The 142,758-nt window shown below is 53.2% G+C and overlaps 1 protein-coding gene across 2 annotated transcripts; it reads right to left on the reverse strand.

Annotated features, from left to right (window-relative positions):
* Positions 1–485: 485 nt before the first annotated feature.
* On the reverse strand, positions 486–114,733 carry Grk3 (G protein-coupled receptor kinase 3). 2 transcript variants are annotated; one of them, XM_026408535.2, is made up of 21 exons: positions 114,547–114,733; positions 90,999–91,075; positions 61,355–61,428; positions 51,056–51,157; positions 48,951–49,025; positions 45,262–45,323; positions 41,170–41,221; positions 39,448–39,539; positions 37,130–37,229; positions 31,340–31,418; positions 29,146–29,276; positions 27,128–27,222; positions 23,479–23,586; positions 16,459–16,525; positions 15,856–15,956; positions 11,957–12,023; positions 10,440–10,535; positions 6,859–7,021; positions 5,218–5,354; positions 2,992–3,105; positions 486–2,108 (listed from the first exon to the last, which is right to left on the reverse strand). In XM_026408535.2, exons 1-21 carry the CDS (start codon positions 114,657–114,659, stop codon positions 1,947–1,949), a joined length of 2,067 nt encoding a protein of 688 aa, XP_026264320.1. In that variant the 5' UTR covers positions 114,660–114,733; the 3' UTR covers positions 486–1,946. The 2 variants fall into 2 exon arrangements, with proteins under 2 accessions (XP_026264320.1, XP_026264321.1); XM_026408536.2 differs by lacking the exons at positions 90,999–91,075; positions 114,547–114,733 and adding an exon at positions 76,824–76,903.
* Between the last annotated feature and the right edge of the window lie 28,025 nt (positions 114,734–142,758).

Here is a 142,758-nt window from a genome sequence, read left to right on the forward strand (position 1 = left end):
CCCTGCGCCACCGGCTCACAGTGGCTGGAGCTGCTGGCTCAGGACGGGGACCCCTGGGTGCACGTCCTGTGTCCACACAAACCGCATGGAGCCGGGAGGGTGAGGGTGTGCTGGGGCAGGAAGGGCTCTGGGGTACTTTCCAGAGCACGTTTCTTTTCTGAAAGGCAAAGACCCAGAGCAAAACCATGTTTCTGAAAGAGGTGCAGACTGGCAGGTCTCACAGCAAGCAGGGGAAGCCACACCATCGTCCTGAACCATGTGGCGTGGATGCCACCCAGTGTGACGTGTACAAGATGAACCCAGCCCTGACAGTGGCAGGGCGCCCCCTCCTGCGGTGGCCCGTTAGCCTGGAGGAGGTGCTGGACCCGGGAGCTCCGCATCCAGGCCAGCTGCAGCACACGGGGCTGGGAGGACGCCTCCCCCTCAGGGCGACAGCTGAGCCCCCGTTTTGGCAGTGTGGAATGTGCGCTTTTTTTTAAACAGAATCCGGGGCTCTTCTACCCTCTCAAGGAGGGCGGTGGGGTGTGTGGCACCCTCCTCCGCCCTGCCAGCAGCAGACAGCCACCTGTGCCACCTGAAACCCCCGCCCGGAGCCCAGGTGGATAAAAACCCCAAACTGCTGGCCCAGGTCCCCCAGGCGCAGAGCAGACCTTCCAGAAGTGATCTGCTCAGCTCGCAAATGACCTCGTGGTAGGAAGCCCTGACCTTCCCAGGGCCTGCGGCACAGAGAGGTAAAAACAAAGGTTTGGAACCACTAAAAATATCAAGGACAGGATACAAGAGGTCAAGACGACAAGTTATTTATATTGTTAGTAATTAAGTTAAGACATACAGTAAAACTACCCAGGAACTGATGAATGTGTAGACTTTGGAAAGGACTTTGTAGCCTGATGGCCTGGGGGACTTTGCTGGTTCTGTCACCAGCATTTATTGGGGGCGTCAACAGGCATGGAGGGGTGGGGAGGAGGCTGCTGGGTCCTTGCTGCTGGACGGTGGGCCCCAACCCAGAGAGGTCAGTGCAGAGGGACCCACCACCATGGGACAAGAGAGTCCCAAAACAGCCACCTCCCATGCTTGTTCCTCAGCATTTTTTCAAATAAAAATCATCTCAAATTACGCTCAAGGTGAAGCAGCGAGATTCCCTTCCTCCTCTTACACATCACGGCTGACCACTTCTCAGGGTCAGGCAGAAGGTTCCAGAACCACGGTGTCCTACAGGGGCTCAGGGTGGACTCCAAGCCAGCTGTAGCCAGGGTGCTTGTGACCTGGGCACCCAGAGGTGTCCCACTGCTGCCCTGGTCCCCAGTCTGACACCTCACTACTCTCCCTGGGAACACCAGGGACCCTCGGGGGGCTGGCAAGTGAACCCCATTTGCCACCCCCACCTGCCCACGGCCCCTGGAGCAGGAGCGTCTGGGGCCGGTTCTCCAGTGCGCAGGGACGCGCTCCGCAGCCCCCTACCCCGGCCCTGGGACATTGGAGCCAGCATCTCCGACAGCAGAGCCCGGCCACCGCAGGGCAGAGCAGACCTTCCAGAAGTGATCTGCTCAGCTCGCAAATGACCCCAGGACTGCGGACCTCCAGGGCCCCCGGGGAAGTCTGAGATGTCTGACATCAGACTGAAAAGTAAGTGCCGAGTAGGGATGTTTCAGTTCCAGCTTGGAGGTACCAAAATAAGTTGTCTAGCAAAGAAAGGGAGCTTGTGTCCTCAGTAGTCTCCAGTGCGGGCCAGCACCACTTGGTGGCGCAGGGTCAGCCGCGCTTGGAGAGGTCCAACTCCCTTTGGGGGCATCTGGCGCCCGCCTGGGGCCTCCTGGCGGCGGATGAAAGGTCCCAGCGCCCGACACCTCCGCCACAGCCTGGCATGTCCGCACAGACCCCAGGCTCCGCCCCACGTGGAGAGCCGGTGTGGCCTCCCGGAGGCCCTTGTCTCTCCCGCTCTCGCGCTACAGGCCATTGCTGCTTCTGTGGCACAGCGGGGGCTTGGAGAGCTCCACCAGGCTGGCCCGAGGCCTGTTGAGGAACTTGGGTGCACGGCGCAGCAGCCGCTGGGCCTCGGTGAAGGTCTCGGTCAGCTCCTTCTTCCACTGCGCGAACTCCGGGTCGCTCTGCAGGGAGACAGGAAGACGGGCTGGGACAGGTCCACCCACCCTGCCCACAGCCTCTGGAGGTGACCTGGAGCCTGCCGGGGCGTGCCCCTCAGTGCCTACCCTGCAGCCACCTCTCCAGACACTGGGCCTACGACCCTCATCCAGAGCCTCTAGCAGCGAGAGGAGGCCAGCTTCCTGGAGCAGCCCCAGCAAAGCAAAGGGCTTCAATTCAACAACCATGGTGGGCAGCAGATGTGGAGGAGCCCCGCAGGCCAACGCGCACCTTCACGGGCGAAAATTAGCAATGAGGTTATTAAGGTGCGCCTGGGGGTCTACTCCTTGTTTATCTCCTGGAACACGATCTGGAGCCCCCAACCCCCAACACACACCGCGCACCAGAGCAAACAGTGTTCAGGAATGAAACCTGGGCCATAGGACTGGAGGGCAAAGGGCATCGCCCCTTAGAGAAGTCTGAGCCTTTTCTGAAAGGCAAAGACCCAGAGCAAAACCATGTTTTTGAAAGAGGTGCAGACTGGCAGGTCTCACAGCAAGCAGGGGAAGCCACACCATCATCATAAACCATCACATAAACATGTGAACTTCAACCTCAAACATGCTGGCAGGTCAGACCTAGAACCTCAGGTCCCGTAAAACTCCACCCCCCACCGAGTGCTGGGGAGTTTCCACATAAGGTCACCAAATTCAGGAATTTCCTCCTTCTGTTTTCAAATATTTTCTTTTTTGAACTACCTGTTGATTTGGTGGACACCTGGCTCAGTTTGTAAGTGCCGCAGGACCCTGAGGCACTTACAAACTGGCTCTGGTGCCCAGCGGCCAGCTGTGCTGGGTGCCAAGCAGTGGCTCAACCTTCTTCACCCGAGAGATAAGGAGCCGCACTCACCTCACACTGCAGGACAAACTGTTTCCCTCCTTTTATTCTGAACAAGATGCACTTTTTGTCTTTAATCTGAGTTTCTTCCACAGAGAGGATTTGTTCCATGGTCAGTAGATTTTGCTAACCATAAAAACAAAATAAATAAAGAAAAGTTATTCCCAGTATTGCATGATTTTTTAAATTTATTAAATGAATAAGTGATGATACCAAGAACCCAGAACAAGTCCACAAAAAAAAAAAAAAAAAAGAGAAGCAGCGTTTTTCTTTCTTTGATGATGTTCTAGAACTGAAGGGGAAATGGCTACAAAGGACACGCAGGAAAATCCAAATGATAATGTCTCAAAGAAAACCGCAAAGAAAGCAATGCTTCTACGAGGCCAAGGGGGGCCCGCGGCCACCACAGAACTGATCTGGGAGGAGGGCGGGTCAGGGGCCATCCTTCAAGCTGTGAGGGAAGTCCCCGAGCCTGGCATAAGGCTTACAGCAACTCAGGAAAGGCCTGGCGATGTCAGATGCTATCAAAATGGCACTGCAGATACAGGTGACAGCCTTAAGAGATTGTCACACTGGGTGTACAGCATTGCTGCACGCGGCAAAGGCTATGCGTGAGTTCCTTACTATTTTGTGTTTTTTGGGGTAAATACTCCAAGAATCCTAAATGAGAAACAATAGCGTCATAAGCTCCCGAGTTCCCCTTCTCCTTGGTCCTCACCAACCCCGTCCTGTGCTCTGCAGCTGCTCAGGAGAGCACTGGGGGCGACCTTTCAACACCAAGGTCAGCTCGCGCATCTCAGGTTGAACACAGGAAGTCGAGTCTTTAATTTTTCAAATATCCTGAAAAGTGGGGCAGCTTCCTTCCCATGTGCACAACAGTGTCAGTAGACAGAGGTCCAGTCTTACCTTACCTGGGGACGGCCTGAGCTCTGGGGCCACCTCCACCAACACTGCACCTGTGTCCTGTGTGACTCACAGCCCCAAAGATCTCGTCAACTAGATCCTTGCTATGTTAGTTTTTTAAAAAGGGCTTCTATGGTTCAAAAAATTGTGAGAGCCCGTTTATTTTTTATTTTATTTTTTAAAATATTTATGTTTTAGTCGTAGTTGGACACAATACCTTTGTTTTATTTATTTTTATGTGGTGCTGAGGATCGAACCCAGGGCCTTGCACGTGCTAGGCGAGCGCTCTACCACTGAGCCACAACCCCAGCCCCGCCTGTTTATTTTTTTAAAACAATATGGTTTTTGCAATCCCAGCCATCCATATTTAAATGGCAACTTCCACCCAGGGATTCCAAAGCACCATCCCTAGTGGAAGGTAAGATCAGGGCCTACTGTGTTCCACACGGACTCCATGGGGAGTGGTGGCAGCCGTGTTCTGATCTCCTAATACATAATGACGTTTCTGACACCCAGGACCATCTCCCGCTTACAGTGACAGACGTGCCCTCCCCGGGAGCAGAGGGCAGGCCTTCACCCACCGCTGGCTCCTCTCCTGGCCATCAGCACACAGTAGGTGCTTACTAAATGCTTCCTGACCTGCCAACAGGTACAGGGTGGAGCAGAGACTTCTTTTCCTCTTACACTCATTGCCCATTAGCTCCACGGAGAACCCAAGAGCACAGCACATCTTCCTGTCCCTAAATGAGGGCCACCTGCAGACTCCACGGGGGCAGACAAGAGGGAGTGTGGTCTGGTGACCTCGTCTCTGTGCCCAGTGTTGTGGGTGATATTTCATTTGACCTGATGTGGGGAGAGGCGGGAGGCCTGGGTGGACGTGGGTTTGAAAGCTCTCCAGTGATGCTGTCCAGCTGTGTCCCTGCCACACCCTGCCCATCTGAGCCCTGATTCCTGTCCACAGGGGGAGGGTCAGACCTTCAGAAGCTGCTAACAGACTGAGACGTCTTTGTTGCACAGCAGCGGGCCTCAGATGACCAGCAGGAATGACAGCAGGCGTGGTGACTGCCATCTCCCCCACTTCACTGGTGAGGAGACAGCCCAGTCCCCACCTCTGCCTCTGGGTTTCCTCTGGACACCTTCCATGTTCAGGCACTGCAAGGTCCTTCCTTGACTTGGCTGGACTTGGGGGCTGGAGGAGAGAGCGTAGTGCCCCAGCCTCGTGCACATGAGTTGGAGGACACCCCGGCACGCGGAGGAAGTTAGGAGACCCACTGGGGACCTGAGCTCATCTGGCACAGGGGCGCACAGCACAGGCGCCACCTGCCCCCGACTCACCCGGGACTCGCCTTCTCCCCTCCACTCGAGTCGGTTGGGAAAGAGGTAGAAGTAGCGGCGCTGCCACTGTGTGAGGAACGGGTTGCCCAGCTTCAGCATGTAGCCGTGCAGGAGGCAGTCCTTGCCCAGCGCGTAATCTGCAGGAAGACCAGCGAGTGTGGGGCGGCTGCGCAGCCGGGGACGGCCATCCGCTCTGGGAGGGCAGAAGGCATCGGTGGGAGATGGAGCTCTCCATCAACACACCTCGGCTGGGCTGGGCTGGCCTAAGGACGGGCACCTCCTCTGCCATCCCTACCAACACACTAAATGACACTTCTCCACACTCTTCAGTCAGACCCGGGACGTGCATGGACTGCTCAGAGGTGACAAAGTGTGTTCCCAGACCATCTCTGTCCCGGCTGGGTGTGTGTGCAGGTGGTGAGAAGAGGAGCACATCCACACCCCTGTCCTCTGTGGGATGGGAAGGTCCCTCTCCTCTTCCTTTCATTCTACAGGTGACACTAGAGGGGGCCTTTGTCACCCAGGTCAGCAGTCAGTCATGGGCAGTCCCTTCGCGAGCCGGGGCTAAGCTTCTTCGTCAACGTGTGGCTGTGCAGAGACCATCCACCCGGCTGTGGACTCTTACCGGGGAACCTGGAGCCTTGGTCGGAGCCCTGGGGACCCTGACATGGCTCACAGGCTGAGGTCTCCTTCCTCAAGCAACCATCTGGCAAAGGCCCAGGGCTGGGCATGTCCAGGGATCAGGAAGGACTAAATCCTGCCCTGATGAGCTTAGTCCAGTGAGAGGTGTAGAAATAGACAAAGGAGCCACCTCCCTGCCGTGTCCCCACAGCAGGAGGGGCAGGAGCAGGTGGGGAAGGACACAGAGGAGCTGAGGCGTGGAGGCAAAGCCCTGTGGATTCACGTAGGAAAGTCACCAGAACACAAGGACGGCCGGCTGTCCTAAATAGGTGACAAATGCCCCAGGGAAGGAGTCCACTGAGACCACTGGATCCTCCAGCAGGGGGCCTCCAGCTAGTTGCCCTAACATAGAGGGGAAGCACCCTCAGTCCCTCCTAAATGCCTGCAAGGTCACCCTAGGGCTTCAGCGTCAATGTCAAACAAGATGTGTCTTACCTCAATCATCAACTACAGTACATGCAAACAACCCAACTAAATGAGATCTTGGAAAAATAAGAGTTTCAACGTTCAGTGAATCAAGGATGATTGACAAGTTCATTTCGTGTTTGTTGTTACGTTTTCTATAGAAATCCCAATAGGGCACCTGATTTTTTAAACGAAAAGGCACACTTTGGCTGTTCTTTAATGCAGTTTGTACCACAGATGTATTTACATGCTTATCTCTCTTGACAGGTGGCATGCCAAGCCCAGTCCCCTGCGGGGACCAGTCACAAACTCTATGGGGCTGGTACCTGATGGGAACATGACCCTTCCTCAAGTGCCATCACAGACCCGGGGTCTCGGGGTGCTGACGCAGGGCATGAAACTTTGTCCAGGCCTCTGTGACTGGGCAGGGCACACAGGCTGGACGCTGGCCACTGTTTTTTTTTTTTCCTTTGTTGGAAAACACACGTGACTCAACGTTTTCCCAATAACCCGTGGAGACCCGCCCGGGAGGGCTGGAGCTGCCTGGCCTCTCACCTTCCTCGTGGCCCAGCTGCTTGTTCTTGGCCCTCTTCCTGGCCTCCGCCTTGTCCGTGTCGGCGTTGACGGCTTCGTAGACGGTTTCTGTGACTTCCTGCTGCCAGCGCTCGGAGATGACCAAGGGGAAGTTCCTGTAGAGCTCCTGGTCGCAGTCGAGCAGCTTGCCAGGTTAAGAAACCAAGACATTTATGAGTTAGCGCACTTCCAAAGACTCACATAGACATCCGTGGTGGCCCCAGCACAACCGTATCAGGGAGGTGACAGGACGACCACTTCTGCTACAGACAACAGCTCTCCACTGCAGGAGGAAGGGGGTTGAGCCCCCTCTACGCCAGCTTCATGACGTCTGTGCAGCCGAAAACCAACCTGATGTACAGGTAGGTTCTGACACCAAGTGCCCCTGTGACTACAGTGAGGGTACCTTGTTTATAAAGTAGGCAAACAGTCCATGTAATTCTAGAGTCATGATAAGGGCAAAGCCAAGAAGGTCCCAACCTACCATAGGTTCATCTGAAAAGTTAAACACAAGGTAACGTAGGCTGAATTCACCATTCTTTCCATGAACTTTCCAACTAATTAAACACTATGAACATACATAGAGACATTAAGCCCAAGATACGTGGAGAGTTTAGGCAACACAGCCTGTAAGAGTTGCTGTGATAAAAAATTACACGTAACGATAGTATTTTTGCTTCCAGTTATTCAAAATTCTTCCTTATGCCCTCTAAGAGAGGCTGCACTTTGAAAATAAGCCAAGATCCTGGTGCAGAGGATGCCTGCAATCCCACCAACTCCAGAGGCTGAGGCAAGAGGATCTAAGGTTCGAGGCCAGCCTCAGCAATTCAGTGAAGCCCTAAGCAACTCAGTAAGACCCTGTCTCAAAATAAAAAAAGGCTGGAGATGTGGCTCAGTGCTCAAGTGCCCCTGTGCCCCCCGGCACTAAAAAAAGTTATCATGTCCTTGAGCTATGGTGTAGGGGGTGGCAGAGTACAATTTGAGAGGAGCAGCCCGGGTCTGGTGAGAAGCACAGTTCTCTCTAGGGTCCGAGTTCCTTGCTCCTTTGTCTGAGAAACAAGAAGGGGTCAAGCACTGCAGCAGGCAAGCTCTTTAGAAGGGAAAGAGAGACCTGGTGGGCCGAGTGCGCCCCACACCCCGGACTGGGGCATGGTCTGTCCGTGTGCCTGACTGTGCTGCCGGGAAGGCACCCCCCACTCCCACACCCCTGGCTGGCAGGGCCCCTTCCTGCTGTCTTCACACCTCCAAACTAAGCGCAGTTGTTCTTAGCGTGAAGAGGGGCAAGTGGCACCTGGGATGAGGGTGTGCCTCTGAGAGCGAGGGCAGGGGCGGCAGTGCCACCACGCCAGGCCCCACGCTCCCTCCGAGCGGCTGCCCTACAACAGGCAGCCCTGCTCTGTGGATGCACGGTGCGCCTCCTAGGCCTTCCCCAAGCCTCCATCCTGGGACCCAGCCCCAATGCTCAGCAGGACTTAGAGGAGAGCTGAGGGCGACCTGAGGTGTGGGGAGGAGCCTTCTGTGAAGAACAGAGCAGTGGGGGGAGGGGGCTGCTTCCCACAGGTGGAGAAGACCAGGGGTGCCATGGGACGCTCCATCCAGGCTGCAACCGAGCTCCTCCGCCCAACCTGGTTCCCACACAGGCTCCTCCCACCCAGCCTCATTTCCGCACAGGCTCCTCCCACCCAGCCTCATTCCCGCACAGGCTCCTCCCTCCCAGCCTCATTCCCGCACAGGCTCCTCCCACCCAGCCTCATTCCCACACAGGCTCCTCCCCCAGCCTCGTTCCCACACAGGCTCCTCCCTCCCAGCCTCATTCCCACACAGGCTCCACCCTCCCAGCCTGGTTCCCACACAGTTTCCACCTCCCCCTGCGCTCTCCCCTGAAGCCGCAGCGATAGCAGCCACTAGCTTGCCATAAAGGCTGACCGTGGGCCCCGGGGCTTGGACGGGTCATCCCACCGTCCTGGAGAAAGCCAACAATGAAGCCACGCGCTTTACCCGTGGGTAAGCCACGGCTCGGGGCTGGGACGGCCTGAGTCCATTCAGCTGAGAGTGGCAGCTTCACACCAAGTCTGCAGAGTCCGGTTTATAGAAAGTTTCCATCAGAGGATCTTTCATGTGAAAAATTTGTCTGGGCTTCCACATAATAGCAGCTTTAATTTAATTTTGATGGACAGTGGCATACCTGATGATAGAATTCTATTGTGACAGCTGCTCCTTTTAAATAGTGGCACCCGGACGGGTTCGGATGGGTCACACTGTAGACACAGCCCAGTGGGGGCAGGCCTGGGCATGCCGGCTGCTTCCCGGGGAGCCCAGGGTCGCAGACCTCAGAGGGGTGCCTCTAAGCTGCTGGATCACTTCACACCATCCACACGCTGTGGCCTTGGCCCCTGGTCCTCCGGCACCTCACCTCCTCCTCCTAGGGGCTGCTCCTGTGGACACCCCAGCTCCGCCCTCCTCTCCTGGAGCTGCCAGCTCTGACCACTTCTGTCCCCAGCTCGCCAGGCAGGTGGCCTTGGACTCTGCCCTCCTCCCCAGGGCCTCTGTACTTCTCTGGCCCTCTACCCACCACCTCTGTCCCTTCAGAGCTCCTGCCCGGCCATTGATTTCAGTCTTTGCTCTGCACCTGGCAGGTGTGTTTTGACAGGAGGGGAAGGCACCTGGGGGACAAGGGGAGGTGCGTGGAGAAGGGCACATGGGAGGCAGCTAAGAGGGGGGGCCTGGGGTGGTGGGAAGGGCCTGGGATGAGCTGTGGAGGCTCATAGGGGGCAGATGACAGTTTGATGCCAGTGACACGCTGCGACTTAGCATCTTAAAGATGATGGTTTTCCTTGGTGTTCACATCTGTAATTATGACTTGTCTCTAGTTAGAAAAATGATGATGTGAACAGAAGCTTCAAAAATGCCAAGGATGATACAAAAGGAAGGGACTGTGTCCTCTTTGAGTGACACAAGCAAATGGCCCGTGCTGTTGGCGCTCTCATCCCAGCCTGGGGACCCACCTGCATAGGAGAATTATGACGACTGAGCTCTGGCGCCAGGTGAGCTGTGCTGTATGTCAAGTTGTTTCTCTGGCTCAGATAATTGAAGTTTTATTTCAAACACAAATATTCCATATCAATCAACCATTTTGAGTTTGTCAAAATCAAAATTAGCAAGGCTTGGCATGGTGGCACATGCCTGTCATCCCGGCAGCTCGAGAGGCTGAGGTGGGAGGATGGTGAGTTCAAAGCCGGCCTCAGCAACAATGAGGCGCTCAGCAACTCAGTGAGACCCTGTCTCTAAATGAAATACAGAATAGGGCTGGGATGGGGCTCAGTGGTGAATGCCCCTGAGTTCAAGCCCCAGGACCTAATAAAAAACAAATAAAATTAGCAGTACAAAGAAAGCTTTTATGGTGTCTGTCTAAGGTAGGTCTTTGACTTGTACATATGTCAACTATGTAGAGATTCACTTGTAGGTGACATTCTACAACCGTGCTAGAGCAATCGCTAAGTTTGATGGACACTCAACAGAAATTCTCTTCACCCCAAACCGGAAGGCAGCCAGCACCTGCATACCTTAATACCTTTGGTGTCCTCTTCATCAAAAGAGCCAATGTCGAAGGCATCCGCAGCATTGACCTCTCCCCGGGGAGGGATGAGGGGTGGTGGGTACTGAAAGAGGCAAGGAGGCGGGTTCCCTTATCAGCTGCCCTTGGCGGCCCCCTCCCCTCCCAGCTGTCTGTGTCAGGAGCTGAGTGAAGTCACCCTGCTGCATTCTGAGCAGCACTAAAGCCACGTGCATTCACACAAGGATCTGCACTGAGCAGCCCAAGGGGACAGCCGAGTCCCAGGGGCAAAAAAAAAAAAAAAAGACCTTCAAGTCTTAAAACATTTTTAAATATAATGAAGTCTCTAGACTGCACACCCCCACTCGCCACTCAGCCTCTAGAAAGCAGGTTCCCTCAGAGGATGCAGTGTACCTCTTGGTCACCGGAGCCACAACCCACCACCCCGGCGCCTGCAGAAGCGCCAAGCTCTAACACCTGTAGGTGTCGCCCAGGTGAGTGGCCATGCCCAGATTCTGTCTTCAGGACCAACCAGTCAGGGTGTCCTTCCCACAGAAGGGACACCCCTCTGCAGCTCGCATTCATGCAGAAACTGCCAATCACATAAGAATAAAATATATTCTTAAAAATATACTTTATTTGGGGTTTTCCTATATCAATGAGATATAATGAAGCTTAAAATAAGGAAATGAGGCTGGGCCATGGCTCAGGGGTGCAGCCATGCCTAGCCTGGGGGAGGCCCATCCCCAGCATCACCAGAAATGTTTTTAAAAGAATAAAAAAATAAGGGAATTGTGCTGATATACAATCATGCTAATTCTTAAACTAAGTGGTTCTGGGCCAGAAGATATATATAAGTTTATGCCAAAAGTTTCTCCTATATTTTTACAGAAGTCTATGTAAAATTATGGTCACATTAAGAAATCAAGCAGATGGGCCAAAACTAAAATGTCTCAATTATATGGACATTTGAATTAGCTACATAACAGCTCTATCTTATCTTTAATTAGTTTATAGAGGAGATATTTTTGAAATTTATATATAAAGTTGTCCCCCATTATCTGAGGATTGGTCCCAGGAACCCCCTGCACACCCAGATCAGCACATGCCTGAGACCCTGATGTAGAATCACAGGTATTTGCCTAGGACCTGCCCATCTCCTCCTGGATACTGTGCCATCTCTAGATGATGCAATCCCCAGTACAGTGTAAGTGCTATGTGAATTGTTGCTACACTAGGTTGTTTGGGGAAAAACTAATAGGGAAAAAAATCTGTGCATATTCCATATGGATGCAATTTTTCTTCCTGTCTTCCACCTGTGGCTGGTTGAGCCTGGGGATGGCAGGGCCAACCCAAAAAGCAAAATGAAGAGTGAGTTGTTGTCCCAAAGGGGGTCAGCCAAGGGCAACACCCGGGTGGCAGAGCCCTGTGGACACAGGAAGCCAGGGTGGGGACCAGGTCCAGGAAGCTAGCAATGAAGAGAGGCAGAGCACAGATGCCGTGGCACCAGGGCCTGGGCGTGAGTACCTTCTGCAGGTAGACGTGCTGCCAGTCGATGCCCTTGAAGAAGCCATGTCCTTTCACCTCCTGGGCTCTGGGGAAGAGAGGGTCCTAAAGGTGGTGAGTATGCACTGGAGACGGGAGAGGCATTTCACAACATGCCCCAGTGAGCACAGCTCTTCAGGACAGCAAGTAAGGACGCTTCTCTCAGAGCAGCACAGGGAATGCCGTGGCCTTCAGAAAGGCCTCGGGCTGTACCTGGAGCCTATCCATGTGACCACTCATGGCCCGCCCACACCCCGCAGCACAGGTATAGGTGTGGGACACCTTAAAGCAGAACAGTAGAGGACACACACATTCTACGTACCTGTCAATGGTGATTCTGTAGCCACAAGAACCTAGCTTAATAAGAATTAAATTGGAGATCTACACATTTAAGAAGTTTATGGCAAATGTCTGCTGGTTGTGATAGGGAAAATGACAGGAAAATGATGATCTTAAGCAGCAAACATTGTCTTGGATGCAAACTAGAAATCTAGTGGTGGGGTGAGTGCTGAGCCCCTTCGTAAGCTGGAGAAACAAACTTCCTGAAGGTCATGGTCAAGACCTCCCTGACCCACAGCACTTCTCTGTCCATCTGTACTACAGAGCCCAGACCGGTCTCAGCCACCCACAAGGGCCTGCCCAGGCCCTGTGCGCCTTTGGTGATGTCACGTGACGACCAAGTCCTGTCTGCACGAGGCCTCGTGTCCAAGGCCTGCCCAGCAGCCCCACGTGGACCACACAGCAGGTCTGAGGCTGCTTGCCGCCCCCAGGCCACACTCCTCCCACCTGAGCTGCCCTGTGCCCCTCACTCCCTAGCTTCCCCGGGAACTCACGGCAAAATCCAGTGCCGCACCCCCGTGACAAGGGCCCGAGGGACCTGGCCAGGGCCACCTCTCGGATCCATGCTTCTACCCATCTCTTTCCTCCATCCTCAGCTTCTGCGACCCAGCCTTCCTGGCTTTTCTGAATTGCAGTCTGAGGCCCTCCCGCCCGAAGCCCTCGACCTACAAAGTCCCCCTACGGTCCACCCACCATGTTGCTTAAGTCTTTCCTGGTCCTTTTCACAGCCTTTGTCCTCTCAGCGGTCTGTTTGCTGCTACCGTCCCCACCCCATGTAAGTGCCAAGTCTACCTGGGCCCGGCCCTGCGGAGGCAGGGTGGTGAGGCTGGTGCTCAGCCAGGGCTCAGGGGTCACCGAGTGGGGCGGGGTCCAGGTCACGGAGCTCTGGGCATGTCCACCAGCAGCCCTGGGGCTTTCTGCAGCTGTGCTGTGGTTGGTGCCTTGTCACTAGCCCTAGACTTAAGCTAGACGGGCTCCAGGTTTCCTCACATCCACTAGCAGCTGCCTACAGGCCGCAGGGGTGGCCTCTGGATCAGCCTTGCCCCTCCCTCCCACAGGCCCGAGGGACAGCAGAGCACAGAGAGGCAGACCCTCCCCAGAGGCGACAGCCAGGGCCACCCGCTGGCATGTGGGGGAGGGGACAGACAGCGGGGACTGGCCAAGCTATGGTCTTGGGGACGGAGCCACGTGCTGACCTCCAGGCTCATCACAGAGGATGAGCGGATGTGAGACACAGGACTGGGACTCTGCCCGGGGACCCTGGGTGTGGACACAGCTGGACACCTGCACACGGAACCTCCTTCCCCACACCAAGCCCCAAGCACCTACAGCTGTCCTAGTGGGAAGGAAACCCCGCATGGTTGGGATGTGAGGTGTCCCCCCAAAGCTCGGGTGTGAGACAATGCGAGAAGGCTGAGAGGAGAAGTGACCGGGCCGTGACAGTCTTGATCCAATCAGTGATCAGTCCCCTGAAGGGATTGACTGAGTGGTGACTGAAAGTGGGTGGGGGTGGCTGGAGGAGGGGAGTCTCTCTCTCTTCCCTCTTCCACACTCTTCCACCATGATGTTCAGCTCACCTCCGGCCCCAAGGAATGGAGCCTGCTGTCTATGGACTGAGACCTTCAAAACCATGAGCCTCCAAATAAACTTCCTCCTCCACAGTTATTCTGGTGGGATCTTTTGGTCACCGCAGTGAAAAAGCTAAGACAATCTCTGAAAGATTCTACAGTCAAGAAACTAAACCTGTTACTGATCTTTCAAAATAATCAATAAAACGGTTGGAAATTTAAGTGATCAGAAAGTATAAGAAAGAGTCAAAGCAAAGATATGGATAATATATAAGATCAGGACCAGGGGACCATAGGGGACCAGCCTAGAAGTCCCAGCATCCAGCCAATGGACTTCTGGAAGAAATGGAGGAGCAGAAATGTTACATAAGTTAAACAAGACTCTCCCCGAAGCTGAAAAGCATGAGTCTTTGAGAGCAAGCACCTGGCATCAGGAACTATGGGAGTTCCATACCCCAGGGACTAGTCACTTGTACTCAATAAAGCAGAGTCTTCAGAGTTCTCGGGGGTTGCCAGTGACTGACTGTCCCGTGTCGGGCCTATATGTGAGTCATGTCTGTGGACAGCGGGAAGACAGTCTAGGTGAGACCCAGACACCTGGCCTCTCCTAGCCCCTCTCTAAGATTCCTTGGGAACATGCTCCAGCTCAAACAGAGGGACCCAGAAAAGTAGAGGCGAGGGATCAAGTAGATGGTGATTCAGACCAGGAGAGCAGAGCAGGGCGGCACCGGCTGCAAGGAAGCCGACTGGCCGAAATCATGTGGTTCTCACTGGAGCTGATAGTAGGTGTGCCATGAAGAAAACCAGGAAAAGTAAAAGCCCATGACTGTGATATCATCTCTTCATATACACACATGTCATGTTATAGAAATAAATGTAAGGCCTATTACCAGACTAAGTAGAAACTACATGATGAACGACATTTATGTTGCCTTATGGTGTAAACACAATTTCATTTGCAACTCTTGAAATCAACGTAGGCAAAGTACAAAGACTGGGATTCACTGTGATCAAAGAATAGGGAAAAGGGGCTGGGATTGTGGCTCAGCCGTAGAGCACTTGCCTAGCACTGGCGGGGCCCGAGTTCGATCCTCAGTACCACATAAAAATAATAATAAAAAAAAATGTATTGTGTTAAAAAAAAAGAATAGGGAAAAGACCATAACAACTTAATCTGTCAAAAATAGAAAAGAACATGATAAAGGAGAGACAGAGAAGCAATTGATGAATGAAGAGAATGTAGAAGCCTCACTGTGGACAGTTGGGACTCAAGAGATGTTGCTTGTAGTTGGTGGGAAAAGGCACCACTGGCTAAATCTATAGTTTAAAGCTACAAAGTAAACAAAAGAGGAGCCCAAAGTAGCACTTGGACTCTGGGGAGAGGTGGGAAGGGGTAGGGAGACAGAGGGGGCAGTGACCAAGGCTTTATTCTTACAGCGGGAATGGGACACCCTCAGTGGAACCGATAAATAAAGAAATGTGCACATGAGCATATTATTTAGCTGAATAAAACACACACAGTATTCAGGAATAATGAGCGCATAGACATGCATGCTACTCTGAAAATACAAAAATACACACGTCACACGCACACACACACACCCAAATGTCATACTGTCCTTTCCGTGTGAAGCCATCCAGGTGTGGGGACAAATCAGGGACGGTCTGTGTAAGTACTTCTCTAAAGCTTCCTCCCTGGTCTGACTGTTTTGGGGTGCTTTGGGGGAGGGGGGAGCAGGTGAAGGAGACGGCCGTCCTCAGGAGGGCCTGGGGGGAAACGTGGGAGCCGGTCACAGCATCTCAGTGCAAGACTGAGACAGTGGCATGCACCCCAGGGACGGGGACTGCAAGGTGGCCGAATTCATTCCGTCCTGCACCAGGCTGGCTTCACACCTGACAGGCTCCCGGCTGCTCAGTCACAGCACTCACAGAGCAGGGCACACCACTCCGTGGAGACAGAAGAGCTGAGCCTACCCGCCTCCGCGACAGCCCAGCCGCTGGCTCACTTCCCGCTGCAGCAGGCCCTCCAGGAGGGACTTGAGGTCAGGGGAGAAGGTGTCCGGGAGCTCCACGTTCTGGGGAGAGAACAGCGGCTCCTGGAAACAGCACCCTCACACCCGGGGCCCCTGGGTCAGGACACACGGAAAACTGCACCCCGAGACGAGACGGGCAGCGCAGGGGAGGAGCCCACCAGCCGGCGGTCAGAGCCGTGGACTTGGCGGGCCCCACCTGCCCCTCTGCAGGCCCCCCCTTTGTTGATTTCCTTGGTTTTGTACTTGACTTTCTGTAACTTTCTTCCGCTGCTTGTTTGTGAGTCGTGATTCCTGCCTTGGGTCTACCTCCATTCCTTACCTTTTAGACATTCTTCTAGGAATGTCTTCTGTCTGTTTATTTCACTCATAAAAGCCAAGTTTTGTGATTTTTGCATACTACATGCAAATACTTCAAACTGTTTGGCAGGATTTGTCCACGCTTTGTGTGTACTTTATACCCATTTTATTTTTAGTGGTGTGATGTCTGAGAGCCCTGATGCAGGGCTCACCATGGTGAGGGTCATCGGGTCCATCTCATGCTTACCATGGTGAGGGTCATCCGGTCTATCTCATGCTTATCTTTGGTTTTATGTTGTCTGAAAGGGCTGTGGCTGTGGAGATAAAGAACATTCTATTAAAATACGGTGCCAGGTAACAGCACACCTATTGACTAACATTTGGGTAGAAGTATTTTGCCCTGATACTGTTCATTCAAAACTGCAGAAAAGCAAAGCTCATGAGCATCGTTTCCAGAAAAAACAAAAGACAAAAAACAGAATAAACCTGGTGACCAAATACCTTGGGTCCTGAAGGAGCAGGACGTCCATCCTGCTTCTGCTGCCTGAGCCTCTCTGCAGCACAAGAGCGGCATTAAATGTGCATTTTCAGTGAAGACATTCAGGGGGAAAACGAGCCACCAGCAGGTAGTCATGAAAATGAAAGCCACCTGTGTAAATTAGTCACTGGGGTGCTTGAGACAGCCATGACTTCCGTGCAATTTTTTTCAGCTAAACAGATACTGTTTCTAAAACCACCCCAGGACCTGCAGGCCAACGACAAGATCCAGATGCCAGCGACAGGAAGCCATCCCTCTGTTGGCGACAGCCATGGACCAGCCTGCACCCCCCAGGGGCTGACGACTCTGGGTGCCCGTGTTCCACCCTGAAGAGCCCAGACCTTAGGCACAGAAGCCAGGTCCAGCTGTGACTCACTGAGCCCGAAAAACCCCGGCAGCACCCAGTCCTTCTCCTGGAAGATGGGGACCGTGCCCTGCACCCTACAGGAGGAAGAAGGGACAACTGAAGCAAGGACCTCACAAGCAGCTGGCGGGGTAGAGGAGGGCAGCCAGCCCCCCCTACCAAGACGGGCCCTTGGCAGAGTTCATAGATGAGCGGGTGACACTGGGAGTCTCGTGGGGCAGGTTCCCCTCACTCCGCCAAGTGCTCAAGACTCTGGAGACGCCGGTGTTGGAAGGGAAGCTCATCACTAGGTGTCACTTCTAAACATGCAAACTGCAACAGCAGAGCCCATTTGCGTCTTTGAAAATTAAAGAAGTGACGTAGGCGAATGAGGTTCCTTGTGGCAACACCCACCTGCCGAGTGATTTACCCTATAAATCATCCGTAAGGCAGCCGGGACGTGATCTGCGGGAGGCACTGTAACGTCAACTTCAAGCAAAGGATCAGAAGGCAGCTGAGCACGTAAGTCAAGGGGCTTCTGAGAAAGAATGGAAATTCCAGTCCTCCTCACGCTGCCTGTGCTACCTGTTAGCCGCTGCCCCACCCAAGCTCAGAAGTCACACAGTGACACTGAAGTCACATGGCAAACCACCTCTTGGCAAGACGAGCATGCAGCAGATGTCTCCTGCCTGCCTGCCCATGGTAATTTTCCCTTTGTGCGGGAGAGGGCACTGTGACGCCTGTGTGATTCCTTGTCACACAGTGAAAACCACAATGATGTCAACCACTTAAAAGCACTAATTTGGAAAAAAAAAAAAAAAAAAAAAGAATCAAATTAAGGCAGAGTGGCGGCGAGCAGGCATGTTTAAAACAGATTTTGATGGGAAATACTTATTTCACCTTGTTTCCAAAGAAAAAGGTGCAATTACTGAATTAAAAAGCAATTGGATACACACACAAAATACAATCTGTTATTTAGAAGGTATTACGGTTTTTTAAAAAAAGATTGAATTTCCATCATTCTCTTTTGTATTCATAAAAATATTCACATGTTGAGAGTTCCCAAAGAAGGGAAAATAGTTATCTCATCAAGACGTCAGTCCCTGCTTGACGCTGGCCGCTCCTGCTCCAGTGTTCCCCAGCCTCTAAAAAGGGGTCCAGGGGAGAGCTCCCCGGAGCTCAGCAGGCTCCTGTTGCAGAGCAGAAGGACCCACTGCGGCGCTGCACCCCTGCCAAGGTGGGGACACCACCCCCGGCTCACAGGGGGGCTGACTGCCCTGGGACACTCTGAGGTCCCTGCCTGACCTGTCCCTGCTGGTGAGTGTCTTTCTTATCCACCTCCCAGGCTGTGACATTCTGTCATGGCACACAAGACAAATGAGACAAGCCCGCGTCCCCGCCTGCACTTGACCCTCACGCTGGAAGGAAAGGGCTGTGCCCTGACCTTGCAGAGAGGGGCTGCTGGTTCCAATGCCGTCCCTGTGCTAAATTTAAAAGCCTTTCTTGGGACCACAGGGAGGCTCATAAGGGGACTGGAGTTCAAGGCGGCAGTGCCAGAAACACATGCCAGCACATGGCCCAGTGCTCCAGGTCCCGTTTATAAATAGAGCGACTCCCGTCTGACTCAATGGGGAGTTATCAGGGCTGCTTTTCAGCTCTTCAAGCCGCTGCTGCCGGAGTTCTGAGAAGGTTGGGGTGTTCGAGTGGAACTCTTGATGCACATCTGTTTCCAGTGCATTCTTGATTATTCTTTGTGAACAAAGCCAAAGATTCGGTTTCTATTTTGGAAAGTGTTAAAGAAAACCGACGGTAGTAATAATCTCCATTCTGAGCGGGGCACGTGGTGCTCCCGGATCCTATGTGATCACAGCTGCTCCCTGATGCAGGCGCTTTAAATAGGAGACAGTCACAGGCCTGCGACAGCCCCCAGCAGAGCCGAGCTCTCCCAGCACCTCGTGCCACAATCTGTCGGCAAAGGGGCCACGTGGGACTGCACCCACAGGCACAGAGGGAGTGGGAGAGTGAACGCGTCCCCCACACGAGCCGGGAAGTGGCGACAATGTTGAGGAAGCAGCAGGCACGTTGGCTGCAGCCACTCATGGGCAATGGTGGGTTCAAAATCAAGACAATGAAAAACTCATGTCGAAAACTGACTTTAGAATACAGAAAGGACTGCAGGGGAAACTGGCTCTGCGGTCCAATGAAGGCACACTGGACTTGCAGCCAAAGCCTGCGGTGGCCATTCAAACAGGCGGCATGTCACATCAACAGGCCTCGAGTCTGAGCCAAGAGCAGGCTAAGGATTTATGACCTTCCCTGTTTCCATACGTGGAACAAAACAACCCCAGGCAGGGCTCACCTCTCCCCCGGCCACTACCTAGGTCTAGGCTGAGGGATGAACAATCGGTGGTGACAAGCTGAGATGGAGGCCAGTGCCACGTCAATTCTTCTCCTTGACAGACATCTTCAATCTGGATGAGGTACCAGCTGACAATTCCACAGATTTGCAACCCAGACATGTTTTCATACCCAGTGACCTTAAATACCTGACAACGTCATTGAGACACACGTAGAGACCGCCATCCAAGAATACGACCCGGGGACTGCGACTTGCAGCACTGGCGACCCAGGATGCAGGACCTTCCAGGCCCTGGAGGAGTCTCCACCACATCCCTCTCCAGGTGCCTACGGGACTGCTCTGAGGCACAGGCAAAGGTGGGGGGCACAGAGAAGCCACGGGACACACCAGCCAGAGGCCAGCGTGAGAAGTACAAAGGCACAGGAAATAAATGTGAGAAAGACCTTTGGAGACGCGGTTTACGCTCTCTGCACAGGGGTGGGAGGAGGGAGAAGGGCTCGCTCTGGAGAAGCATTTCTTAATCAGCAGCTGAAGGCTTCCCTTCAGCTTCCCAGCAGAAGGCTCTGCTGGGAAGGGGACTGTGCTGTGCAGGTGGGTCTGCAGGTGTCTCCAGGCATGTCTCCAGGTGTGTCTTCAGGTGTGTCTATAGATGTCTCCAGATGTGTCTTTAGGCATGTCTCCAGGTGTGTCCAGGTGTCTCCAGGCATGTCTCTAGGTGTGTCTCCAGGCATGTGTCCAGGTATCTCCAAGTGTGTCTCCAGGCATGTCTGTAGGTGTCCCCAGATGTGTCTCCAGGTGTGCCTGCAGGTGTGTCTCCAGATGTCTCCAGGTATGTCTACAGGTGTCTAAGTGTATCTCTAGGTACCTCCAGGCATTTCTCCAGGTGTGACTGCAGGTGTTTCCAGGCATGTCTCCAGGTGTATCTTCAGGCATATCTCTAGGCATGTCTCTAGGGGTGTGTCTAGGTGTCTCCAGTTATTTCTTCAGGCGTGTCTCCAGGTGTGTCTCCAGGTGTATCTCTAGGTATATTCAGGCATATCTCCGGGTATATCTTCAGGTACTTCCAGGAGTGCCTCCAGGTGTGTCGTCTGCAGATATATCCAGGTGTGTCTCCAGGCATGTCTCCAGGTGTGTCTGCAAATGTCCCTAGTGTGTCTCCAGGTGTGTCTGCAGGTGTGTCTGCAGGTGTGTCTCCAGAGGTCTCCATGTAAACCCAGGTGTGTCTCCAGGCATGTCTCCAGGTGTCTCCAGGTGCAACTCCAGGTCGGCTATGGCTGTTTCTTGAGGGTGCCAGGATGCAGAGGGGACAGGCCACCCTCAGCCAGCACTCCAGAGGCCCGTCAACCTCCTGCTCCATTGTTTCTGCTGCCTTCTCCACAGCAGGAGAGACCCGGATGCCAGAGACTGCTGCGAGGTCCCCCACGTGTGGCTGCTGCCTTGGTCTGCAGCTCAGGGGATGAAGGCCCTGTGTGCCGTCCTGCCTCCCAAGGACCCCAGCCCAGGGTTTCGCTCCTGAAAGGCCTTCAGGAACCTGGGCTTACTCTGAATCTCTGAGATTCCAGATGCTGGTTTGGGTGGCAATGCCACTGTCCTCCACAGGCAAAGCGCCCACACCCGGCTTGGCACTCGCTCGCCTCACCTCTCCACGTGGCTGCCTGACCCTCCTGCTGAAAGCCTGACTGCCTGGCACTCCTGTACTCAAGGTCTTCAGGGTTGGGGACCTTGGGGACCAAGGCCACACCCCCAGCAAGGCATCTGAGGCTGCCAGGTCCTGACCTGGTCTTCTCACCCTGACAGGGACTCACCATGCAGGGCACCATGGGAGACAGCAGCCTGCTCCTGCTCGCCCCCCATGCAGAACCTCTGCTCATCCCACCCCTGGCCGGGCTCTACCGGCCTACTCACACCCCACTCCCACGTGGCCTGACATGACATCGGCCACCCTGCCAAGTTGTGACAGGCTCCATACCGTGATCCTGCAGTGGCCCTATTCTGGCTCAGTGGCCCTCCAGCCTCCCTGCCTTCCTCCTCCCCTCCCCTACCTCCCCGGGAACCTTCTCTCGTGTGTGTTAGGTACTCGATAAAAGTGCACCACGTTGAACTCAAATCCTGGAGCCAAACACATTCCCACGCTTTGATCTCAGGGCTGTAGGTTTCTGTGGAGGACTTTGAACAGATACTATGGCATGAGGTCACAGTGTTCCTGGGGACACTCACCTCGCCCTATCCTTCCTACACTGGGGCAGACCACTCCTCCAGGTGGTGGCTCAGTGCTTGATGCCCAGTCTTGTACCAATCTTGAATTCCCCTGCCCTCTGTAGTCACAGTGGGCAAAGCCCTTCAGTACCACGACCTTGGGACGGGGGCGCCACTCTCTCTGGACCCCCGACTGCCAGGTGGCCTCTCCTAGCCTTTCCCTGGAAGACACAGTCCCTGCCTCATTCACTGTTCTCCTCCTTCCCATCCTGTGACCTCCCTTGGGTGTCCCACCAGCCCAGACCCCCCACCACCTCAGGAGCCCCCCTAACAGAACACTTCCATTGAGCGCAACCAAGGGCTTCACAGGAAAGTGCATCTCTTCCCATGCGGCAAAGTTGAACTGTGGCCAAATACGATGGGACTCTCTTTATCAGCCGCAACCACCCTGTTGGGTCATAAGGTCAACTCCTGTGCATCAGGAGAGCCACAGCAGCCCCTCCCAGCCTACCCTGGGACCAGAGAAGCACAGCCCCCAGCACAAGGCCTTGCAGACCTCCCTGCTGAACCCACTTTCCCATCAGCCTCAAGCTCCCTAGACATGGATTCTGTGTTTCCATTCCGTCCCCAGCAGGGATCCAAACAAAGACTGGCATTGCCACCGCCTGCCGGCAGCTCCCCAGGGAGACAGGCTCTCCCCTGGGCAATGGCTTTCTCTGGTTTGCTTTGCATAAACTCTCTAATCAGGTCAGCTTGTCTGACGACAGGAGTTAAGCCCATCCAGGCTCCGCAAATAGGGTGATTCAATTACAGAACAACAGACCCGACTGCCTCAGCAATAACATGATTGTGGGTCCCCGGGGAGCACAGTGAGCAGAGAAGGCCGGCTCATCAGGTCCCAGGCCTGGGCCCGGGAAGGCGGAGCTGGCATCTCTTCAGATGTGCTGAATGGAGCAAGCTGCGCACGTGCTCACTTAGGCTGTGATGAACAGGGTCAGCCCCCTGCAGGGCCAAGGGCAAAGGACAGGTGGCAGAGGGACAGTCCTGACTAGGAAACTGTGAAGTGCTTTCTGCATCTTCAGAAATGAAGAATACAAGAAAGCTCTATTACAACTGAGCGCCAGGGCTGGGGTGTGGCTGGGGCAGGGCACTTGCCCAGCGCAGGGAGCCCTGGGTTCCATCCCCAGGGCTGCAAGAAAAGAAAAGAAAATTGAATTCTCCACTAAAGTTGGCTAAAAGGTCTTTAAACATGACAACATCAACTTCGCTGTTCAACACAGGAACATCTTTGAGAGGACTTCCCTTTCAGAATCTTTTCCATTCTATCTTATTTGTCAGTTGGAACAAGAGCTGAATATAATATTAACTATACAAACTCAAAAATGTGTTAAGCCCTCAAGAGAACCATGAGTAACTGATTTATGTGGAAAAAACCAATTTACCCCATCTTCTTTAATATCTACATTTCAATACAATTCCAGAACATGAATGAGCTGCCAATGGAAATACTTTGAAGCAGTCTTACTTTAGGTTTCCACGCAGTGCGTGAGGCCCTGCATGGCTTTGGACCCCTGAGCTCCCAGGAGGGCAGCCCTCAGGCTTCCAGGCCTGGGAGCCCCACGTCATCTTTCAGAGTGAGATCACTGCGTGACTCTCGACAACACCAGGGTCTCCTCGTTTCCAAATATTGTGCATTTTCTTCCTGGGCTGCTAGGTATCCAACTCAGGGCCCTGGCACACCAGGCAATCACTCCACCACTGAGCCACACCCTCTGCCCAGAGCCTTCTCCAGTTTGATCCAGGCACGTGGTGGGCGGACAGTTGCACTCACCCTCTCAGGAGTTTGAAGAGCATGCAGCCCAGGGAGAACCAGTCTGCGCTGCTGTCGTAGGCTGTCCCCTTCTGCAGCACCTCGGGAGCCATGTACCCATGGGTGCCCCTGGGGAGAAGAAGGCACCAGGTTATCAGGGCACCCGCCAGGATCAGGCTCCTAAGGTTCATAAGAGACACAGCTGTGACAAGACAAGGCCACCACTGTGCATCCAGACCACGCCCAGAGCCTCTAAGGAGAAGTCCACCTTCTCTGCCTTCATTAGCGTGGGAATTCACAGAAACAGTTCACACAAGCGGATATGGAAGTGGAGCCCCAGGGCCTAAGGGGTGAAATCTGAATCTCTTAGCTCTTCTCTCCTCCTGTCCTTGCTAGAGCTCTGCTCAGAGGTGCAGGGAGTGCTGGAGCGGGGCTGGAGGCAGGAGGGAAAGGACCTGGCAGGTCACCAGGTCCAGTGCCCTCTGGGGGGTGTGGTGGGGGGGGTGGGGAGGGGGTGGGAGCACAGCCCTTCCCCCCACCCCCGCCCAGTTCCCAGGTGGATGAGGCACCTTGGGCTTTAAAAGCTGCTGAAGGTTCCTAAGGCCTCCCCTCCTGCCTGCCTCCCGCCCTTCCGCCGGCCAGGAGCTGAGCATGCGCAGCTCCACCACGAGGAGCCAGGGGCTCCAGGGAACTTCTCCAGCACGCAGCTGGAAAGTCTGAAAAGCCATTACGGCACGTCCTGCAGCCCCCCCAGACTTCACTGATCTTCCTCATCAACAAAAGGGGTGAGGAGATAACGCCCCACTCTCGGGGTGCCCGAGGATCTCACGGTGCGCGCCTAGAGCAGCTCCGCATTTCCCCAGCGGGGATCTGCCTCCGCTCTCGTCCTAGTAGAATTACTTCAAATGCACTGGCGCAGGGGCAGCGAGGTCTGCCCAGGAAATCACCCCGGACCAGCAAGGATCCTGGGTCATCCCTGGGCCCAGGAGGCCCTGTCTAGGGGGAACGTTTTGAAAGTCTTATGAAGAGGTGACGATGGGTGGGGTTGGTTCCGGGGGCGGGTCCGGTGCAGGACCACGGAGCTGTGCAGAGCGCGAAGGAAATCTCCACCAGGGCATCCAAACCCTTCTCTGGGAGGGTTTAATTTGAGCATTGCCTGGAAAGCCCTCTTGGTGACCTTTCAGCCCATAATTATCAGGATCAGGTCACAATCCTGGAATGGAAAGACATCTCCCAGGATAGAAAAGATGAACTAACACCCATCTCCGCCTCCCCACCCCTCAGGGCGCACTGGGTGACTTTTCCTTTGGTTTTTCGTGGCTACCCCAGTTAGATGTGATTCTGGAATAGTCTTTGATTCTGTCACTAAACAGGTGAAGTCTAAACACGGATCAGGAGGCTCAACCAGTGCTAGTTGGTAGGTGGAGCAGCCACTAGATGAAGCCCAAGGGTCACATCTGCAACCTTGAGTGGACCTGAGAAGTGGGGTTCAGGGTGGACTCTGGCCAAGGCTCTTCCGCCCAGCACTAGGGAGATCTCTGCGAGCCTCAGAGCTCGCCACCACCCAGTGAGCTGGGCTGCGGCTTCAGACAAGAGAGGATTATGGTGCCAGCTCTCCAGCTTGCAGACCCATGACCTGGTCCAAGTCACCCACGTCCCCTGGCCCTTAACAAGCACAGGTGAAGAGCAGATAACAAAGCCCAGTTCCTGGGGTTTCCATGATGATCCTGCATTCAAAGCCGGGCTGGTGGAGCCAGGAACGCCCTGGGTTCACCACCCTCCTCCCACTTGTCACTTCCTGCACACATTCCTTGGGCTGCAGGTTCCAGGGCAGCGTCAGGTCTGTCCCCACCATATTGCTAGCAGCAGGCACCCAGCAAGTGTGGAATAGACACTTGTAGGGTCACTTAGTGGACTGGTCCTCACAATGGCACAAGAGGCTACTGTCACTGTCCTGTGCTTATGGAAGAGAGAAAGGAGGCTCACACGTTGTTCAGGAGAAGCTGACCGGGGCCTAGTGGCCCTGGGGCCTTTACCCCGAGTCACGAGCTGCTCCTGTGTGTGACCAGGAAGCAGTGCCTCCTGCACTGGGCTTTGTACGTGGTGGCCTCACGCTCAGCAGTTCAACAGGGAAGCCGCTCGGGCCCTGTGTTGCCAATAGCCCACCCTTCTAGTTGACGAGGATGTGAGCAGAAAGTCACCAGGGCCCTGTGAAGCAATGAAGAACCTCGTGTCTGCAAGTCAATTCTTTCGGAAGATTATCTCTTATGAACTCTTGGATTCTGTTTAGTTATGACTACAGTAAATTGAAGAAATTAGCATACCAAATAGCTGTGGCATTAAAAATTCAAATGACTCTCTTAAAGATGTCTGATGAACTCCCTGGGAGAAGCTTACACAACCGCAGGTTCTGGCCTGGTGATTGTAAGTGCTAGCAAACGCTAATGCTTTTATCACTGTACCCCAGATTCTGTGGGAGAAGAGGAATATGTTTACAGAAATGACGCCGGTCACTGTTAACACTGGGTCCGGCTGGAAAGGGTAAATTTTTGATTGAATGTGGCCCCTCACAAAGTAGGACGATTCAGAACCACCCACTCCTGGAGACACAAGGAGAAGGGTCTGTGGTTTCTTTTCTGCCCAGATGCCTGAACTGAGAGAGCCAGAGCTTCCCCCACGTCATGCCACACGGACACCAATGTTCGCTCAAGAGGGACAATAAGATGTAATTCTAAAGGATTCGGTGCTAAATGTGAGAGAGTTTAAAAGACAAAGCAAAAGTCACCTGCTTTACTGCAAACTGCACACATCCAGCCCACCCCCACCCCCAACGCCGAAAACCTGACACCAAAGAGTCAGAAACGAAAACCCCTGTGTGTCCCACACGGTTTCCACAGAGCCCTGGGAGAGCTGGCTCGCTGGCCTGCCGTGAAATCAGGGGGTACCAGGAACCAGGCTGGCCAATGTCCACTGGCAAAGAGCTGCTCCGTGTCTGCTGAAGGGCCGAGGATCCCTCAGGAGTCCCCTCTGTATGGTCACATGGAGGATTGGTGCAATATCTGGATCTAGCAATGTGACCTTTTAATTGTAAGTGGATGATTAGCTGCTTTAATTTCAGAAGAAATCCTGGTTTCTTGTGTGTGTGTGTGTGTGTGTTGGGGGGGGGGGGGAACCGGAAATACCAAAACCCAGCAAATTCTTTGGAAAAAGGAGGAAAGCAGATGTGGAAAGGGAGACCTGGCCTTGGCCCCTGCCTGGAGAGCTCTGCGCGCAGCTGCCCGCACCCCCGTCAGCCCACGGGCTCTTCCATGATTTACTGCTATCTCTATTCCATGGCAGAAGAGACCGAGGGTTCAGGAGGTCCCTGCCTTGCTGCGGGTCCCATGGCAGCATGCAGCCCACCCCTTTGCAAGGCCGGCTGACCACCCATCCCCCAGCAGGCTGTTCCACCGAGGGCCTTCATGCTCCCCACACACAGAGACAGGAAGCCCACCCACTCTTATTTCTGCTCCCCAAACCTGCAATACTGGACCCTCCCCTGACTTGTGTTATCACATCGTGAAATCAGGGCTGGTGGGGGCACAGGGGGCACCAGTGGCCAAGCCAGCGTCCCACAGAACCGCGAGTCACAGCGGAGGAAGGCCCCGGGCTTGGTGGGTGTGCTACTTACACACTCGCATGAGGCTTCTTTTTTGAAAAATCACAGGCGAGACCAAGATCTGATATCCTCACGTGTCCGTGTTCGTCCAGGAGGATATTTGCAGGCTGAAGGGAAACAGAAGATGAGCTTCAGGAGTCCCCAGAACGTTCCAGGGTATGGGGACATCTACAAGCTCGCACACTCTGCATCTTAACACTTTTATCATAGTGAATCTGTAATCACGAGTGACAGCTTTATATTATCACATCAGAGTAGGGCAGGACCGAGGGTGACACTGTTCACCCTGACTTTGGCAGGAAGTGGCAGGGGGAGAGCGGGAAGGTTCTGCTCCCCGGGATCAGACACGGGGCAGGTAACCCCGAAGGTCCCCACCACAGTTCAGTAGCGCCCAGCAACTGCGGGACAGCCAGGGTGGGGCCTCCAGCCAACAGGGACCCGGGCTGCTGGCCTCCTGGCTGACATGAGACACAGGACCTCAGAAAATGAGTCCGGGTAGCACAGGACAGAAAGGAACCCCAGCCAGTCGAAGACACTGACCCACGACAGCCAGGCACTCCATGGTGCCATACTAATCCCCATAAATGTCATCTGTTTATTTGTACACCATTAACCAAGGGCCCGACCAAATGACCAAACATGATTCCACCCACAACTCTGAGAAATGCATCTATTAAGATTAGATTTGGCCAGTCTAATCACGGAAAACCAAGTTCCCTTCCCTAATATACATTGAATTACAGTCTCCCTAATGACATTTTTTTTTCTGCTGGAGACCAACTATTGTTTTGCTTGAAATAAAAATAATGGCATGTTATTATAAAACCGAAGCATGAATAATCATGAGTGACTTGAATTAAGTTTGAATAGAAATTAAATAATGCCACTGCTTACTAAATAGCTTAGAAAACAAAAATACAGCATCAAGATGACTAGAAACCGGTTATAGATTTAAATTAAAATGTATGATAATGACACCTCATGGGCCTCCAGCATGTATTTTATTCTGTGAAGCTCACATAAAGAAATGTCATGAGCCAACCAATGTCTAATTATTACTAATTCAATAAAATACACTTTCTTCTTTATGCTCACACAAACACTAAGGGAATAATTCTTCAACCTTGAGGAAAGCTTTGCAATTCACAAAGTGTTTTGTGGGAAACATACTGTGCTCAGAAACAACAGTGTTTTAGATTTGTAGCAGGCCCGCACCTGTCCTTACCCTCAGGCCCCTCTACACCGCAACTGGCTGTGCAGGTTCACGCTAATGACGCCCCCACGCCTGAGAACGCCAATCCACGCCTCAGCTCCTTAGGGAGAGGCAGGTGACATGGACGCTACAACCGGCCACTGTGGGCCCTTGGGAAGGGATCTGGCATGAGAGTCAAGCTCTCTCTCGTGCATCTCCTCATCCATCAGCAAAGGGCTCTCCTGTCCATTTTCGCCCCATTATTAGCTACACATTTAGATGGTCGAACGAGCGTGTCTATGGTCTGCCATGGTCCCTCTCATCTCCACCTGTCCTCAGGCCCTTGTCCATTACAGCTGGATGAGCATCACCTGGATGTCATGAGCAACCTCCTGACCCCTGCTCCATGCAGAACCCAGGACCACGCCCACAGCCTGGAGTGGCGAACTCAGAATCAGCCAACCTCATGATTTTTAATGCCTGGCTATGAACAGAGATCCCTGTGGTTATGGGCTTCAGGGATCTAAACTCCTATTGAGGATTTCGAAGGCGAGCCGCTGGGATTACAGGCGTGGGCCACTGCCCCCAGCTAATTGCTTTCTGTTCTTGACTTAGTGTCTGCGCTGCACCGGGCACTGTAGCGGGCGCTGAGGTTCCTGTGACTACAGGGCTGGCCAGGGGTTCCGGCCCTGCAGACTCTGGTCTGGGAGGGACTGACATCACAGAGATGGGGCTGTGAAGAAAGGCCCTGCCCCTCGGGGAGACAATGGGACTGCCCAGGACCGCCGGCTCAACACCTGTGCCCACCACGCTGCAGGGGCCGGTGCCCCGTGCTCACCTTCAGGTCCCTGTACACGACGAACCGGCTGTGCATGTGCTCCAGCCCCAGGATGATTTCCGTGGCGTAGAAGCGCATCTCCTTCTCAGAGAACACCCCGTGCTGGGAAAGGTGATAGTGCAGGTCGCCCCCTGGAACCAGATGGAGAAGCTCATTCACAGCACGTTGTTAAAGCAAAACAGAGTCACTGTCACCCTAAATAGTCACGGCCCAGCAGAACGGGGCCAGGGCTTGGTCTACACACCTACCTCTGATTTCAGTAGACTGGCTAAAGGTTTAGAGAAACTTAAGAAGATTGAGGAGGCAGGGAGGGGCTTCCTTGGGCTGGAAGCTCAGCTCCCAATTACACCATCCAGGGGGACCAGCCAACCTGCCCCGATCCCCTGAAATCCTGTCCAGGAACCAAATCCACCTACATACAGATCCAGAGATGGCCCTGTGATCATCCGCCTCCATAGACAAACAGAAGATACAAACTGTTCACCTGGAGGAGTTGTTTGGTCTGTACGGGGGATTGAGCCCAGGGTGCTCTGCCTCTGAGCTAGGTTTATTTTGAGGCAGGGTCTCGCTAAGTTGCTGAGGCTAGACTTGAACTTGTGATCCTCCGGCCTCAGCCTCTTGAGTCACAGGGATGACAGGCATGGGCCACCCACCCAGCCTAGAGAGAGATTTGATAAAGCAAATACAGTAAAAATTTTAAGGCAAACTCCAGGTGGTGGGGATTGGAGTGTCCCTGGCGATATTCTTCAACTCTGTGGCATGTTTGAAGGTTTTCTTAATGCCACATTGGGAAAAGGACTCCTCCTGCAGCTTCTTGTTAAAGGGACACAGTGTCACCAACAGTCAGGGGTGTTTCTACGAACCACAGAGAAAGCCTTATTCATTTATAAAAGCTAATGTGTGTCCAACCTTTTTGACCACCTTTTTACAAGATTCTTCCTCCCCACAGGCGCGCTACTGCTCAGCTGCCACCAGATCAAAATGTGAAGGATCCCCACTGTCCTAAGGCCCCCAAGCCCTGCAGTCAGTGTGTGGGCCCTGGCCCCTGGCAGCTCTTCTGCCCATCACTGTCCACTGGCTGCCTGCTCTGACCCTCATGTCCACAGGGTCATGTGGGATACATCTCTGGCGTTTTGGGTTGGTTACCCTGTCTGTGAATTCCTTTGTATTTTTTTAAGAATTCTTTATTTTATTTTATTTTATATATCTTTATTTTTTTTAATGTGGCGTTGAGGATCGAACTCAGCGCCCCAGGTGAGTGCACTACCGCTTGAGCCACATCCCTAGCCCCTCCTTTGTATTTTTGGATAGATCTGGTTTTCAATCAAACATTTGGAATATAGTAAAACCAACCGGGTGCAGTGGCGCACACCTTTCTTCCCAGCGGCTTGGGAGGCTGAGGCAGGAGGATCGCAAGTTCAAGGCCAGCCTCAGCAACTTATCGAGGCCCTAAGCAACTCAGAGAGACCCTGTCTCTAAATAAAATACAAAAAAGGGCTGGGGATGTGGCTCAGTGGTTGGGTGACCCTGGGTTCATCCCCTGGTTCCAAAAAAGTAAATAAAAGAGAATAGAGTAAAACTTTAAGGGAACATCAGAACAGAGCAGGCATCTGCACATTAGAATGGCAGCCTTCTCCTTTCTACTCTTGTTACTAAACCACTTTGCATATTCACCAGCCCATCTATTCCCTTAGAAAGTGGCTTTTCCAGCTAAATGGAATTTGGCGTTCTCAGGATCCGGCTCATGGTTTAGCCGAGGGCGGGAGAGCTGTGGATCCAGGAGGTAGGCAGCTTGGTCCACACTCCTCGCTGGCCCCAGGGGTCCTTCGTTGCTGGTGTCTGTGCCTACACCTATCTTGAGCTTGTGCTCTTGTGAGGTATTCCATCCCTAAGACACAAGGGAGGAGGGCCGGGAACTGAGCTAATTAAAGCCCCCCCGGCCAGCTGCATTCCAGAAGGTAAAAAGTCACAGCCAGCATTTCATGAGAATATCTTCTAGCAAAATCCCACTTCCCCGGGAGAGCCTGGCAGGCCCAAGGGAAATCACAGTCCACGGTGTAAAATGGATTTTAGCTGAAAACCGAGGGGGGGAGGCTGTTGGAGGCCCCCGGGGGTGGGGGTGGACCCGGCCAGCCGCCAGCTGCTTGGACAGGGGCGCAGCCTGAGCCTGGACAGGGCGGAGCTCCGCGCTCACCGTTCATGAGGTCGAGGATGAAGCAGAGCTTATCCGGGGTGTGGAAGGCGTAGGTCATGCACACGATGAAAGGGCAGTCCTGCGGGAGAGCACAGGCTGGTGAGCAGAGCATGGCCGGTCCACCGCCCGCCCCGGCCCCAGAGGGGAGGTCAGCGAAGGCCCAGGAGAGACGCAGCTGGAGCCCCACCCACCCAGGGGACCCAAGCCTACTGCGCTCCCAATGCGCCCCCAGTGCATCCCCAGCGCGCTCCCAGAGCGCCCCCAGTGCGCCGTGACCACGCTGATCACACCCTCGTCAAAGTCCGGAGTCTGCAGAGAAAAAAAACATCTGCCCTTCCAGCCGCCATTGTGCTGGTCAGTATTTAGGTTCCCATCACTCAGGCCCGCCCCCCCCCCCCCATCCACCTCTGCTTCTACAATTGGAGAAGTGTCTGACAGGAAGGAATGGCGTCGGTGCTACTGTTCAGAAGCACTGAGAATAAAACGGAGCGCTTCTGAATGTGGAAAAATAGACCGCGGTCAGGGACGGGATCACTCAACTGGAAACACATTCAACTATCCCCTAATGAATCTGTGGATTCCAGGTGACCTTGATCCCGAGGAACACTGACAAGCTGATTCCAAAATCTATGGAAACATAAACTGTCAAGAAAAGTCCAGACACTTGAAAAACAGCAGAGCTGGGAAGTGGCAGTGCAGAGGTCAAGGCCTGATGAAGCACCAGGAATTTAGCCAGGGTGGCACTGCCCAAGGACAAGGAGACCAGTAGAGCAGAGCAGAATCCTCAAGGGGACCCACTCAGAGATGGTCACGTGGGTCCTGATCAAGGTGACTCAAAGGGGCAGGACCAAGGCTGGCCTTTTCAGGGGTGGTGCTGGGGCAGCTGAAATCTGTGCAGGCTGTGCCCCCCCCCCACCTCACACCACACTCTAACTCCACCCCTGCCCCCTCCCCCAATGTCAGTCTACATGGGAAAGATAAGGCAAGAAGCTTCTTCAAGAAAACACAGGGCATCTTGATGATCCTGGGTGAAGATTTCTTAGGCCACAAAAAGTGCTAACAGTGAAAATATCAATAAACTGCACTTGTCATAAAATTAGGAGCTTCTGTGAATCAGAACACCCCACGAGAAAAGAGCCAAGCCACAGAATGGGAGAAGACCCTGGTAAATATGCACGTGCACCAGAGACCCATGTCTAGAATACATAAAGCACTCTTAGAAATCAATCAAGAGAAAGACGAAACATTCAAAAGAAAAATGGCAAAAATACTATGTAATTAATTAGGCATTTCACATTAGAGAGTACTAAATGTCCCCAAGCCTCTGCATAGACACTGACTCTGGGGACTCTCCAGGGAAATTCAAATTAAAACCATATGCTAGCACCAAACCCCACAGGAAGCACTAAACATAATGAGCAAGCGTGACAGGTGTCGGGAAGGTACGGAGCGAGTGGGATTTCCACACCGGCTGCTGGGAGTGCAGAATCAGAAGGTGGCTTCAGTATTTATCAAGGCTGAGCATCACCTGCAAATGCCCTGATCAGGTGATTCCACTCCAAAGTAGACACTTGGAACCATCTGCACTTAGATGCACCAAGTCACCTGCCCAAGAATGTTCCATACAGCGCTCCTCAAATATCCAGGCCAGGAAATGCCTCAGATGTCTGTCAGCACAGAATGGATAAGTCAGGGTGGTATCTTCGTGCAGCAGAGCGCTGTGGAGCAAGGGTCCGCAGATATTTTCTGCAGAGGGCTGGACAGTTAATATTTTAGGGTGAGCAGGTCACACGTAGTCTCTGTCATCGTATTCTTCTGGCATGTGACACAGACACATCTCACACGTGACACTGAGTGAGAGAACCACACACAGAGGGGCACATTTTTTGTAAAGTTCACACAGCATCAACAGAGCTGAGTCATAGTGTTGGAGATCTGGAAGGCAGTGAACTTGGGGTCAGGGACTGGCAGAGCTGCGAGGAGGCGTCTGGAACACAGGTGACCTCTCTCCTGTCCTGGGTGCTGGACACTCGTGTTTTCTTGGGAAAGCACGCCAGTGCTCCCTAGATCTATCCAGATCCTTGGTATACAGCGTGTAATCACTCCTGAAGTGATTTGAATTTTAAATGGCAGAGGCTATTTATATCCACTTTCTTAACAGATACAGCATATTATTAAATTCCAAAGGAAATGTTCAAGTTCCCACAAAATAATTGGTAAACAGAATTTGCACTGTGAAGACCTCGACAGAAGGGCATTTGGGTCAGTTTGAGTTACCACATTCCTGGGTACTGAAGACTCGGGCACTTGAACTCAATTTCCATAAATGTTCCGGAGAAAGTGACTCCAGGGTGAACTGGGAAGTTCACTGTGTTGGCCCAGTTTCCCTAGAGTCCTGTTGAGAGGGTGTCGTCTTCTGATTTCAAGACTTCTTCCACGCTAGGTAGAGTTGTCTCTCTGTGGGAACCCCGGGGGGCCTTTCTGCGGCCTGTCCTACCTAGAGCCCACCTCTGTCCCTCCATGCCTTTCCATGGCCTCCTGCAGATAGCTGCCCTTCGATGTCAGGTATCGCACTTCCTGCTCCCAGGGATGCCCACGTGCCCCGGCTCTGCTCTGACAGCAATCCAACTGCAGAGCAGGGAAGTGGGGGACCCAGTCACCAGCTGGGAACTGCACCCATGTCACCAGGGGGACACGTGGGCTTTCCGGGGGGGGGGGCGGATTTCTCAACCTGATGGCATATGGTCCCTCCAATGCAGGGCCTGAGACCAGGGCAGAAGGTCAAAGTCTCCTGAAGAGTGACTAAGATGGGCGTGAATTTCAGAGCTAGAAGCAGAAACCACTGGACTAGGAAGGAGTCTTTAAACAACACCTTGTCTGACGCCTTTATTTTAAAGACAGGAAGCCAGGGCCCCTAAAGGGCAGAGGACTTGCCTGAGGTCAGAGAAACTTGGCAGCCAGACAGGGTGCCAGCCCCCTACAGAGTTCCCGTCTGGGCCCCGCTCCTCAAGGAAGCCTCCTTAACAGCTCCCCCGAGCCCCCCTTCCAACCAGCCCTCAGCCTGGACCTTCCCAGACTCAACCAAACTCTAACACAGTCACCCAAGAGCACACCCCCGGGCCGCCCTGTGCCCTCACGTGCCTCCTGGGGACCCGAGGCTGCCGTGTCCACCCATCACTCCCCCCAGGCCCTGGGCTGTAGGCCTCAGTTCTCACCACGCGTCCCGATGAGCTACCTTTCCAAGACACCTGAAAAGCGTCACCTCCCCTCTGACGCAGTATAAGGGCAAAGAAAAAAAAAGTCAGGTTTTAGGAGCCTCAAGCAGCGGTGCCAGCCCTCCAGGGTTCTGGGGGTACAGCGGCGGGGCTTCCCGGAGCCCACAAGGCTCCTCCATGAATTTGCTGCACAACTGCAGGTGCGTCGCCTGGTTCTCAAACACACGCATTTCCTTCCTCCCATGGGAACAGGGAGAAGCAAACTGGAAGGTTGATTCCCACCGCCTCGTTAGGGGGAGGAGGGGGGCTGTGCTCATGCAAAACGGGGGAGCAGAGGGGGACCAAACCCAAGGGCAAATGGCACGTGCCAACACAGCACAGGCTCCACCAGGACACCCTGGGCACAGCTGCCCAGGGCTCTGCCCCACAGGGTGGATTTCAGCTGAGCATTTTGGTAAAAGTTCACAAAAGAGGCCTCTGACTGTGGAAATCCGATCCCCTCTGGCTTTACTCGGACTCTGAAGGTGACATCATATCTTTATAAATTCAAAAAAAACAGCAATACAGCTTAATATTTGAATAAAAATATAAATAATTCTTTTGAATTAGCTCAAAGCAGCGGCCCCATATAACCCCATTTTTAAATTGATTCCCTTAAGGTCAGATCAGGGAGGAATCAAACCACTTCTTAACCAGATCCGCCCTCATCTGAATATAATAAATATTAAAATGCTACATGAACACGGTCCTTCACGTCTCTCCAACATCAAAACGTCTCCGCAGAGGCTTCCTTGAGAATAAATATCCCTGGCTTGGAGATAGCTCATTAAAAACGAGGATTTTAATAACTGCTGAAAATCTGCAGCGGCTGTGTGCACATTGGAAACTTAAGACACAGATAAGGCCCACAGCAACCGGGAGCTCGTGCCGCACACACCCACCCAGTGGGGTGCTCACACACGCCAGGTGAGTCTGATTGACGCCCCTATATTGGAAGAGAGGAGCAGGAGGTGAGGGGCTGCTGTGGGCCACGGAGCTCTGGTGGCGACGGTTCAGCTGGACCCGACTGCTCCTTTGCTCTAGGAACAGGCCTTCTAGAGCACTTTTTGACAATCTTGCTGGAAGAATGTGACCCACAATACAGTCAGCCCAGGCCATAAGCAAAGACCTTTCACCCACAAAGCGCTGGTAGGAAGGAAGCGCTGGCCCGGAGTCCAGAGCCTTCAGGCAAAGAAACGAAGCCCCCTGGGTCTCAGGTTCATGGCTCGCTGGGTGAAGGGGATTCTTTGATCAGCCACTAAAGTCTGACTCTTCCACATCCTTCAGGAGAGGCTGCCTGGGCATGAAATCCAGTGACACCCAGAAGCCCCCACGTGTCCCTGATATACACCGGCTGGCTGGGCTGGGTGTCCGACATTAACTTCACGGGTGGGCTACACAGAGGACTCAGCCTACGCCCTCTGCCCCGCTCCCCTCCTCACAGCCAGGAGCCAGGCTAGTGGGCATGTGCACACACAGGCTGCCGGGGAGGCCTTGCTGGACGTGTCCTGGGACACGGTGGCGTCTTTACACAGAAATCAAAGCAAAAGGTGGGGGAGTGTCGTGTGTGTTGGTTTCTTTGCACTGTGATGGGGGCCAGGGCCTGCGCGTCCAGACAAGTGCCCCACCACTGAGGACACCCCGCCTCAAAGCCAAGGTTTCATTTTATTTATGTATGTATGTATGTTCTGGGGACTGAACCCAGAGGTGCTAAACCACTGAGCCACATCCCCAGCCTTTTTCCCTTCTTTATTTATTGACTTTTCTAAATTTGAGACAGGGTCTCCCAAGTTGCTTAAGGCCTCATTCAGTTGCTGAGGCTGGTCCCAAACTTGTGATCCTCCTGCCTCAGCCTCCCAAGCCACTGGGATTACAGGCCTGCGCCACCGAGCGCACCTGGCAAAGCCAAGGATTTGATGGATGTCAACACAGTTCACACAAAGCCATCAGAATGGGAAGCTGCTTTGGAAATAAAGAGGACACTGGGTGAGAGGTCACTGGGTGAGAGGTCATTCCCGCAAGTGCTATGGCAAAAATGAGCCTGGCATATGAACAAAATGTGCAACGGGGAGAGTGCTGTGAGGTGGACAGGCCCACGGCCCTGGCGGTGAAGCAGCCAGCTGTGGGGGAGATGAACTCACCTCTGGAGGCATCGCCTGCAGCCCAGGGCCCACCCAGAGGACCCTCAGGCTCTGCCAGCCCCCGCCGCGCCCTCTGATTTGCTGGTGGAGGTGGGAGCCCTCCCTGGGTGCTCCTGGGCCAGTCATTTTCCTATATTCAAGTGATTTTTTTCTTTCACGATTATTCTCCACCATCTTAGCTCCTCTCCTCTGCGACGCAGGAAATCAAGGACACGTGAACAGGTGGCACCGCGAGGTGTCCCCTGAGCTCCGGGAAGTCTGTCACCCCTCCTGACTGCCACGCTTGGGACCCCCCCAGGCCTCATCCCGCCCCATGATCAGACAGAGGAGACAAGTTGTCCTGACCCAGGACAGACAGACAGATGTCGAGGCAACCCGGGACGAGGGACACTTACTCCTGTACTGACGAGGGACAGCATGATTCGCTCATTCAGGGCCAGCGTCTCTCCTTGCTTCATCTTGATGCGCTTCTTATCCAGGCATTTCATGGCGTACCTGCAAACACAGACCCTGAGTCACCACACGAGCCCAGCACCCGTCAGGCCGCGGAGACTTCTGAAGACCTGGGCGATGTGTATGAGGAGCAGGGGAAACAGCCCAGTGTCCCAGGAGGACTCTTAACTCTGCATGTGGGGTGGGGGATCCAGCAAGACATGCCATCGCCCCAGGGACAGAAGTCCCCACTAACGAATGCATAAAGCAGACGAATAGGAATAAAGTTTGTGCGTTGCTCCCCCCTACTATGGGGCAAGGCTGGCAGTGTGCATGTGGTGTGTCACCAGGCAGGAATTATGAATTCATCAGTGTCCAGGTTTGGGGGGGGAGGGGCAAGGGTTTGGGGGATTGAACTCAGGGGCCATCGACCCCTGAGCCCCGTCCCCAGCCCTATTCTGTATTTTATTTAGAGACAGGGTCTCACTGAGCTGCTTAGGGCCTCGCTGTGGCTGAGGCTGGTTTTGTGTTCCTCCTGCCTCAGCCTCCCGAGCCACTGGGATGACAGGCCTGTGCCACCTCGCCCAGCCCAGTGCTCTGGCCCTGGCTCGGCTCCACCTGGCCCAAAGCTCCCATGTGCACCCTCCTAGGCCAACGTGTGCCACTCTTTGCTCTCAGAAACATGCTCCTGTCTGATGACAAGCATTCCCCACCCTTCACTCCCCCAGGCCCTTCTGCTGGCTCGCAGGCCCTCCCCACGGACAAGGTTCTGAGGGGAGGGAGGGAGCACCGATTGCTGCCCATCCTCAGCAGGGCTTCCCCCCTCTCCACCCTAAACTGCCCAGCCACCGTGGCTCTTGACGCGCTGTGCCACCCCACACTGGGTCTCTCACTGTGCCCCGACAGGGGACTAAAGACAGCGGCTCCTTCTCCATCTGGGTCTTCCCCGGCCTGACCCCTGGGGGGTGCTCTGCGTGTCCCACGAACCCAGGGAGGGGTGGTCAGGCTTCCTGTTCTCCTTCTTGCTGCTCAACAAGGTACAACCTGGCTCCTCTGCCATCCATCACCTCAGGAACGGGGTCATGGCGTCCCTATTTCTATACAGAGTTGTCCTTTTGTCCCAAGCATAGAATTCTCTTAATAGTTCTGGTGAATAGAGCACTAATCTCTGGGGCATCTAAAGAACTCAGAAAGCTAAGCACCAAAAACACAAATAACCCAATCAACAAGTGGGCCAAGGACCTGAACAGACACTTCTCAGAAGAGGACATACAATCAATCAACAAGTACATGAAAAAATGCTCAACATCTCTTGCAATCAGAGAAATGTAAATCAAAACTACTCTAAGATACCATCTCACTCCAGTAAGATTGGCAGCCATTATGAAGACAAACAACAATAAGTGTTGGTGAGGATGTGGGGGAAAAGGCACACTCATACACTGCTGGTGGGACTGCAAATTGGTGCAGCCAATATGGAAAGCAGTATGGAGATTCCTTGGAAATCTGAGAATGGAACCACCATCTGACCCAGCTATCCCTCTCCTTGGTCTATACCCAAAGGACTTAAAAACAGCATACTACAGGGACACAGCCACATCAATGTTTATAGCAGCACAATTCACAATAGCTAAACTCTGGAACCAACCTAGATGCCCTTCAGTGGATGAATGGATAAAGAAATGTGGCATATATACACAATGGAATATTACTCAGCAATAAAAGAGAATAAAATCATGGCATTTGCAGGTAAATGGATGGCGTTGGAGAAGATAATGCTAAGTGAAATTAACCAACCCCCCCAAAACAAATGCCAAATATTTTCTCTGATATAAGGAGGCTGACTCATAGTGGGGTAGGGAAGGGGAACATGGATAGAGCAGAGGGGTGGGAGGGAAAGGGAGGAGGCAGGGGATTAGCAATGATGGTGGAATGTGATTAACGTCATTATCCAAAGTACATTATGAAGACACTAATTGGGTGTCACCCTACTTTATATACAAACAGAGATATGAAAAATTATGGCATATGTGTGTAATAAGAATTGTAATGCAAAAATAACAAGTACACGTAGAAAGACATGAATTGGCGTGAACCCACTTTATACAAAGATATGAAAACTTGTGCTCTATGTGTGTAATAAGAATCGTAATGCATTCCGCTGTCGTGTATTTAAAAAAAATAAAATCAATAATAAAAATAAATAAATAAATGAATTCATTTTTTCTGTGCCAAAAAAAAAAAATAGTTCTGGTGAGATATGGGGAGACAGAAGGCTTACATTTTTCCAGTGTCCGCTTTCCTGCAACCGTACACTTCCCCAAATCCTCCCCGTCCGATGATCCTATGTACACTGAAGTCGTTCATGGTCAACTGTGAAGTCGGAGCACAGGGTGACAAGGGGAGATGGGTAAGGTAGGTCATCACAAAGATTCTTCTTTTTCATGAAAAACCTAAGTCGGGGTCTCATGCAGGATCTCCTGCCCCCCACGATGGTCCCTAAGCTGAAGAATGCAGCGCACAAGGTGAGACTGTCCCCGACTGCTCCAGGCCACCTCCAAGGAGCAGCAGGCTCCCACCGGAGGCCAGAGGGAAGAGGACGGAGTGGGGGCCGCTGTGGGCGGCCTCAGAGGGCAGCACACTGACCCGCGCGTGGCGATCCTAGTGGAAGGAGAAGCCTGAGGAACAACCTCCCACCCTGGAGCCCGGAGCCTGGGGAACGCCTGAGGGCGCTGAGCCGCTGTGGCAGGAAGGGACACGTCTGCAGGAGGGGCACCTGTGTTCAGAGCAGCGGGCACAGGACAGGGAAGCCCAGCAGGGGCCATGAGCTGCTGTCGGCCCCCTCAGGGAAGCGAGGGGCTCCTGCGGGGCTGGCCAGCCCCAGGCTCACACAGGCGCCTCATTGATCAGCACTGTCCCCGTCACGGGCGTCCCCACTGCAGGAGCCTCAGCTGCGGCCAACAGCGCGAGAGCAGAAAGAGCATCCTGCGCTCTGGGTGAGGGACGTGAGGGCACAGCAAGCCCCGCTCATCTCACCCGGCAAATTCAGGGTGAGAGTCTCCGGGGTCCCCCACAGCCCTAGGAATGTCACCCCCGCATCCCGCCAGCCTGCACTCAGCCCGGGCTTCGCGGTGGATGCCGAGTCCCAAGGACCCCAGGTCAGCCGGGGAGCAGGGACCGCGGAGAGCTCCCGGGGGACAAGGGGCGGGGCAAAATGTGTGTCACTTCTTGCTTTTTAAATCCTGCCACGGAACAGGACGTAAAGGGGAAGCTAAAAAAACAAGACAAAAATCCCACTTCTACTGCGCTGCCCAGGGAAAAATCTTAAAAAAAAAAAAAAGAAAAGAAAAGAAAAATCCAGTCCACTCCTTCGCCCCGTTCAACGGCTCACGGATGAGAGAACCTGAGGGGCCTGAAGGCTGCACCGTGGAGGTGACATGAGAGGCCACCCGGACCCACTGACACGGAGAGCTAGGAGACCCCGGGTGGGGTGGGCAGGAGGGCCTGCGCCCAGACCACGCCCCTCCTCCGCGGTGACCGCCAGAGGAAGCCTGCATCTGTAATGACGTCACCGTCTTTACAGTGACGTCATTACAGATGCGGGCCCACCTTTTAGTATTCCATCCCATAATGAGAGAAGGGAAAGGAGCCCTAAGAAGGGAGAGGGACAGGAAGGAAGATGGAAGCCGCCTCAGGCAGGAGGTCCGAGTTTCACTACTATTTTTGTCAAAGGGTCAATTACTGCTTAAAAAAATCCTTTCTTGCGTAAATAAGCACGTTCTTCCATGAATAGGAGAGAGGGCTCACTGCAGTGGGCGGGAGGGCGGCCCTTCAACACACCCGGGAGTGCAGGGCAGCATCTGGTCAGCCGAGCTGCAGAGCAGCCTCTGGTCAGGCAGCGACCCCTTGGGAGCAGGGCCCAGAAGGAAGTATTTTCTCACGAGGGGAAGCCAGGGCAAGGTTTTTATTTAAAGAAGGAAAAAAAGAAAAAGATGATACTCACATGAATATTTAATTCTACGTTTTTCCACTGACAAAATCTAGTGAATTTGTCGCTAGAAGAGAATATAAAAATAATTACTGAAAAATTAATATCAAAACAATTGGATTTATAGCACAATGTTCTAAGATACACTAGAATGGCACTATTTGGGTTGCTTCTGAAATAGCACAATTTTTTTTTTTTATGTGTGTAGGGGGTTACTAGGGATTGAATTTAGGCGCTTAACCCTGAGCCACATGCCCAGCCCTCTTTATTTTTTATTTTCAGCCAGAGCCTCAATAAGTTGGTGAGGCTGGCCTCCAACTAGTGATCCTCCTGCCTCAGCCTCCCAAGTCACTGGAATTACAGGCCTGCACAATCCCACCCAGTACAAGTTTTCTTCAATAGCTTTGTTTTTCACAAAGCCCTCACTGGCATTCATGGCTTTAGTTCACAATTAAAATAAAAGAGTCCGTGTCTCTCCTTCAATCCTCACAGACTATGATGGGATTCTTATTGGAATCAGCACTCTCCAACAGGAAGATCACACGAGCCACATGTAGGATTTTCTATTTTTTATTTTTTGTGGTGCTGAGGATTGAATCCAGGGCCTTGTGCCTGCAAGGGAAGCACTCTACCAACTGAGCTATATCCCAGCCCTGTACAATTCAATTTCAATAATTTATATAACCCAGGGCATCAGGACGTGACCACTCCAACACGGAATCAAGAGGCCACTGCTCACGGGCTCCTCCACATTCTGGTTTGCACACTGCACCTTCAGTGGCCGGTGAGTCTTTTGCATTTTAATTTGGACCAGCCACCCTTCAAGTGCCCAGTAGCTGCACGTGGCTAGCTACTACCTTACTGGACAATGAGCTTCTGAATGACACAAAAAATTAAAGTCTACAAATAATTTTAAGAGCAACAAACACCTGAGCACAGGTTCCCCATGAGCCGGGCCTGCTCACCTACCTCCTTCCCAGGCCCCCCCCCCCATTTCCCAGCTGGGAAGACCAAGGCCGCCCAGGGCCCAGGGGCCAAGGTCACCGCTGAGAGTGGGCAGAGCCACATCGGAGCCCAGATCCACCGGCCCCAGAGCATCTTCCTCCAAACTCAGTACGGCTCCCAGAGATACGAAGAGAAGGGGGCCCTCAACCCAGGGCCCCGAGATGCTCCCACGATGACCCTCGGCTGCTCGGCCAGTGTCTTCACCCAGGAAGGAGGAAGAGCGCCCACCCCACTGCCACCCCACAATGGCGCCACCAGATGGCTTTTCCGGGCAGGCAGCCACGTGTCTGCAAGGTGTCTGCCAGCCGCTGACTGTGCCAGGGGCGCGAGCGGCTCAGTGGTGGAGCTTGCCCCGCAGGCATGAGGCCCTGGTTCCACCCCAGCACAGCAAAGCTACGGAGATGAATGAGTTCACAGATGAATCAGAAGGACAGGAGAGAAATGACCACCGGGCTGGCTTCCTGCAGGCAGAGAGTGCTCTGGAGCGGGCTGGGGCTCGGCTCTTAGGCTCAATAGAGCAAAAAGGAGAAAAGGGAGGAGGGGCAGACGGAGAAGTCCTTCTGAAGTACAAGTGCAGGCCCCAGCGTCCTCTCAGGAGCACGTCTGAGACAGCCAGGAGCTCGGTTCCCTTGGGACTGCCTGGACAGGCCTTTAGCAATGAGGGTCCTTTAGGAATAGGGTGACAACCTGATGGTAATATCCATACTAAAAATCAAAACCAGAAGAATCCCTTGCAGGCTGGGGCTGTAGCTCAGGGGCAGAGCACTAGCCTGGCACGTGTGAGGCACTGGGTTCGATTCCTGGCACCACATAGAAATAAACAGATAAAATAAACGTCCGGTGTCCATCCACAACTAAAAAAGTATTTTCTTTTTTAGAAAAAGAATTCTTTGCAATCCCGTGGCAATTTGTGTCAGCAAATGTAAGGTGACTTTTCAGAATGTTCTCTGACCCTCCCGACATCTCTATGAAGCGGTGGATCAGCAGGAGGCATCCAAGCTGCCCTCCAGAGCACCGTGTGTGCACAGGGCACAGCCCTGCCTGGGTGTCCCCCAAACCAAGGGACCCACCGCAGGCACGCAAACTCCCTCAGTCTGAAGGGCCTGCCCTCCCACTTCTCACATATTCTGGAGACCAGAGCTGGAGACGGGTGGTCTGACACCTTTTGGAACTTGCCTCGGAGGACTGGCGCACCAGGAAGAGAGAAGCACACGTCTTGCCCACTCGGCAGGACCTACTGTGAATGCACCTCTGCAGGTGGCCCCTGGGTGTCCAGGCTCAGCTGGCTCCAGCAGCGAGACCTAAGCACTCATTGTTCCTAATGAGTTCCTGGGACAGAGGGACACGTCATGGCCTCAGCCAGCCAAGTCCTTGAGATGCCCCCAAAGTGTCTGGGGAAGGCCAAGGTTAAAGACCCAGAAGTGCCTGGTACAGCTGGGGGGGGGCGTTTCCACTCAGGGGCCTCCACCAGGAGGACTGGCCTCCTCCAGGTCCAGGCCCCTTGGTCCCCCCATCCACCTCCTCAGGAGGAGGCAGAGACAGGCCCTGGGCTGGGGGCTCCCTCTTGCCCACCATTCCACAGAGGTGGGAAATCACCTCCACCAATGTGCCCAAGGACACGCCACCACATTCTTAGAGGGCACGTGCTCTTCAAAACCCAAACTTCAAACTCAGGACCTGACGTGGATTTTTTTTTTTTTTAATTTGAGAATTCACTGACAGAAACAGAACTAAAAGGTGTATGGATGAATAAAACGACTTCAAAGACAACTGATTTACATCAAATTAGAAGCACTTCCAGACATGCAGTGTGCCTGCTCAGTGACACGCCCCGCAGCTTCATCCGAACGGCAAACGGGGCGGGAAAAGGACCAGACCACGTATGTCAGCCTGGAAGGGAAGGGTCGGTCACCATGCTGAGTGACAAGTCACCAGGGAGAAGCCTCCTGCCACTTAATGACCTTCCCAGACTTTCCCGGCTTCCCGGGGTCACATCGGAGCAAGGCTGATCCAACAGGAGGGACAGGTTGCTCTCAGAAGCACCTGCTGTGGAGATGGCGGGGACGAGGCAGCCACCCAGCCGGATGTGCCCCAGGCCCGAGGTTTCCCTGGGCTGCGTCCTGGTCAAATTTCTGCTGCTACTCAGAGGAGGGCCCTTGTTTGGAAGAATGACTCTACTCCAGGCAAATTATCTCCAAACCCCAGTGGACTCACAACACAGCTGCTTTTAAATTGTTTTAGTTCTCCGAGGGTGGGGAGACGAAGACTGTAAGACAGTAGCCCTTGTTCTCGGTGCGATTTCTGTTCTCAGGGTGCACGGCCACTCCCACCGAGAGACACCTTCATCTTGGCCAGGTTTAGGGAGGGAAGGGCGGTCAGTGTGGATGCAGGTTCGGTTTTAGAAAGTCCAATGCCAAGAGCTCCCAGAGGCCTGCTCAAAACACTGCAGCTGGCTGGGAGGGGGCTGGAAAGGCGGAGGAGACGCCCATTCTTAGGACAAACTCCAGAATTCTATGACAAACACCAGCTACAGCTCGAGTGACCAAAGGGACCCATCTACCGGGGATGTCAACGATGTACAGGATCACAAACCCCATCACCTAGCCCTGAAGAGAATCAAGCCCAGGCACGCCCCACTGGGGGTACACCTCAGTCGGGGGTACGCCTCCAGAACCCAACAAATCAACCCAGTAAGCTACAGGCACGCTGGCCTTAGCAAGGTCTCCTGAGAGGACAGTTTTAAACCCGCGGTCCCCTGCTCTATTTAAACTTCAGGATAGGTTGCAGCTAAAGACCTGAAACTCAAAGGGACGTGGAGCTACACAAACCCCCAAATTAGGATTTAAAATACTGAAGAAACAGATGAACAGCCTGGCACATCGGTCACGGCAACAAACACCTGTTGGATGAATAAATTAACACTTTTATAAAAAAAAAAAAAAATCTTTCTTTGCAGTGCTGAGGATGGAACCCAGGGCCTTTCACACGCTCTGCCACTGAGCCACGGCCCAGCCGCGTTCCACACATTTAAGGACAGCACAGACGGAATAGTGACCGCACCCATACGATACTGGATTCGTATAGATGCATAAAGTTTCATACCTTTCCAGAAATTTTTGAAAAATGTCGCCTCGAAGACTTTCGCAGATCTCTTCTATGTATGGCTGGAAAGGAAGGAGAAGAAATGTCACACTGTGAATGGGAACGGACCAGAGGGAGGCAGACAGTGAGCCCCAGACAGGGCCAGGCCCCAGGGCGCACTCCCGGGTGCTGCTCGTCCAGGACGGACACACAGACAGCACGGCTTATACCACAGCAGCTCCCCTGGAGCCCACCGGGACAGGGCAGGCCTGCGCCTGGGCCCCTGCGTCCCTACTGCCTCGTGTGGCACGTGGCCAGCAGCGGACCCTTCCTAAGTGACAGGGACTAGCTGGGTGGATGTCACTTAGAAGAGTTTGGTGGTGGCTGATGTTCCTCTGTCACCATCTTGAAATTCCTGATAACTTTTGAAGGACGGGGTCATTTCGGACGGGCCTGTGAGTGACGTAGCACGTCTTGCAAAAAGCTTCCGTGATCTGCTTGAACGCTGAGTTGTCCCAACTCAGAGCGAACAGAGCCACAGAGTTCCATGACTTCATCCGGTTGTGTCAGCGATGGGCTTTCGACCCCTCGGAATGACAGAGCTAAAGGGAACCAGGAGGGAGAACCAACCGCCCCTCTGGCTGTCGGAGGCTCCAGGACTGGGGGAGGGGGGTGTTCCCAAGGCCTCCAGCAAGTTCCTGGCTGAGCAGGGTGACAGCCAGGGCTGCTGGCCCTCGGGTGGGACAGCTGTGATCTACTCCGATCCTGTGCCCTTGGCACACTGTGAAATAAATAGCACAGACTTTTCTGTTTCGTGGATGAACTTCAAGGAACAAGAAATGACCAAGGCCCCCTTCCCGGTTCAAAAGAGTCAGCTAGGTCCTTGGGGGAATCTTGACACCTGAACCTGTGGACCAAGACCAGACTCAGCACTGCCCAGGTCTTCCCAGAGCGCCCTGAAGGCTGAGCAGAGACAGGGAGCGGGTGGCCGCACGCCTCCGCGGGTCAGGGAGAGCCACTGTGGCGGGCAGGCCTGGCTACAGCCCCGAGCTCTCCAGGGAGCCCCCTGCGCTGCCATGGGAGGCTGTGCTGGGCAGGGGACGTGGGCGAGGACGGGTCCTGAGACCACACGGACTGTGTTCTCCTCGGTGAAGCATCTCTGAGTCCTTTCCAGCACCGAAAGCCCCCAGGGACACGTCTACGTGCCACCTCCATCTCAGCTGAGCCCTTCAAGTCCCAGGAGGCCCCAGAGCTGGGACACTCCAGCCACCGCAGGCTTCTAGTCACAGCAACACTGGCCAGTTAGCACTTTGCTTTCTTATTCCACTCAACTTCCCCGCTTTCCGTCAATCCTGTGAAAGACAGAAGGCTCCAGGACCTCTCGGCCAGCGGGGCAGGAGCCGGGCAGCGGGGCAGGAGCCTCGTCCAGCTGCCAGCAACTGCGAGTCTCTCTGGTCCTCAGCTCCCGGCATCTGCAGAAGGTGAGTCACCTCTGCTTTGCGAGGCCACCATGAGAACTGAGTAAAACCAAGACCGTTGCCAAGAGCACGGGACCTGGCACGTCTCAGACACCCGAACATCAGCCAGGACCCCTCCCGGCTGCTGCCACCCAACATACCTCTGTGGCACTCATCTCTAAAATCATTTTCATGGACAAAAGGAACTTGATAAAAAGCATTTTGAATTGACTTTTGGAACATTTTTGTGTAACCGTGAACTTCCACCCACGTGATGGGCGGGTGCACATCTGTAAACGGGATCCCCAAACGTCACTTTTGTCTACACTCCATCGCCACGCTCTGAGTGACACGATTGAATGAATGCAACGTCCCCTTTACCTGTGGAATGGGAATGCCACCTGCCACATCAGCTTCACCAGAACCCTCATCTGTTTTTAGTGAACCCAACAAATTAGTAAAGTGTTGTAAAAAAGACAGGCTGAAGAAAAGCTTGCAAATGAGTGTCCCCGAGGATATGAAAGGAACCCAGGTGACCTTCCTATCTCACCTGGACAAGCTGGCTCCAATACTGTTTGTGCTGCAGGAAAAGCTAAAACCTGGATGAAAAGCCCGGTGCTGTGGCTTGGCCACAGCTTGAGTGTGTCCCCAGAGGTCACTGGCTGGAACCTGGTCCTCCGTGTGGGATGGGAAAGTGATGGACTCGGGCAGGTGACGTCACGGGCGCTACCCTCTGGGGGCGCTCAGGTAGTTCTCGGGGGGCTCTGGTTAGTGCTCCCGAGAGGTGCCATGGGAAGCAGCCCCCCTCCCCTCCTGTCCTGCCCTGTGCTCTCTCCCTCCTGCACCCCTCCCTGCCGTGAGGCCACGTGCCTGATGTGACACAGCCACGAGGGCCACCAGAGGCTGCTGACGAGGTGTCTGGTCTTGGGCTTCTGGCCTGTAATCTAACCACCAAGTTAAAGGAACCTCTTTTTCTTCATGAATCAGGCAGGTTCAGGTGTTTCAGGGGTAGCGGGAACCGATGACAGGCTCCGTGGGAAGGCACAGCGGAGCCCCCACCCAAGACTACAGAGCTGTCTGCGGCAGAGTCCTCTGAAGACTGAGACTCTGACAGGAAACGCCTCGGGGACGGCACAGAGCAGACACACAGACCTCCGGGGCAGATGCCGCAGGACCTGGTCCTAGCTGACATTTGGGGGGAATTGGGGGCAGGCCCAGGGGAAAAGTGACCTTTCCCAAAACCAAGACCCCTGAGAGACGGCCTGGCCACCTCCCCTCCCAGACGGGGAAACAGGAGCAGGGGTCGCAGCCCTGGGGCCGAAACCCAGCCCACTCACCAGTTCCAGAACCTGAGCTTGGAACCCCCTGGCGCCTGCACACAGTGCCTACCTTTTGTGAAAGGGACGTCTAATTATTTTGACTGAAAGATGACACCCAATTTGTTACTGTCCGCATGCTCTAAGGGCCACATTAGTGTTTTCTCTGTAGAATAATCAACTTCATTTTGAATGAATAAATCCTATCAAAAGGTGACAGATCAAACATCCACTTACCTCATTGTAACTGAAACATTTTCATTTATGAAAATCATTACTTACTTCATTATTATAATTCATTGAGATATAAAAATACATTATCCACTTGAGAACTGGACTGTTTTTGCAAACCACCTGCCACCTCTGTAGGACACACAGGACGCCCAGGCTCTGGGGAGGAGGGGCCGCTCCATCCCCACATCGGCGACACCCAGGCCTAGAACAGGGACCAGTTCCCTCACCTCCTCGTCTAACATGGAGCTGTGTCCTGTCTTGTGAGTAGTTCAGGGAAAGGACATCCTCAGGTGTGACTCCAGGGCCACTGAAGATTCCCCCTTGATTCTTGAAAGCAAATCCTGTTAATCAGGAGGGGGATGACTTCGAGGACCGACACTCTGGCCATCAGGACACCTCTTGTGAAGTCCCTGTCCATCCCAGGTCTCCAAATGTCAGATGTGGAAGAGTTTTCTTCTCCAGGGTCTGACCCGGGTGGACTTCTAGAATGGGACGCTACTAGAAATCTCCGGGGGTACACTTCCCGCCCGTGGGTGGAGGTGCCCATTTCAATGAAAAGGCAAGCGACACTAAGCCCAGCGGGCCCCGGAGGACAGGGTCTCGCGGGCTCTCCTCTACTGCACGCACACCACGCCAAAGCATGTCACCAAGCCCAACTGCTAAGCGGATCCCGTGCGTCTACCTTGAAGCGATTCTATCTTACCTGAAAGAGTGTCGATGTCACTTGCTTCCTGGACAGATGACTCTGTACGTGTTCCACAGCTTGCTTGGAGAATGGCTTTTGAAAAATCAAAAACAGTGATTTTGAATAATCATACATGTAAGGAACCTCGATGGCACACAATACCACAACAGAGAGTCGAACTCCCCAATCGCTTAGCGACAATTTGTGCGATTACACCAACCAGCGTTCCCCAAACCCTGCGCTCTGGGTGGAGGCCAATCGACGAGAGCGCACCCCTCAGGCGCGCAGGGTTCCCCGCGGCAGCACACAGGGGCCTGAGTGCACAGCTACCCCCATGGAAGGTCAAGGTCAGTGGGCTAATGACGTGTCAAGGAACAGCACAGCCACTACACCCACTGGCTGAGTCTCCTCGCTTGCCCATAGGGGACTCCTAAAAACACAAACCCTCTCCTACATCAAACGACACACAGACACTCACCTAAAAATCAAATGCAGGATTACAAAGCCTAGTGACGGTGGCCAGAGGCTCTGAGGTCAGGGGCTCTGGCTGCAGCCACGGCAGGGGGAGCTGGGCAAGTGGAGCTCCCACTGGTGGGAAACACAGACTGCAGCCCCCCAAACTTCACCTGCGTCTTCTGCAACAACGCTCAGTAAGAGCAGCTTTAAAAAACACCTCCTGGGGCTTAGAACCCCGCTAGCCACGGAAAACCAAGTTCACGCGGCTTCCCGAGAACATCTGGCCTTCACTGGGGCTCAGCCTTCCAGGAGCAGCAAGGCATGGGCGGGAGATTTAGCTCCGACTCAGAAATTCCTTCCATCAAAGCAGGTGGGTGCAAAGAGCAAGGCCACGTGGGCTGCCGGAGAGGCCACCTGCAGCCACAGCTCTTCCAGGTGTGCAGAGCCGGGACCAGCTCCCTACAGCAGGCTGGGGCAGGTGGGTGCCAGGGCAGGGCTGTGCAAGGGGCTTCCTGCCCTGACCACATGCTGGGAGCCTGGGCCTCCAGACAGGTCAGCCTCTGGTCACATGGGGCTGTGGGCACCTGAAATGGACTCAGGAGGAAGTGATGAATCAAATTCTTAATCCCATCTGATTTTAAATAATTCTAACAAATTCAAACAGCCACACATGGCCAGTGGCTACTATACTGAATGGGGGAGGCCAGGACTGTCAGTCTATCCCTTTAAAAAAGGGTTTTTGTTTTGTTTTGTTTTTGTACTAAGGACTGAACTCAGCTGCTGAGTCACTTCCCCAGGCATTTTTTAATATATTTTATTTTTAAGACAAGGTCTCACTGAGTTGCTGAAAGTGGCCTCAAACTTGTGATCCTCCTGCCTCAGCCTCCCCAGCCACTGGGATTACAAGGCATGTACCACTGTGCCCGGCGCCTAGCAAATTCTCATTACTAATTATTCCACTTACTTTTGGTGAAATAATTTCCTGAGAACCTAGTTTATCCTAATGGCTGAATTAGATTGCCTATCTGATTTACAAGAAAAACATTTACTCCAACTGTTATTTAACTATTCATGAACAAAACTAAGAAAATAATTACAATTCTCCTTGTTAATTCACTGAAGCCATTTAAGATTTATACTTTTCAATATTTGATTAGCCTATTTACGAAAAGATAGTGCCATTAAAAATAATAAAGCTGAATTTTCTCTGGAAAGTTTGAAATTGAGACTTTTTCTTCAATTAATATGAACTAGGAATTTTAGTTCTTCAGTTTTTTGCAAAGCAAGAATTGGCTTTTGGGAATATCCTCAGGCACCGTGTGGATCTTCCAGGGGGCAGACTACAGAACACAGGCATTGGGCTCTTTTTTTTTTTTTTTTTTTGGTACTGAGGATCGTACCCAGGAGCCCTCGACCCCTGAGCCCCCTCCCCAGCCCTATTTTGTATTTTATCTAGAGACAGGGTCTCACTGAGCTGCTTAGGGCCTCACTGTTGCTGAGGCTGCTTTGAACTCACCATCCTCCTGCCTCAGCCTCCAGAGCCCCTGGGATGACAGGTGAGCACCAACACACTGACCTGGCACCTTCATTCTTAAACTCCACCCACCACTGTCCTTCCTCTCACTCTGATCAGAGGGCAGCTCCTCCGGGAGGAGCTCGGGGCTTACGTGGGAACAGGACAGCAGCTCCTTCATGACGTAGGTGTCGTAGATCTGCCGGCTCCTGCACAGGCGGTCCTCCTCGTTGTCCAGCTTCTCGTACTCTTTGATCTGCATGTTGAAGAGGGGTCACGTTAGGGGAGGCTCCTGGACACCTTATCTAACGACATTACCAGCCCGGCAGGAACCCCCTGGGTTCCAGCAAAAGACTGCCCCTCGCCTCACAGGAGACATCTTCTAAAGTCAGAGGGAGGGAGCTGGGACAGTCTGAACTCAGCTGAAAACACACACAGCGGTTTCTGCTCCACCGTGGATGGACCTCATCGTTGACATGTGGAAGCTCATGCTATCAGGAAATGAGCACGGCCAGCTTACAATGACCACGTGGAACAAAAGCCACCGCCCGCCGGCCTTGCCAAGCCTCAGCCTGAGCACAAACAATTCAACTGTGGCTGAAGCTCAGTTCTAGGAGCTACAAAGGGGTTGGTTCTCACGGGGCTGCAGTATTCCACCACCAACAGGGCGAAAGAAATATATCCCCAGGTTCCTACGTAGAGATTCCTGAAAATCAACTAAGCAAACATTTTAGAAAGGAATTAACCCCCAGATAAGAGCACTGGCTTTCAGCACTATAAAAATATTAACGGAAAGATCACCTCCAACACTGTGTTAGGAAAGGGGACCTGGCCGGTGCCCGGGCAGGCTAGACCGTAAAGCTGGCTTTAGAAACAGTCCCCTCCTGCGGAAGGGGTTCCGATGCTCTATCCTGATAACAGAAGGTCCTACAGACTTGTCCCATTTACTTTATTTGCAGGGATACTTTGAATGCAACCTGGGTGGGACGGAGCTGGGAGAACAGCTGCAGCCAAGACCTTCAGCTCAGGGTGCCTGGCACCAAGGCTGACTTTGGGGAAAGGTGTCCCAAGGGCTGGCCGGCCGGCCCCACATGGCCTTGCCCAGGACCTGAGCACTTTAGTGCTGGGATGCTACGAGGTGGGCTAGCGACTCCTGTGGGCGAGTACAAACCGAATAGAAGTCACTGATCCTTGTGCTCTGCAGATGGGTCTGACAGCCTGAGATCAAGACCAGTGAGCCCTCCCGGAATTCCAGATACGGACAAGGCTCAGTTCCGGGATGAGGGGATCAGGGGATGGGATGTGAGCCACTGAGATCCCGCATGACAGCCAGCCGGTCCACACACCGAGAAATTACTGGGATCGTCCCAAAGTCCAGAGAGACCCTCAGTGATACTGATGGCTGCAATTTACACTTGGGTGGCCGCCAAGTGTATTTATTTCATGCCTTGGAGCAGACAGGAGCCCTGAGGTAGAGGCAGGGAGTCTGGTGGGCCAAGCCCCGTCTACAACTCTGCAGGTGACACCAGCCCCAGGGCGTGGGCACCACCAGAGGACCCGGGAGCACAGGCATACATACGGCCGCGCACAGCATGCCAGCTGCAAACTCGCCAGCCACCGGATGGCAGCTGGTGCCAGCTCCCCAGCTAAGTGAGAAAGTAGAGGCCTTGGGTCGTCGACACGCTGGTTGTTTTGCTTCTTGCAGGCCCAGGTGCCCTCCAGGATGCCCGATTGCCAAGGCAGCCTACGCTGAACCAAGGCAGAGGGCTTTGCCCTGACATACAGTCAGCCTCAGTGAGAACAGGCCTCCCCTGGGGGTATCATCCGTGAGCACCCGTGTGATGAATGCCAGTCCCCGATCCAGAGGCACCGGGCTGAGCGAGAGAGCCAGCCAGGGGGTCGCGGTCGCCGTCAGGTCCTGACTGTATGGACCACTCAGGTTCCCTGGGCAGACGGCGCTCTGAACCCGCAACTCTTTCCCTAGAACCTTGAGCCAGACAAGCTCCAGCCGGGCCCACGGAGAAGGCGGCTCCCAGCAGAAGGGGAGCCCAGCCCCACTCAGAATCCATCCTCTACTATCAGCATGGCCCCGGGTAACAGGGCAGCCAGCCAACCGCCAGGGAGTGTGGACCAGGATGTCCTTGGTCCCCACAAGTGCACAGCAGATGCTCGCTGGGGTTCACAGGCTTCTTTCCAGGTGTCTGAGCAGGCGGGGGCTACCTTGCAGGTGGACCGTCTCCCTGCCGCAGGAGGGAAGAGCCGCCATCGGGATGCAACATACAGACTTCGCGGTTCCTTTGTGGTTCCTTGGTGCTCGGTGGGCACACAGCTCACAGCTGAGCCTGCAGCCGAGACCACCAGGGCCCTGAGAACCAGTCCTCCATCTGCAGCAGCCAGGGACTGTGCATGGCCCTATCCATTTCTCCCACTCCCCCAGGGAGGTGGATGAGAAGGATCGTCTGGATCTCTCCTCTGCCCAATCCCAGGCTCGCTGTTCTGTCCTGGCCTTGGCCAGCTTCTCAACAGCACTGACCTGGCCACCTGTGAACCCTGCTTCTCCGACTGCTGAGAGCACTCCCTCCAGGGGTGGCCCAGATCCTCAGCTGGTGAAGGGGCACTCTTTGCTGGCACTTCCTCCTCTGCTTGGCTTCCGCACCCCACAGGGCCTCAGAGCGCCCCCCGGGCATCCCTTTCTCCCCAGCTCCATCCTTCCTGGGAAAGCCCCTTGGTCCCACCAGTTTGGTCACCAGCTATGCTCTGGTGACACTCTAGACCTCGAGCTCCAGGTTCTAAGTATCCAGCCTACGTTTGACATTTCCAGGTGACTATCTAGACAGCATCTCCAAGGTCACAAGCCTACGTACAGCCCGATCTGCAGCTTCCATTCTTCAGCCAGACACCTTCCTCCTGCGTGTGGTCTTGTTGAGCTCAAAAATGAATCCAAGCCGTCCTGCCCTCGATTACCCCAAAATGAAGGGCCATCCCAGTTCCACTGTTTGGCCCCCACTCGGGTCACCAACTCTTCAGCCAACTCACCGACAAACCATGTTGGCTTTGTATCCAAAGCGCATCACAAAGGACAGCAGAAAATGTGGGACACACAGGGAGCACGATCACAGAAGGACATGGAGAAGGCCCCAAAGCACAGGGGAGTGGAGGAGGGGCCCCAGACAGAAGCTGCAGAGAGGACACGTCTGAAAACAGAAGGTCTCGGGGGGCAGCTCCAAAGCCCTGTGCGCTCATACCGTCCAAATCTCCTACAGACCCCAAATGACACGCGAGCAGGTGAGCAGACCCTGAGCCGCCCTACACAGGCCGGGGGACTGAGCAAGATGGGGCCACCACCACTGCAGGGGGACGGAGAGGGGGGCCAACTGGGGCCACACCCTGTGCAGGGGCACGGCATAGTTCAGGTGTCCCCAGCCACCAGCCACCATGCTAGGCACAATCCAGAATCACTCTGTGAGGAATCAGGAAATGCCCCCCCCCCACAGGCAAGAAGAGAGCCCGCTAGAGGGAATCAATCCAAGGAGACCCAAATGCTGAACTATCAGACGGGGATTTTAAAGCCACTATTGTCCCTGGACATGACAGAAACCACTCGTGTAATGAAGAAAAAGATAGGAAGTAGCAGAGGATAAAAGAACACTTCTAGAAAGAACCAAGTAGAAATTTCAGAAGTAAAAAATACAGCATCCAAAATAAAACACAGACTAGAGATGGCAAAAGAGAGAGTTCGTGAATTTGAGGGCAGAGCCACAGAGATTATGTCACCTGAAAAAGAGAACGAGAAAATATTGGGGAAAAAATAAGCACAGCATCAGAGATATTCGGGAGGAATACTCAAAGACCAAACATACGTGTAACTGAGTCCCAGGAGGAGAGAGGAGGGGAGAGGCAGGAAATGCTTTAAGAAATAATCATACTAATTTTCCTAGATTTGGTGAAATTTAAATTTACGGGTTGAAGAAACTCAGCAAATCCTTTGAAAGACACACATTGCATCTAAAATCATTCTATTATAAAATGGAAATTGTCAGAACGAGGGGAGAAATGGTCCATCCTATCTACAGGAAACGCACTTTATATATCAAAACGCAGGCTGAGGGTGGACGGCTCGGGACGGACCCACCATAAAGACACAGGCATGAAAGGCTGACCTGGCTCCATTGCCCAGGGAAGCCAACCCAAGTCCCAAGATGTCACCAGCAGGGAGGAGGTGAGACTGGGGGGGGAGCTGTGCTCCCTGAGCTTGCGCCCTGGCAGGGCGACGGCTCTCCACAGAGACGTGCCTCTCAGACCTGAGCGTGCAGCTTGGAACAGGGCTTACAGCTACAGGAAAATGCCCCAAGAAGAGAAGGACTAGAATATTCTGTAATTGGAACTGAAGATGTATGCACCCTTCTTGTCAATTACCAGGACAATCAGATGTAAGGCTCACCAGGAGGCAGACGGCGTCACACATTGGTCACCTTGACCCTTGACCCCGTTGGTAGTTACAGAACATCACCCCTAACGCTCCTGTTTAACCTTTTCCCAGGCTGTAGAATAAAACCTGAATGTATGCTCCAGTCTCCCAAAACCCTGTCTCTCTCTTTGTTATGGTTGGATATGAAATGTCCCCATGGGCTCATGTACTGAATACTTGGTCCCCAAGCCAGCCATGTGCAGAGGTGGCCTTGGGGGAAGTGATAGGTCAGGAGGGCTCTGGATTAACCCACTGACGGATTACTGATTTCATGGCATTACTGGGAGGTGGTGTAAACTCTAGGGGGGGAACCTGGGTGGAGGAAACGGGTCACTGGGGCATCCCATGGAAGGGTGTACCTTGTCCCCAGCCCCTTCTCTCACTCTCTCTGCTCTCCAGCCACCACCAGGTGATCAGATTTGCTGCACCATGGACTTCCTACCCCAATGCTCTGCTTTACCATAAGCTCACAGTGATGGGGACAAGCGACTGTGGACTGTGACCTCTGGAACCATGAGCCAAAATAAACCTTTCCTCCTTTAAGTTGTTTTTCTCAGGTATTTTGTCACGGCAACACAATGCTGACTGACATATTCTTCTGCCTAGTTTCAAGCCACATGCCTGGCTTCCGTCTTCACTGACAACCACACTGCAGTTCTTCCAGCAGCCAAGTTCCTGCCCACCACGGGAGGGCTCTGACTTAGCCATGACCTTAACCTACAGTGCTCTCCTCCTCCCACTTCAGGGCCAGCTTCTTTGTCGCTCACCTTCTTTGACTCATCCATCTAACACGGCCACCAAGCCATAGGCCAGCTCTGGGCTCTGAGTCTGCTTTCAAGAGTAAGCTCACAGGGAGCATGGGGGAGGCTCTCGTCCTTTGGAGCACCCCTGCACAGTTGCACGAGTGAAAACAATTCTAGGCAGGAGCCTGACCTCTGGGGTTGTGTTGTTTCCTCCTCTCACGTCCCTCTTTCAGCTTCCTCAAGGTCCTGGTGGAACCTGCACCCTGCGGCCAGGCTGAAAGCAGGCAGGGGATGACCGCCGACCTCACTTGACAGGAGGTACCTGGGGCCCACACATGAAGTCAAGTCCCCGAGAGCGGCTCAGGTACAAGAGCAGAGCCTGTGCACCCGCAAGCTCAGGCTCTGGCGGAGGGAGATGCCTGGGGCGGCCAGGCAGAGGCACAGCGGCACCGGCACCGGATCGCATCCAGGTGGGGATGGAAGCACCGAAGGCACGCACGGAACAGGGGCGCCAGGGACACCACAGACGGCCCGCGTGGCTCACAGGAGCGTGCCACCCTAGGGCTGGTGAGGGCTCCAGGAGCACGTGAGACCGTCCGTCCTGAGCCAACCTCCAAAGACGCCAGGCGGCTGCAAGCCAGGAAGGAGATGGTGCCGTCCAGGTGGGGACCGGCCAGAGAAGTGGCCAACGCCACAGCGGCCTGGACCGGCCAGAGTGCAAGCTCTAGCTAGGAAGGCGGGCGGGCGGGGTGGGGGGTTGCGGGGAGGTGGCTAACAAGAATGCAGCCACCTGTCAGGTGCCCCGATGAGCAGCTGGGACCATCACCTGCAGGCAGTGGGTAGCTATTAAAGGTCTGGGGACGCTGCCGAGTAGAAAGGTAAGATTGGAAATGCAGCCTCAGACACCGCAGCAGAATTTTCTAAGAACCGGGGTCAAAAAACATGCAGAAATTAAAGATGGATATATTAGATGAATAAAACCAGCGGGTGGGGGAAAAACTCTTCTGAAAGCCTCAGTGTTCAAAGGCCGCCGTGGTGTAGAGGATGGGACCTGAGCCCCCGGGTGGACGGTATCCAACAGGAATATGAGCTGGGGGCTTGGAGCATCTCATCTCCCCTAGGACATCCTCTGAGGAGCCTGACCCAGCCTGTGGTCAGCAAAGAGAAACACCATTGCTTAAAGTTCACACGAAACCCCTCAACAGCGGCCACCACTCAGTTTGCAAAGACACTTCAGCCACAACCACAGGAGACTGCCCGCATTGCACCCCAGCAGAGGTCATCTGCTAAAGAAGGTCCTCTGCCTGGCCCAGGGGGTGCAGTACCGCTCAAGTACACAGTTGGCGCTTTCAGGAACACAAAAAGGAAAAAAAAAATTGACAGATGAAGCATGAGACTTATTCAGATAAAACTCCCGATTATGGTTCAGATAACGTTACTTTAGACCCAATAAAATCTTTTTAGATTTAGTTTACTCTTTCTACATGACGGCTAATATTCATCATGATTTCATGACTCTTCCTGAAAATACATTGATATAATTTTTTAAAGTGGAAACTGTGCACTTTCACATATATATGAAAAGCCAAAAAGAAAGGAATTTTTCTCCAATTTTCAAATTCGTACAAAGGTTACTAGTATCAGCCCTAATTATGCTACATTTTCATTGGGTCATTTAAAATGCTTTTTAAAGCAAAATAAAATAATGATGTTAATAATAATACCTTATGTCATTTCTTAAATATATTTTAGTTTAAATATTTCCTAATTTCTATTTTAGTTTCTCCTTTGACCTATAATTACTTGGAGGTATATTAATTTCCAAGCAGTTAAGCACTTCCTAGTTATTTGATTTGAGCTTAAACCCATTGTGCTCAGAAAAGAAACTGAGCAATTTCAATCTTGAAATCTGTAGGCACTCCCTTTAGGGGCCAGAACATGATCTATTTTGATAAATGTTCTGTGTGTACTTCAAAGATGGAGAATTCTATTTTTGCTGGCTTCGGCATCTACATATGTCCATCAACTCAACATATTCTATATTCTTATCAGTTATTTTGTTTGTTCTGTAAGCAGGGAGTGTATTAATGTCTTCCATTAGGGTGGTAGATTTGTCTTGTTTTTTAAATCTATTTTTGCTTTATGTACTTAGAACTTATGTTATTTGCAACATACTGACTTAAGACTCAATACTTATTGGGTTGAATCCTTTATCATTAATAAACCCCACTCTCCATCTCAAGTAGCATTACTGGGTAGCTTGTCTAACAACCTAATACCAATTAGGTTTGGTTGGTGGGTGTATTATATATAGACCCTCTTCCTCCTTCTGTTAAAAATATTTTTCTTATAAATGGGATATGACAGGGTTTTGCTTCTTTATCCAGTCCGAAACCTCAAGTCTTTTACTTGGTGATTCTGGTCCATTTACATTAAATGTATTTACGGCTATGATCTTACTCTGCTTCGTTGTTTTCAGTTTAACCTATTTTTATGTCCCCCTTGTATTCCTTTATTACCTTTCTTGATGAATCAGTCGTTATGTTCCATTTTTCTCTTTTAACTGTTAGATGTCCACACTTTGTTTTTCTTAGCAGTTACCCTAGCGATTACAATCCCCACCCTGGCTGGACTGGTCAGTCCAACACTAACCCTCATTTGACTACCCCTCCACCATCTTAGAACCTTAAGGCACTTCCATGTCATGCACCCCTCTTGCCTTTGGTGAGACAGACATTTTGGTCACATTTTCACTCTGGGGAAGGGAGCCACTGTTCGGCAGTCAGCTCATCCGTGTTTACTGATGTGTTCACCCTCGTGTGCTCCCTGCTCCTCCCTCCAGAGCACCAGGTTCACCTCCCTCCTGCCCCCAGTTCCTGTCTTCAGGGTGCTTGCTGATGCTGGCCCCCGCTGACCCATCCCCTCAGGTTTTATTTATTGAACATATTTTTATTTCACTTTCACTTTTAAAGGAGATTTTTGCTGGCTGTAGAATTCTAGGTTGATCACTGGTGGTTTTAGAGTTATTTCTCCTCACCCAGGTTGGCCCAGGTGGGCACAGCTGAGAAAACTTCAATTATATAATATATAATGTTATTAAAATAAGAATATAATTAGAACATAACAACTCATATATAGAGGGGCTCTAGATTATGATTTCCAACCTATTTGATCTAATGCACCTGTGTCAATTTTGTTACACTATTCACAAAACTGAAAACTTGGGACTTAAAAGTAACATGTTCCTTCCTTGCTCTGGGCTTGGGTTGCTTTTAAGATTTTTATCAGGATAAATGTTCATGGCCTTAAACTGGTGTGTAAATATACATCTCCTTTGTAATTGATTCTGCTTAGAGTTTCCTAAGTTGTTTTTTTTGGGGGGGGAGGGGATACCAGTGATTGAACCCAGGGTCCCTCAACCATTCAGCCCCATCCCCAGCCCTATTTTATATTTTATTTAGAGACAGGGTCTCACTGAGTTGCTTAGGGCCTCGCCTTGGCTGAGCCTGGCTTGGAACTTGGGATCCTCCTGCCTCAGCCTCCCGACTCAGTGGGATGACAGGCCTGTGCCACCGCCCCCAGCTCTAAGGTGTTTTTTGTTTGTTTGTTTTAGCTGTAAGAAGCTGCTTTGTATCGTTTAGTAAAACTGTCAGAATTATCTTACTGTGAGTGTTGTTAGTGTTTTTCTTATAAACTGTGTATGACAGAATTTCGTTTCTTCATCCATCTGAAAGCAGGTCTACCTCGGGGGGTTTAGTCCGTTTATAGTCGGGGAAAGGAGATGGAGAGCTGTGACCTTACTCTTCAACCACCGATCCTGCCCTGTTCTCTTCTTTCCGGAACTCCGATTCTGACTGAAGCAGGCCTTTGAAGCAGATCCCACCTGGCTCTAATGGTCTTACCTATTTCTTTTTTCTGTTACTTTTCTCTCTCGGCTTTGCTCGGTGGTCACCTGCTGACCTGCTTCCTGTCGACTGGTGGTATCTTGTGTGTGACGTCCCCGCTGCTGAACCCCGACATTAAGTTCTAACTTCAACACTGCACTTTCTGTCTGAGAACGACCTTTGTGCTGAATTCAACAGCCCTCCATCCCCACTGCCCGTCTTTTCCTCTATCTTCTGGACCATCTTATTCACAGGAATTCTGAAGTGCCTGTCAGTTGGCCCTAGTCCCCCGCCATCTGGGGGTCTGCTTCTCCTGGTCTCTCCTCTTAGTGTGTCTGTGATCTCCCTGTATCCTGGACACTGTGACATCTTTATATGTCATCATCTTACATCTGCACATAAAGACGAGGTCCTCTTGGGCTCTTCCTAGGGTGGGGGAGGGGCGCATCAGCCATCACACAACCAAGCTGGGGGGGTCTGGGTCACCATCTTTGTGGAGCCCACCTGCCCCTGGGTGGACCCTGCCCCGGGCGTGGCCCACCGTGGGCCTCGGCAGGGGATTCTGCCTCCTCAGCACTAGAGTCCGCTTCTCCCTGGAGTTCCCAGCTCAGCTCTGGGCCTCCACCCTCAGGGATCTTGGGAGGGAGACTCGGCCTGGGCTTGGGGTCCTCCCGTCTCACACGGTTGTCAGTCCAGCCAGAAACCTCTCCTGGCCCGCCTCCCAGAAGCAACCTCCTGCCACCCGGAGCCAGGGCTGAACCCTCACCTGCCCACTGCACCCCAAGTCAAGAGCTGACCCACAGGCCTCTCCTCCAGGTCCTCCTCTTGCCTGTTCTGTGTTCAGCTCCTCCCCTCCGCGGACGAGAACGTCCCAAGCTCTGAAAGGCCAAGTGCCTTTTCATTGTGCCTTCCAGAAACTTCTGCCCTCTCCCCTCAGTCCCCTGCAGGCTCACAGGTGACCCAGCCTTGGTGGGGAAACCAGCTGTGTGTCTGAGGACTGTCCCAAGTCCTACCAAGTCCCTGGTCTGTTACTCCAATTTGGAGCCCTCTGCCTCTGCTCAGGGCTCAGGGCTCCAAAATCAGCTCCCCAGATGCCTGATTCCCCCGGCACCTCTAGAGGAGCCCGCTTCTCGGGGACTCGGTTCCAGCTGTTCTCTGCACCGTGGGGCTCTAGAGCCTGAAGGAGCACACCCGGCTCTCCAGGTGTCCTGGGCGTCTCTAACGAACCCCAGGCCCGGCCCGGCCGGCGGCTTTCCTGGATCTCTGCGTGGGTGAGGTGTCGGCATCGCAATACTTTCCAAAGTACAGTTGAAATATGCTTTTGAAGTAAAAGCATCAGTAAAACGGTCACTTCTTACCTCTTCATAAAACTTCACCTGAGGGACAGCTTCATTAATTTCATTCAAACAAAAATCTTTAAATAGCAAGAAACCTAAAGGAAAAGAATAAAAATATTCAGGGTGGGGAACAATTTTGAAATTTTACCCCAGAGGGTGTCTTCAAACTATTGAGTTCATCTCTCAACCTCTTCCTCCCCTGCCTTAAAAAACAACAACAAAAAATACATAAATAAAAAAACAAAAAACAAAACCAGGAGTTCACGGGGCTGAAGGCTCCTGGAGGGACGTGCTGCAAGTGGGAGCCCAGCACCCTGGCTGCCTGGTGCCTTCCCTGCTCACACCCCGCCACCCGCCGTCTCAATATGCGCCATGCTAGGGAGGACACTATGGGGCCCCTGGTCACTGCAGTAAACAGCAGGGAAGACAGACAGACGGCAGGTGCGGGCAGCAGGAAGTGCAGGTGAGAGTCACTGTGGGGCTGAGAGGTGACACCCACAGAAGCAGGACAAAGTCCCTCAGGAGACAGAGGCGGTGGCCTTGCCCACCCCTCCTCCTGCTGCCCACCCCGTACCTCCATCCACCCCGACCCCTGGGTGGGAGCAGTCTTCCTCCTTCCTTCTCTGCTCCTGCAGGAGCCTCGCCTCACCTGGAGGGGCAGGACCCTGTGTTGGAGCCCGGTCCCCCTCTGGGGGAAGGACAACGGCTCAGACCTCACAACACACCCGAGAGCCACCTCTACTCTGAAATCTGCGCTGACAAGTCAGATGCCACCTGCCGCACAGTGTCCACCGCACAGGAGGTCAGCAAGTGTGAGCTGAGTGGATATCTGTTTCCACGACTCTGCCCACATGTGCCCGCCACTCTCTAGGCACCTCTGTGACCAGGTCCCCACTCTGCACACCTGCACCTCCAGCCTGGACGGGGGGAAGGCGCTCAGACGGGACAAGCAACTCCAGGCCAAGGAGAGCCACTGAGACCAGCAAACTCCGGAAAGCCCAAGGGACGGAAGGCTGTTCACAGAAACGGCAGCCCCAGGAGGATCCAAAGACCCATAGAAAGTCCAAAAGGTTGGGGGGAGGTGGGCGATTGTTCCTCCCCAGGTAAGACGGACCAAGGAGCGGCTTTGAGGCCGTGTTCATGGACAGGGGCCTGCGGGTGTAGGATCTGCACCTGTGCGTCCTGCTCCACAAATTCCCCTCCATAGTGTAGGAACAGGACCTTGAGGATGGTAAGTGTCTGCGTGGGAACTAGAAGAAAAAGGCTGAGTCCACCCCGCTCAATGGCCAGGCCTCTGAGGGCCAGGATGGCGCAGGCCCTGGGAGCACGGCCAGGCTCACCTCTGCAGGACCCCCAGCACCTGGGCAGGGGGAGCAGGACACAGGAGGGACACCAGGCCTGGAGCAGACTCTGTAAGTGATCGTAAGGAAGGGTGAGGGCTGTCTTTCCATTTTCATTCATTTCATACTCATTTCTAACGTCCCTCGTCATTTCTTCTTTGGCCCCTGGGTCACTCTGAAGCAGGCTGTTTAATTTCCAAATCTAATGGGGTACTCCTCAGGTGTCTTCCACATAGTGGTTACTGCGTAGCCTGGTGGTGGCCAGAGAACACAGTGTGATCTCACTTTTGAATTTACTGAAATTTGATCTGGGCCTCAAACTTGGTCTGTGCAGATGAATGTCCCTTGGCACTTCATAAAACGGTGTGTTCTGCTCTCGGAGGATGCAGTGCTTCCTTAATGGGAACAGGAAGATAAGAAGCAGAACCCCCTGCACCGCTAGGCACTGGCCGGTACTCGTTTATCCGAGTCTCCACGTGCCCCTGTCCTTAGTCTCCGTTTCTGTTTTGTGTGACTTTTCTTCTACTTTTGGAAAACTAAAATGAGAATTTGGACTCGGATATGTTGAACATATCCAAATGCAGACGTTTTCAAAACATTTTGATGACCAAAAAAAAAAGAGAGACAGAGAGAGACTCCCTGGGCCACGGGCTTTGCCATCTCCTAGGACAGACAGGCCACAGCCTTCGGTGCCCCTGGAACCTGGGGGTGACTGTCCTCTCCAACCTGACAGGAAGCTGGCTCCCTCTCTGCCTCCTCAGGGCTTCTTCCTGCTGTCCCCAGCTCAGGGAGCCTTCCTGCATCCTCAACATGGACAGCCCGGACCCTCCCTTCCCTTCAGGGGCCTCTCTATCAGTTCTCTCCCTCCCTCTCCCTCCCCCCCCTCTCTCACACACACACACACACACACACACACTCTCACACATTGCACAGCACACTTGGTGGGCAGCACTTGTGACCACCAAAAGCGACCACAAGCCTCTGGTCACTTCCCTCTGTCACCTCCCACTACAAAGGAAGAAGGAATGGAAAAAAGGAAGGAAGGGGGGAGGGGAGGGGGAGGGGAGTTGGCAGGAGGAGGAGGGGGAGGAAGAGGAGCAGAAAAGAAAGGCCCCCAGGGAAGGAGAGAGTGCAATGAGGTGAGGGACCCTCAGGTTCAATGCTTCCACCTGCTCCTGTCACACAGTCTCCATGGTCGAGGTGCAGAACAAGCCAAGGCATTGCCGTGACTACTGCTGGGAACTAGTGGTGTTCCTGCGTCTACACTCTACCAGCCCAGTGAGGGGGCACTTACAATGAAGCAGCAAGAAGAGGGAGTGGATCCCAGAGCTCCTGCTCCAGGCTAAAGCAAGTTGCCTTCCCCAGCCCTGAATCCCCAGGAAGCAGGAAGCACCACTCAGCTCAGAGCCCACACCAGAGGGCAGAGGGCAAAAGTGAGGGAATATGTCCCTCCTCCCACTCCCTCCCCCTCCCCCTCTCCCTCCCTCTCTCCCTCCCTCCTTTCTCTCCTTCTTCTTTTTTCCAATAAGGAGGTTAAACCCTGGTCCAGCTTTACCCCAGCCCTTCTTTTACAAAATATATCTGGTAAGATCCTGTCTCAAAACACAAAAAGGAAATACTCTGCCTAACAAGTTCACGTCATCACTGCAATTTCTCCACATTTTGTTTATTCTACTTATTGTGGTGCTGGAGACTGAACCTGCCTGGGGCCTTACACATACGAGGGGATCACTACCACTGAGCCACGTTACCAGCGCTCATTTCTCCACATTTGAAATAATAAAAACAGGGCCTCACCACCTGCCCACTGAATAACTGTGGGATGCATTTCCCTGTCTCTGTACCTGAGCTGCTGAAATTTCCCAAATCCTGAACACTCACTTCCTGAATACTCCAGAGGGGCAACCTGTTCCAATCTGCCACTACCGTATTTTACAAGGATTAGTCCCAATGATTGCAATGCTTTTTATAAAATAATCAATGAAAGCAATAGATAGACACACGTGGTTTCTGTGAAAAAAGAATTGAAATTTGACCTCCAAAAACCATAAAGTGTGAAAGAGAAATATGGAAACACTTTGCAAGAAATACCACTCCCCTCATTTTGGCCAAGGAGGTTAAAACGCTAGAAAGGAAAATCAATTGCATAACTTCTAAAATACCCGACTAGTGTGGACTGATCCTACAAAAGATTTACTGAGTGTCACCTGAGAGCCACATGTCGTGCACTGAAGGTACAGTGGGGAAGACAGGTGGCTTTCCTCCTCCGGGGGTTTTAGGTCAGTGTAAGACCCACACAGCACAGGTGACTGGTAAATCATAAAGAGGAATCTATTTGACACTGGGGTACGTGACAAAAAAGGAAGAGGCATTTCAGATAGAAGAGCCTGTGAGGACAACCCAGCCAGCTTAGCAAAGGCTGGAACGCACAGCCTCACACCTTCTGCTCCATGTCACACTTGCGGTTTAGCCAGTGCAATAAGGTGTGAAAATAAAATAAAGGTTATGCGCATTGGAAAGGAAGGTTCAAATGGATTCCATTCACAGCCAGCCTGGTTACCTACGTGACAAATCCCACCTACAAAGAAACTACTAGAATACATATGTGTTAGAAGATGCCACAAGATATAAAATCATGAGATAAGACTCAGTGAGATTTCTACACACAGCACATGATTTTAAAATGGGATTAGAAGGGCGTCCATTCACAGTAATACCAAAAACATTCAATACCTAGAGATAAATAAACAAGAGACATGTAAAATCCATTAGGCTAAAAACTACAAAATATTACTGAAATTAAAAAATCTAAATAAATTGAAGCATATACTCATTGAAAAATCAGAAGATGTCAGTATTGCTTGCATGTGAATTATCTCTAGGTTGATCTGTGGACTCAATGCCATTCCAATCATAGCCCCAGGAGGATTTTTAAAGACAATAACAAGCTGATTCTAAAACTTATATGGAAATGCGGACGTGATTGAGTACCTAGAACATCCTGGGAGAGAAGAGCAGGGTTCAGTGTCAGACACTAATTTCAAGACTCATCGGACATCCTAGAGTCAGCATGGGGGGGACGTGGCACTGGTGTTGGACGACATCAAGAAACAGAACAGGGAGACTGGAACACACCCATATTTATAGACTCAGTTCGAGTCTGATTAACAAATGATGCTGGAAAAACATATCAAAATTGGGGTGGGAGGTGAAGTGAAAGGAACTATCACTTCACTCCTCATAAAGAATTAAATTAAGGCTGCTCGAGGTGGCACACGCCTATAATCCCAGCAGCTCAGGAGGCTGAGGCAGAAGGATCGCGAGTTCAAAGCCAGCCTCAGCAAAAGTGAGTACCTAAGCAACTCAGTGAGACCTTGTCTCTAAATAAAATACAGAATGGAGCTGGGATGTAGCTCAGTGTTGAGGACTCCTGAGTTCACTCCTTAGCACCCCTCAAAAATTAAATTAAGAATGATCGTGGAACAAAATATAAAAGGCAAAAATTATAATATCTCAGGCCACATGGAGAATATCTTCACCAGAAATATTGATGCCCAGGATTTCTTAGGCAGGATACAAACAAAATGATGACTTACACGCTATTGTGATTTAGAACTTCTCATCAAATGACTCTGTGAAGAAAAGGGACCAGGCAAACCTACGTCAGAAAACGGCCTTATTCACAGACATTCAGACAAACAAGACCCCTGCAAGTTGATTTTAAAAACAGAAACCATCCAATAAGCAATAGGCAGAGGCTGAGCACCTATGAGGAGAGATGGAGCGCGCAGCGGGAGGGAGGGTCTCGGTGGCCCGTGGTGGCCCTGCTCTGGAGGACCTCCAGCACTGCCCTGCGCTCACACTGGCCCTCCCAAGGCAGGGCTCGGCCCTGGGCTCTTCCCGCCCTGCCCTGGACAGCCTTGAGGCCCACAGTGCTGGCGGGGCGAGGGCCCAGCTGGACTCGGCTCCATGGGCAGCTGAGGAGCGTGGAGGCACCTGGCCACCAGCTGCTGTGACTGGCCTGTGATGAGAGCCATCGGGAGCTGCCACCCCACGCAGGCAGAAGCGCTAGGGGCAGAGCTCCAGGAGTGCAGGGCTGCCACCCGCCCGGGTGAAGGTCCCCGGAGGTGCCGGCTGGTGGCCCAGGGAGCAGCGCAGGGCAGGTGGGGAGGCCGAAGTGGGCAGAGCAGCTGTGACCACGCATGGGCTGCAGAAGCAGTGCGTCATCACCGTGGCCCCGCTGCCCCGTCTTGTCATCAGGACAGGCTGTCGGAGTGTGAGTGGTGGGACTTCCCACACAGCAGCTGGGTTTCAGGAGGGCAGGGAGGGCAGGAAAGACCCTCGAGGCCCTGGCTTCCTCTTGTGGCTGTGACGGCTTAGATGAGGTGGCCCCCGAAGCTCACAGTGAGACAGCAAGAAGGTTCAGAGGAGAGATGAGGGGACATGGGTGGCCTCCACCCCATCAGGGAACCAAGCCCCATGGGATCGACTGAGGGGTGACCGGAGGCCGGTGGGGTGTGGCTGGAGGAGGTGGGGTTGGGGTGTGGCCTTGGGGTACATAGCTGTACCTGGCCAGTGCCCCCCTCTCTCTGCTTCTCATCTCCTGTGAGCTGCTTCCCTCCGCCACACTCTTCTCCGTGATGTTCTGCCTCACCTCCAGCCCTGAGCAATGGAGCGGCCTTCTATGGCAGAGACCTCCGAAACCATGAGCCTCTGAATAAACCTCTTCTCCCTACAATTGTGTGGGTCGGGTCCTTTAGTCACAGCAGTGAAAAAGGTAACTAAAACAAAAGCAAAGGACTCAGTGCTCTCAGGTGTAGGAAGCATCATTATATGTCCCTTAGGCAGACAGGTGACCTTGTCTTAGTCTTTATTTGACGCTAATTATGGTATAAAGAGATGCAGGGGAGTGCCAAGTTGCCTCAAGTAGACTTGTAGTGGTCGATTTTAACTTGGAGGGTGTTTGGGGACAATATTTTTGCATTTAAATCAGTAAACTTTAAGTAAGCGAATGGCTCAGGTAGGTGGGCCGAATCCAATCAGTTGAAGGCCTGAAGAGAACAGAAGGCACAGGATCCCCTGGCCAGGGGCATCCCCACCGGGCGCCTTCAGACTTCCTTGTTCCCCTGGCCTCCAGCCTCTGGCCTCACTGTGGATTCAGACTGCCAGTCTCCATGGTCACGTAAGCCAGTTCTTTGGATTAAATCCACACACACACGCACACTGGTTCTATATTTTTGGACAACTCTAATGCAGCTTCTGAACAGGCTGGGAAAATAATCAAAAGCTTCTTACAAAGTCAAACACACCCAACCCAGAACCCAGCGATTCCTCTATTAGGTATTTACCTGGAAACATGTTTCTAGACGCTCTTGTGCACGAATCTTCAGAGCATCTTATTCATAATTTATTTGAAATGGTCCAAATTCTATCGATAGGAAAATAGGTGCGGTGTTTTCAAAAAATGGAAAACTCTTCAGCAATCAGATAAATGACTGCTTCGTCCAGAAGCTTGACCTGGCCATCAGGGGTCCCCAGAAGCAGGCCACACAGACACGTGCACACACCTCCAGACACAGGAGGAGACGTCACAGGGATCCGCTGAGCGTCCTGGAGCCCAGGAAGCCCCGGGATGAGCTGTCCGCAGGTGGGAGAAGCAGGGCCTCAGTGGGGGACAGTCTGTGTCTGGTGGGCTGAGACCCAGAAGGTGCCTGTTGGTCACAGGAGTTCCGATGTCCAAAGACAGCAGGAGGTGGACACCTCCTCAGGAGACAGAGTCCGCCCTGGCTTCACCTGTGCCAGTCCAGCAGACCCACAGTGGATGGCAGGGTGCCCACCCACAGTGGTGACCACAATCTCTCCACTCAGTCCACTGATTCAGGCGCTGATCTCCAGATACAAAGTCACGGACACACCTAGACAGTCCTTCACCAGCGACCTGGGTATTGCTCACACCAGTCACGCCCACGCTGCAAACCAGCCGTCACAGTGAGTGCGTGCCAGACACCCCGCTGGGCCAGTGTGCCCCACATCAAGGGAAACACACTGTCAGTTCCCTCCGTACAAAATGCCGGAGCAGGAAAGCTGCAGTTTAAAAAGTCAGGAAGATTCTCGGCCCTGGAGCCGCGAGCTACCTGGGAGGGGGCGCAAGGGAACTTTTTGGGGGTAAAAACCTTCTGTCTTTCCAGAGGGGAGGGGTCTCGGTGGGTTGACGTATTTATCACAGTTACACTGTGGGTGACACTGTGCGCCAATCCCCTTTGAAAAGGATGGAACTCATGTGACCTCCAGCCAGGGGGTTGCCGTGCCGGGAGGCCACGCTTCTGAAGCCACTCCACTGGGGCCCACTTGGAGTACAGAGGACCAGGGGAGGGACCAGGAGGCTCGCTGGAGCATCTGTGTGAACATACTTCTGTAAGCAGGGTGGACAGACAGACAGACACACACACAAACACACTCCCTTGATCTCTCCACTAAAGGACAGAGAAGAAATGACACAGCCACAAGCAATGACTCAGAGCCCAAGAGCTTCTCAACACCCAGGTGTCTACACGCCATTCTCCGTCCAGGGGACTGGGAGGGAGAGCCGACAGCCGGGCGGGAAGAGGGTGCAGGAGGCAGCCGGGGCCTGAACACGGTGCCCCAAAGTCGTCACTCAGAAGCAGACAGGGAGGCGGGAAAGCTGCTTCTTACAGCCAAATGACACCCCAAAATCAGAAGAGAGGACACAGTCGGATCACCCGTGGGTGCCCATAGGGGACAGGGAAAGTTTGATGAGGAACAAAATACAGTTATGTGAGTCAGAATTAAATCCTGCAAAATGTGCAAAGTCACAACGGAGCACTCAAAACCCACCTGAAGGAAACGTCCAGAACCAACATCACCAACACTGAGCCAGAGCTGAGCGACACCGGGAACAGCCAGTGTGTCACCAGGAACAGCCAGCATGTCACTGGGAACACCCCGTGTGTCACCAGGAACAGCCAGCATGTCACTGGGAACACCCCGTGTGTCACCGAGAAGCAAACCTCGTACAGAGACGGTTGGCAGAACAGTGCCATTGACAAAGGCTGGTCAAGAGACCCAATGAGTCTGGAGACTCAGGACTACGTGCAGGCGTGATCCTGGACCCAGAAAATGGCAGGGAGCAGTGGCATTGGGGACCACTGCTGGGACGGACCCTGGGTCAGAAAGCAGCGTCTCATTTCCTGATTTTGAACACTACTGTGGTCGTCTAAGACAATGACCTCGTTCTTAGGACATACAGACTTAGCCCAGCCTGGTGGTGCACACCTGTCATCCCAGTGGCTCAGGCAGGAGGATGGCGAGTTCCAAGCCAGCCTCAGCACAGCGAGGCCCTAAGCAGCTCATTGAGACCCTGTCTCTAAATAAAACACAGAATAGGCTGGGGATGGGGCTCAGTGGTCGAGGGCCCTGAGTTCAATCCCCAGTAGGAAAAAAGGCAGACAGAAATACAGACTTAAATACATAGTGGTCAGCAGGTGTGGTGTCCCAAGACACCCCAAGAGATTCAGAGAGAACTTAAGAACAGACAAGCAGCAGGAAGCGAAGGGAGAGAGGGTGCTGGTGTGAGGAGCTCCCGGGGTCCAGCACCCTTTGGCTAGCTGTTGGGCTTCCTGGGGGTTTGAAACTACATCAGAACACAAAGGCACAGTCACAAAGGTGCAGTCCTAAGAATGACTGAGGGCTCAGGTCTACACATGATGGGGAAAAGAGTTGTCGTGCTAGTGAAAAACAACTGTCCACTGTTGTTAACAATGAGACTGCATGTGATTAATGACAGATGTGACTGCTGTCAACCTGGCTTTTCAAATATTTTTTTCTTTTAAATAATTAGCAACTTCCTAAAAACCAAAAAAAGTGCAGAGTTTGACACTGAGAGGGGGGAGAGGGGACAATTTTGACCCTGAACAAACACAACAGAATGCAAATGCTGATATAACCAGGGCGTGACTCGGGAGAAACGCTGCACTCAGACTCAACTCTGAGAGGGGACAGAAGGCGCTGGGGTGGAGTGGATCACAGTCAGGTGTCTGGGGTTCTCGGCCTTCCCCCCACCCTGGAGCCGGGGTGGGCACGGCTCCTCCCCAGGGGCGCAGCTGTCTGGGGACCCTCCGTCTCTCGGCAGTCTGTGGTTCGCAGCCCGCGGAGCGCGCGCACCAGGTCCCGCATCTCCAGGAACCCCCCACCTGCCGCACCTCAAGCGCCGCCTCACGGGGACGGGGGACGCAGCCCCGCGGCCCAGGCTGTGGCTCAACCCTGCGCCCGCAGCGTTTCACAGCTGACCCTGCGCACTGACGTCCCACGTGGACGAATTCACAAAATGCGCCTCGGGTTTCTCTCGAGGGAGTACTTTCTCCCCCCCCCCCAAGTTTAAAAGAAGAAGGCCTTGGATAAATTTCCAAAACTTCCTCAACTCTAAGATTCTACTTCTCTAAATATAATAAAATTAATCAAACAATAAAGTCATGGTCATCCTGGGGTAGAGAGGGACAGAGGCAAGCCGCCTAGGGGAGGCCTGGGAGGTCACCCGGGAGACCCAGACAGACAGGGGACATCAACATAGCAGTCCAAGGGCAAAAATTAAATTACCCAAAGAGCAGCTGGTGACTGCCCGCCACAATTACGCTGTGTGGAAAAATAAAAAGGCCTCATAATCCAATTATTTTAAGGCAATTTTTATAAACTTTTGAAAGTTGGTCCAAAAGCACTAAAAGTACAACAGGAAAAATGAGTTACTTAAATACTGTATTGACATGGTACAATCAACATTTTTTTTAACTGAGAAATGATGGAATCAAAAGAGCCTTATGTTGTAATTTCAGAATCAACTAATTAGATATATTCATTGGTATATTTTTTTTGCATACCACTGTTGGTAAGTCATTTCTCTGTATTAGCTATAAAAAATGGGAAATTTAAATATAAACAACAACAAAATTTAGACTAGCACCAAATATCACAACATTCAGGAAGAAATCTGACCCAGTATGTGTGTTATTTGCATGATAAAAATTACAAAATACTGGGCTGGGGCTGGGGCTCAGTGGTAGAGCACTCACCTGGCCCGTGTGAGGCACTGGGTTCCATCCTCGGCACCACACAAAACTAAATAGATAAAATAAGTTAAAAAATAAAGGCAAAAAACTTTAAAAATACTGATGAACAAAATCAAAAGATGCAAATAAATGAAGACAGGACCATGTTCATGTTCGTGGTTTGGAAGACTCAGTGTTGTAAGGTGTTGCTTCTCCCCAGATCCAGCTATGATCCCAGTCGGAAATCCAATAGCAATTTGTGTCACAATCAATGAAATGATTCTAGAGTGTATATGAAGAAAAGCAAAGAAATGAGAAAATAACAACTTTCTGAAAAAGAAGACCGAAGTTAGAGGTTCGCACCGTCTGGTTTCAAGGTGGATCTATGGTCATCCGGGCAGCAGGCTGTGGAGAAAGGAGGAGCCCACAGAGTGGATCAGAAGAGATGTCAGAGGAGGTGCCCAGGCACGAGGCCGGTGGGTTCTTCACCAAGGTGCACAAGGGATTCAAGGAGAGGAAAGTCTTTCCAGGAAACGGTGCTGGACATACATCCAGGTGTAAAAACAGGTAGCCTCTGCAAAAACAAACCGCAGGCTGGACGTCCCTCCCTAAACCACAACCTCTGCAGGAAGAAAACCCACAGGAACTGAGCGCAGTGGGCCACGCCTGTCATCTCAGAGGCTCGGGAGATCATGTGATCTCACAAAGAAAAAATGGACAGATTGAACCTCCTTACACTAGAAATGTCTGCTTAAGAGATTGCAAAAACAAGCCACGTATATGGAATGTTCGCACCACATATGTCTGATGAAGGACCTGCATCCAAAATGCATGAAGAACTCTCAAAACTCAAAAATAACGGCCCAAATAGTCCACTCTAAACCTTGGTGTTAGGCATAAGACTTGAACACTTCACCCAAGAAGGTATATAGAAGTCAAATACACACAGGAAAGGGTGCCCACCCTCAGGAGTCACTAGGAAAGTGCAGACTCAGCCCCCAGTGAGGTGCCGCCATCCTTAGAAGAAAAGCAAAACAAACAGCAAAATCCCCCCTTGCTGCCCAGGCTGCAGAGCAACTGGAAATCCTGCCACTGCCACTGCAAAGGTGACCCTACGGCCTCTTTGGGAAGCCTCTTTAAGTTAGGTGCATGTTTGTCCTTGACCCAAGAGCCCCAAACCCAGGTACTCATCCAGAAGAAGTGCAGACGCACACCCTGCAGTCACACAGCAGTGCGGTACAGATGAGCCCGGGGGCACCCACGCACACACCCCCAAACTGGGACCAACCCCCTGCCCCTCAGCGGGTGAGCAGGTAAGCAAGCCGTGCACCCACCTTGAGGAAGCGCCTCCTGCCCTGCAGAAAGCTATGAGCGAGGAAACCAGCCACTCACTAGTCCCACACACCTTAGGGGAGGATAGAAGCCACCTCAAGAGGTGACATCCTGAAGGATTCCACTGACCTGCCATCCCAGAATAGGAGAGCCACAGGTCGGTAGTGGCCAGAGGCTGGAGGCCCTTGTGGGCACCAGTGCATGGTGTGGGCATGAGGCCCTGCCCGGATGTCAGTGTCACACACCCTGTGTCTGGACCAGGGCATGTCGAATGGTGAGCCGCACTGGACTTAAGTTACAGCTCAGTACAGCTGACCTCCACACACTGGGGGACAGCGGCACAACAGAGATTGCTAGGAGCCACAGCAAAAATATTGATACAGGCACCTTTGGGTTTAGTGACTGCCAGCCAGCCATTGAGATTATGATTATGTTAAGTTACATTCATATGGTAATTGGACTCCTGCTGTTTACCTGGGCCCATTACAGGACTCAGGTTACTCATGTCACTCTTGTAATGGGAGAGTTCCCATTGGTTGAGAAAGGATGGTAGGAGGGTGTTCCGGGGGAAGTGGAGCCCCCGGCTCAGGTAGACACACACGTGTGTGGACCAGCTTGTTAGGGGACGCACACGGCCTCTCACAAAATAAAACTTTGTTTCAGTTTGACTGGCTTGTGTTTTTGTGCCCAACCGGGTTGCAAGATTGCAAGCAGGCGTGCACTGACATCCCAGCAGGGAGGCGCCCAGCAGGAAGGCAGCAGGCGGTGCTCGGTGGCAGCAGCGGCAGGAGCGGAGCTCAGAAAAGCCCGCTCGGCCCGGGGCCGAGTAGCCTGCAAATGACAGTGAAGGACACTGGCAATGCAGACAGGTTTAAAGTGACCCGTGATGAAACAGAACCATTATCAAACACGCTGCCGGACTCAGGCTCCCTGGGGACTTTTCTTAGGACCACTGTGCATACAAAGTCCGGGCCTCGGTGCATGTCGCAGACCAAAGGTGACCAGGGCAGAAAGGGACAGGGCCAGGATCTCCAGGAGAAGACTCGGGCAGGGCCAGCCATCGGACTCGGTGTCCACCACGTGACGACTCCCGAGCCGTGAACTCGGGTGCCAACACCCTCCTGTTGGGCGCGTTGGCTTTCAGTGCAAGTTCACTGACATCAGGAGACTCTACCTGTGGCGTGACGCTGCAGATGCAAGCCCAGGGGCTCGCAAGCAGCTGTGATCTCACTGGAGACCCCCACGGGTGTGCTTGGTGGCCTTGCAGTAAGGGAGAGAGGCGGATCACCCTTCAGGGGCATTGCTTCCCGGCCTCCGGGTCCCCAGCCACTCGGCCAGTCCCCTCCTCAATCACCCTCAGGCTGCTGCCAGATCTGACCAGGCCCTGCCCCTGCTTTTAAGCTTTTCCTTGGTGCCCAGAGGACACTATCTCAAGGCCCCACAGCCCACACCTGGCCCTGACCCCCCTCCCACAGGAACGCAGGGGCCCTGTCCCCATGAGCCACCTGGTCAGGTTCAATGCAGAGGCCCCTGTGCCCCATGCACCGTGTCCACACACCACATCTACACGCTCAGTCCCCTCCCCAGGCTAAGGGCCTGGTCCCTCACCAGAGTCCCCAAGGCCCTGGGTTCTTCCCATCTTCCAGTCATTGTATCGTGTTATTGCAACTCTCTGTTTCAGGAGCAGATAGTGTGGTGACGAATTCTAAATACACACCACAAGGTATCGAGTGGCAAGGGTCCTCCCCTGCCTTCCAGTCACCCTCCAGGCAGCCCTGTCCCTGCTCCTGCCCCTCTGTGGGGCGTGGGGCAGGGTCTGCACTAGTTTCCAACGCCACAGCCACACGGGGTAGGTGAGCCGGGGGTGGGGCCAAAGTGACTGTCAATATAGATAATTAATAACGGGATCCCACCAGGAAGGTGGGGCTGGTGGGAAAGAAAGTCCCAAGCTGCCCTCCTCCCCTGCTCCAGCCTGTTGCTAAGGTAACCTGCCCCCCCCCCCGTGGCTCCTCCCTGCAGGGAGTCCTGAGAGTTAAGTGACACCTTGGGTTGTCACTCCACCCTCAGTCCTCTCCCTGCCCATTTGGTCGTCACCTTTTGGCTCTCCCCGGCCACTGGGCAGGTAAGAAGGATGGGGAGGGCGGATAGAGGGCAGAAGGACAAAGACAACCTAAGCTGCAGAAAAGGGTCAGGAAGCCCCCACGTCTTTGGACACCTGCTGTGGCCCCTTCTGCGTCCCGGGAAGCCCGTTACTGTTCTTTAGGTAAATTTGCTTCCTCTGCCCGCCTCCCCGTGTCTCCAGCGCTGAATCTTCACATCCGGGAAATGGAACTAACTGTCTGTACCAGGAGGACTGCAGGAGCCCTGCTTCCCAGGGCCCACGCCCCGTCCACCCAGTGTCCACGCACCACGCACCACCCACAAAGTGGCCATGTGGTGTCCACGCACCGTCCACGCCAGCCCCCGAGTCCCGTCACTGCTGAGATCTCTCCAGGCCCTCTCGGCTGTCACGGATCCCTGCGGTGGCTGACTGCCAGCCCATCCCAGGGGCAGCACAGTGTACAGACTGACCCACGATGGGCACTTGGGTTGCTTCACAGACTGTTTTTACGAAATCGCTGCAACGTATGACCCTGTGCACGTCGTGGCTCCTGTGTTCCAGGACTCCCGCGAGACCTCGAGGGGGGCTTCTGTGTCCCAGGTCCCAGGGACATCCTGTTATTGGCACAGCCCCGAGCACAGGGACCCTGGTGCGCGAGACCTGCTTGCCCCGGCCCCCTGCAGTGGGTTGCTGGCCTGCTTCAGGCCCACAGCCACCCCGAGTGTCTCCTCAAACTTCTGAATCTTTTCTTGCCAATCTGAAATATTAAGACACTTTGATTGCGCTCCGATTTTGAGTGAGGATCAGATCCTCCCTCCTGTTTGAGTCCCCTCTCTTCCTCCTCCATGGCCCGCCCTCCTGCCGCCCTGGCCCCTGGCTACCTGCCTGTGGTCTCCTGCTCACACCTGTCCAGGGCTCTTGGTTGCCAGCCAGCCGTGCTGCTCCTGGGCCCCTTCCAGCTCCCCACCTCTCAGCTGCTCAGCTGGAGAGACTCCTGGCCCCCTCTGGTGACCTCTGTGGTCCTTCTCTGGCTCACTGTCCTGTCCCTGGGGCTGATGGAAAAACCTCTAGCATTTCCCCTGCTTGGCATGCCCGGCCTCTGGAATGGACAGCTCAGAGCACCTGAGGAAGGGGCCCCTCTTCCAGTGCGGCGCGTGGCCCCGCTTCCTGACGTGCCCCTCCCTCCTAGGCCACAGGCCGAGAGAGGAACGGGCTCTCTCCTGTTGGTCTCTCCGGCTGACCGCAGCCCCATGCTGGGACTCACGCAGCGCAGCATGTGCTTGGCTAATGGGATAGGGGAAGGGCCATGTGGCTTGTGGGACACCGCAGAGGGTTTCAGAAGAAGGGAGGGGCACCCTGGACGTGCTGAGGTGGTGGACCCCGAGGGCCAGGAGAGGGGGGGAGGAGCGAGTGCACAGAGCAGGAAGTTCAAGTTCCTGCAGGGAGGCGGCCAAGGTAGGCCTGTCACCACGGGGTGGCTGTGCGGGAGGCCTGGACCTCAGCCAGCAGGCCCAGGGGCTGTTCCCCACAGGACCAGCACGCTGTGTCTGTCAGTTACACAACACTTCATGTTTGCTGAAAGCTTCCAAGTGCCAAAAAGCCTGCTGGGGGAGGGTTTTAACATAAGTGGCAACTGTTTTGCAAAAGTAAAAACCCACCTCTCTAATGCAGAGCTGAGGACTTCAGAACAGGGATCCTTCCTCCCAAACAGCAGGCCCTGTGCAGAGCTGAAAGTCAGTATCGTGACTCTGTTCCCGCCCCAGGGCACTCTGCAATATGATACTCCTGTGTCCTGTGTCACCAAGCCTGTCCCCAGATGGCCTTTGCACCCTGTCCCCTTCCCTGACTCAACCTAAAACAGGCAGTGTTGACGCCTACAGACCAACAGTGCCCGTTCACTGCCACCCTGCAGGTTCCATTAGACCGCGACGGGGCTGCTACTCCATGACCTGTCACTCGGCCCAACCCACAGGGATGTTCACCTGTCACTCACACCATGGTTCCTACGACAGGAAGACAGAGGATTTCCCCTGTGTGGACTAGTACGTCACACAACAGTTGTCGCACTAAGAAAATAACCATTCAATATGCAAATGGCTCCCGACAGTAAGTGCTATAAATAAGGGTTTTATACTAAGGTTGAAATCATTTTGCACTTGTTATGGTTTGGATGTGAGGTGTCCCAAAAGCTCATGCGTGAGAAAGAGCAAGAAGGTTTGGGTTGGGAGGGTCTTAACCTAATGGGTGAATTGATCCTGATGGTATTAACTGAGTGGTAACTGGAGGCAGGTGGGCGTGGCTGGGGGCAGGTGGGCGTGGCTGGGGCTGGTGGGCGTGGCTGGAGGCAGGGGCTGGTTGGGGGCGTGGCCTTGCATCTGTGTCTGGAGGGCGGAGTCTCCCTCTGCTTCCTGATCACCAGGTGAGCTGCTTCCCTCTGCCACACTCTTGCGCCTTGATGTCCTGTCTCACCTCGCACCCCAGGAATGGCGCTGGCCTACTATGAACAAAGACTTCTGAAATCAGAGCCCTCAAAACCACTTTTCCTCCTCTACATTGTGCTGGTGGGGACTCTCAGTCTCAGCAGCTAAGTAGCTGACTAGCACAGCCCTGAAACAGAAAATGAACATAAAGAGCAATTCCTCTGGCACAAGGTGCTGGACACTTCAGAATCACGGCGAGGAAACCGCACCAGAGACCCTCTGTAGTCACACAGAACCCAAGCTCCAGTCGGACCCTGGCAGCGTCCGCCTTGCCCACGAGTGCCCGGTGAGCCCAGGGAGTGGGCACAGCAGGAAAGCTCCCAGGGCCTGTGCAGGGGCACCTCAGACACCACCACAGGTGCTCACGTCCCTGGTGTGAACACACATGGACCAGGGTTGGCACAGAAGCCACGCACACCCCCTGTGCAGGCCAGCTCGTCTCTGGAGGACTCACAGCACCTGGCGCAAGGCTAATGCCGTCACTGGCTGTGACACCGTGCTGTCCAGGGGGTGATGACGAGGAGAAGCCTGCACTTGGCTCTGGTGACCTCAACTTCAGAGATGGCGGCCCTGGACCCTGCAGAGGAGGCTCAGGACAGGGTCAGAACACGAGCAGGGTGTGATACAACTGTCCCCAGATTCCCAGGGGATGGCAGAAGAGGACCGGAGACAGAAACTGCTGAGCGATCTCAGCAGGAGCCAAGGTGGTGGAGGGGGCCATGACAGGGCAGAGTGACGGAGAGAGAGGTGGCAACGAGGTGGCAGTGCTTGGGAGGCTGGTGGCATGGATATTGCTGGCGCCTTTTGGCCAAATTTATTGTGATATTCAGAAACAAAAAGCGGAGCAGAAAGATTTGAGGAACTTGAAAGGCAGGAGGGAAACTGGGGAAAACTGGGAAGTTGCAGTTGTTGAGACACTAAGGCCACGCTGAAGGAAGGCTGAAGACTGCCCAGGGACAGTAAGGAAGATGGCCTGAGGTCACCGCAGGAGCTGGCCGACCACACCCCTCAGCTCCAGGAAGTCAAGGTCAACATTCCCTGAGAAGAGGCACCTTCCTGCACAGGGGCCTGGGAAGTTCTTTCAACTGCTCAGCCACCCAGACACTCAGAGGCTGCTGCAGCCAGGGTCCCTGGGGGCTTGGCCACTGCTCCAGATGGCCGCAGACCCTGGCGTCAACCACGTGGGGCTGGTTCTGCAGGGCAGCGGGATGCTGGGGTCAGGAGGTCCTGGAGGCTCCGCCAGGATTTCACAGGAAGCCTGGGAGGCCGGGCAGAGGGAGCAGGGTCGGAGTCCCCTTCCCAAGAGAATTTTTGACAGTCTGTTACCAGGACCAGGAAGGACATGGCACAAAGGCAAAAGGTCAGCTCCTCTAAGTGACAATAGTCCTACTGTGCGCACCATCACAGGGGACCTGCCATTCTTATGCTGAGGAGGATGGAGGGACTGAGTTCTCAACAAGCCTCGGTAGCTCTATTCCCAACCACTCCAAACTGGAAACAACCCCGGTGTCCGTGACCAGGTGAACCGTGGCGTGTCCACACAGAGGAACACTGTTCAGCAGCGAGAGGGGCAGGACACCGTGCTCCGTCAGACAAGCCAGGCTGGAAGGAGTGCGTCCCGTTCCAGCCCCTCTGGGTGAAGTTCCAGAAAGGGCCCACGGAACCCGTGGAGGCTGAACGTAGGTCCAGGCTGCCCGGCTGGGCAAGGTGACACCAAGGGCCAGAGCGTGCTTTGTAAAGGGCGACGACAGCCAGAAGGACTCAGCTGCAGGTGCGGGGAGCACAGGGGGGGAGACTCGGCCTCTGTTCTCCACACTGATGCCCCTTGCTGTTTGCATGTGGGCCCATGAGGTTGCTCGAAGGCACACACCGGCGCAGACCCTCTGCACCAGCACACAAGTGACACCTGGAGTCTCCCACACGCGCATCACCTGGGAAGGAATCAGGTGTTTGCTGAAAAGACCAAACTGAAAAGCAGCAGGGGAGCAACACTCCCACACCCAAACCCCCCAACTGTTCTTCCCGGCCTCTCCAGCTCCAGCTCCAAACTCACCCGTTGGTTTAAGGCCAGAACCACAACCCAAAGTGCCTTCCATCTTCTCAAACAGTCATTACCTACAGGCTCAGGAGGGGGATTCCCAAGACCAGCCATGATGTTTTACTTTGATCTTTCACCCATGACCAAAAAATGAAAATTTGAATAAAAAAAAAAAAACTCCAAAAATAAGAGCATTTTGCCAGGTAAGAACGCTGGTGCTCCACACGCTGTCCTGGTGTCCCTTCGGTGTCCCAGGGTTATGAACAGTCCTGCCGGCCTCTGCTGAAATTGCTGTCCTGACCCAACTAGAAGGAGTGCCCCGGGGGGAGCCGCAGGGAGCCCCTGGATGAGGACAGGACTCTCGGCCTCATGCAGATGCCAAGGGCCTGGCGGGACCCCACGCGGCCCTGTGCCCCCGCACCACCTCGACCCCAGGAGCAGGCTCACCGCCCCACACGGCGGCCTCTGCAGTCCCCACGGAGCCTGAGGACACTGAGCCCACCCTCCACACACACCCCGCCCGCCACCTCTGCGTGGACACGAGACGACTGCACCTCCCGAGGGCTCCACCTTCGCCATCTGGGATGCAAGGACCTCTCCCCATCCCCAGCCGCTCCCTGCTCCAAAAGCCGGCCTCAGCTCTCAGGGCCTCCCCCTCCCCCCCTCCCCAGGCTTCCAAAACAGCCAAACTGACCCTTGACCCTTGACCCACATGGTACGGCCCCAGGGCTCACACTGTCCTAAGCCCTCTCTCCCAGGGACAGCCAGACCTCCCACCTCTGCCCACCCAGCTCCTAGCATCCTCACCCCCCAGCCCCTGCCTCAGGGGGCTGATGGCTCCCCCTGGACACAGCACCCAGAAAAACACAGGGGGCTGGCTCCTCACCTCCCACCCGGGTCTTTGTTCTGTGGTCCTTTCCAAGGCCTACTGCGGACCCCAGCACCCCCACACCACCCCCGCACCTCTCCAGGCTGAGCGGTTCTCCAAACATGAGTCCCAGTGGGGACAGAATATATTTGCTGGTCTCACACCGCTCCCCCCCCCCCATCACACACTTTGTTCCCTGAGGCTTTTCTGGCGCCTGGGGTCAGGCATGGCGGAGTTACAAGAAGAAGTACGTTTCTAGCACAATCCACGATCACTGAGAGACTCCTCCCCACTCCCCAGCTTGGGCTTTGACTGGAAGTAGAAAGGCTAAGACAAATCAAGAGGATGTACCCAACCTTCAGAAAGATATCTGCAAAAGAGCCAAAGTCAGAGGTTTTTTAGGACACCTTGATCTGCCACCTGGAACATGAGAACCCAGGGAGGACCCTCACCCTCCTCAAAGGACCTGTTACCCTCCACGGCCAGTTGACACAGCTGGTGGATGGCTTCCCAGGCAGGGGGGTCCCGTGGCTGCTCCACGTTCTCCAGCAGTAGAGAGGGGCTAACGTTGCTAGAGCATATGCATTTTTTTCCTAAAATACATGACCCTGACAGGCAGAGTGACAAAATCCTGTGCAGTGGCAATGTGCCAGGCTCGTCCCTTGGCCAAAGAGCTGGCCCCCACATTCACCTCGGGGTTTAGATTCACACCTTAGAAAAATGACCAGCAGCCCCGACCATGCACCTCGGGGTCCCTGGGCTGTTGAGGTCTGGGGTTTCGCAAACACACTTGGTGCCCGTCTTTGGCAGGGTGGCCTGGCAGGCGACGGGAGAGTTCTACAGCCTGATGCTAAGACTTCTCCATGAGCATTTGTGTTTGATGAGGCATTTCCCAGTGAAGGTCTCAGAGCATATTTGATGATGAAATGTCTCTTGAAACAAAGTAGACAAGCTGTGGGGATCCTTTCACACGGCCCCAGACCCTGGGTTTTAGGATGCTGTGCATTGGGTGGGAACTGCACGGTTCATGCTATTGGAAGGGAGGGCGGAAGTCCACAGTGAGCTGATCTCCAAGTTAACCTTTTCAGGTTACAGACAAGGAAGGCACATAACTTCTACTCCAGGATGACCTCCAGCCCTGGCTCTGACTCCTGGGAGTGTGGCACAGAAACACTCAGCCTGGTGGTAGGTGCACGGGGAGCCATCGGTGTCCTAAGCTAACAGCAACTCCTACCAATCATGGAATCCAAGCAGCCCAGAAAAAATTAATAGCAAAGTTGTGAAAGATAACCTAGATCTGCCAGCCCACGGGTGCAGGCTGCAGCGGCCATCTGCCGGTATTCCTGTGGCTCCAGTGATTGGCGGGTAGGCGTGCAAGGATTGTGTTACACCAACAAGATGTACCTTCTCTGAATTTTTATTTTTTCTGGAAATGATCATTATGGCTGCTTTTAGAACTTGCATAATGAATTGAAGAAAGAAAGAAAGAAAAAAAAAGACGACCAAGTTTTCTCATTGTACTGGTGTAGCCTTTTTATCCTGTTTTATCCTTCTTGCCCAAAACCTCTCGGATGTCCCACATTTTCCAAAATACAGAGGCTGCAGCTCAGGGCAGGTGGCACCTCTCAGCTTGTGCAGACGCCAGCGTCTTTCTTCTCTGGGCAGCAGTTTTGTCTCAGGAGCCCCAGTGGACACTGTGCAGAACCCGTGACCTTGAATGACCTTGGTTTCCCCTGTGACCGGCTGCCTCCTGCGGTCCCCGCCTCTCAGCTGACAATCCAGTCTGCCATGCTCAGCCCAGGGCTCACTCCCCATGGGAGGGCTCTCCTGCCTCTCTAACCCTTTCCCTCACTGGGAGTCCCAGGAGCCCTGGATAATTGATGGCAGGTTCTTTTCTCCTGGCTCTGAGCCAGAGGAGGTCTCACAGATAAGAGAGGGCGGGAGCCTGGGGCATTTGTCAGGGGAAGGCCCTTCCCTGTGACAGAAGCAAACACTTCCACACAAAGTAGAAACAAAAGGAAAAGAGACAGAGCCAGTTCCTAGGTTCAGATTTCCCTGGGGAAGGCCCCAGGCCGAGGGTTCACTTGCTGCAGTTGAACCCCAGGCTTTGGGTAGGAAGCCGCCCAGTTATAAGTGTTTTCAGATTCTGCCTGTCTATTCTGTTCTCAAGTAAAACACTACAGTCAATGATTTTGTGAAATATGCAATAGATTGGCAGCTTTGTCCCTTGAAACTGACAAGGAATCGAAAAATGTTCTGCTTGGGTTTCTAAGTATTTTTGTGGTTTAGTGTACATTTTTAACAATAAGTACCTATGATGTATTGGTGTCCACCTTTATTTCTACAGAGACTGCTCATAAATGTTTTCTTTTTTAAAAAAAGGACCTGTAAGGCAGTAATTTAAGTTTTACCAATGTGTTCTTTTTTATCATAAGACATATACTCTTATCTTCAAAGCCTATGGCAAATACAATGTTTATGCCTTGGCCCCAAAGAACCAAATATAATTGATGCATTCTGTCCAGGTAAATGTTCTTTTAAATCAAAAGGATTCAAATCCTGCTGGGGCTGGGCCTGGGGCTGGGGCTGGGGCTGGGCCTGGGGCTGGGGCTGAGCCTGGGGCTGGGCCTGGGGCTGGGGCTGGGCCTGGGCCTGGGCCTGGGGCTGGGCCTGGGGCTGGGGCTGGGCCTGGGGCTGGGCCTGGGGCTCAGTGGTGGAGTGCTAGCCTAGCATGCAGGAGGCCCTGGGTTCGATCCTCAGCACCACATAAAAAGCTTCAGAAACTTAGGAACAAATTTACCAAGACGGAGAAGACTGAAAACTACAAGGCAGTGTTGGGAGAAATTAAAGAAGACCTGGGCCAGAGGAGGAAGTGGAGCTGGTTCATGTTCACGGACTGGAAGGTTTGACGGCATTGAGATGGTGATTCTCCCCAGATGGCTGTAAAGATTCAAGTCAACCTGGGTCAAAGCCCCAGAACCATTTGTTTCCTAGAAATTAAAAAACTGATGTTAAAAAATTCATCTGGAAATCAAAGGACCAGAATACCCAAGCTTGGGGGTGGGGAGGACACAGTGGGGATTGTCATTTCCTGCTTCCTAAGCTGGCCCCAAAGCTGTCGCAACTGACACAGGGAGGACCTGGCATGAGGCCAGACAGGCAGGTAAATGGCTCCAATCAGCAGTCCAGAGATAAGTCCTGACATTTATGGTCAGTTACTTTTCAACAAAGATGACCGAGACAATCAATCCGCTGGGAAAAAGAAAATCTTTTTTGACAAATGCTTTTCAGACAACTGGATACCCACCTGCAGAGGACAGGCCACCTGAGACCTCTGCCTCACCCTGTGGGTAAGAAGTCACTCAGAATCAACCAGAGACCCAAATGTACAAGCTAACACGAAAATACTTCTAGAAGAACAGAAAAAGGCTTTACACATTTCAGTTAGGCAGAACCCTCTTTGGTAATGACCCTGAAGTATGATTCAGAAGAGAAAATGTATAAAGTGAACCTCGTCAGTATTCAATCTTGTGCTTCAAGTCATCATTAAGAAAATGGAAATGAGCAGACACCACGTGGAAGGAAATATCTGTAAGCCACATGTATGACAAATAACAAGAGACAGAGGTGATCCCAGGTTTCAGATGGGCAAAAAAAGTCAAATAGACATTTCACCAACAAAGTACTCAAGTGGCTATGAGCACAAACGTGTAACATCATCATTGGGAGGGAAATACAAACCGAGACCACAGGGAGACACCAGGTCACTTCCACTGGACGGCTGCAGCCAGAAAGAGCGGATGCCCAGTAGCTAGAGGATTTGGTGCCTGGAGCTCTGGGGTCTGACCTGGGAACCTGAGCCAGTACAGCCCCCTCCAAAGCCATGTGGTCATTCCTGGAAGATCAAAGGCAAGTTGCAAGCCTGCAGTTGTCCTCCCAGGTATACACCCAAGAGAAAGGAAAACATTTTATGCACAAAGTAACTTGTATGCAAATATCCACAGCAGCCTATTCAAAATAGACTGATTGTGGAGACAAAACCGACCGTCCATCACCTGGTGAACAGATCCACGGGTGCTTCCGCCACACAATGGGATGCCACACCGCAACAGAGGGACGTGGCACTGACACACTTGGTGGGAGGACACACCTTGCAAAGTTCAGGCACAGAGAAGGGTCAGACACAGAAGACCCGGGGCCACAGCCGCCTGACTCCATGTTTATGAAATGCCAGAAAACCAGATCTACTGAGGCAGAGGGCAGAGGGGCGGCTGCTGGGGCCGAGGGTGGGGCCGGAAGTGACCACCGTGGACACGAGGGGTCCCTCTACAGCACGGAAATGTTTTAAAATTGTGGTGATGGTTGTGTAGAAATTTAATAAGAATCATTAAATCGTGTAATCACAATAGATGCATTTCACAACACAAAAACTATATCTTGACGTATCTGTTTTTTACCAAAAGAATCAGTTTTTTCCTAACAAAAAAATTCAGACACCAAATTATTTCACACAAATTCAAAAAAGATGAACATTCAAACTCTGGATTAAGCTTTGGAGCCAGTGTTATAAAATGCAATGCCTCCCAGGACAGCACGTCATGTAATGTTTCATTGACACGATGCTCCTTCCACGGAGGAATATCCTGGGCATACTTTGCGTATTAAGTATCTATTTTGGAGTCTCCTTATGATTTGAAACATCCTCCTTTAATAGGAGTGAAAATGGAGACAGAGAAGCAAACTTGGCGGTCCCCAGGCAGATGGATTTATCAGATGCCTGCCATGTGCCTCCCTCGCACAGGATGAAACCACTATTTCAACATCTTCTGGGAGAGAAGAGTAGCAAAATAATCTGAGCTGTAAATGATAAGTTGATTTTACGGTCTGTTCAATAACCCATATCCCCTTAAAACCATCCTCTCCATGAGTCAAACTGAGAATGTTGAGAGGTGTGAGTTTTATTAACAGTGAATTAGGACTCAGTTTGATTGACATCTCTTAAAATGTATGATTCCTCCACAAGGAGAAGCCGGGGGACAACAGTACCTCCTGTTTAACCCTCTGTGTTGAATCCTGGCACATTCTGTGGCTATAGTTGTTTATTACTCTGTAAAGATCACTGCAAACTTAAGACTCTCAAGAGCAATATCTGCTTTGCATCTCTCAAGGCACGGGTCAGGTGGGCTGCACGGGTGCCGCAGGTCTGGGTTCTTACCCAGGAACTCCAGGCTGCTCCAAACTCACTGCAGCCACTGGCAGCCTCCCTGGTGGAAGGACTGAGGTGCCTGGGGATCACCCTCACTCCTGGTGATGCCCATTTCCTCTGTCCTGCGGTCCCCGTCTGCAAAGCCAGCAGCAACTGGAACCTGTCTTCTGACCTGCTCTTCCGGGGGCCACTTGGGACATGCCTCTGTTAAAGGGCTCGCAGAGCAAAGGAGCCGGCAAAGACCAGGAGCTTGCTTACAGGTGCGCGGACTCCTCCCTGGGGCCCCTCCGTGGCTCCCGGAGTACCACCCGCGGGCAGCGGCCATCCTGCTCACAGGGACCTTGCTGCGGGAACTGTGTACAGCCACCTGCACAGCCTGACTCAGGAGTCGCAGCAGAAGGGCAGGAGGAGCAGGACAGTTAGAAAGCTCCCTACGGAGGGGAGGGAGACAGGAAGCAGAGGACAGCAGGGTGAGGAAGAGAGGGGACCCCAGCCCGACCCTCCCAGCACCGCTGCCCAGCCTCTCCCCCAAGATGATGAGCCTTCAGGTCAGCGGACCCGTGGGGACACAGCGCAGCTCAGCTGCCTCCAGACCTGGCAGGTCCCTCTCCTGGGCGCAGCGGGCTGCTCACGGCGGGACCTTGGGGGCCGTATTTGGACCCAGATTAAAAACCAAAAGTACAAGGATATTTTTAAGATAATCAGGAAAACTTAAGATAAACTCAAGTGTTGCACTAAGAAGCCTTGGGAACGCTGTGGCTGGGTAAAAGTGCTGTGGTGACATAAGGACGCGTTCCGGGTTTTTGGAGAGGCCACTGGGGTTGATGTGCTATACGTAGGTCAATGGCTTTAAAGTACTTTAGTGACCACACAAAAAAGACAGAATGGACAAAACAAGGATAAGTAAGATGTGGAAACTCTTGATTCTCGGTGGCTTACATTAATGTGTGTGTGCGCGCGTGCACATGTGTATATCCACACTCCGTACACGGATGTGCACACGTGGGCTCACTGCTGCAGTCTGCTGTCGCGCCTGATGAAAAGTTTTGATCAACAGTTTGAAGAGATTCCCTCGCAGAGGCCTGACAAGAGCCGGGGCTCTGGGGACCCCCGTGTGTCACTGCCGATCCCCATGCTGAGCCTTGCAGCAGGCACTGCTGTAGTCCCCATCTACAGACTGGGAAAGGACAGAGCAACCACTTCAGGACGCGGCCCACAGGCCTGCCAACCACCGTGACCCCACCGGGCGTCAGAGGCCAGGGGATTTCAGGTGCTGTGGGCCTGCACCTCACAGAACAGGTTCACAGCCAGCTCAGAGGCCGGAGGGCAGCCTCCAGGCCTGACCGGGGTCTCCACAAGCCACAGACAGGGGACAGAGGGGAGACCAGGGAACCAGAGAGGAGTATAGGGGAGTGGAGGGGAGAAGCTGGAGAACATCAGGAAGGACAGAGGGCAGGGAACATGCTGGACTAGAAAGGCGGAAAGAAGAGCTGGAGGGTCCAACAAACCCCCAGGCCTCCTTCCACTCCTCCCCAGCCCAATGCCAGGCAGAGGTGGAAGGCAAAAGGACAGGCCAGACAGACAGGACACGTGACGCCAGGGCAAGGTCCACCCGTCACTCGCCCCCTCTCCAGTCCGCCTCCATCCTTCCCTGGGACCATGGCCCTTCAAGTCAGAGCTCGGCTTCTCCTCACCAGCTCCAAGCTCAGGAACCGGGAAGGAGGAGAGGGGAAAATCATGCAGAGAGGCCAACTTTTTTTTTTAAACAACTTGGCCAAGATAAAACTCCTCCCCATCAGTGAGAGGAGAACCCACGAGGCTTCACCCCCAGGAGCTGAGGCTGGCCATGTTGACCTCAGACTGTAGGAGCCCGAGCTCCTGGGCCAGGGAGCCAGGCTGTGATGCCAACCACGGAGAACACACTGGGGGCTGGAGGTGTGCCAGGGGGCACAGACGGGGTCCGGGGCTCAAAGGAGAGAGAGGGACAGAGGACACAGAGGACGGGCCGGCCCTCAGTGCACTGCAGAGGCCGGCGGGTGCTGGGGTGGCAGCCTCACCCCCTCGACCAGTTGGGTCTGAACGGGGAGCCTCCCTCCTTCCACAGCAGCATCTAGCCACAGGCCACCGAGCAGGGGCAGCCCCAGCGTCCCTCAGCTGACCATGGGTAACCAGGACACGGCACAGCCACACCACGGGGGCTACGGCCCTACAGAGAGCAGGGGAGCTCCGGCGCAGGTAGACCCAGGCAGACAGGGAGGGCGTGGCACAGGGGTCGCCAAGTCAAAAGGCCACTCGTGCCGCATCCCACAGAGGCAGGAAGTGGATCAGTGGTTGCCAGGGGCTGGGCGGGCAGGGGGATGGGGTGGGCGCAGAGACTCTGGAGAGTGATGAAGACGTTGTAAAATCTGACGGTGGAGCCCTGTGCTGCTCACCCACCCAACACGGGAGCTGGGCGCGTCCAGTGGGGTTGAGTTCACGCTCTAAGAAATGCATCTCGATAAACCCGCAAAGAAATTTGCAATTTTTGACTATCAGTAGAGGGATGATTACTTTCCCTTCCCTTGCAAAGGTTTTTAGAACAAAATCAGAAGCAAAAAAGCATTTCACATAGATGAGAGTGAACCAAACACCACAAAAATAATAAGAGAGCAAACCATCCACCTCCTCTGTTACCGGCCACGACCTGAGGCACAGGGTGAACTGGGTCTATGCAGCGGGGACATTAGCCTGCCACGGGCTCCCCTCAGAGCCACACTGCGCCTGCTTCTCCACCCCCGCCCCCATAGTGACTCTTGACCATGGGACTCTAAAAATCGAGGAGAACTGGGGATCGGAAGCCACGTCCCTCCCTTGGGTCAGTCTACACTCTCTCGCCTGCAAAGAAAGCCCAGAAGGATCTGGAAGAACCTGTGGTCTCACAGAGACCTGGCAGTCTCCATGACTTCTGGGGACAGAAGTGCGTCACCCTCCCTGCCCAAGGGGGAGTGGTCCCAGCACCCCTGCAGACGCCAACCTCCACGGATGCTGTTTCCACCTTAAAAGGCACAGATCTGCCCGTGAAGTCAGCGCACCTCCCGTGCACTCTGCACCACCTCTAGATCCCTGAGACTATGAGAGTGGTTTTGAACACGGCTGTCGTGCTGTAGTTAGGAGCCGGACTGTGACCCTGAGCCTCTCTCTGGAGCCCAGACACGATGGGTGATATTTTCCAGCCGTGGTACGGAGATCCGTGGATGCAGAATTCGTGGACGTGCAGGGCTGACTGACTATAGACCCAAATGGAGTTCCAGGGCACGGTGATTTCTTAGAATTTTAACAAAGTCATTTCCTCCAGCCATAAAATAATTTAAAAGCTGAGACACACGCTCCCCAGCAAGCCCTCCAAGTGGTGTGGGTGGCAAGCCAGGCACAGCGGGGAGGAAGACCCAGCACCCACCCGCGGCCACGCTGACTGCACCTGCAGACCCTGGACCAGCCTGTACCAGAGTCAGCGCTGCGGGCAGCCGGGCTACCAGGAAGGCCCCCGGCAGGCAACCCAGCCCTGGCTGAGAGGGAAGCGTGTTCGGGAAACACGGGGACAGTAGGAACTCTCTACAGGGACCAAAAACAAGAAGGTGGCAAAAAGGCTGTAGGTCTAACCCGACCGGAGAACAGTGCCCGTAGACAGACCACCAGCTCTGGAAGGTGGATGAGCCCATGTTCCTCATGGGCTTGGAGGGCTGTGGTCACAGGGAAGGATGGTGGCAGTTGGGGGCTTCACCAGCCCTGGAACGCCACACTACAGAGTTCCCAAGCAACCCTGCCTCCCTGAGCACCGTTAGTGAACCAGAGCACCCCTGCACCCCAGGACACCTGCACCAGGACACCTGGACACCCCTGCACCCCAGGACACCTGCACCCCAGCACCCCAGCATCACAACACCAGAAGAGACCAGCACTGGCTAGAATTGGGCATGACCAGGAAGAGATGGTCCCTGACCTCTGTCCATACAGGTGGTGTCCTGGTGACCCACAGAGTAGAAAGTTGAATGACCTACAGGGTAAGAGCAGTGCAGTGTTTGGGCTGGGAACGTGGCTCAAGCGGTAGCGCGCTTGCCTGGCATGCGTGCGGCCAGGTTCGATCCTCAGCACCACATATCAACAAAGATGTTGTGTCCGCCGAAAACTAAAAAATAAATACTAAAATTCTTAGTCTCTCTCTCTCTCTCTCTCTTAAAAAAAAAAAAAAAAAAAAAAAAAAGAGCGGCGCCGTGGTCCTGATGATCAGGAAGTGCATAAGAGACCACCCACCACAGAAACTGATGGTGTCCAGTGACCGAGCCCCACACGCTGGAGGAGCCAGCCGCCCTTGGGAGACGTGTGCCAGCCCCCGGCGGCCATGCAAAGCCAGCAGCAGGAGAGGCTGAGGAGCTCTGAGCATGAGGGAGGGGAGCCCCACACCAGGGCCCAGGGACCCAGAGACAGCTCTTTCCTGGCTACCAGGGGCCCCATCCTTTGCCTGGACGGTGGGAACTTCCAGGAGCAAGCTGCGCCCTGCAGGTGCATGCCAACCCCCCACTCGGGCCCCAGGTGTTTTTGTTTCTGATAAGGGCTCCAGAGAACAGGACAAGGAGCCACTCACACCAGCCAAAGTCGCCCCCTCAGTCTTCTAGTGACCTGGTGTGAACTCTGCTGACGATCACCTCACTAGATGCTTCTCGGTCCCGGGAGTTCCTGTCCCCCGTCTTTGAATATGCGATGCACGGAGAAGCCTGATCTTGAATTCAGCGTGCCCAGGAGTGTGCGCACCTCTTTCGAGATGCTGAGTCTTCCCAGGGTGCCCAGGGACATGTGCCCTCTCTGTTCAGGGAGTCGTGCTTTGGGAAGTACCCAGTGCACCCCTCACATGCTGCAAGTAGTCAAGCCCTCCGACCTTCACTTCCTGGCTCTGCTTATCAGCTCTGCATCCCCAAGAGGTGAACCTCTGTGTTCAGCTCCACTTTGATTTTGGGCAACCAGCCCCCAAGGAGACTTAAAACCCAGCTGAACTCGTCTGTTTCCCAATAGCTCATTCGCAGGACGCATGATGAGAAACGCAAGTAAGCATCAGGCCCCCTACTAGGTGCACAAAATCTCCTCCATTCCCACCAATAAATAGCTAGGAAGGCTACGGAAGCGCCAGGGGTTATATTTATAAATCACACAGCCCCGCCTGACTTCACCACTGCAGTCACCGCAGGCCACGGGAGCAGCAGGACTCACCGATTCTCTGATTGAAAATCTTGTCGAAGGTTATCTCATTTCTCTCCTCGAGATACTTCTGCATCACGTTCCGGATGCTGAAAGAGAAGACGGCACGTCTTTAACCACACGGACCTCACCGAGACAACCATCCCCAGGAGGGAGCAGGGAGGGGGGCCTTCCCAAGACACTCGATATAGGGGAGACCCTTCCTGCTGTCACAGGGGCCGGTGACATGGCTGAGCAGATCAAAGCCAGCAACTTCCTGACTGGCCAGCCACCTGCTCTCCCGGGACTGGGGGCCAGCCTTCCAGGTGGGAATGCCACAGCACCCCTGGGGGCCCTGGAGACCCTTCGCCCTCCAAAATGGTCTATGTGCCTGTGTGCACACACACACCAACACACACACACCAACACACACACACCAACACACACACACCAACACACACACACCCACACCAACACACACACACCAACACACACACACCAACACACACACACCCACACACACACACCCACACCAACACACACACACCAACACACACACACCAACACACACAGCCCGGAGCGCACGACACACATGCACAGGTCCCGCTTGTCACTTCATGAGCTTCTTTCTGAAACAAACGTTTCACATATATACAGAGGAGCTGCTGGGTCACAGGTGTGCACCACCTCGCCCGGCTGTGTTGAGCTTTAATATAGAACAGAGACAGCGAGATGCAAAAATGGAGAAGGGATGGATCATTCAATAAGTGTTTATTCAAATGGCATAAGGAGAAGATAGAATCTCCAGTATCCAGACAGTGGAAATGAAAAACGACTCAGCATCACTCTAAGGTGTAATTTAAACATAATTAAATGTACATACAGTGGATATTGTTCAATGAGCCTTTACAAATACGCCCTTGCAACTACCCTCTGATAGCAGGTAAAAAACCTTCCAACCCCCTCCTAAAAAAGGTGCCCCTTTGAGCCCATTTCCCTGTATTCTAGATCCACGCAGCCACTGGTCTGCCCTCTGTCCACACGGGTTACGTGCTCCGGTTCTAGACTTCTAGGCAGAGGACAGGATGCGATGGGTCTTCCGTGTCTGGCTTCACCCACCTGCTGTGTGCCACCCCTCAGTCCCTTTCCATGGCACGGAGCATGCTGCTCTGATTAGCCCACAGTCAATTCACGCATCCGCCTGTTGATGGACATCCGTGATGCTTCCAGTGGGGGGCTATTAGGAATAAAGGTGCCTCAAATATCTGTGTATTCATCAACTTATGGGTGTGCGTTTCCATGTCTTAGGGTCAACAGCCCCAAATTGAAATTGTTGGTCACGTGGTGAAGTGGTGTATTTTACATCCTGGGGAGTGGCGGGACCACCTCTGTTCCAAGCTGGGCTCCCACTTTACATTCCCATCGACGGTGCAGGACGGCTCCAGGGCTCCGTGTTCTTGCCAACACTTGGGTTGCTCATCTTTTTACATTTAGCCACTCTGTTGAGCATGCAGCACCATCCTATTTTAATTTGTCTTTTAACTTGCATTTCCTTAATGGATAACGGCAATAAGCAGGTTGGTACATGATTATTGGAATCCATACACCTTCTTTTATGATGTGTGTAGTCAAATCTTTTGCCTTTTAGAGGAACTGATTGTTCAGTGGTGAGATGTCTTTATGAAGCCTGGCTCCATAGAGAAGGGCTATGTCAGATTCCGTGATGCTAATATTCTCTCCCAGGTAGTGCCTTAGCTCTCCATTTTCCTCAGGGAGTCCTACCAAGAGTGGGATAGTGAAGCTCTTCCATCATTTCTTGGTTATTTCTTTGATGGACACTATGCTAAGAAGCCGTGACACCCCAAGGTCATGAAGATTTTAATCTGAATTTTCCTCTAGGAGTTTCAGCTTCTACATTCAGGTCTAATTTCCATTTCAGACTGATTTTTGTGCATAGTGTAAGGCAGGAATTGTCATTTCTGGTCTCTTCATAATCCCTAAGTGTCCCAGGGTCACTTGTTGAAAAGGTCACCCCCCCCCCCCCGCCTCAATCATCTTGGTCCTCGGTTGGTTCAACACCCAGAACCTGCAGGTCTACCTTTGGACTGACCTGTGGCATTGATCTTTAGGATTCTCCTTACGTAAACACTGTATTGTCTGAAGTGCTGTTTTGCTAACTTCTCAAGAAGGTGGATTGACAAATTCAAATATCTCTAAGGCAAGCATTTAAAGCCCGGGATTCCTTCTCGGCATGGACTGAGCTGCACCTCACGGATAATGATTCATTCTATTTTCATTTTCATTCAATTCAAATTATTGTCTAATTTCCCTTGGTCCTTGTTCCTTGACCTGTGTGGCTTCATTTCCAAACACGTGGAGACTTCCGGTTACCTTTCAGTTATTGGATTTCAGTTTAGTTCTTTGGTGTCCACGGAGCCTATGCTGAGCGAGTCGGTTCCTTCCAGATTTGCAGACGTTCGTTTCGTTGGTTGGAATGGGATGGGGCTTGTGGAGTATGAACAGAATGTGCGTGCTGTCGTGGGACGGACCCATGGGTGAATGTCAACTGGGTCCAGCTGGTTGATAGTGTCCAGAGATTTTTGTTAGAGTCTGTAAACAAGTCAGGAGGGCGCCTGGCAAAATGCCAGAGGGAGTGGAGATTCCTGATTGGTTGACTGCTGTATCTCGTTTATGCTAATTAGATAAGCTGTGTGGAATGTATAAATACCCCTCCTGTCCTACAATAAATGGCTCCCACTCCTGCTGTATCAATCTACACAAGTTGTTCGTCACCCCCTGGTTATTTTGCTGCAGCCGGACTGCGGCAGATTTTTCTGTGTTCTCACTGATTTTCCGTGTCCTCCTTCCATACGTGACTGAGAGGAGAGCGCTGGAGTCCCCAACTGCAGCGGTGACTCCGTCCACTGCTCCTTCTGACTCTGTCTCTGGCATGGACTTTGCAGCCATCAAGCGCATGGGCAGTTGAGGCTGCAGTGCCTCTGTCAGTATGGTGGCTGGTGACACCTGGTGACGGGCAGATCAGCCTGCTTCACCAGCCGTGAATCGGGTCACTCCAGTGAGGGTTCACGTGGGGTCGTCGTTGTCTTTTTTACTTTCCAGTATCTCTGTCTATTGGAAGGGAGAGTTGAGTTCACCACACACAACACATGGCGCTCTCCCCTCCCGGTGGCCACCTCTGCCGTTGAGTGAGGTGTCTACACGAGTTAATGTCATCCGGGCAGGTTTGGACAAGTCCATTATCCCACCAGAGGTTTTTCCATCTGTCCTTTTCCTCTATAGCTTTCTTGAGCTGTAAATGATATAGCACATGACATCGTAAGGGTAGCTTAGCTGGTTTCTATTAAACTTATGTCACCTCAACTCAATTTGGGGGGGGTACCAGGGATTGAACTCAGGGACACTCAACCACTGAGCCCCATCCCCAGCCCTATTTTGTGTTTTATTTAGAGACAGGGTCTCACTGAGTCGCTTAGTGCCTCGCTTTTGCTGAAGCTGGCTTTGAACTCGCCATCCTCCTGCCTCAGCCTCCCCAGCCCCTGGGATGACAGGCGGGTGCCACCGCGCCCAGCCACAAGACACCAATTTTTTAAATGTAAACAAATAGAAAGATCAGTTGAGGAGGGGGAACAGAGGAAAGGCAGAGGGGAGGGAAAGGGTAAGCACTGGAATTCTATTCCATGCATTTGTGATTGTGTCAAAATAAATCCCAATGTTATACATAACTATTATGAGCCAACAAAATAATTTCAGAATAAAACAAAAAATAAAAATCTAATTTGGGGCTGGGGCTGTCACTCAGGGATAGCACTTGTAGCACATGTGAGGTTCTGGGTTCCATCCCCAGCGCTGCCAAAAAGAAGAGAAAATGTCTAACCACCCTAGGAATCCATCCCAGGCTCGTATCTCCTCCCTACAGTTCTTGACTATTACACTCTACTAATAATTTTCTTTGTTGTACTATTTGGTTCCTATTTGCATTTTAAATATTTCACGTTTTATTTTTAGTTGAAAGAAGGTAGCTGCTTCCCCATGATACATAGAATGAGTAATTTCATATGTATCTTAGATTTAAGTACGAAGCCTAAAACTACAAAACCTTTTAAAGGAAACAAATGAAAAAAATCTTTCTGACTGGGTCAAACAAAGACTTCAGACACAACACAAAAGCACCAACCAAAGACAAGGATTGATTAGATTTCACCAAAATGAGTAACTTCTGTTCCTCAGAAGAGCACTTCAGAGAATGAAAACGTAAGCCCGGACAGAGAGAAAATACTGGCAAATCATACCCTGATTAAGGATCTAGATCCAACATATATAAAGATCTCTTAAAATTCAAGAACAAGAAAACAAAATATCCTATAAAATTCGGAAATTATCTGAATGGACACTTCAGGAAAGAAGATCGATGGAGGACAACTAGGCACATGGAGACAGTTGACATGGTGCTCGCTTGGGCGAGGCACCTGAAATCAAGTGAGATCCCCCTACACATGCTACTGGAAAGTGTGGCTACAATACAAAGGACCATACCAACTGTTGGCAAGGACACAGAACAACTGAACTTCTCCTGCGCTGCTGGTGGGAATGTAAAATAGGGCACAGGCTTTGGAAAAGTGCTTGGCTACATCTACCATGTGACCCACCCACTCCACTCCTGGGTATTTACCCCAGAAAAAGGAAATGATGCGTCCATACAAAGATATGCACATGAATACTCTCAGCAGCTTCATCTCAGACCGTCAAAAACAGGGATCAAGGGGCTGGGGCTCAGCGGGAGAGCACTCACCTAGCACATGCGAGGCCCTGGGTTCAATCCTCAGCACCACATAAAAATAAATAAATAAAATAAAGGTATGGTTCCATCTACAACCGAAAAATAAATATTAAAAAAAAATAACAGGAATCAATGCCAGTGCCCACACGAGATGACGGGATCTGGAAATGGGCCTCTCAGGACAGGGAGTTGCTTGGACCTGATAAAGGAATAAACCATCCACACAGGAACAACAAAAATAACTCTCAAAACAGTCATTATGAGTTAAAGAAGCCGGAGCTCCAGTCCCAGACGAGGACACACTGCTTAGCTACAGAGAGCAAGGTGCAGACCTCCGAGGGTGGAGCGTGCGCCAAGGTCAAAGCATGTCGACTCCACGTGTCTCTATCTCTTGCTCCTGGCGCAGAGCCCCTAAGGCCCCTGGGATCTTCTGAGCTCCTAAAGGAGAGTCTTTGTTCACAAGAAGCCCTTCCTAGCCCCGCACGGTGGCCCACGCCTGTCATCCCAGAGCTCGGGAGGCTGAGGCAGGAGGATCGCGAGTTCCAAGCCAGCCTCAGCCACAGGGAGGCCCTAAGCAGCTCAGTGAGACCCTGTCTCTCAATAAAATATAAAAAAGGGCTGGGGATGGGGCTCAGGGGTTCAATTCAAAGAGGAGGAGGAGGAGGGAGAAGGAGAAGCCCTTACTGAGAACTCTTGCAGGGTCTGGAAGCCCAGGTCCCACTCATCTGGGTGCTGGGAAGTGGGTGGGCTCTCAGGGGCATGGAAGCCTGGCGCCCTCCACCTCCCCCAAGTTCCGATCCTTCTCCCTTCCTGCTGCCCCCGGGTCATAACAAAACAAATCCAAGCCTGGCGTTTGCACAAGTGAGTCACCGCAGCGATGGCCCCAAGAGGACCCTGGGGGACCCTGCCTGTGAGTCCGCTGGGCAGAGGCGCGGGGCACCAGGAGCCCCCTTGGGAGGTGGCCTGGAGGGCAGTGGTCATCTGGGACTGAGCACTTCAGTCCTCTCAGAATCCAGCTGAACTGCAGGTCAGCCAGCTGGAGCCACAGAATCGAGAACTGGTGGGGCACCACAGAGCACGCTCGCTACCTTCATTCTGGTGACACTTGCCCGGTGCAGATCAGAGTTACCAAGCTGTGCCCTTGAAATGAGTCCATCTCATCTCATGTGAATCATACCTCCGAGTGGCTATTTGTTCGCTGTGTCTGTTGTTGTTGTTTGTTTTGTGTTGTGGTGTTACTCCATGGAGACCCAATCAGCAGAATCCTGGGTGCGGAAGTGGATGCCACCAATTACCCAATGTCTTTAACAACCACCACCACCAAGTCCAGGAGGGAATCAGGGTGGTGGTGGAGACGACAGGTTCAAAACAGAGACAACAACAGCAAAGCACACGAGCCATGTTTGAAACTCCATTTAAATGAAACATTTTATTTTTTTTTCATTGCAGAAGCTGGGCGTGGTGACTCAGGCCTGTCATCTCAGCGGCTCAGGAGGCTGAGGCAGGAGGATCAGGAGTTCAAAACCAGCCTCAGCAACTAATCAAGCCCCTCAGTAACTCAGCGAGGCCCCGATTCTAAATAAAATATAAAAACGGGCTGGGGATGTGGCTCAGTGGTTAAGCGCCCCTGGGTTCCATCCCCAGTATCAAAAAAGAAAGAAAGAAACTGGAGAAATATGAATATGAATTGAATATTTGATGAGATTAAGGAAGTGTTTTCTTTCAGCGGTTGCTTTGTATTTCAAAAGAGCTCTTATCTTGCAGGAACACAGAGTCGCGCAGATGGAACGATACGCTCTGTCTCCGCATCCTGCAGAGTCATCTCAAGAACAGAGGAGGCCAGGCATGGACGGTGCATGGACGGCATGTGCATGGAAGGCTGACCCCGGGGGCAACCTCAGGGCCACTCTGCTAGCCCCTCCTCCTGCACGGGTTTTTGCCTTCGTGGCAGAAAGCTTGGAAGAATCAACTTCCGGCCTCTGGACTCCAGGATCGTAAGTTCTTCCCCCTCCTCCCCCAAACAGCGCACAGGTGTACCACAGATGGGGACAGGAGGGCCAATGTATACGTGGAAAATGAACACCGGAAAAATAAAAGAAAAAGAGAATGAACAATAGCCCCCGCCCCTTGCTGTGGCCGGCTGGGGGTCCCGCTGTGTGGATGGATCAAGTAGGATGACATTGTATCGTGATTTTTAAAGCCTTTCTGTACTACGGTGGCTGCAGGCCTGCTGTGCAGGCCAGGGGAAGGTCTGCTAGTGGACTTGGACTTCCTTCCCCACAGGATTCATGGCCTCATCAGATGGCCCCACTGTCGAGGCCTCCGAGTTCCACGTGAGGCTGAATTTTGTTTAAATTCTAATGTCTCAAATAAAATGCATTTTTAAAATATTTAGATATGCTCCATTGCTTTAAAAAAAGAAAGAAAGAAAACGTAAGAAGTTAGGAGAAGTTAGGCTGTGACGTGCGGCCAGGAGGGCGGGTGCTTGGTGAGCCCCCAGCGGCTCGGGATAGGAGCTGTTCCCACTCCTGGCCACCAAGAAACCCAAGAGGCAGACTTTATTTCAAGATAAGATGACTCGCTGTCACGCCAAGATTCCATTTCCTCAAAATGAAACTGCTTCTTTTTTTCAAAGGTAGTTGCTAAATATTTTTCACAATCTAGTCAATAAGCAGAATAGAGCTGTGACATCCAAAGCCGTAGACAAAACTGTCCCATTGGATCTGAGAGCACACGGATCCCGCCCAAGGCGGGAAGCCTTTCAGGAGGGTCGGTTGGTGTCAGCCCACCCCAAGTTCCCTTGTCACCAGATCTTTGGTGGGAAAGTCTGGAAGGTAATCCCCACGGCCTCAACCAGTTGATCCCAGGCCGGTCCACGTCAGGGATCACAGCCCAATCGACAGCACGTGGATTTGAGTCCCTTGTGCCACCCCTGCAATAGCTTGGCACTCTGCCTTCTGCTTCTGATGCCTATTTCTTTGCAATCGAGAACTGCGTGTTCAAGTGACACTAAACCTACTAGAATTTCACCGGCCGAAAGAATGAATGGAAAGAGAAGCGGTCCTCACGTAAAAGTCACTGGGCACAAAGGCACTCAGACGACTTCTTAGGGCTGTCAATCTTCCTAACTAACAGCACTAAACCTCCATCGTCCAAACCATCTCTCTAAGTTGGGGACGATGATCATCATGCACGCCATTCACCTGTTCAGGGAAACTCTTTTGGACCAGCCCCCTGCAGCAGCACCTCTACTCTGTGGATGTGGCCGTCCACGTGGGAGCAGGGGGTGGCAGCCTCCTGTTCCCAAGAGCCAGCTCCTAGAGTACACGCCCAGCCATGGAAGTACCTCATTTACAAGACTCATTCCACCACCGTCCAAAGTCCCCAGCCCTGGAGGACCCTCCCACGGTTCCAGGGGCCACATGGCGAGCTGTCTCCCTGCCCGGGGCCACACTGGATTCTCCTCACTCTCCATGAGACCGTTTACAGAGCTCTGTAAATACCCACCCCGTGAATGCTTTTTTGTAAAACATGAAAAGCTCCTACGTATCCTCCAAGATCTGGGTCTGTGATCCCCAACTGCTCAGAGGTGAGCCCCACCGGCTGCCGACTGTCACCACCCCACGGTCCCCGTGAGGTTCAGTGACCACTGCGTCTCAGTCTCCCACTACACATGCATCTTGAGGGACGTCAGCGAGCATCCCGGAACTGCACCTCCCCTCACCACCTGACCTCCCACAGGGCCCAATCTGCCACCAACGTGAATGTCCCCAAGGCAGTGAATGAAGAACCATCATTTTCATAAGTAAATTCCACGACATGATCCGGCACCAGCGTATTTACATCAGCTGATATTTGCTAAGGATCTGCCCGGAGTCCAGAGGTATTCTGGACACAGAAACACAGACCCATGAACTCGGCTCATTCACTCACACGAAATCTGTTCCCAAGAAGGGCTTCCACAGTGAAGGCTGAGCCCAGGAAGACCACCCAGAGGGTCTCTAGAGCATGGGACAGGCTACCAAGACGGACGTCCCCGTCCACCTGCACTCTGTTAGGCTGCGCCCTTGAGGAGCCAGGACCCAGGATCTCAGCAGGCATCCGTGGGCCACATCTGGGCGGAATCACTGTCCTGCACCTCGGACCCTCGTGCCAAGCCCATGAGGAACAGCCAGTGGTGGGAGTGTCCCTCCCACAGAGGACACAGCAGGCAGCAGCAGGTGAACACCCGAGGATCCCGAAAACCCAGCCTCCCGGCAGCCGTGGCCTCCGCCAGAGCTCAGTGTGCGGAGTGTAAATCCTCCCGGGGGGACTCAGGGGGACGCAGCTGTACGTGGGGGACCAGCTCAACTCTGTCTGTTTAGACTCGGTCCTTAGTCCTGAAGGCAGTCCTGGGTGCCCATCATGCCTTCCACCTATCAGCACGGACACCCGCCCACCTCAGGAAATAGCGGGCACTCCGCCAGCCAGGCCAGTGCCACAGGTAGGTCACATATCTGCTGCTCACCCACGGAACCTGAAGATAAGTGACTTAGGCCACTCCCGGGTCACGTCCCCGAAAAGAGATCGCTGGGGCTCTGCCTCCTGCCTTGCCTCTCCTGGCTGAAGCTCCCACCTGGCCCCGAGGTGACCCTCTAAGGGCTGCACGGCCAGGTTCCTCTGCAGGCCAACCCGGGCTGCAGACCTCACTCCCCTCCCTGGTCAGCTCAGAGTCACCCCGAGGTTCTCAGCCTCAGCTGAATCTGGGAGGGTTCTTAAAATCCTGGTGCCCAGCCTTCCCTCGGAGACCAAAATGGAATCGGAGCCTCCTGTGGCCTCTACGTGGGGCCACTGCGCTCTGGGGTCTCTGTTACAGTTGCTTTCGGCACACCTGACTATGAGAAATGGCCTTTCTGTGGCATTTCAAAGGACACCAGGTTTCCCTTTGTCTAAGTTTTTCACATTATTTCAGTCTCCAAAGAAAATCTGAGAGCAGAAGATCCGGCTTTTGAAGCTGACTTCAGCACCCCAGGAGAGCACGAAGTCGTTTTTCAGAACAAACGAGTCTTCTAGAAAGTGTTTCCCCAAGTTAGGAAATCAAGCCTCCACCCTCTGTTCATTCTAGCTGCATCTCTCACTAATCAATAATCAATTTTTTTCCCTCTGGCTAGTATTTTCCTCACAGAAGCAGCATTGTTCAAAAAGAGTTTATCTGCGTAGTTTCAAAAAAGCTATATGCCACCAGGCACGGTGGCACACGCCTGTAAACCCAGTGACTCGGGAGGCTGAGGCAGGAGGATCGTGAGTTCAAAGCCAGCCTCAGCTAAATGAGAAAGTTGGTGAGACCCTGCCCCTGAGTTCAATCCCTGGTGCATCCCCCCGCCCAACAAAAAGCTATCTGCCAAATCAATCCAAATTTGTAGCTAAATAATGCCATGTACAAATGAATTCCAGAATTTCTGACCACCTACCACCGAAGCCTCGAATCCTCAAATCCTCGCCTCACAGGCCTCTAGAGCCAAGTGCTTTGGAGGTTAGGGTCCATCTCCACTCTTGGGGAGGACAAGGACAGGCACTCACCTGTCATTGCTTCATTCAAAACATAAACACTGCCTCCCTCGTGTGTGCCAGGCACTGAGCTCGACCCCCTGCCTTACCAAGCCCACATCTGGAGGGGCAGCCCAGGAGTGGCCAGGCAGAGCCCATCCAGGGTGGGCGTGGCTTCCACAGGGGCAGCCGCAGGGCGCTGCTCACCATGGCTGACCTGTGACAGTGAGGGACACCTGGCAAGGGGGTGGGACACAGCCAGGGACTGGGCTCGACAAGCACTTCAGCCTGCATCCAAAACACAGGCCACACGACCACCGCGGGATGACGGCAATTAAAAAAAGAAAAAATACCCAAAGCAAAATGCCAGGCCACAGACAGCCTCCAGCTTTGGGCTCGCTTTTTGCAATTATGTGAGAAGAATTCCAAAATCACCACCCGTGACATTAACGTCCAGTTTTCGTGGCTTTTTTAAAGCAAACACTTCTTTGCAGTGACCGACAGATGGGATTACCGCAGCAAGCCACTGACTCATTTGATGAACTTGCCACACTCCCTCCCCCACGCGGCCCAGGCCGCTGCCCCTCGGGCCAAGTCACTGACACAGCAGCGCGAGCTGGAAAAAAATCACAAACTAAAATGTGTCCCACAGAAGATCACCCAAGGTAAGTTTGTGGTGGTGGTGGTGGTGGTGGTGGTTTTCTATTACAGGTGGAGCATTCTTGATCAGAAAACCTGAAATGCTCCAAGACCCCAAACTTTGGGAGTCCCCGTGTGATGCTGCAAGTGGCAAACCCCACCTCTGCCCTCGCGTGGCAGGTCGCGGTGTGATGCACGGGCACTGAATACAGTTCCTCAGCCTGCGTGTGCAGGGGGCGCCCGGAACACCCGTGGACTCTGGGTTTAGACCTGGCCCTGCCCTGGACGTCACGCACGTACCGCGAGGATCCCAAACTCCAGTGAAAACCCAAACTCACGGCTGGGGTGGGGCTGGGGCTCGGCGGCAGAGCACTTGCCTGCATGTGTGAGGCCCTGGGCTCTATCCTCAGCACCACATACAAATAAATAAACAGAACAAGGCATTCTGTCCATCTACAGGTATAAATTAAAATAAAAAAATCCAAACTCCAACAAAACATTTCCGCCCCAGCGTTTCAGACAAGGGACACTCAATCTGCCCTGGTGTTTTAATGGGCGACATGGCGACACCGTCCCCTGAGAACTTCCGTTTCCGGTCCTCACAACCACGGATCTCCTTTATGGTTTCTAGGTTTGGGGTCTGCTTGGGAAAGTCCTCTGTACTCCAGAGCAACAAAAATATGTTCCCTCACACTTCTGCACTGTTGATACATTATGACTACCTCATTCAACCGTCTGGGATTTATTTTGGTGTATGATGTGAGGACTTTACGACTTCATATGATAGACAGCTGTCAGACACTTCCCGTTTTGCTCCTAAACCACATTCAAATATATATGAATAGGTACAGCTTTAATTGCTACAGCAGTGCTTTATATTTGTTAGGACAAATTCCTATTGTTCTCGTTTTTCAAAATTCTATTTTTTTTTTTTAATTTATTTTTGGCACCAGGGATGGAATCCAGGGGCACTTAACCATTGGGCCCCATCCCCAGCCCTTTTTTATATTTTATTTTAGAGACAGGGTCTCCCTGAGTTGCTCAGGGCCTCACTAAGTTGCTGAGGCCGGCCTTGAACTTGAGATCCTCCTGACTCAGCCTCCTGAGCTGCTGGGATGACAGGCCTGGGCCACCGCACCTGGCCTTCTATTCATTATCTGGCCCATTTTCTCAATGGAGAGCAGCCTGTCGGGTTCCTCTGGATGAGATGGACTTGAGAACTGACCTCAGCACAAGACCGAGCCCTCTGTGGAGTAAGAGGCGGTGGCTGTCCGTGGGCTCATGTTCTCTCTCCCTTCCTAATGAAGTTCCCTGCTCCTCATCCTGGTCTTGATGGTGATGACTTAGTGGGGGCTGGCTCAGGGTGACACATTAGGAAGCACTCACTTTAAAGTCACCATTTTGAAATGTTTTGACAAATTAATATTCACATTCATGCAATTTAAAAATAGGGAGCTGTTAAAGTCATCTCGGGGAGAAAGACTGAGATAGGTGCGGACTGGGGCGGGGGAGCATCTGAACCAGCAGCTGCTGAGCTTGGGCGCTGGGGCTGGGGTTTAACAGATGCCTGCCATCTGCCTGGAGTGGGTCAGTGTTCTGCACTCGGGAAGAGAACGGGGACAGAGTTTTCTAAAGTTGCCACGCTCGCCACGCTCTCCTCCTCATCCTCCCCTGGAAAGCCACCAGGTCCAGAGGCTGTGAATCTGTGCACACTAACTGGGTCAGTCAGGACTCTGGTTGGCAGACCAGCTCCTTCACACTCTCCCCACGTCTCCCTGGTCGGAGCCGCTTTTTGAGTCATCTGAGTGGTTTCCAAGAAGCCCATCGCCTCCCTGGAGTCGGGGGCTGTGGCCTGCGGTGCGTCCCCTTCTGTGTAAGAGGCGGTCACAGGATCTGGAGGCCAGGGCACCAGTGCGTTCTCGCGAGATGCCGGCTCCCGGTCCTGCAGGAAGACAGCTGTCGTCTTCGCACCACCACCCACTCCACTGCCTTAAAAACCACCAAGAATTCTCCACACACAGAAGCGCAGGGGACACCACGGGGAGCCAGGTACCCGCCATCCGGCTCTCGTACTGAGATTCTAGATGGTCTCTGTGGTCTCCCCCTTCCTGGTCTTGTAAAGCACCCTGGAGCGAATCTCAGGTCACATCTCAGCCACCTCACCAGCTCCACTCCAGCTCTGTGCTGACTTGCTTGGGGACCTCTTCTTTGGAGACCATGAGTACTCCAGTTGGCCACTGATGCCGTAACAAACTACCACAAAGCTGGTGGCTTAAAGCCACAGAAAGCCAGTGCAGTGGCCCACGCCTGTCATCCCAGAAGCTTGGGAGGCTGAGGCAGGAGGATGGTGAGTCCAAAGCCAGCCTCAGCACCTTAGGCAGACCCTGTCTCCAGATAAAATACAAAAAGGGCTGGGAATGAGGCTCAGTGGTCAAGGGCCTCTGCGTTCAATCCCTGGTGCCAAAATGAAATACAGTGAGTATGGAGCCGCGGTATCACTCAGTGGTGGGACACTTGCCCAGCATGTGGCCCTGGGTTCAACCCCCAGAACCACTAAAAATATTACTAATAATAATAATTAAAATAAAATAAGGTGGTGTCTAGGAATCACAGAAAGATGCAGCTCTTCTCAAGTCATAACAAGGCCACCACTATTAATCCATCACTTCCCTGTTACTCAGCGTGGAGTCCACCCGTCTCGTCCTCTAGGGAATGGTCCACGTGTTTGTGGAAGTCTCCCATGAGGACCCCCGGCTAGACCACCTGCTGGACCTCCGGAGCTGTTCCCCTTTAGGAAGCGAAGACCCCGCGGGTTCAGAGTGTTCCTGGTGCCTGCGGCTGGCGGGGCTCCTCCACCCACCCTCCTCCCCCTGGAGGAGCGGCCGTCGACACGGCTCCTCCAGCCCCTGGAGGTTGCCCTGAACCCAAGGGCTGGGTTCAGCGGTGCCGCATCCCGTCACGGTGGCCTGGTGAGGAACTTCTCCTGAACCCAGCTCCTCCTCTACAGCAGCGATGGCAGCATGGCCGGCTCTTTCCCAGACCCTCCACACAAGGGGAGAGGCCTGGCCTGGGATGAAGCCCAGGGCCACACCTGACGCGGAGGGCCGAGAAGCGCCCAGGCCTGGGCCGGGCATCCCAGGGTGGCTCTGTTCACTGTGTGGTCAGGTTCAGCGGAGGCCTGCCCACCGGTGACAACCGCAGATGAGGGTGTGTAAGATGAGCTGTCACAGTAGCCACCAGAGCCCAGGACTTCAGTGTTGCAGGTCAGCACGATGCGGACCCCGGAGGGACGGCTTGGCCCCATGGCTGGGCTGAGGAGCTGTGTCCTCTGTCCCCCTGACCACCCCTGATGACCACCTTGTTTCCCCACCGGGCAAGACAGCAGCCCTGAACAGACTCGGGCCTCAGGCCATTGCTGAGGGTCTGCGGGGCCGGCTGTCCCTGCGTGGCCAGAATCTGCCTCTCCACGTCTCCTCGTGGACACGTCTACAGTCATTTTTTTTTTTCATTTTGTAAATTTCTACCTACTGCAAAGGATAATTGATTTTTAAAAAAAAAAAAAAGAGTTGATCCATTGAGACTACAAATCACTGTATACAGGATGAGTGGGGTTTTTAGAACCCAATCATCGGGGTGTGGTGGTGCCCCCATGGCCCCACTACGCGGGGAGGTGCGGCAGGGGGCTGGAGCTGGCAGTTCAAGGCCAGCCTGGGCAGCACAGCGAGGCCCGTCTAAGCGAGCTCTGGCTCCAGTCCATGCTGGTGGAATAAACTCAGCCCTCATCACTGGGCTTGAGAAGTGACGGGCCACACGCAGCTCTAAGTGACAAGCCCAGCTAGTGGGCCTCAGCATGCCCTGTGGGCACTGGCCGCTATACACCCCAGGGGAGTGGGGGACATGGGGGAGTGGGGGACAGAGGGCCGTGGGCCCAGCTGGGCCGCTGGGCACTCCTCTCTCTTCCACCATCGTGTGGGCCACGTCAGATCCTCAGGAGCTCACAAGCTCCGAAAGTCTTGACCTAAACCTCTAACAGGAAAGAGCGTCCACCAGAGTCAGCTCTCCCCACAGCGTGACCTGAATTCGGTATTAAATAATTAGAAGGGTCAAGCCAGCAACAAGGAGGTCACTCCCTGAGGGACAAAAATACAGCGATGATTGCAAGTCTTCCACGTGGAGTTTAGAAACCCGTCGACCAAATGAGTCGATCCTAAGAAATACTGTCCACAAGGACTGACCGCCACCTTGTTTCCTGGGGGCAAAGTCATGGTGGGAGAGCCGTCCCCCTGAGTAGCAGGGACCGCCGGCGTCACACTCTCCCTAACACACGTCCACGCATCCCCCGAGGACCAGCTCCACTGTGAAGGGAGTCGCAGAACCACCACCACCAAATCCCTTTTGCCATTGTTCAGGGACTGGGGTGGGAATCCAGGGCTCCCCGGAGCTGGGTGAGTGCTCCCCACTGAGCACCCGCCCCCTCGTGGTCTTCAAAGAAGGTAGATCCAAAACCTCAGCACAGCCTGAGACATTCTCACGGCCACGTGGAAGGCTGCAGTATTTAACCGGAGAAAAGCCATTCGGGTACCTGCTGGTTCGTTTTTATCTTAGACCCAAATCAAAAGCAGAAAAGTTTATAGAAATAACCAGAAAACATAAGCAGATTCATGATCTTCCACACAAGATAATAAAGATCAGACTTAATTACCCAACATACAAAATATTAAGAAGATATGAAGAATATGCTTCAAAAATGTTTTATTAGTTGGGTGCAATGGCACACACCTGTCATCCCAGCAGCTCAGGAGGCTGAGGCAGGAGGATCGCAAGTTCAAAGCCAGCCTCAGCCACAGCGAGGCCCTGAGCAACTCAGTGAGACCCTGTTTCTAAATAAACGCAAAATAGGTCGAGGGCCCCTGAGTTCAATCCCTGGTGCCCCCTCAAAAAATATTTTATCGTTAAAATCAAAGAAACCTACAATCTTCCCTGGCTCATGGGATTTTATGTTTTTAAACACCTGAAACATTCTCAAAAGGTGACTTTCAGCACAACTGAAACTCACCCTCTCCCTAAGACATTTTGGCCCATAATAACCTCAAACCACATGGTGCCCAGGTTCCTTAGCACTCAGCAAATGGCCGCTGTCTGATGCACGTGTGACCCACACCTCACTCCCGGACTCTGGCTGACACAGACCCTGAGCCCTCGGCAAGCGGGCATCAGGAAGGTAAGTGGTTCAAGGCCCCAGTGTTCTCTGCACCTACACTGGAAACAGCGCTGCCGTTACTGAACTGATCATGAGGCTCGTACAGACACCGCTTCAGTGACTTCTGAATCACGTCCTTCTTTCTGGCTGGGTCAGGTCAACGCTGACCACGACGAAGCAGACACACTTCAGCAGGGTACGCGGGATGACGGAGGGAACTAGGACAGCTCTAGAACAGCCACCGCAGACGCGAGGTGCCGCCTTCAAACGTGTGATGCTCTGTCCCTTATGGGAGGGACTGGCCCTGTGCTGCAGGACCACAGAGGGACACAGGAGGGGATGCACAGGACGTCTCAGCAGGCTGCTTTCTCACACCCAGAGTGTCAAGGGGGCTCACTGGAGATGCCGTCCATGGGGGCCTGGGCTGGACTCTCTCCGAGAGCTCTCCCCACTCGCAATCCTACAGTCCTACGCTGCGAACGTGGAATCCGTGGAGGTCCACGGAAGTCGGGGTGAGTCACCTGGGCTCGACCCCCTGCAGCCAGCTGCTGTTACTGTGCGACTCTGGGTTCGTCTTCCTGGAGCCAAGACCTGCAGGGCATGAGTCGGTCTCCTGGCCGCCTGCTCGCCCGTATTTAGGAGCAGCCTGCCTGGGAACCCTTAGCCACCGACACACCAGAGCCCAGACCTGCTGATGGACAGACGGACCCATGGAAGAAGGAGGGAAGGCAGGAAAGAAGAAAAGATCGGAGTGAAGCAGCACATGTGGAAGGTTCTAGACTCACAGGCCATGACAAGCAGCCCAGAAAAAAAGGGGGGGTGGAATTTACCCACTCGCAGGGTGAGGGTCAGCATTGGCTCTTCTCTGCTGACCCACAACCCTGCTTGTCAATCCCAGCCCCCACCACCTCCCCCAGAGCACGCGGCTGGGTCTCCTGGCAGGACCCCCTGCCACCTGCTGCTCTTCTGTGCCTTCAGGTGCGGTCACAACTCCTCCTGCACGCAATCCCCAGGACAAGAGCCCCACACTGCGGTTAAAGAAGACTCCTGTCTTAATCATTCCTCCAACCTTTTTCCTTTGAGTTATCTGTATCTGAAATCGAGTGTGAGTAACTCAAACGTTTTCCGTGTCTAGGAACGTGTGGATTAAAAATGCTCGTGAGACAGAGGTTTTTATTAGGACACGTTTACTTTCAGAAGTGAATAAATGGTGTCTGACACCCGCAGGGAAGCCGAGCACTGGATCTTGGGGCTCTGCTGAGGTCCCGTGGCAAGGTGCCAGCTGAGTCAGTTCTGTGCCTCTTGGCTCCTGATCTAGAACCTTCTCTGTTAGCACAGAATGGCAGGTGGCAGGGATGGCGGGGACAGATGGGTTGGGAGGTGGCAGGGGGGCCTTCAGGCCACAGAGCAAGGAGGCCTGGGCTGGCGTCTTCTTGCTGCAGAGGCCCTGGGAGAGGGAAATGGCAGCAAGGGAGGCCAGGCTGGGCGCAGCATCCCGCCACTGGGCGCCAGCATCGGAGCGGCACAGCGCGGTCACAGTAGCCCGCCAGGCCTTTCCTGTAATGCCACACACAGAACTGCAATGTGCTTATGCTCCAGCGGAAACATCGATGGCCCAAAATTAGAGAACACAGCTACGGGATGGGAGGAACCGAGTGGTCACTTCTGCCCTTGGGGCCCACAGAGCAGCCAGAAGCGACCGACTCCAGCCCCATCAGCATGCAAATGACGAGCCATGTAAATGACCTAACAAGAACTGAGGCCAGGCTGACCATCCTCACGGCCACAGTGTCCAGAGAGGGGCAGGGACAGGCCGAGAGGTGGTGGATCAGCAAAGGAAGATGGCTTGAATGGAAAGGGACTTTTATTGCTAATCAGGCCAAAAATAGCATGGCCCCTGGTTGCTCTTTCCCAGAAATGGAAGTGGGGGCCAGGAGGGGCGGTCAGGCTCGGCTTTCTTCTGGATTAAAACCCAGGTAGAAATCCAGACCTGCTGTGTGGACGCCAGGGCTGGGGCGGGCTCTCGCAGGATTTCTCATTAGCACCAGCCAGATCCAGATCGCGCTCCTCGTGTTAAACACAACAGGCGTTTAACCCTCCTGCGCCTCGCGGGAGACAAGGAGCCAACTGCTCCTTCACTTAGCCCTGATCACCGTCTGCACGGGTCCCCAAGGAACAGCTCTTCTCCAGCAGAGGCCAGTCCTTGCTGTTCGACAGCTGATTGGGATCATTAGCAGCAGGTTAAAAAATAAAAAAATAAAATAAAAACTGTGGCTTCATCCACTTCTTACAAAATCAGATGCCAGGCTGGGCACGGTGGCACATGCCTGTCATCCTAGAGGCTTGAGAGGCTGAGGCAGGAGGATCGCAGGTTCAAAGCCAGCCTCCGCCACAGCGAGGCCCTAAGCAGCTCAGTGAGACCCTGTCTCTACATACAGAATTGGGCTGGGGGTGGGGCTCAGTGGTTGAGGGCACCCGAGTTCAATCCCTGGTACCCCACCCCTCCAAAAGAAAATCAGAGGCAAGGGCAGGCTTCTGGTCTTGGCCAAAAGGTTCAGCCTGGTGGGAAGGGCTGGGCGGGGTGCCTAAGCTCACCCACCCCCAGGGCTCTCTGCTGCTCCCTGGGCTGACCTTTCCCCCTTCCCAGGGCAGGTAGTTGCCCGTGCCACTCACCTGGTAGGTGGAGTGGGGGGAACATGAACTGCCTGCCAGAGGGCAAGTCTCAGCACAGGACAGTCACTACAGCATGACCTGCGGACGCTGAACCTCTTCCCTTCTCAGGGCTTCGGGCCTGGAGGGGTCCTGCTTCCTAACGCTCAGCATCCCAGGGCTCCGCTGGCCCTCCACCCCCAGACTGGAAGAGGCCCGCCCTGCCCTGCCCTGCCCTGCCCTTCTCCGCCCGCGGGTGCTCTCCTCTCGGTCTCCATCCTTGCCCACACAGATGTTTGGCAAAGCCAAGTTCAGTGTGCTGGGGAAGCTCTTGAGGAGGCTGACTCTAAGAACTGATTAATTAGGAGCGGGGACTGCCTGTACCTCGAGAGCTCCACCAGGCTCTTGACTCAGAGCGTTTCATAATGCTGGACCAGGGCAGACTCTAGGTCCGAAATCATGGCCCTGGTACATCAATTTCCAAGAACTGACAGCTACACACAACCCTTGCCTCTTGAAGTCCCCGGCACAAATTAACTTTGACCAAGAATGAAATAAGAACTGAAAGGTCAGAACAAATTACCTTTTGAATCTGTGTCTTAGTGGGGAAAAAAAAAAAAAAGAACAGCTCTGTTCTAGGACAGACATGTTCCTCCTGACGGTTCTCACCCTTTCTCCCCACCGCAGCACTGGGACTCAAATCCAAGGCCTCCTGCATGTTAGGCAAGTGCTCTGCCACTCAGAAACGTCCCCAGCCCTGTAGATTCTTTTAACATGGGCCTTTGGGCTCCAAGTCAGGCTGTGGGGTCAGAAGAGTGCAGCCAGGGAACACCCTCTGGTGCAAACAGAGGAATATTCCCGTTATCCACCAACCACTTACTGATTAGAATCCCCAAGTTACACAATGAACTCATTTCCACAAAAGAAGAAAATGGCACCACTTAGAACTGCGCCACTTTGCGAGATCAATTACGAGTGGTAGTTTTAAGACCAGGAAGATGCAAACTACCATATTACTGTGTTACCATGTCTGGAATAGTTCTTCAAAGGGAGCCATTAGCAAATTATTACAAAACACTTAGAGGGCATAATGTGTTCTGTGCATGATAATACAAGTCCTCTGAATGCTGCTTGTCCGCGGCTAAATAGAATCTTCCAGCAATTGCACTTGAAAGCAAACATCTTTCTTGACTCAACTCTGTTTATTTCCCACTGGACTCCTGGAAGGAAGGGGCTGTGGTAGGGCTTGTCACAGTGCTCCATGCCTGGCTCATGGAAATGGCTCTACCACTGCACACTGAATCAGGGCATTAAACAGTAGAAAGAATCTAAAAATGTTCTTTTCAGATTTTTCTATCATATTGTGTGAATCACTGACATGACAAGCTTTGCAATGGCTCATCCAAAATTTTCAGCATTCAATAAGCAGAAATGAGACTCCTGGGGAAAGATCAAGTTCTGGTTATTCAACTTCTTTCGACTCTGTCTGATAGCAAGTCAGTTCGATTTCATTCTGTTTGGAAAAGACTAACAGAGAAATAGAACCTAAGGCAGAGCTGTCTTAACCACGCCAGGACTTAACTGTGGTCCTCTGCAGGCCTTCACTTATGAATTAGACCCAAATGCAATCAAAAATTCCTTCTCAGACATGGTGTCCAAGGGACCCTTGCCTCTTCATGCTCCTGTTTGAACTGGTCCTGCATCGGTGAGTCCATGGGTCACCACTGATCATTCCCAATAGGTCCCATTAGCAGCTACATTAGCTCAACAAACATCTCAGTAAACGAAAGCCGCTCTGTAATTTGAACAAATAGTCAGCTTTTGCAGGATTTACGCTCATTGGTTCCTTAATTGAATAATGTGTCAACATAACAAAATGCTTGCCTCCTGCCATCTCAGGGAAGCCGACTCTCCCCCTGGACTAAATGTTCCACTTCCTGAGGCTCCTCACACAGGCGGAGGAGGCGGGCACCCAGACTCGGTGGGGCCCTCAAGTTTTCTGGTTAGGACTGTGGGGGAAAGCAGAGGTACTGAGACAAGGAAGCACAGGGGTACGAAGTGACTTCAGAGAGTCAGCCGGAAATGAAAAGTCCACAGTGATCCACCAACATCTCGTTAAGAAGTCGGTGACACAGTCAGATTCAGAAAAGTCCAATCTCAGCACCTTTGTCAGGAACACTGAAGACGCAGGATCCCGTGGCCCCCTCCAACAGGAAGCTGAGGGAGAGTCTCTGGTAACTCTTAAAGCTTGGTCCAGTCCCTTGACCCACAGAGTAAAGAGAGGCACTTGGTAGCCACCATGCTGAGATTTCGGGTGGGATTTTAAAACTTCCAAACCCCCCTCCCCATAGAATAGATAGTTCAGCTGAGAAAAAAAAAATCTGCCAAATGCTCTCCCCCACAATCCCAATGTACCAGAAGCCAAGCAGAGCCGAGGAGCGACTGTTACTATGCAAACGGTTCTATGACAAACTAGAGCCAAAACCATCAGATAAATACAAAGCCAATTAGAACCCTGGGAGGAGGCTCCCTTGGCCTAATTCAAGAGCCTGTTTGAAAAGTAGCAACAGAATAACAATCACCAAAGGGCCCTTTCCTTCAGTTACTCTCCTGTTGACATTCCTCAATTCTAAAATGTCAAGAGAAATAGACTCTTCGTCACCAGTTCTCCCCTACAAACATTACACCCCCAAAAAAGTACCCCTGAAAAACACAGGCTTTCACACGAGGAAGTGGGTACCCTGGGGCCCATAACTGTGTTCCTAAGGGGGACGCTAAAAAGCAGAAGTCACTTTAAGTTCAAAATACCAAGAAAAAATATGAAGACAAGAGCCTAATTTTAGTGATATTCTGTACCCCTCCCCCCAAAAGAAACCGCTCAGGAGTTGAGATTAACTGGCGTTTTATATAGAAACCCTATGTATTGAAGACTCCCTGGCCTTGTTGGAAAGGCAGGAGAAAAAGAAATCAAGCATCTTTATATCACATTCATGGAAATGTATAATCATTGTTGTTGATGATGCTGTTTTATTGAAATCTAGGTTTGGGGTGGGGGAGCTTGTTCTCTAATTTCACATTTGCCAGAAACATTAAACAGCCCTGATTCCCCATCAGCTTCAGCTATGTTCAGCTCTAGGAGTATCCGGCTCACAGCACTTGACGTAGCTTATCAAGAGCAACACACCCTACAAGCCAAAAATACCCAGCAAGCACGTCTTCATTTACACCATCTGACTTTTCAAAGCAAATAACTCAAAGGGATCCATGTCTTCTGGGTCACAGGGCTCATGAGTGCACTTGGAAACCCACCATCTGGTGATTAGGGACCATCAAAAGAGTCTGCTAGTTTCTTAGGTCAGGTCACGGTTGAGCTCTTACACCTAACACTTGAAGGACTGGTGATTTTGAAGGGAGAACAGACGAGATCCCAGCACTTTACAGAATTGTGTGGGTTCTGCTCCATCTTACAGATGATGCCTCTTTTCACCAGTGATTCCAGCCAGAGCTATTCTGCACCAAGGAGTCACAACTCACCATGCTGTTCCTTGGGAAAGAGGCTGGGGAGATGGACTCACTTTTAACCTGGTGCACAATCTCTTCTGGACTACTGCTAATAACACGAACTAGGAAAACCCCAAAACTAAACCAATCAGAGTAGAATCAATAATAAATCACTTGAGATAAGATGACTTTGCATGGACTTCACCAAGTGGGTGGCCAATTCAACGGGACCCCTCCTAGCTAATTTAACAACAAATTCCTCTCTGGCATCACCATTCCATTTGCATTTTTAAGCGGACCCCATTTCAATCTTTTTTTTTTTTAAGAGATTCTTTTATTTTTTCTTAAATGGACCTTTACTTTGTTCATTTATTTATGTGTGGTGCTGAGAATTGAACCCAGTGCCTCACACATGCCAGGCAAGCACTCTACCACTGAGCCACAACCCCAGGTCCCCATTTCAACCTTTTTAAGAAAGTGCCACCAGGAGACGTGTTAAGAAAACCAGCTCAGGTGACACAATACCAAAAGAGAACGTTGAGTAGGTCAAAAATACATTCATTCCTGCCTGGGGCAAGAGAGAGGAACAGGGCACAGGGAGCTGAGTAGACAGATGGACCTCCAGAAGCGCTAAGGCTGAAAACCGCAGTTTGAATACCTGGGACAAAAGGCGACCAGCCTGCACTCTTCAGCGAAAGCGCGCAGAGGGGGCGGAGGGAAGGATGGAGTTGGAAAGGAGGGCAGCAGGCACCAGGGAAGGAAAGAGCAGGATGGCTTGATGGAATGACAAGCGTGTGGCAGAGGGATCCCTAAGGATGGGGCTTAAGGGGAGAACAAGGGTGGGACAGATGCGGTGACAGAAATGGGCTAGAATGGGGACAGGGAGAGGACAAGAAGAGATTCGGGCAGAACCCTAAGTACGGGGCTAAAAAGGCGGCCAGGAAAAGAAGGACGGCCAGGCTGGGGCAGGAGTGGGTGGCAGGGATGGAGCGGGTCCGCCAAGTCACAACCGTGTCCTGGCCAGCCCCTGCTGGGGCGCTGGCTGCTCGGGGCGCACTTTGGAGCTCTCTCCTCGCGTCCCCCAACAGCGCTCCGCAGCCCCATTTCAGGGAGCGGCATGACGAGGCTGGCCCCGCAGCGCCCGCTCCCGGAGGTCAGCGGCCGGCCCGGGGCAGCGGCCACCGAGCGCCCGCCCCTCCCGGACGCAGGGGGTCGCTGGCGGCCCCGGGGCGGCGGCGCGGGGCCGCGCGGGCGCGGGGAGCCGGTACCTGGGCTCGGGCAGCACGATCTTCTTGCTGGCGCGGGCTGCCGGCGTGGCCTTGCTCTTCTCCATGGCCATCAGGTAGCTGACATCGGCCAGCACGGCCTCCAGGTCCGCCATGTTGGCGAGCGGCGGCGGCGGCGGCGGCTCCTGGGCACCAGGACGGGACGCGCTCCCGCCGCCGCCGACCGCCGCGCCCCGACGTGGGGGGGCCGCCCCGGGGCAGCCCCCCCCGCGCGCGCACCCGCGGCCCGCGCGCGTCGCCGCTCCGCGCCACCGGGGTCCCCGCGCGCACCCGCGCTCCCCGCCCGCCGCCGCCGCCCCGCGCCCGCGCCGCCGCCCCCGGCCCGGCCCCAGCCGCTGGGGTCCGCGGGGAGCGCGCGCCCAACCGTCCGTGCCCCTCGCGCCCGGGCCACGCGCCCAGCGGTCGGCCCGCGCCTCCTGACCAAGTCCCCGCGGGCACCCTCCCCTCGGGGTGGCCACGAGGGACTTCCTCCCTCCTCTTCCTCCTCCTCCTCCTCCTCCTCCTCCTCCTCCCCCCTCCTCCTCCTCCTCCTCCTCCCCCCCCCCTGCCCAGACTTCCCGCCCCCAGCTCTCCACACTCCCAGGCCAGCCCTTCCCCGAGGAGAACCCTGGGCCAGATGCCCACCACCCTAGAGGGGATGGGGGAGGTCCTGAGCCTCAGACGCGATCGTTCTGGAACTGGACACTGTCAGCCAACATCCTCCGGGAGGTCTGGGGTGATCCCAGAAATGCAGGAGTCCCACCTGCCCACGCGGACGATATAAGCCATCCGTGGTCCCAGCCACCTTTGAACAATTTCCAGCGGCCCGCGCCCCCAGCCTCCCTTGTGACCCTGAATATGTCCCCACCCCCACCCCCATTCCCTGTAAAGACAGCGGAGAGAAATCTGAAAGCTAAGGAAAGTTGCCTGTAGCGTGCTAAGTGTGTCCAAGTCACCCCCTGGGGGCAGGGCTGTCCGTGGGAAGCCCACTGAGGCAGGTGCTGTCTGCCCCCTTGCACTCAGGGGACAGGAGTTGGAGACGGTGTTTAAATGATCACTTAGCACTAAAGAGTTCTGAAAGACAATTATGGAGTACCTACTGAGGACACAGACCCACCATGGGGACAACTTTAGGGAAGTGCAAATGCTAGAGACCGAGACCAAGGCAGGAGGGAGTTTCCAGCTTCCTGATCCCCAGAGCCCTGGTGTCTTTTCTCACCACTCCCCACCCCCGCCTGGGGTTTTCGGTTACTTCTTATTTTTCTGCAATGGCGCATGTAAGTCTGCGTTCAGAATCCATGTGCCACCCAGGGTAAAGTGAGATTAAAGGGCACCCAGAAAATCTGAAGAAATCCAGAGCAGGAAATCCCTTGAATTCTCCAGAATGGGTCACATGGCACCCTGAGCCTGCACTCAGCTAGAGTTAGAGGGTTAAAGGATCCACCAGAAGTGGTTAAGGTCAAATTTTGGAGAGTTCTTAGAATGTGGCTACAGAAGCCCCCTGATTCCCTCATGGCAGGGACCCCTCCGACTTTTGCTTTCCATCCCACCCACCCAGCTCCTTCCTTGTCATTTCCCTGCTAAGCCTGCCCTTGCAGTTGGCCAGTTTTCCAGACACTTCTGAAGATCTGAGGCACAAAAGGTATCGAGTTGTCCAGGAAAGGACAAGAGGGCTGTTGGGAGTAAGAATTCGAGTGGAAGGAGCTTGGTGCAGCAGCAGAGTGTCCAAAACTATTGAGACAGACATGCAGAGCCAAATGTGGAATGCTCATCCCCTCCCACCCCTCCATGTGTTTGCCTAAAAACAGGAACAGACTATCTTATCAAGTGTCACCCTAGGAGGAAGGGTAAGTTCCCTCAAGCAGTCCCCAAGACCGAATTTCACAATTTAATTAATACAGTGTGTTCCAATATGTCTTTATCATCAGGGTTTTCCAACCAAAATCCCCAAATAAATACATGCACCTACCTGCATTTTCTTGGTCCACACAGACTTCAGTTAAATTTGGGGCAGGGGGGATTGTTTGTTTTTCCGATAGCAATGTGTAGGAAGTTTGGAACCAGACCCTGGAAGTCAAATCCCTGCTCTATTCTAACTACCAGAGGAATCCCCAAAGCAACATTTTACCTCTCTTCATTTTCAGGCTGACAGATAAAGTGGTGATGGGGTCGTTTGCCCCCAGGGTTTGTTGAAAGGACAGAGGGGTAAGAGCATGCACGTGCACACTGCAGACACCTAATAGACCAACAATTTACTTCCTCTATTCGATTCTAGAAAAGATAGTGAAACTAGCTATTCTCAGTCATTACACTTGAAGCAGGAAGACCAGTTACCAAAAATAACATCTCCGCAGGGCACTCCTAGGAACCAAAGGGCAAAAAAAAAAAAAAAAAAAAAACACAAATTGACGCATTTATAAACACAAGGAATTACTCTTCTAGCAGAAAGAATGGAGAGTTCAAAGGATGCTCATGTTGCTGAGGTCCCTGCACCAAGCACGTCACTGTTTCCATCACACAGGGGTATTTCTCTCTGGTGTTAATAGTGAGTGATCTTCTCTTGCTGCTGTCTCCTTGATTTCTTGATTTCTCTGTCCCTTGCTCCCGTCCATCCCTGGACTCTTGTAATACAGAAGAGCTTCCCTGTGCTCTCGCAAACCAAAGGCAATGACGACAGTGATGAAGTTGTCATAACCGATCTGCTGTATCTTGTCACTAAACACCACCAGCAGCCTGTAATCCCTAAAACGAACCGAGAAAACAAACAGCCACTCATTCGTGCTCAGCCAATAGTGCTCCCTTGCAAATAATTACACTTCCCACCCTCCTCCACCTCCAGAGATTTAAACGACTTCAGGCTCAGGCTGCTCCTGATAATAGATAAAACTCTACAGTTCCCTCAAGGTTCGTAATGTCCCCTTTTCTCTTCCCTACAATTTCCATCAGGAGGGAGAGGCTGCCGAGAGGAATACATTAAAGTTCAAGTTTATTTTAATAACAGCTTTCAAGGGGGAATAAAGCTACTGAGAGAGGAAAGGACTGGTCTTATTTGTTTTAGACTCCAGGCTTGACTGGGTCTGTCTACTCAAAGAATCCCTGAATGATAAAGCAGAAGCGGGCCAGGCAGGGAGAGAATGTTTTTCCAAAAATTAATCACAAATGGAAAAAAAAAAAAAAAAAGATCAATGCCAATCGAAGGATGTTTGAGAACAGCAGATCATGCTTGGTCTTCATTCATTCAAATCATACTATTTAAATCCTTCCGTGGTCAGAGGGACTTGCATGGGCTTAGGTCCTTTAACTGTAGTAGCTTCTCAAGAAAATCACACAGAACAGGGGTTTCGGTGATGTCATTTCCAAGCATCTCCTCCTAGATGAATGCCTCTGAGGGAGTTTCTAGCAAACTGTCCCCATGCCCCTGTAAGGCAGGTCCTGCCTGCTTCTGCTTATTGTCACTCGCAGCTGATATATTGCTTTTCACGCCAACAGCTTTGCAGATTTCAATGGCAGTTGTTTTTCCCATAGCAACGTGTAGGAAGTTTGGAACGAGACCCTGGAACATTTTAAAAGATCTGCCGAACTCTGTGATACCAAGTTTTGGTTCTAATAGCACTGAAATTGTGTTCAGTACAGAAGTAACTTCCTTTAAATAGAGGGGTATGAACATTTCTATGCAGGGACTCCTGGGCAGGGAGTCCCTCTAAAGAGAAACTGGAGTGTTTTGATTCAGAGCATGGGCTCAGAAGTCCAGTGAAACCCAGCACCAGTTCTTCTGAGCTGTGTGACCTTAGACAAAGTTGCCTAACCTCTCTGTCTCTCAGTAATGGGATTTCTGAGAAAAAAAAAATATGACATATAAAAAGCACTTAGAGCAGTGTCTGGCACATAGAAAGCACTCAATAAATATTGGTCTTGTTATCATTGTCATTACTGGAATATAACGTTGGATAGAAAGAGACCAGTGCCGGCGACAAAAACAATAGCAAAGAACAAAAAAAGTCTTTTAAGTGACTCTTTCTGAAGGTGAAGCACACTCACGCCCCTCAATACCACCTTGTGGGTCTAGGTCTCACCGTGCTGGGCCACACCTAGTGCGTCTGAGATCCTCACACTCTCCCCAATTTGCAGGTAGGGTGAGCCATCCACCGGAAGGTTCTTAGAGACAAGCACATCTGCATTAGTCCCCCCAGCAAATGGGCTGAATGACACCCAGCACCAGTTCTTCTGAGCTGTGTGAACTTAGACAAGTTGCCTAACCTCTCTGTGCCTGGGCTGACTCGGAGACGGTGATGAGATTGCTCGACCTTGCTCAATGGATCCCTGTGGAATGGGTAAGCGAGGAGGTGAATGAGTGAATGACATAAGGTCATAGATTGCTCCCAAGACTCCGCCTTCTATCAGAAGGCAATCTAAGTGCCAATGAAAAGACGAACTAAAGCCTGGACAGAAGGTCTGAACCTGGGTGGGCATAACCATGCAAAGGTGAGGCCAGGAACCTCAGGCCCAGGATAGAGAGGGCTAAACCCTTCGTTTAATCAAAGAAGACCTGGGAGGGGCAGTCGGAGGGAGTCGGAGCCCCAGCCCTCAGCACCCAGGGCGGCTAGGGAAATGCAGCCCTGGACGGGGGTGCCCAGGGGCTCTGGGGAGCAGGAGGCCCGTGCCAGTCTGCTCTGTTCTGTGCCCTTGTTTTCTGCAGTGAAGGGGCAACATGGTGCCTGCCCAGCGACCCTCACAGCTTCCTGGCTTCCTGGGGTCCACACCAGGATCAGCCTCAAGGCTGTGAAGCCCCAAGACGAGAGTGGCTCCCGAGTCCTCAGACACCCAAGATGGGCGGTGGCCTTCCCCCAGGACTGGAAAGCCCATCCTACCCCCTAGTGAAGTGAGAAGATGCTTCCAGGTGTGTCAGTCACCAAGGCCGAGCTGTTTTGCAGAGCCCTAAGTTGGTGGCCTTCGCTATGACATTCTGTCCAAAAGGGCCCACTGCGGTCCAGCTGGGAAATGATATCAAAACCAAAGCAAGAAAGACTACCCCAGCCCCCAGCCTGCTAAGAAAAGTCCTAGGGGTTCCCAGTCACCCCCCTTGCAAGTCCGAGACACTTGGGGGACCTGCCACGAGGGCAAGTGGTGGCAGGCCCCGGGAGACTGTTCCCCATCGCTTCCCAGACTGGCTGGCTCTGCTTCCGCCTCCTGGTCAACAGGGACACTCCCTCTGCCGTGGGGACCGACGCCCAGGACAGTCACACACAGGGAAGTGTGGGAACCCCAAGTCCAGACCCTGAGGCTGTTCAGAGCAGATTAGAGAAGGGTCCCATCCGCTGAGCCCCGAGGGACAGGAGGAAGGGGGCGAGGTGGCCTCCCTGGTCATCTTCCAGCTCCCCCCACACACACCTCTGGATTCTGCCTCTGTGTCCCCCTGTCCCCTGGCTCCAGGGCTCACCTTCTCATTCACTCAGCAGGGGTCCAGGACCCGGAGTGTGGTACCTAAAGGTACCTCAAAGTACCACAGGGGAAGTGCTGGGGGGCTCCTCTGACCCTGAGATCCTCTTCCAATGGAGCCGTGATGTTTGAAACAGAAGGAGCAGTCGGCAGGGCCCACCGAGGACCCTAGGCTGCCCATCCCCGATGGAGACACCTTCTCATCACGTCTTTCCCGTGTCTGCCACGATGGTGGTTGGTCTCATTTTAAAACAACTGTTCTTGGAGTCATTTGTGGGACCAGTACAGCAGCTGAATTCTTAGGGTTTGAGCCCAGACTCTCTAGATCCCCGAAGCCCCATCCCCTGAGTGTCCCCGAGCTCTGGGTCACGGGGCTGCTGAATCAAACAGGGTGGCCTGGCCGCGCTCACGTCCTCCAAGGAGAAAAGGTGAGATTCTCTCCCCGAGTTGCCTGCACCCCCCCTGCCAGTTCCCCTGGGCTCAGGCCGCAGGGGCCAAGCCAACGCCAGGCCTGGGCGCTTGGCTCCTGTCCCCTCCGCCTAGAAGCCTGTCCTTCCAGGGCTCTCTGGGCCTCTCACCAGGCGAATCTCTGCCCCGACGTGGCCCTTGGCAGCTGTTGGGGGGTGGGGGAGCCACTTCTGAGCAATGACACGAGTCCGTCGAAGCTTCTTTTCTGAGGCCCTCGCCCTTTTTCCTCTTCTCCCTTCCTCTCCTCATGCTTCTAACTCCCCTTTAGTCCTTGGGGCAAAAATGTCTCCCTCTTCTTCTCCCGATTCTCCTTTTTAATGGAAATCTTAAAAAAAAAAAAAAAATCCTATTCGTCATCTACACCTGAGTGTGGATTTCCTAGAATGAATCTTTGGTTTTGGTGGGTCAACGTTCCCAGAAAGGTATGGTTTAAACCATAGGTTTGATTATAAAATAGTGGGTTTTGTCCTTTTTAAAAGAATTTCATCCATCAGGACTGTTGGGGTGTGTGTGTGTGTGTGTGTGTGTGTGTGTGTGTGTGTGCATGTCGGGGAGCGGGGAGGTGTTGGGGGCAGCAGGCTCTTCTCTAACCCTGGGAACCGCCCAGCCTGACCTGGGGACAGTGGGCTGATTTCAGGGCCTGTGACAGAGCCGAGAGGCAAGAACATGGACAGCAATACAGGAAAGGCCTCCATGTGAACCTCGCCCTAACACGGCCTGTGACTTTAAACTAAGGGACTGCCCCTCCCTGGCCCCAGCTGTCTCCCTTAGAAGGTGAGGGGAGGGTTCAAAACCCCGAGACCCCAGGGCAGGGGGCCTCAGGGCAGCTGGCGTTGAGGTCAGTCCCCCAGTCCCCTGCCTGGGCCTGAGGGCACCCAACGCACTCCCAGGACCTCTCCTCTCTGCACATAATTATTTCTGAAAAGAACAGAGCCTAGACTCTGGCAGGAGACCACAGAAGCCTGGAATCCCGAGCTCTCGGGTGCAGGAAGCCGTCCTCCAGGGTCACACACCCAGGGCCTGTCTCCAAGCCTTTCAGACCTAATTGGGGATGGGAAAGGCGCCAACCCCAAAGCCCTCCTTCCTGTCCCCGTAAACCAACAGAGGTCACCCTCTGACTCGCTACCCCGCGACCTTCTGCAAAGTCTGTCTCCAAACCAGACCTCAGTCCTCGGCCACCAGGAACTCCAAGGCCAAGGCGGCCATCATCTGAGGGTGAGGACATGTCCCTCTCGGTCCCCCAGGGGTCAAGGAAAGGCTTCGTTAGACAGTTACACTGAGCTCCATTCACCCCTTCCTTCCCAGACCCCCCCACTCCGTCCATCATTGATTTAGGAAGTATTGGTTGGGGCCTGCTGGTGTATGAGGCGCTGCCTGACTGTGGGAGCCAGGGGTACCCCCTAACTTCACAGGGTGACATTCTAGCCTGGGTCTGGGGAGAAGCGGCAGTTAATTGGTTGTTTCATTAAAATTGTGCTACATGCCCAAAGGATCCAGATATCCTATAACAGGACCCTTTACAATTGGGTGCATCCTGGAGGGCTTCTCAGAGGAGGTGACATTTCAGCTAAGAACCAAAGCATGAACAGGAAGTGTTCAGAACCAGCCTCCTCTGTGGATGATGAGGCAGAGGGGCAGAGGAGCAAGAAGGGACAGCAGGGGACTTGGTGTGAGACCAGGAGATAAGCCTGAGACAGGCCAGAGCCTGCAGGCCCTGGAGGCCACGGGGCTCCCGAACGCAGCGGGGAGCCCTGGATGGGCATGAAGCAGGAAGGTGACATGACCAGATTGACCTTTCCAAAGAGGAGTCCAGCTGCTCTCTGGATAATGACCTTTCTCTGAATGCGGCCCCAAAGCAGGCCTGGGGGAGGGGGGGGGCTGGATTTTTCTGGAATACTTTCGTTATAAACTGCTTTAAATAGAAATAAGAGGAAACAAACAAATGATAGCTCTGTCCACCCGGGCCTTAGTTTTTCTAAACAAACAAGAACGCCAAGCAACGGCCACCAAAGGCCCCTGCGCTCCTTCCCGGAAGAGCCGGGGCCAGCGGGGCCTCTGCAGATAGAGACCGCGTGCACACAGTGGCTTGGTGGGCGAACTGGCCAGGGACACAGCTCTCCAGGGTCACCCTGGGGCCCCCAGGGCGACTGACAGCATCCATACGCTCCCCTCTGGAGGCTGTCCTAGGCGACTCCGTCCGTCAGTGACCCTCCCCTCCGTGTGGACAGAGCGTGATCTGGAAGCTTCCCCAGCTGAGTCCTGGCTGGAGAAGGGCTGCTGCAACCGACAGCCCATGGGGCGCCCCCGTGACCCCGCTGATTGCGCTTAGAGCCAACAGATGCGCAGGAGAGAAAGTCATTTCCCAGGACCGTGGAATCACCATCCAACGTCACGGGCACTTTGGCTCCCAGAGCCTTCAGCTGCCAGTCACGAGTTACCGGCCCCTCGCATCCCGCCCGGGGCGGGTTTCGCCCATCTGGACTCCTGCGCTTGTCCATCACCAGCCCTGAAACCAGGGAGCCTGGGTGGCCAATCAGATGGCACTCCTGGGCTGAAGGACAGGTCTCCAGGCAGGGGCAGGGGTTCTGTGGGAGGGTCTGTGCGCAGGGACAGGATCACGCTCTTGGCTCTTGGAAACAAGGCGCCCCCGCGGAGCATCTCAGAGTCCCTCGGGGTGGAGAGCCGGGGTATGACCCCACGGGGTCCTCCTTTGGGGTCTCGCCAGGCTGCAAGCCAGTGTCAGCCGGGGCCAGGGTCTCACGAATGGCTTGAGTGGGGACGATCCCCCTCCCCAGCTGCTGTGGGTGCTGCCAATCAAACGTGGTCTGTTTATTCAGGGTTTGGATTCTCGCCAGAGGCTGGCCAGAGGCTGATCCCAGCACCTCGAAGTCGCCTGGTTCTTTGCCACCTGGGTCTCCCCGATCCTTGCTTCACGGAAGCACCTCCAGATGTATTGATGGTGCACCTGAACTTGAGCAGACACAGGTGGAGACTCCCTTCTGCTTCCCCTGGAGTTCTCCAGGGCAGAACAAAGCTGCTCTCACTCCTGCACTCCCTCTCCCAGCACGGGAGTGCCTCCACCTCCCCCTGGGATCCTGAGCTCCCCCTAGAGCCTGAGCAACCCTCCAGAGGCATCTCTCCTGCTGGTTGCCCCTCAGGACGGGCAAAGTAGGGCCACAGAGCCGCTGTTCCCTTAGCCTCCCGCGGATCCCCGCCTGTGTTAACCACCCTCTCCAGGCCGCTTGTTTCTGGGTGACCCCTTTGGCAGAGGGCTGCTTTTCCCCCATTACGCCCCTCTACTCATTTCCATGGTATTATTGTACCTCTCTCATTTTTTTCCCCTTCAACTCTCTGTCGCTGAGCAGTCTGAGCACCCAGTAAACTCCTGAGCAAACGTGTCTCCATCACTAGAAAAGGAAGCCTACACCTGGGGCCCGGTGGCCCACGCCTGTAATCCAGGGGCTTGGGAGGCTGAGGCAGGAGGATCCTGAGTTCAAAGCCAGCCTCAGCAATTTAGTGAGGCCCTAAGCAACTCAGCGAGACCCTGTCTCTAAATAAAACACAAAATAGGGCTGGGGACGGGGCTCAGTGGCTGAGTGCCCCTGGGTTCAATCCCTGGTACCCAAAGGAAAGAAAAAGAAAAAAGCAAAGCAAAGAATCCTGAGGCCACCGAGTAGCAGAGACAGCCCCCCAGGTCCGTCCCAGGGCTGCAGAGCTCACGCTGACCCTCGACTCTGATCCTGGGCCTCTCCAGTGACTTTCTGGTCATTCCGTTTCATCTAGTTTCTGTAAAGGTCACTGGGTGGCAGGAAGAGAAGCCATGGGTCAGCACTTTTTGTCCTGAGACTGGAGGCCAGTCAAGCAGGGGCGTGAGCAGCAGGGCCAGCTGCATCTCTAAATCAAAGTCAGAGAGGAATAAAAACCCTCCGAGTGAGTCACACGCATTAGTAAGCTCCAAGTGTTGTTTTGAGGAACAGTTGTTGTTGGTGCTGGTTGTGTGTGTGTGTGTGTGTGTGTGTGTGTGTGTGTGTAGATGAGAGAGATGCTTTTACTGGGTGTGATCAGAGATCCCCGAGCCCCTGAGCCTGGTGACACGTCCACAAGCATTCTGGTCACAGGGAAGGTAGGAGACGACATTGGCTTCTCCCAGGTGAACCACGGAGCTGAGTTCCTAAACCCGAGGTCTGTGTCTGATCCCAGGGTGGCTCCAACCGGGATAGGACCAGCCCATACCCAGCCCGGCTGGTCACAGCTTGGGAACAAGGAGCCTGTTCTGCCCACCCTGTCGCAGCGGATGGGCCTCAAAGATCAGAGCAGACCGCGTCAGGCAAAGACACCCAGGACCCCTCGGGTCGGTGGCAAGCATTTGGATACCAGGCTTGAGAGCCAGGCCCTGTGGGTGGGCGGGCCCTGGTGAAGACCCAGGGGAGGCTGCCCCCGGGCCAAGGCCCTGGACCTGTTCAGACTTGTGCTTTCTTGGCCTTGAAGGGAGGAAGGAGTGGGGTGCGGGGACCTTTCCTTTCTGTCCTTGTCACTCTTCTGCCTTGCTTTGTTCACCGTGAGGAGGTCTGAGCTCGTAACTGCACGTGACTTAAAATTCATCGAAAAGCTGGGGGTGTCCAGCCCGTGACCTTGGAAACCCGGGTCTCCTGGTCAGGAAGTGGGAGCTGTGTGTGCTGGGCCCTGCGGACTTCCCAGGAGATGGGGGACGTCCTGGGGACGTGAGGGAGGGATTATGACACCCAGCCGGCCTGGGCCTCGCTGCTGCTCCTCCCTGACCCTCAGGGCAGGGCCTCCACCTGGCCCCACGTCTTCTGTGCCCTCTGCCGGGCGCTCGGCTGCACTGGGAGCCTGCTCGCGCCCGCCTTTCTCCCGACACTCCAGGGCAGAGCTTTCCAGAAGCCAGAGAGTCCCAGGAGGAGCGGTGGCCCGCACACTCTGAAAGAGGACACTGGTCGGCATTGGGCAGAGGCAGCCGGACGCAGGGGCCAACGGCTCCGATTCCGTCCTTGTTCTCCCCTGCACTGGAGACAGCTGTCCCGGCCCTGCTGGTCAGCGGGCCTGTCCAGCCAGCTCCCGACACTGGGCTGCAAATCCCCAGGGACAGCAGCCACGCAGACCCACGCCAGAGACTTCCTCGCAGCCCTGACCACGGCCAGAACACAGCCAGCTCCCAGAGTCCCCAGCAAGCTCTGGCTCTGTCACTTTATCAGCGCTTGGTGACTTCTCTTGGTCCTCAGGTCCCTTCATGGACCTGCACTTCCCAGCTTCTCCGCGCATGTCCGTTCTGGCTGGTGAACTCGGGACTTCTGCAACACCCGGCCACGTGTTTCTGCTTCCCTGAAGGCTCCTCCCGGAGGCACCCAGTTTTCCCTGCCGGCCTCAAAGGTGGCAGGAATGATGAGCTCAGGGATGTCCTTCAAGAACTGCGCCTGAGAGACCTTAAAGCTTGGGAAGGGAGTGTGGACTAAATCCTGGGGCAATGGGGAGCCATGGAAGGTGTTAGGCAGGCTCTGGGCATGAGCATATTTTTGTTTTCCAAACAAACAACGGCTCTGAACAGACTGGGCTAGTGGGGTGGGGAGAGCAGTGGAAAAAACTGTCACACATGTCCCCAAGTGTTTATTTTCATGTGTACCGAGGGAGCAGTTGCTCAATGCAAGTTAAACTTTAATCCTGGCATGAAAGGCCATCAATCATTTGTTGAGCAAATATTTACCATTTATGGAGCATAGGTCCTCCCTGAAACGGGGCGGTTGACTCTTTTCTTATTCGGGATCCAGTGTGAAAGGCAGAACTTCAGGAGTCTCCAAGCCCCCCCCCCCCGGGCAATGTGGCTCAGGGGTCAGAGCGCTTGCCTGGCACGCGTGAGGCCCTGGGTTCCATCCCTGCCACCTCAGAAAGAAGCATAAAGCAAGACCAAAAGCAGGACTTTCCAGCAGAGACCAGGTGGACCAGATCAACGAAATGGCAGAGGGAGAAGGGGAGACAGGATCAGCAGCCTGTCAGAAACAGGGACGCATGGAGAACAGGTGTCTGCCCAACAGAGGGAGAGTGTGCAAAGAGGAAAATAAAGAGGAAGAGACTCCATCTCCCCTGCCATTTCCACGCCTGGTCAGTCTTCTCAAGAGCAGGTGCGTGCTCCGATTTCCAGAGCAATCTTCTGAGTTTAAGACCTGATATGACGCTATCATCCTGAAATTAAGTCCTAAAAGAAAGCACCTCATTCCCCTTATCTGCTAGGAAAAGGGAGACACGTGGGATAAGGAAGAAAACAGTGGGTCTTGGTGGCATATTCTGGTTCTTGGTTAAGAAATGAAAGAGAGCCAGGTGCGGTGGCCCACGCCTGTCATCCCAGCAACTAGGGAGGCTGAGGCAGGAGGATCACAAGGTTGAGGCCAGCCTCAGCAACTTGGTGAGGCCCTGAGCCATTAGCAAGATTCTGTCTCAAAAATAAAATAAAATAAAAAGGGCTGGGGCGTGGCTCCGTGGTCAAGCACCCCAGGGTTCAATCCTTGGTACCCACCCTCCTAAAGAAAAAGAAAAAGAAAAGAAAGAGAGCCGCAGGGGCTGGAGCTCTGTTCTTCAGAAGGTCCCCCTTCAGCACCCAGGTCGCCTTGAGACGGCTTCCTGAGAACCGCAGGGGTGTCCCCACGGAGCCAGCGGCCTGACCGGCACCCCAGAGGGCCCATTTTCATTTCTTCTGAAATTAAGGGAACTGCCCTTGTTCCCATCTCCTCAGGAGGAAGTGAAAGGCATGATGATGGCCTGCAGGGTCCTCCTGTCCCCCCAGTGGGTGCTCTGAGACCGCGACCTGGGGAGAAGTTGGCGTGGGCCACACAGGCTCTGAAGGAGTGCAGCCCCCGGCACCAGGTGGCAGGTGGAAGGGCAGAGAAACCGGCCCGGGGTCAGTTTCTCAGAACTGGCTTCCCACGTGGGCGCTCTCTGCTTCTTGGATCAGGAGCCTTCCCCTCCCCCTCCCCCTCCCTCTCCCCCTCCCTCTCCCCTCCCCCTCCCCCTCCCCTCCCCTCTCCCCTCCCCTCCCCCTCCCCCCTCCCCTCCCTCTCCCCCTCCCTCTCCCCTTCCCCCTCCCTCTCCCCCTCTCCCCTCCTCCTCCCTCTCCCTCCTTCCTCCCCTCCCCTTCTCCTTCCCTCCCCCTCCCCCCCACCATGGCCTTTCCAGCCCCTCCCATCCCTGCCCCCTCCCCTCTTCCCCCTCCCCTCCCTCTCTCTCCCCCCCCCCACCATGGCCTTTCCAGCCCCTCCCATCCCTGCCCCTCTCCCGTGGACACTGCCCCTCCATCTTGATCCCAAGGTTTGAACTATTCTTGCCCACGTCAGCCCTTGGGTCAGGCTCTCTGCGCCCAGTACTGAGGACACTGGGGACACCAGAAGAGGCAAGAGCTCTGCCCCTGACCAGCTCTTGTCACAGGAGACAGGGAGAGCCAGAGAATAAGTAAACAGGACACCTTCACTCCTAAAAACAAAATGCTGTCAAGGAAGTAAATGGCAATTTGTAAAGGAGTGGAGGGGAGAAAGAGAGAAGGGGGGCCTGTTGGCTTGGGGGCTCAGGGAAGGTCTCTCTGAGGAGAACTGAGATTTGGGTAGACGCCAGAGGGGTAGAAGTCAGGAGAAGAACATTCTAGGCCAACAGAAGAGTCAGTGCCAAGGGCCTGGGGCAGGAAGGAGCTCAGAGCTGGGGATGGGGAGATGGACGGCCAACAAGGTCAGAGAGTGGACAGGAACCATCCCCCGGGCCCTGGCAGAAGCTGTGAGGAGCGGCCAGAGCCACGGAGGGTTTGTCGTGTGTGAGAGTCTAGATTGGCACTGTCGTCTTCTTGCCTGAAATCTTTAAATAATTAGAGTCTCTCTGGCTGTAAAGTTGAACAGACATTTCTATATATAGATCCCTGTAAACACTTTTTAAGTGCCAGGAATTGCCTCCTGGGCCCCATAAACTCTAGATTTTAGAACTGGGAGTCGTCTCTGAGGATCATCTACTTTAATGTCATTTAATATTTGATGATTAAAATTTTTATTTGATTCCAAAAGTGATTAAGGCTGGACCCACCGAAAATAGTTTGAGTCTGAGTAATGAAGACTCAACTAATTGGCATAAACTATAAGGCCCATTAATTGAGTTTTATTCGACTAAAAAGTTAAATAGCATCAGCTTCAGGCAGGGCCTGATCCAGCTGCTTGACAGTGATGCCAAGGGCCTGCTCTTCCCACTCTGCGCTCTGACCTGGTAGCCTAGGCCTCCTTCTCCAGCGGGAGCTTGTCACTACAGGGTGGTGCCTCAGCTCCCGTGACTGTTGTTTCCTTGTGAATTCAGACAGAAGGAGTCACAGTGTGTTTCAACTGACCCAGCCACCAACATCCCAAGACTGCCCTCGAACCACAACCAGTCACCACGGCTGGGGAAACACAAGGACCTCGGTGGCTTGAGTTCAGTGGCTGGAGGCTGGCGCCCAGCCTGGGCCTCGAGATCTTGGCGACCTCAGCACCATCATTTTTCCTTTCCTTTTTAAGGGAAGAACTTTCCCACTTCGCAGCCAGCCCATCCCTGGGTCTGATGTAGGATCATATCAGAGGAGGGGAGGATGGGTCCTGAGGCAGGGACCCCGACGGCCCCGGTGGATGTTGGACTCAGACTCTCACGTGTCACAATGGAGCAGCCACGCGTCGCTGAGAAAACTGGAAGGAGTCCACCTGTGGCCACCAGGAAGGGGGTCATGACAGGATACCCCGATGGCGACAGCAGACTCTCCCCAGAGCTCAATGACTCGCCACACAGGGATTTGTCAGAGGAGCCCAAAGCCCGGTGGCCTGGAGGGCATCCTGCTGCCCACAGCCATTCAGGGGCCCAGGCTGCTCCTCTCCGAGGTGCCCTCCTCCCGGGGCCTGGAGACCATCACTGCATCTCCTCATCCCACGAGCAGACAGGGACACAGATGGGAGGCACCCACCCCAACCCTCCTGCACTTGGTCAACAGCACGTGACGCATTCGGTGCCACCTCATTGGCTGACATTAGTCACATGGCCCAGGGGAGCTGGGGAGGTGGTCTGGTGGAGCCCGGGAAGAGGAGGAGCACGGACCTGCAGGCACCAGGACCTTGCTCGTGGGTCACGGCTCCTGATCTCTCAGGTCTGTCACTTGCTCACTGTGGAAAGTCCAAAGACCCCAGGAGGAAGGCCCCCTTCCCCCCGGTCACACCCCGGGCCCTTTGATCTGCACAAACAGTGCACCCGGTCCCTGGGGGACTGTCCCTCCAGAATACAAACTGCTCTCCAAGAGGGGGGAGTCCCCTTCCCCACCCGCCCCTGGAGGCTGGCGAGGCCATGGGACTTACTCTGGCCAAGAGCATGAGGCAGGGATCATCGAGCGCTGGCTCCCAGCCTGGGCCTCAAGAGGCCGTCCTTGTCCTCGCTTGCCCTCGTGTGTTTACACTCTTGACACCGGAAGGGCCTGCCAGGTGACGACTAGGACAAGGTACCGGCCAGTCCTCCCAGGTTCCGCAGCCTTGATGGGCCACCGTCCACTGGGTGACCATGCTCAGCCCAGCCCGGCAGGCCAACCAGCCAGGCCAGCTCCATCCCCCTCACCCACGGGGAGGACATGCCAAGACCCCACCAGATTCCCCAGCTGCAGACAGTACGGAACTCAGCACATAACGTGTTTTTTCCTTACACATACAAACCTGTGATGATTGCATTGATAAATTAGGCCTGAAAATAAATGAGCAATAATTAATAGAAAAAAATGATGGCAGTACACTGTAATAGAACTTATGTGACGGTGCTGTCACAACTTCAGCGTATGATTATTTTTTCTTCCCTTATTAAGTAGAGAACATTCACATTTCACTCAAAGGAAGCCCTTTACATCTCCTCTTTGGTAGATATGAATTGCCAACAGCACTTCTAACGCTGGCTTTGAGGGCATTATTAAAGAAATAAGGGTCCGTCAATCTGAAACTGAGCAGGCTGTTAAATGACTAACAGGTGGGTAGCATATACAGCCTGGATCCACTGGGCAAGGGCAAGACTCAGATCCCAGGGAGCTGGCAGCTGGATGACGCGGGATTTCATCACGCGGCTCAGAACAGTGAGATGCCCAACTTTTGAGTGGTTTATTTCTGAATTTCCCATGTAGTGTTTTGGGGCTGTGGTTAACCACAGCTAACGGAAACTGGAAGCCAAACCAAGAAGGGGGCACCACTGTGAAATCAGAGTGGATTAGAACCTGAAGAAAAAACACAAATACGTGTGGGCCCGTACTGATCTAAGTAAGGGCAATAAGGTGGGGATGTCCCTCGGCGATCAAGGACCTGCCTACCCCAGGCTGGACCCTGGGTTCAACCCCCAGGGCCACGGGAAATAGAGAGTGCAGCAGATGTAGAATCGAGTAGGCGAGTGCCCCAGGCAGAAGAATTCCACAAAAATGTATGCGTCAGTCTTCTGCCTCCAAGAGGTGGAGCGTAGCTCCCCACTCCCCAGTGTAGTCTGTGCCCAGTGACAGAGGGGCGCCGTGGAGGGTGACGGGAAGGAAGGAACAGGACCCGGCGAGCCCTGACCATGCGACCCCCACCAGGGGATCCAGGTGGGCCCTTGATGTCCAGGGTGAGCCTAGCACTTTATCACGGGGTCACCCTCCTAAAAACCCACTCCAGGTTGTCGTGGGTTGGATCGGGAGTGGCCCTCAAAGGGTCCTGTGTGGAAGCCTTGGTCCCCACTGGGCAATCGTCCCCAGTGGGGCCCTTGGGAAGTGGTTGGATCCTACGGGTGCTGACCATTCAACAGATCGATTCATTGAGGGACCATCTACAAATTTCAGACGTTCCGTGTACGGGCCACCAAATGCCAAAAGCCAAGTGCCAATGTCTCGGCTTGGCACAGAATCACGAGCCACCACACAGCTTTGTAGGTTCAAACAGCAATTCTTTATTCCCGATCTCACACCAGCCTCCACACACGTTCAGGGGCAATTCCAATATGTCCGATCCCAAATCCTACTCCACGAGGCTTTTTCCAAATCCCATTTTAATCTCACGAGAACTCAACAAGCCGCAGGAACACCCTAATCCCAGCAGCAATAATCTTCAACCTCAACTTCCCTAAAACCCATATTCTTAAACCGGGAAACGCCTTAAACCCAAGGACCGGGATACTTCCTCAAACCTGCAGGATACTTCCTCAAACCTGGATCCACCCTCGATCACCTTGAGCAGGGTCATCTTACTAAAGCACACAAGCAAGGTCGCAGCAAATTTCCAAGGCAAGTCCATTTAACATGGGGTACACTGGCAAGGATTACGATGCATCATACCTACTTGGTAATGGCCCTCAGCAGGAAAGCACACATGGCCTGGGGTCTCTGGTTGGGGGACAGCAGTGGCCATCTAGGACCATCACCGGAGCCAGGACAGTGCCCACCCATCAAGGCCTTCTTTGATATTAGTCCGACGACGTCCAAGGAAACAGCGCTGCTTTGGTGACAGTGGGATCAGCCTGAGATGCGGGGCCCCAGGCCAGGCAAGATGGATCCTCAGTCCCCTTACTCACCCGTCTTCAGGGTAGTGAGATCCGAGGTTCACATCCTTGGAAGGAGGCCCATGAGTCTGGAGAGCGCAGCCCTCGGTGGTCATGACTTTTTGGGAACCATGGGGGACCCCTGACTCCTTCTGACACAGTGGCTCCTCTGCTTCTGAGGGGAGGTGTCCTGGACCATCTCGTACATCCCCTGCCCCAGTCCTAGGATCCGCCTTTCCTCCGGGGAACTCTGGTTCCTTTTATTGACAGATGGTTCTTGGAGGCCACCATGTGGGTTGGTCATTGTCATTGACTGTGACCAAATCTAGGAAGTGCCACCTTTTTAGGAAGACAGTCCCATCAGGAGTTCCCGACATTTCCCATTCAAATTCAGGATGAAGGGCTTCATTCACCTGGTTGACCTTGAATGTTTGGATCTTTTCTCTTAGGCTGCAAACCTTGGTTGCTAACATCAGTCTGAGAGGGGACTGAAGCTCCCGCCCTGTACTGGAAAAGGATCTTGATTGCATTCCTCATAACCCTGGATCCCTTACTCACCGATTTTCAGATGATATGGGATAATACTTTAAACTTTCTTTTTCAGCTTTTTTGGGGTGGTAGATGGACACAAGACCTTTGTTTCATTTATTTATTTTTATGTGGTGCTGAGGATGGAACCCAGGGCCTCACCCGTGCGAGGCAAGCGCTCTGCCACCGAGCCCCAGCCCCCGCCCTAAGCTTGTTAAAAAAATATATATTTTAGGGTCTTTTTCCTTCAGAGTTTTATCCTTAGGGTATTTCCTATGCAGGGTGGGGCCTCAGAAATGTCACTTCGGGGAGGTTCCGCCGTGAAGCCAAGGCACAGTGAACATGCATCTTCCTTTTGATTTCAAAGAAGAGCTTTGCGTTTCGGTTTTGACTCCTGGAGTGACACACACCCACCCAGCAAGGTGCTCTCCGACACCGGCGGTTTTCCACGCGTCATCGGCGCCTCTCAGACTTCTTGGGATCGTGTGGAAAATGTTCCGTGACATCTGCTCATGGAGAAAAATGAGCCTCGGGACCATTCGGGCTTCGAGAAAGGATGGGTCATTTTTTAATTATTATTATTTTATCCTATGACAAGGAAAAAAACAAACATTCCCCCGGAGAGTAGGAAGCGCCTTGTTCCCCACCGCCGGCTCCGAGAGCCCCACCGCACAGACTCCAGGAGACACAGGCCACTCTGACCTCCACAATCAGACCAAGGTCAAGGTGTCCCTCCTCCTACAGCTTCCTGCGGACAAGAACGCTTTCCAGAAAAGTCTTCCTTCCCTTTGGGACATTTGTTTTCCCCTGAAAGCTTTGTGACCACACAGTCGAGACCAGTCCCTTCCTTCCGTAGGAACACCCACGGTGCGCTGGGCACCAGAGCTGGGGCTGGGCCCTGTCTGCGGGCCTGGACAAGCTGGCTGGACCCCGACTTCTCCTGGAGTCCTGTCCCCCTCTGCCCTCCTTCCTGGTCCTCCCTGGGCCTCAGGAACGTGCCCCTTCTCTACCCACCCCACTCCTCCCCCAGCCTCCCTCCTGGTGATGGCAGCTGTCACAGTCCCTCCCTCCCGTCCCTCCCGCAGCCACCCCTGGGCTTGACTCTGCTGAGAACATCACACACCTGAGGGTCTGTAAGCTCTGATTAGAAAAAGCGTTAACAAAGCCCAAAGCCCACACCCTGAGCCTGGCAGCCTCACCTTGTGTAACTCGGCCCCAGCTCATTTTTGCTGATTCACAGAATCTCCCTTTTCTGCTCTTTCTCGGAGTAGCCCACACATTTATTTTCATTCATCTCTGTCTTTACTCATGTTTCCGTCCCTGGAATGCCCTGGCCCCGCATCTCCCCCTAACCAACTCCTACTCATCCTACAACACCCTACGAGTCTGAAGAGTCACCTGCCCTGTGAATCGTTCTCATCTCTTCAGCTCTAAGCCCAGACAAACCCTTCCCACCTGCAACCTCCTGTGGGCACTGTGGTCAGGGCTTTTAAAATATTCTTTAGCAGGGAACCACATTGTCTTATGAACAATTGTCCACCCACAAATTAAATGACCTATAGGGAGTGGACAGATTCCTAGAAACGGCGAACTCTAAAAACTGACGCAAAAAGAAATAGAAAACCTGAATAGTCCCAGAACCAGGCAGGAGGTTGAATCAATCACCAGTGACTTCTCAGTCAAGAAAAGACAGGACCCTAGGACCTCGCTGGTGAGTTCTACCAAACATTTGAAGAACGAACAACAATCCTTCCTAAACTTTTCTGAGACAGAGAACAGGAGGGGACCCTTCCTGACTCATTCTTGAGACCAGCATTACCCTGATACCAAAGCCAGACAAACAACGAGAAAAAAAAGTACGTACCCACTTACAGGAAGGTGAATCTCGGTGTCACACAGTGGAGATATTAGGTGCTTCTTTGTTCATAAAGAATAAACATGGACATGCTTGCACCAGAAGGGGTTGTCTAATTTGAAGGGATGGACATCCTAAAGTAGTTTTGAATGATTATAAAAATCCATCAAGGGTCAGACCGTGTAAGGACAGGTATACATACATCTGTGATCCCAGAGAATTGGGAGGCTGAGGCAGGAGGATCACAGGTTTGAGGCCAGCCTCAGCAACTGAGTGTGACTCTGCCTCCAAATAAAAATAAATAAATAAAAAGAATTGAGGATGCAGCCTAGCGCTGGAGTGCCTTGGGTTCAATCCACATTACCAAAAGGAAAAACCACTGTGTAGCTACAACTAGGAATGCAGTGCAGTGGAGATTCACTGATAGGCTGCCGATAAATGTATCAGGACTTCATTGGAAACACAGCAAGCCATAGTCGTGCCCACAGATAAATGACCTTTTGGGACACGGGGATCTGATTCTGGAATGCCAAAGGGTTACTTTCCACTGGCTGAGGCTTTCCAGAAGTAGGTCTGCAAAGCCCCCCGGCTTGGCTGTGTTCTTCACCTTGCTCAGAAGGTTAAGTCTATCTTAGGCAGAGATGCAGTCTCCCTCCCCAAGGGAGGGATCTGGAGCTTGGTAAAGGCAGTGATTTGTCCTCTGTCTTGCTGCAGTAGCTGCAGGGGTGAGAGGAGAACACAAGAGTCCAGGAGCATCCCTGTTCCTTGTGTATTTCAAGAACACGGTGGGTCACACAGTTACTCTCAGCTGAATTACTCTCGAGGAAGAGCCTTGGTTGCTTTGGTTTGGGTTTTGTTTGGGTTTTGTAGAGGGGTTGAGCCCAGGGACATTTAACCACTGACTAACATTCCCAATCCTTTAAAAAAATTTTTTGTTGTTGTAGTTCATTTTGAGACAGGGTCTTGCTAAGTTGCTCAGGGCCTCACTAAGTTGCTGAGGCTGGCATTGAACTTGGGATCCTCCTGCCTCAGCCTCCCAAGTTGCTGGGATGACAGGTACATGCCAGTGTCCCTCGCGAACCTCGGTTTGGTCAGACAGAGTCTTTAATGAACTTCCTTGGGCTGGGGTTGGGAACAGGCTCGAGGGACAGGATCACTGGGATTATTTCGCTGCTGTTCTTGAGGTCATTGGTTTGTTGTTGTTGTTTGTTTGTTATGTGGTACAGAACATTAAGGGAGGATTAGAGTAGAGTTACAAAGGAGGTGTCAGACTGCAGAGAGGAGAAGGGAAGAGGACATGGGTGTTGTCACAGGGTTTCTGTGGGGAAGGGTGATGAAGATGAAGCTTTTCTATTTTTGTACATCATGGAAATTCTTTCCACAGTGTTTCCATAACAACTTAAGTAAAATACCCACACTTCATTAACATATCATGTATTTAGACTCAGTTTGTTTATCGGTTCATTAAGATTGATGTTAATTGCAGATTCACCTTTCGGTGGGCTCAGAATTAAAACTGAGACCTCCACTTTAGAAACTAGCCGTGTTGAAACTTCAAGCCCAGTGTTCCACGTCCCAGAAAGAATTATTTTAGTTGTGAGAAAGAGAACCTAACTTCAAATAGTGTGGACAGAAAAGGAATTTATGAATTCATGCCAATGAGCATAGGTCACCAGTTTCAGGAAGAGCTTGATCAGGGTGCTGCAGTTGTCTTGGTTCCACCTTCTTCCACATGATGGTTTAATTTTCAGACTCACTTTTATCACACTGACAAAGTCTGGACAACTATACACATCACACCTTCCTGAAGAGAAGGTTCCTGATCTCTACCATCAAACAAGATTCTATGTTTTGTTTTGATTGAATAAATTTGGGTCCCATGCCCACCTCTGAATCAATCATGAAGGCAGGGAAACTGCCGTGTTCTGACGGGCTGAGGCTTGTTTCTGAAGTAATCACGGAGGAGAGGAGGATTCTGAGTGGCTTCCACCAGCGGGGGGGGGGGGGGGGGGGTTTACCTCTGGAACTGGGTATGGAACTGTCCTCTGAGCTCCATGACTGTCATGTAGTAGTGTCAAGACCCTCGATATCATATGACCGACCACATGCTTTTGAATGAAGTTCAAAGAACCAACGAGCCCCTCCCTGCCCCCGGGCAGGGATTTTCCTTTGGAATATCCAGCAGACCTCTTGCTGGGTGTGTCCCTGACTTTTATTTTCTTCTGTGCGTGAACTATTTTATAGCTGCTCCAAACGCTGTCGGACAGCTGTTCCTGCACTTGAACGAGACGTAGAGACAGTTGTCCTGGGCATCCTATAGCATGCACAACCACATACCGCGGTCTACAAGGGTCTGTTGAACCTTCCGTCAGACAGAAGAGCGGGAGTCTGGGAGTCGGGCTCCAGGGTTGGGGGCCTGATTCTGGACATGGGTTCAGCCACAGGCTGGCTGTGGACCTCTGGTGACATCTCTAACCTTCTGGGCCTCAGTGTCTTTATCTGTAAAATGGGAAGAACAGGAGCACTCTCCCCACCCACCAAATGCCCCTGCGCGGCTCGGTGCTGAGACCTGGGTGAACACTGCATCGAGGATGACCAGGAACTGGCCTGAGCTCTTCCCCGCCGTCCAGCTGAAAGGCGTCTGATACCCAGGACGTGACGTTTCCCATTGCCCAGACAACAAAACCTGAGACTCCACATTGCACTTCACAAGAGCTCACAGAATCACAAACGCCATCCCCAAGGGAACAAAACCTGAACTTGGTATTTACATGACGCTGTTACTAGAAAAATGACTTTAAAGGCAGGTGAAGGGAAATAGTTGAACGAGTCACCCTGGCCCTCGAGATGCTAAAAACATCGTAAGGAATCACTGAAAACAATACTCAGTCACATTCCTGTTAAAGAGTTCCCGCCACAAGATGGAGATCAACCCTGTTTCACAAACAGGTGGTGTCATTCCCAGCAGGGAACCGGAAGTGGCCTCCAAGCATGGGGACCCTGAGAATCATTTCTTTGATCTCAAAAGGTCTTGCTGAGGTCTGGAAGTGTCCCCCAAAGGCCACTGTGTTAAAGTCATGGTCCCAGCTTGTGTGCCACTGGGAGGTGGTCCACCTTTAAGAGGCGGGGCTTAGTGGGAGGAAGTGAGGTCCTTGGAGTCATGCCCTTGAAGGAGATACTGGGTCCCTGGTCCCTTCCTGTCACTCTCCTTGCTCCCTGGCCACATGAAGCAAGCTTCCTTTGCCACGTGCTCTAGCTTTCAGGTACTGACTTGCCACAGGCCTGAAGCAGCAGAGCCAACCAACAACCATGGACTGAAATCTCTGAAACCATGAACCAAAATGAACCTTTCCTCACAAGCAGTTTACCTCAGGTGCTTTGTTACAGCAATGGCAAGGTGGGGAGAGCAGCCCTGGGGTTTCCAGTGAGGCAGTGCCCCCTCTTCCTGTCCTAAATGCTGGCACAGCAGGATCATACTCCCTTATTCTCTCTTCCTCCATCCCCCAAAGTAGTAGCTCAGTAATTCCATGTTCCAAATACTGTCTGTGAGACTATCCTACCACACCGGCCCAGCCTTCCTTCTGCCCCACACCTTTCTTTTTCAGGGCCATTCTAGAAGTGTCTGCCTTAAGGAGAAGCATCAGGTTCCAAAACTCTCTGGATGATTGCCAAAGCTTGGAGTAGAAATTCTCCAGCCTTGGAATCTCTAGAATCTTCTGGGCAGGAGGGCAGGTGGGGGAGGAGAGGCGTGGGTGATTGCAGATTCCTGGGCACCGCCCACACTCTGGCCTGGGAAGTCGGCATTTGGTACAGGCTCTGGGTCGGCCCTCAAGCAAGAGTGGCACGGTCATTCACGGACCAGCTCTAGATCAAGTTCTCAGGAGCAGACCCTTCCATGGGAGGGTTTAGGGATTTGAGGGGCTCCTCTGCAGGGTGTGTGCTATGGGCCGAGAGCCTGTCCTTCCCCAAAACTCACAGGTGGAAGCTTGAACCCCAAATATGGTGGTATTGAAGGTGAAAGACTTGGAGAGAGTATTCAGATTCTCCCTCTCAATCCCTCTCTTCCAAGGACAGAGCAAGAAGATGGCCATCACAGGCAGGAGAAGAGGCACCCTTCAGCAACAGAATCTGCAGGGAGCATGACCTGGCTTCCAGCCTCCAGTCTGGGAAAAATGAATTTCTATTATTATTATTAGGCACCAGGGATTGAACTCAGGGGTACTTGACCCCTGAGCCACACCCCAGCCCTGTTCTGTATTCTATTTAGAGACAGGGTCTCCCTGAGCTGCTTAGGGCCTCACTTTTGCTGAGGCTGGCTTTGAACTCACGATCCTCCTGCCTCAGCCTCCCGAGTCACTGGGATGACAGGCGTGGGCCACTGCATCCTGTGAATTCCTGACATTTAAGCCACCCAGCTTGTGGTATCCTGTCCTGGTAGCTGAGCTAGGATGCATGTGAGCGAGTCAGCAAGCATGGCAAGCCGGTCAGAGGCTCAGACCACCATCTGCCAATCCAAAATCCAGGCCACATAATCCTTCCTGTCCAAGATCACCGTTTGGTGGTTTTAAGTAAAATATTTTCTCTAAAACTCATGACTGAGTCATGAACATGTTCCAGGTTGGCATCATTATATACCGGAGATTTTACACAGGAAAAGTTCGAACCTGCAATATTTACTGTCTCTGACTCTGATCACAAAAATCTTCATATCTGGTCATCAGTGTGGCCGCTCGTCCTCCGAGGGTAGAGAGGCCGACGGGGCTGGGTCTGCAGGAGCGGGTTCTCGGCTGTAGACCGGGAGATGTGAGTCCTACTGGTCCTATGTCCCCAGGCCTGTGTCCCTGCTGCAGGAGCCAGCGAGTCCATAAATTGCTTCCATCACAGTTTCAGCACCACCAAGGACCTCTGGCCTCTCTGGGGGACCCTTGATGGCCGATTCCCTTCCAGCCACCATGGGGCCATCGCTGTGTGTCGGCTCTGACCACCTGCCCTGGGGAAAAGGCCCTCAGCCTTGCTCAGCCTCCTGGTGGCCCCGAGGGCAGGGAGTTAGCTCAGTGGTGGGCACAGCCACTGGGATTTTAATGACTGCCCTTGGCCATGAAGCTTTGCCCAAAACTGGGGGGAGAGGGGGGGGTTAGTGGCTCTGCCTACTCCTCCTCCTGGCGGGGACCTTATAGGGTGGAGTGTCCCTTATCCAAAATGCTTGGTCCCACAGGGTTTAGGGTCAGGGATTTTTTTTTTTCCTTGAATTTTGGGATATCTGCATCTACGTGACACATCTTGGGGACGGTACCCACGTCTAGCCACGAAACTCATGTGTTTCCCAGACACCGCGCACAGCCCAGAGGGGATGTTAGGCTGTATTTATTTTTAGAGCACCTGCGTTCTGATCCATCGCAGAATTATCCACTTGGGGGGTGTTATATGTTGGTGCCAGAACAGTTTGGATTTTGGAGCATTAGGATTTCAGAATTTTAGATGAATGATGTTCAACCTGCCGTTTACGTAGCCTCAAGATGGTTCCACAAGTTTTTTGTTTTGTGGGTTTTTCTATTTTTATTTTATTTTATTCATTCCAGGGATTGAACCCAGGGGCTCCCTGACTTGCCCAGAGCCTCACTAAGTTGCTGAGGCTGGCCTTGAATGTGCATCCTCCTGCCTCAGCCTCCTGAGCCAACTAGCATGACAGGCCTAGGCATCTCCTCCAGCCCAGTGGTGCTGGATGTCAGGATGTGGCCACTTGAAGTGTACAGTTCAGTGACACTCAGCACACAGCATTAGTCTACCATCACCGCAACCTATCTCTAGAATGTTCTTATGGATTCAAACTCTGTACCCATGAAATACTGACCGTTCCATGGCCCAGTCCCTCGGGACCACCTTTCTATTTCTTCTCTATGAACTTGTCTAGTCCGGGAACCCCATTCCTTTGACCTGATGTTGGTGTCTCCCCACAATGTCCTGGCCCCCTGAGTGACAGGAAGGGGATCCGCTAAGGAGGGTGGGGCCCTAGTGAATGGAATTAGTGTCCCTATAAAAGGGACCCAGGGAGCTCCCTCACCCCTCCTGCCGCTGAAGTCAGAGGAAGAGGTGACCCTGGAGGGGAGTGGCCCTCCCCAGACGCGGACTCCACCTGCGCGCGTCTCCGACCCTGTGAGAAGCGCAGTCGCCGTCTCCAGCCGCTAGTCCGCAGCACCTTGCGCTACAGCCAGGGGACAAAGATATCCACGTCAGTGGAACTGAATTGAGTTTGTCCCTTTGTGCGCGCATCATTTCGCTTAGCTTAACACCCTGGAGGGTCATCTGTGTCACAGAATGTACCCACCGCCTCATCTACCGCATTTTGCTGATCCATTCACCCGTGGAGGGGCGCCTCCGCCTCTGGGCTGAGGGGACCGACCGGGGTGCGGTGCGACAATGGCTCCTCGAGGGGCTGCCCTCCCTCCTTTGGGGCTCATGCCCAGAAGCCGAGGCTTGCTCTTTTGTGCACTCAGAACAATAGCCAAAGAACCCTGTGCCTCTGCCCCCCACCCCAGCCCTCCCCAGGCTCCTCGGCGAGTCCTCCGTGGACGGTACAAACGCAGTCCCCCTCCCCCCCGGGAGTCGGAACTGTGGACCTTGGGGACCAGAGGACGTCAAAGGGCCCGCACAGGTCGATGGTGGGGGTGGGCTGGGGAGGTGAGGCCTGGAGGGCAGGACCTTGAGGACCTTGATGACCTTGAGGACCTTCTCCGGGCGCTTCCCCAGCCCATTACCATGGAGGGACTCTGGGCACAAGGTCATCAACTCCTGGGAGGGCTGACCACCTCTCTGTGCCTTGGTTCCCTAAATGTAAAACAAGTGAATTGGATCCATTTGGAGACCTGAACCAGTCATTTTAAACTTCCAAATGCTGCAAATGTCACATAGTATCTCATTTAATCCCCTCGACACTGGGGGGGGGCAATCTAGGGTGGTCTCCACTTACAGTCAGGGAAACAGCCCAGGGTCTGCTCTAACCCTAGGCGTGGCCAGTCCTGGGGCCCTCTGTGGCCCCTTCTCCCAGCCTGAAGACTCAGGATCCCCAGGATAGGGGGCAGGGGATACTGCCTCCTTGTTCTCTCTAACTGTTGCTGGGACAGGAGGAAAACAGGAGATGACTGAGTGGCCACATCACACTGAATAGCGTGAACTCTGCTCCAAATATGAAATCAAGTTAAATATCAATAAATTAGTAAATACAGAAATAAGCGATCCAGACAGAGAGAGGTAGGTAGACTGGGGGTGGGGGCTACTTCTGCTTTGGGCGCTGCAGTTCCCTCGGCCGCCCAACTCCACCTGAATTTGCAAACATGCAAACCCAAGGCTCTGAACTTCGTGATTCGGGAACTCGTGGTAAGAACAGGAACGTTCCCTTGCATCTGCCTTTTCCAGCTTCCCACCTTTCTAGAACACTGAGGGCCCATCTCTCTTTTCTTGTGGGGGAGGGGGTACCAGGGATTGAACTCAGGGGCCCTGCACCACTGAGCCCCATCCCCAGCCCTATTTTGCATTTTATTTAGAGACAGAGTCTCCCTGAGTTGCTTAGAGCCTTGCTTTTGCTGAGGCTGGCCTTGAACTTGCAATCCTCCTGCCTCAGCCTCCCAAGCTGCTGGGATGACAGGGGAGCACCACCGGCACGGAGGACCCATCTGTTGAAGGGCCCTCCACCTCTCCATAGTGCCACCTTGATGACCAAGCCTTTAACACAGGGCCCTTTGGAGGATGTTCCTGCAAACCCAGGCCATGCCCCGTGTCCCCTGATGACTAGGGGAGGAGATGGACGTGCAAACCTGGTACTGATGGAATCCAAACTCCTCACACACCTGAGTTTGGAAAGCTAAATATGGCGAGAGCCACAGACACAGCAAGATCACACCTCCAAAGGGACCCTGTGGGCAGAGGGACTTGAGTGACAGAGAAAAAAATGATATTCTCAATTGCCCTTATGGATTTCTGGGCGCTCGCTGTCCATACAGCATGGGGATGGACTCCGCGTTTCCCCTCCCGGCAGCTGGGCATGACTGGAACTCCCAGCCATGTTACCTGGAGCCCATGGCCGACGTCCATCTAAGGGGCATGCTTTGGTGTTGGAGGTAAATAGCAGCATCAGTTCATCACTGTGCAAAGCTGTGACATTATATGTGAATAAGGAGCCAATCAGAGGACATTTCCACTGTGTCTGACCATAGAGCCCCACGGTGCCCATCACGGATGTGGTCATGGAGGAAAGGCTTCCCGAGCCCATCCAGCAGGTGCATACGTTCCATTTATTCATGGCTCATGTCCCCAAACACCCTCCTTCTTTCATCAAGAGGAAATAACTTTCCACCGAGGCTTTGGTAGCCAACCAGCAGAAACCAATGATGGGATCTATT

Source organism: Urocitellus parryii, chromosome 3 (genome assembly GCF_045843805.1).
Source record: "Urocitellus parryii isolate mUroPar1 chromosome 3, mUroPar1.hap1, whole genome shotgun sequence".
Lineage (NCBI taxonomy): Eukaryota > Metazoa > Chordata > Mammalia > Rodentia > Sciuridae > Urocitellus > Urocitellus parryii.

Coding starts and splice junctions, on each gene's coding strand:
- Grk3 (XM_026408535.2), bottom strand. CDS start 114,659: ATGGCGGACCTGGAGGCCGTGCTGGCCGATGTCAGCTACCTGATGGCC. Junction 31,419..37,129: donor TGTCCCTCGTCAGTACAGGA/GTAAGTGTCCCT, acceptor GCTCTCCCGCAG/GACTGCCCTTTCATCGTGTG. Junction 16,526..23,478: donor CTCTTCAAACTCCTGAGAGG/GTGAGTGCAACT, acceptor TTATCTCCACAG/CCACAGCCCTTTCAGACAAC.